The 104,760-nt window shown below is 41.7% G+C and overlaps 4 protein-coding genes and 1 non-coding gene across 5 annotated transcripts; 2 read left to right on the forward strand and 3 right to left on the reverse strand.

The window, feature by feature from the left end:
• Positions 1 to 10,341: 10,341 nt before the first annotated feature.
• epsti1 (epithelial stromal interaction 1) lies at positions 10,342 to 21,828 on the reverse strand. Its single transcript, XM_030787123.1, has 11 exons — positions 21,637 to 21,828; positions 18,567 to 18,625; positions 18,187 to 18,270; positions 17,979 to 18,052; positions 17,797 to 17,880; positions 16,718 to 16,791; positions 16,221 to 16,305; positions 14,377 to 14,460; positions 13,879 to 13,952; positions 13,557 to 13,723; positions 10,342 to 10,643 (listed from the first exon to the last, which is right to left on the reverse strand). Exons 1-11 carry the CDS (start codon positions 21,807 to 21,809, stop codon positions 10,513 to 10,515), a joined length of 1,089 nt encoding a protein of 362 aa, XP_030642983.1. The 5' UTR covers positions 21,810 to 21,828; the 3' UTR covers positions 10,342 to 10,512.
• Positions 21,829 to 22,464: 636 nt separating this feature from the next.
• dnajc15 (DnaJ (Hsp40) homolog, subfamily C, member 15) lies at positions 22,465 to 30,282 on the forward strand. The gene is made up of 6 exons (XM_030786960.1): positions 22,465 to 22,569; positions 23,132 to 23,183; positions 24,222 to 24,295; positions 25,527 to 25,603; positions 27,150 to 27,220; positions 29,851 to 30,282. Exons 1-6 carry the CDS (start codon positions 22,465 to 22,467, stop codon positions 29,919 to 29,921), a joined length of 450 nt encoding a protein of 149 aa, XP_030642820.1. The 3' UTR covers positions 29,922 to 30,282.
• A 5,989-nt stretch (positions 30,283 to 36,271) lies between these two features.
• enox1 (ecto-NOX disulfide-thiol exchanger 1) lies at positions 36,272 to 84,090 on the reverse strand. The gene is made up of 15 exons (XM_030786471.1): positions 83,977 to 84,090; positions 56,794 to 56,913; positions 56,144 to 56,281; positions 52,320 to 52,487; positions 51,391 to 51,597; positions 50,775 to 51,008; positions 47,026 to 47,238; positions 45,532 to 45,638; positions 43,654 to 43,771; positions 42,496 to 42,680; positions 41,803 to 41,910; positions 40,063 to 40,122; positions 39,102 to 39,201; positions 37,613 to 37,698; positions 36,272 to 36,999 (listed from the first exon to the last, which is right to left on the reverse strand). Exons 2-15 carry the CDS (start codon positions 56,801 to 56,803, stop codon positions 36,868 to 36,870), a joined length of 1,866 nt encoding a protein of 621 aa, XP_030642331.1. The 5' UTR covers positions 56,804 to 56,913; positions 83,977 to 84,090; the 3' UTR covers positions 36,272 to 36,867.
• trnak-cuu (transfer RNA lysine (anticodon CUU)) lies at positions 68,084 to 68,156 on the reverse strand. The gene has a single exon. It is a non-coding gene; the product is annotated as a tRNA-Lys (tRNA).
• A 2,490-nt stretch (positions 84,091 to 86,580) lies between the features above and the next one.
• Positions 86,581 to 89,867, forward strand: lacc1 (laccase (multicopper oxidoreductase) domain containing 1). Its single transcript, XM_030787583.1, has 5 exons — positions 86,581 to 87,100; positions 87,445 to 87,623; positions 87,947 to 88,112; positions 89,044 to 89,269; positions 89,669 to 89,867. Exons 1-5 carry the CDS (start codon positions 86,581 to 86,583, stop codon positions 89,865 to 89,867), a joined length of 1,290 nt encoding a protein of 429 aa, XP_030643443.1.
• Positions 89,868 to 104,760: the final 14,893 nt, after the last annotated feature.

Here is a 104,760-nt window from a genome sequence, read left to right on the forward strand (position 1 = left end):
TACTTTGCACACAGGATGCCCACATTTCATGCACGATACTGAAATCCTTGACCCTTGTCACATTGACACTGGTGGCATATTCGGCTCATCTGGACTCGGCATTCACTCTGGATTTGAGCATGACTCTCTACTCTTCCAATTCCACACCTCTCCACTGCCACAATAATAGAACTACGCAGGTTAAAACAACTTTCAAATGAAATTTGTATGTGTGGAGTGCCAAGCCCTGGTAAAAAGCTCCTTTAGAAACAATAGTCTCCAAAGCATCACACCTTGGGCATACTCTAGGTGCTATGATAAGTAAAAACAAGGAAACATTTGTTGCTTGCAGTTTGCTGCTTGCAGAGGTATGAATAGGCCATCTGACTCATCAAATCAGCACCCCTGCTCGGTATTACTGGTGACATTTCATAACGTCTGGTTTCTTCTTCTCCATGAGATGGTCCATTGCATCATGACTCACTGATCTCTACTGCTTTACCATTTTTGGGGACATAGCTAACCATGATTGTGCTGCTCTGTGCTCTGAAGTGGCTATCTATTATAAACGACAGAAATGAGTGGAATAAATACACTCCTGAATAAATGTAAACAAAAACTGTTTGGGGTAAATTTTCCAAAAGAATAACTTTGAAAATGAATTGGGGAGTGCAAGACCTCAGTAAACGTTTCTCTATTATTATTATTATCATCATCATCATCATCATCATCATCATCATTATTATTATTATTATTATTATTATTATTATTATTATAGTAGTAGTAGTAGCAGAAGTAGTAGTAGCAGGTCGAAGAGAAAAAGGACAAGGAGGAGGAGTATTGCTGTTGTTGTATTTCTTGTTCTTGTTCCAGTTCTTCTTCCAGTTCTTGTTAAATTTTATCTCAAAAAATAACATAAACATCTCTCTTTCAAACAGCCTAATTAAAACTTACATGTAAACAGAAATTAAAATGTAAAAAAGGGCAAGGGGACTTCTGTGTGTGGGTTAAGATGTGTTACCCTTTCAAAAGTAAATTGTATATTTAAATGAGCTGCGTGTGAATATGATGAAAACTATGAACACATCATTACTTGATTTTGTACTTTTGACCTGTGCCCAGTTCCAGCAATGTTCCAAAAAAGAAAAGAGAAATCAAGGCGACAGCACACACAGACATTGGAGGAGTTGTAAACAGTTCAGGGATATTATAAGGCTCCAGCTGGATCAAGTACAAATATTTATCACTGGATTACATCAGATGACACATGCTGTGTATACCGTATTGTCAGAGAAAGTCCACTGGGAGATTTACAATCTGATAAAAGGCAGAGACACAGTTCTTTTAGGAAATTCATCAATCTGCCTAATCCCTCGATAAATGTAAATAAAACACACCATCAAAATTGTACTCCAGATCAATGTTCTGTGAGAAATGCATCAACTTTTCTTCAATCCTATTCTCTTAGAGGAAGTGGAGAACCTGCATTTGCGTCTGTGGTTTGCTAGAGTAATATCAGTCCGGCATCATTAGAGCGGATGCTACAAGAGAGAGACAGACAGGAGCATCTGGTTTTTGTTACCATGCCTGGGTAATGAACTCCATGACAGTAGTTGTACTCATGCAACATCCAAACATGCAAACACCGAGGTGAAAATCCCTTTCAGTGCAATAGCAGAAGAACACAGTGCTTACAGATGGAAATTGATGTCAAGACACACAAAAATCTGTGCCTGTGTGAAGACTGAGACACTGTTGGACAAGTGTACAGAGAAGCACATGGACTGGATTATAGTATATACTGATGCAATTCAATAATGGTCATTTTATTTTATTTTATTTTATTTTTATTATTTTTTTTTTTGTGGTGGAGAAATTAGAATATCAGCGTCTATATCAGTGTCTATAAATGTACCGCCATGGCGCTCAAATGAAATTCACCTTAAAGCCAGGCAATTTCCCCAATGCTAAGAGACATGTTTGGATCCTTTTTTTTTGGTTTGTTTTGCAGTAAATGGTTTGATACCTTAATATACGTCTTGTATGGAAGCTCTGATTGAAAAACGTTCTTAAAATTTTGATTGTTTATAAACTACACGCTGGTTAGACATTGAGTGAGCTATATGTATTTATTTATGCACTGTTAAAGTTGTTAGGCAACTTAAATTTTGATGTCAATATACGTCTCTATTTCAGTTTGAATGTACTGTATTAAATACCATGTTAGACAATTTATATGTTTTAATTGCTTTACACGTTGGGCACATTAAAGTGGGATATATCAAAATACAGCTGAAAGAAAATATGAAAAAGCTGAGTAAGCAATTATAAAAAATATACATAAGGCTCAGAGACCACATGAATAAAGAGACTCAATGTTCTGGTATATACGCAAATAACCTCTCCCTCCCCCTCTCTCTCCCTCCTTCTCTCTCTCTCTCTCTCTCTCTCTCTCTCTCTGACATGGTTTGCTCCCTGTCAGGTAGGAGTAAAAAATGAGATAATGAGCCTTTTTACTCTGTAAGTCAAACAAATAGATCATATCTGCAAAACTTCAAAAGCAAGCAAGGTTTCCTTGGTGCTTTACCTTCACACTTACAACAGACCACAACTCATGAAACTGAGGATCATACATCACAGCATGCCTGGAACTGCAAGGGCCATCATGGGAACATTTGATACGCCACCTAACAAAACCACACTCTCTTGTACAAGCACACACACACACACACACACACACACATATGCACGTTCGCATGCACACACTCCAAACCACACACAGAGACATACACACACGCACACATGCGCACACACACACAGACACACACACACCAAACCACACACACACACACACACACGCATGCAAACACATGCGCACACACACACACACACACACACACACACACAGACTGTAACATATGGCTGAATAGCCAGGGGTATACTAGAAGAAGCATTTGTTCGGTCAGTCGTGTTACTTATGGTATTACCCATCATTCTTTCCGCTGTGGGAGTGACTGTTTCTCTGGTTTCAGGTTTACTGGACATCAGTTTATAATTCAAAATGAGCAACAGCTCTGATTCAAGGGTAGCCATAGGCCAATTTGCAGATATATTACAGTCATTAACAACTTTTTTAAAAAACAGATTTGCTCTTCAATGAGGAATCAATGAAAAATGTAAATGACTGGTTTGCTTACAGAGATATAAAAGAAAACAGCAGTATATTAAACGTTTGTCCACAATCTTACGTACGACTACTTAACTGCCAGAAATGTTTTTACAAACACATATTAGACATTAATTACCTGGACATTACCAGCCTTTTAAGCACAAAGTGCAACGTCAACTTTTCAAAACATGAATTCTACACGTGTATGTGTTTGACAAAGAAGGACAATAGTAGTGCCATCTAATGAGGTCACTGAGGCTCCTCAGCATTTCATTTTGAACCATCAAATAGGTCATGACATTAAAAGACAAATGAGGAATGATCAGGGGTTTTCCTCAAACACCTCTCACAGTGTGAGAAGATGAAAATGGGAGATAGCGAGAAAGACAAAAAACAAGCAAATAAACAGATTATCAGATGGATAGACAGAGAAACAGAAAACAGATGAGCAAGCACACACGCATGTAGACACACACACACACACACACACACACGCACGCACAAAACAAGCTATTTATGGAAACAGACTTGATTCAGCACAAGTGTTTATCTTCTCCATCAAACACCTGCCATTGCATTCCACACTGTGAAATGTGATATCGAACAGTACCTAAATTATGGGCTGTGAAACCTGTAACACGACTACATGCAGAGTTGTGACGCTGCTTTTGCTTTCTGAGCAAATGTGTTTTCGGGGAAAGGCCTTCAGGGAAGTGTATCATTAGGAGGTACCTAACTCTAGTAATAATTTGAAAATTTAGCCGAAACATTTATTTCAGTGTGACTCGGTTCTCTTGTTGATCTAAATGATCTTCCCGTGTTCAAGCACTCTTTCAGTAGGAGAGCAGTAGGAGAAAATCAAATGACTTACAGGAGTCTTTAGTGTTTGTTTGTCATGCCCTGCTCCTCCTTCCTGTCCCTCTCTGCTCCTCTCTGCTCCTCTACGTGTCCTCTGTTTATCTGTCCTCCCTTGGTCAGTGTTGGTTTAAGTCTCTTTACGTCCTAGTTTCTTGGTTGAGTCTCATTTTGATTAAGGTCTTACTTCCTGGTTTTTTGGTTCAGTCCCGTTTAGTTCAATTATTGACCCCACCTGTTTTCAGTTCGTTTTTACCCCATTTAGCCTTGTATAAACAGTCCTTGGTTTCCCCTGTTTCTTTGTTTGGAGTTCATCCACGTCACGTCACTTTCTCTGTGCACCTGAATTCTTGAAGCTGCTTTTTGTAAGTTTTTGAAACCCGTTTTGTTATATTCACTTTAAATAAAGAAGCTACCTACCTGCATTTGCATCCAACCTCTTTTACAAAACGTGACATTGTTACAGTACTTGTTGGTACACTCTTCGTTAACCCTGTGCTGAACAGACATTACACAGAGAAAGTGACAGACCAGTGGGATTTGGTGTCTACCAACATTTGTTTTTTTAAAAATCGTAATACACCACAAGGTGATATGGTACTCACAATAACTGTGTACAGTTGAAAGGTGACAGTCTTAAACTCAGGGTTTTTGGCTAGCATACTTTGGTGCTTTCTTATTACTGCTTTCTTATTACACTGGATAATCTCAAACTAGTCAGACATTTCTTCCTCAGTCCCAGTTGTGTTCTTTTGCTAGTGTTGGATAAGTTCATCACTCACTAGTCTCATACAACCATTTAAAAATACATAAGAAAACAGATTTTAAATTATGTCAGAAGGAGCAATGATCAAGTACTGGATCTGAGAAAAGATGAGAAACATAGTCTTGGTGGTCATGTCTAATTCATGTCTGTGGTCCATGAAATGAGTATGTGTACAGAATCAGGCTGTGGGTGACTGAGGTGTGGATGAGGGTGACTGGTCATGGAAGCAACAGCTAATGAAAGACTGAGGGTTTGTTTAAGGTTTTGCGAAAGGAACACTCCACTGGAAATGAACACAGCTGCCAAGCCAGCCAAATCCAGATGTGAAATACGTCTGCGTTCTTTCAAACTACCTGGGCTGATTTACTGCAGTGGAGGTACATAATAATAATAATAATAATTTGAAAATTTGGAGAAATATTTGTTTAAAGGTGGCACAACTTTCTTGTTAATCTAAAAATCTACTTATATTTGAGCACTGCTGCAGATAATCGAGCCAGCGGGGTAAGAGAGAGGGACGTATTACTGTTAAGGTGAGAGTGGTGGCGCAGATGAGATTAAATGAACTTGAGCCCAAATGTCATCTGATATCAGTTTTAATCTTTGAGACATAGGATGGCTGAGTTTGGCATGGGAGTGGCACATTTGAATTGTGAGAACATTATGTGGTGTTACTCACTACACGCTAGGAAATAATTCACAAAATGAAGAGGCAGACTGTAGACACAGACATGATGGCATTTTCAAGGTGTGGCTGTGCTGCTGTTGACAGCACTCAGCAGATGACACTGTTTGAAGGTTTCTACCATAACAGTGCCAGAAACGTCCGAAAACGAACACAAAACTAATAGAATGATGAGTGCAAAAGATAAATGCTTTTTCAGGACACCTAAAATCTGAAAACCTTATTGGAGCTCAGAATGAAGACAAAATCTGGTCGCACTAAAATTAAGTAACCACCCAATCAGTGTAATTCTTGGTACAGAACAACATTAAAGTGCACCGATCCTACTGAAATCAGCATGATCTCAGTGAAAATAAAACGCTTGACATGATGGTTTGATCCCCGTCGGGGAATGTATCTGTGGTTGTTCTGCATGGCTGCATGGAAGTGTCTGCTTTGTTTAGAGAAACTGATTATGGTCAAAGTACAATGTTCAAAACTCAGTCTGTTGGAATTGCTACATGATGAAAATCCTGAAGCTGGAAGAATTACCACACTGGAACCTTAGGCAGAGGTGTACTCAAAAACCACTTCTCATAGATCAAGGGCACCACTGTATTTAAAAGACAGTCAAATTTTATCTGAGCGAACTATTTGGACGGCTTTTTCCAGAGCGATTTCCACTTACACGTTATTATACCGTTAAAAGATATATGTTGCAATTATTTTGCTGTATTTTTGATTTATTTTGAATTGGTGGTGAGTATTCAGTGGAATAAAAAAAAGTCTCTTTGTACAGTTGAGTTGGATCACTTTGGTCTTCAGAGGCCTGCCTTGGTAAGACACCACAATTGCTTAAAATTGAGCTTTACTCAATAGCTTTCTACACTGGACAAAGTGTTGGTTGTGAAAGTGGCCTGCCTGTCTGCTGGTCAGAGGCCTCCCCCAGGCTCCTGGGCCTATTACATTCTGCAGAAACTGGAATACTGTTGTGAGTTCAGATGCATCACTGAGGATATTACTTAGACAGAAGACCACAGCATGGTCAGGCCTTTGTCCTGTGTAACTTCTAAATTAAGTCACTGAGTTTATTTGGTGGAATGTTTTTGGAAAACCAAACTGACCTCTGTTTTTGGGTCCGCTGTGGTTGTTTGTATTATTCTTACTTTGATACTCGTGTTTCAGAGCAAAAGAGATGTTTTCTATGATAATTTACACATGGCTTGTTACATTATCTGCCATAATTTAGAGGAAAATTACAGAAACATTTGAGTTAAAAGCAAAAAACTCAACATCTGGGAACAAAACATCGCTTCAAAATCAATGAGCATCATTTGTACAGTCTGATCCCTGACAATCATACTGAAAAACCTGCACTAAACCTTCGGCCCAAACATAACAATGACCTCCAAAGCCATCATGAAGTAATCACACTGTAATCTTGCCTTAACATGAAACAGCATCTGACAGCAGAAATCCTCAAAAACAAAGAACAAAAAGAGAATTGTTGATGTGGTGTTTCCACTTCTAGTATGGCCCTTCATTAGTCACTTAGCAGCTTGCCTGATCCCACTCTCAATGGCCACAGAGAACTGCTCTGGTGGTTCCCTCCATTAAATGCTTTTTTTTTCTGCTTCGTGGGTGGGTGATAGGAGATTAGTAAGCCTGTATCAAGTCAAGTTACAAAGGAGGTCAGACAAGTTCAAATGACGACAAGACTGGGCTAGAGGAAGTTCATCAGGGCATGGCATAGTGTTACCCATGAGAGACCAGAGGAAGAGTCAGGGGCGTGTTCTTTTCCAGTGGGGGTTGTCGGATTGCCAATCTGTGGGTATTAGCAGAGTTTTCGAGGCAGGCAGTTGTACTGCCTTTGCTACAGCCTTGGGTTTTGTGTAACTGCCAGACCAGAGAAAGCAAATATTATTCTAGTCTTGCAGCTGTGCAGGTTCCGTGTACAGTGACTTCAAGCTGGCGAGAAGCCAGCCCTTGGTGGGAAAACGGTCAAGATAAAAAACCACCCGACAAAACAAGATTGGCCATAATTAGAGTGTTAAATCATACTGGCCAAAAAGGACTTTGAGTGGCGTCAGTGTGTTGATCCATCCCTGTCCTTGAAGCAGAGGAAGGTCCTGTCAGGACATAAAGACATAACCCAAGGAACTCATTAGCACCCTGTCTTTCTCATAGGGAGTATCACATCAGGTAAGCGAGGCTGTTAGCACATTTTCGACACGTCTGTTGTCATGCCCTTGAGATAGCTTAAGCATTTGGAATATGTTTTGTCAAACCACTCCGTACCTTTCTCCATCCGGCATGAGAATTTTGTTATTTGGAACGAAAAAAAAAACACACACACACTTAAGCCTTGGATGGGTTGCGCAAGAATTTACAAGATCCGTCTGCATCACTGGTGCAGTATGAAAACAATCTTGCAGTACGAAAACCATATTACATCATCGTAATATGTCATCTTTAATTATTAATACATTATTTTGAGCAAGCGAAACCATGGAACTTGGTATAATGCCGAAAGCCTATCATTTCGTACCACCACACCATACCAAGCTCATACAGCCCAGAAAATTTAAAAATGCTCTTTCAATAGGGCACTTAAACAAGCAGTCTGATGATGATGTAAAAAAAAAATGTATGGTACACTATGGTATTAATTTAGCCTGCTGTGAAGCTGAGGAACCTTCCTGTATTCTATATGATAGTATGAGTTGAAACATGTTTGTCAAAATGTATAGATGTCTGCGTCCTGGCATGTGTATATGTATGTGTGTATATGTGTGTGTGTGCGTGCGTGTGTGTGTGTGTGTGTGTGTGTGTGTGTGTGTGTGTGCGTGTGTGTGTACCCTGCTGTCAGCACTGTCAGCCAGCAGCCAAGGCGTGCCTCCACGGCCTCTCTCACTCTCATGGAGCTGATTTTCCCCAGGAAGCTCAGTGACTCAGTTGTGGTTGAGAGTGGAGATCACTGCATGTTACAGCCCTGTGAGTGGCATGCTTTCCTAGTTCATTTTAAGGTCCTCTGTTGTCCTGAAATATCCTTCTCTTCCAAGAGGGGAGAAAACTAATATTTCAGTCACCATTCTAGAAAACACCACACCCAAAATGTAAAGTCTGAGTCCATAGCTGATATAGCCATTTGTAATAAATCTACACGTCTAATATCTTTAGACATTAATGTTTCAAAGATTTCTAGGCTACTTTCTTGCAACGCTGCAGTGAATTTTTCATTTCTTCTGAATAGGTCAAAGAAAAGGATAGGTCATAATGAATTTATATATTTTGTGTTTTGACACCAGTGCATAATAATCTCCAGATCTGTTGGGTGTATTCGTGTGGTTTATTACTGTGTAATTTTTTTTTATTATTTTTCCCCCAGAATTCTTTATTGATATGGGTAATGCTGTGACCTAATTCAGATGGAGAACCACCCACAGGAAATCCCCCAAACTGGTGCTGAGGTAATCGGGGTCTTACATAGTCCAACCCACAGTCCTGGTTTCAAGGACTGTTAATGGGGGCTCTGTGGACTCACGCTTGGTTTCTTCAGGTGTCAAATTCTTTGAAAGAGATGGGAAACCTCAGAATTACCTCACTGCGCCATGCATCAAAAATGTACAACAAAGTTTCAGTCCACGTTGACAACATTTTTCTTTTCCTTCTGTGTATGTTCACATTGCTTGGAAACTCCCCTGCCCCAGTCAACCCCTCCCCCTTTCCTCCACACGCTCACACCCACTTAGATCAAAGGAGAGCAAAACTATCACAGGATATGGCCAGTTTAAAAGAGAGGTATTACCATAAGAAAGTCAAAATTCAGACCTTCCCATGCTTAAACATGAGTAATCCTGATTCAAGATAAACATATGGCAGGTGTCGACTTATTGATGATCGCACAGGAAGGGGCTCAGGATGAATCGTACTGGACACCATATTGTTTGTCTCTCCAAGCAGGGTAAAAGGTCCTCGCGCTCATTTTCCATTAACTTTGAAGCTCTGGGAAAGTCTAGTGCTACCAGCTATTAGTATTGGATCACTACACTCCGTAGACCCAAGCTGTTGTTTTGTTCACGTCCACCTGAACTTTCCAACTTTTTCCTTCTTTTCATCGCAGGATAAACACGCCTTTCCATTGCCTCACAATGACATGCACTAGACCTCACAAAAGGCTGACTTAGTTAGGCAAAATGGTGCAAAGTTTTAAGGGTGAAATGGTTCCAATTTTACCATCCACAGAGATTCTGGGGCAATTAGTGATTCAGGGTGATGGTGAGGGTTGCAAAATTGTTCACTGTTTATTATGATCAGTGGCATGTAACACTGATGCCTTCGTGTTAGCGGTTATCTGTCAAATCAACCTGTTTGATTAATACAGTGCAAAGTCTGCTGATATGATAGGCCTGCCAGCAGCTTGACTTTTTATGATGGCCTTAGACTTAAAATTGTTATTGTACTGTTTCTAAAATAAGAGTAAGGCATTTATGTCAATTCAGCGATTGTCAAGGGTACAACAGGCTTCCACAAAGTACTTTTTGAAATCATTTGTTTCCATCTGCATACCATAGAGTTAGGGACTTTTTGTTTTTGTATGTCAGTCACTGATGTAGACAAATTTGTTGTTTTAATTTTTGTGACATTCAGATAAAAAATAAAATAGGATAGATCCTCTTCTTGAAGGATATTTGGTGTTCTTGGATAGAATTACAAGGAACTGGATTTATTGTTTTGTCCTTCTTGAAATCACCAAGAGAACAAGTTTGGTTTTAAGACAAACAATTGAATTTTAAGTAAAATCTGTTCACAATAAGATGTCTAAGCTAAGGCAAAGCTCAGTAAGCACAAACATTGTGTCATTAATACAAAATCACGATAAATGCAGAGAATTCATCAGTTCGCACCACAAGTAATTTAATAGTAACTTCAGGAAAAGCCTAGCCCCCTTTCAGTTGCAGTGGTATCTTCTGGAACATGGTAATAATGGATCAGCCCAAAAACCTATCATGAAATGAATAGTCAGTATCTTCATTTGTTCGTCATTATGTCATTCTGAACAGGGGCTGAGGAAGTTACTCAGTTCCATTGCTGAAGTAGCTCATAGGCTTGCTGGTAATTGCCGTTACACTGAATAACAATATCTTCCAGTAGATCTCGGTCGTAGGAAGGAAAGTTGCTCAGCAGCTTCATTATTACCCATTCAGAATCTGGAGGGGGAAAAAAAAAAGGAAGTGAGCTAATGTAAGTCTCACACATATTTCCTCAGAGGAGTTCAGAGGATGGAAAAGCGTTCTCTCGCTTTTTTTTTTTTTCATTTCTCTACCTTTGGGGCGACGATGAAAAAAACAGGTGATGGGACTATTTTGGTTTGTTCCTGAAACATTTCAGCTATCTGATTCTTTGTATTGAAGATGTCTGGACATACCAGATTAATCCTAAACACTGGCTGTAAAGTGTTTCACAGAGGTTCATCTGGTTCATGCAGCAGGGGAAACAGAGTGGGAGTGCATGTCTCCACCACAATCCTTCTGCCAGCCCGTTCCACAAAACAATGCCATCCTGATCCTCCAACCACAGAGTAATGGACACAAACAACCTCCGTAGCAGGCAAATGTCCTGCTAAGCCAGTCCCACAGAGTTCAGAGAGTTGGACAGCTGGGAGAGCTGGGCCTGGGCACAAAAGCCCTGGGGAGCCATTTTGAGGAGGAAATTGAGTAAGTCAAGTGGTGAAAGGCTAAGAGCCTAACCATGGCGATAATTGAGATGGATAGAATGAATGCCACCGAACGACGGGGCAGATCAAGAGCCATAACACTGACTCACACAATGACAGAGGGACTCCACACAGGATCATGTAAATATATGAGAACCATGCGTGTAGGAGCCTTGCGAGCCTGTGGTTCATAACAACCCTGTGCCATGAGTAGAGTGGAGAAGTGAACCAGAGAGGCAGCCAGAGGGAGCACTGGCTCAGACTGTGACATGTATAGAGTATCTCTGGCAATAGAGCATCAAGTCTTAAGGATTTGGCCAACCACAAACCTCAGTAGTGGATAAAACTCTGTGTCCACACTGTGATTTTGATATATCTGGGACTCAAGCCTACAGATATGATGTGTCATTTGGCATGTCTGAAGTCATGCAAACGAAAGGTGAAAGCCACTTTAATCCTCTGCTGTCATGCCGTTAACGAGCAGCAAACTGAAGAATGTGGAAGTAAAATGCTCCCAAACAGCCACGCCTTTTGGTGAAAGGATTGGGGAGTGAAGTAGTCTTTAGACTATGGAACGGGATTTGGGTCTGAGCCATTTTGCAAACCAAACATGAAAAGGCCTTTCAACATGCATTTGAAATAAAGTTAAGTTAGGGATAAAACTGAGGATATACCATTGATTTTCACTTCAGGTTATATGGAGTGTCAGGAAAAAAAATACTAGTTATAAGATGCTCTATACTTGCAATTGACGTGGCTTTTATATAAGCACCAGTGGCAGCAGTGGAAACAGAAGAAGAACAAACCACCCCCTTTAAATCTATCATTAATTTCAATCTGTTCCCGTTTATTCACCCTGATTAACAATGAAACGATTCACAGAATAATTAACACCGATCGCGTTAATAGAGTAAACGATTATTAATGTCATTCTGTGATAGAGTTACTGTTTTTTGCAGAATAGTAGAGGCCTGAGTGCTAAACTTTACTGCGCATTGCACTCAACGCTGAAGTATTATACAGATAAAAGATTCTGTTTGTTCTAACCTAAAAGTTTACTCTCAGAAACTGAGATCGCTTTCAATAACTTTACTTCCGTTTTTTTAATTTGAATGTTGTAACACAAGAAAGCTACAATGTAAGGCATATTGAGGGATTAGGTTTCCAATACGTATTCAGATAACTGCCATCCTTGTTAAAATTTTTCACGCTGTAGCTTTCGCTATAGGACACAAGCTTCAGACAATCCACAGTGTTTCACAAGCATTTAAACAGCACAATCTTGTTAATCAGAAGAGCGCATTTCATATTAAAATTCTCTAACATCGGGCAGAGAGAGAAAGTACAGTTGTCCACAGATTACAGGAATGTGTGGGTATAACACAGTTGCTACACAATTCAGTAAAAGAGAAATAATACTATCACGAAATGACATTGGTAATCAATTACTCTATTTATGCAAATGGTGTTAACAATTCCGCGAATAGTTTTTTTGTTAATCAATGCGGATTAATGGGAACAGGTTGAAATTCATTATAGATTTAAAGGGGAGGTTTGTTCCTCCTGTTTCCAGCTCACCAGCCGCCACTGCTTGGTACTAAAAAAGTTTCAAAACAAGATAAAAGCAGATATTACAAACAACAGATAAGATAAAACAAATAACTGTTGCTCTGAAATCAAGAAAACTTCAGATGCTAGAGTTGTTTGTGAATGGCTTCTCTGGAAATCACATTTGGTTTCCCCTTAACTAATGGTATAATAAAGTCTACCCGGCTTCATTATTCCAGGCTCAAGCTGTGCAAGCCTGAAGATGATGCTTGTGCAAGTAATGAACATGCAACCAGACTGGATCTTGAAAAGCGAACCAATGTTTTTCCAAAGTTGCTTCTGACAGAAACACGCAGACATCAGAGTAATCAGACTGCTGTCAAATGAAGCATGCCAGTAATTCATACTTTAGAGAGACCACATTAACTTTCTTTTTTTTTTTTCCCCAAGACAGACCGTTTGGATTAGAGTCAAAAGCATGTCAAACAGGCAGCTGGCTGCCAGTGAATTCTCTGTCTCTTAGTGGCTGCTCATAATTAATTGTGCTCTCAGTGCTCTTACTTCATTCCAGTTCATGGCAATGCGTCTGAAAACGGCGTCTGTATATATCACATTTCTGTTGTGTGCAGAGGATTTAAGGGCTTACTTTTGTTTACACACTTGATATGTTAATATGTACAGCAGTTTAAGATGAGAATGAATGATCTCAGTCATAAATAAAGCATGTACATTGACAAACCGCTTTTTAAATACGAGAAAAAAAAAAAAGTTACAATGGAAACAATTACGGAGACTTTTTCGAAGTGAAATAGACTAAACATTCAGAATGGTCAACACATAAATCTCATGTGAGACTCACCAGTCTCCTCTGCCGTGTCTGTGTGGACCTGTGTTGGGTTGGGCTCAGAGGATGAGCCAGGGTCTTGTGGTTCACGGGACTGACTATCCTCCAGGGAACAGGCCAAAGGCTCCTGAACTCTACCTGATCCAGCCGCCTCCAGTCTGTCTAGAAAAGCTGAGTTCACCCTGGAGGAAGAAATATATCTTCACCTAATGCCCAAGGCCAAATGACTTCCCAGAACATTGCAACATTCGAAAATAATAAATTACTACTCATGAAAGCTTAATAAAAGTCACATTCATGGCTTCCTAAAAGTTCTCTCAACATTAGGTGGCCATACCGCCGACGCTCCATTTCCAGTTGTCTCTTCCTTTCCTCCTCCCGCTGCCTTTGTTTTTCCTCCAAAAGATCACTCTGAAGATTATGAACAAATTCCATGTTAATCCCAGATGAAGAAAAATGTTCCTTTTACTTTGACAAGACAGATCAACTTGTATAAATTCACCACCCAATTACCTCTTTGATAGCGGACATATTGACCTTTCACCTTTCTGAACTTTACCGCTAAGTCAAGATTTTGTATGACCCAGAGAAATGTTTAAACCCATAGCGATACCCTTACCCTGCCAGCTGGAAAACACATACACTTTTCCATCCATTACAACATACGAGAACCTATAACACCGTAATCAAGAACACATGCTACTTTCGGCCAAGTTGATTCTTTGTTTTGGCCCTTTCCCAGAACTACTTCTTGAGTTGTTCATGGCCCTGTGTACCAAAAGCAAAGGTTCGGCACTTATCACTTTTGTTAATTTTCACTTCCACAATGTGATACCTTCTTCCTTTGTTCCTCCTTCCCTTGCTGCAGAATCGCATTTTCTTCCGCTCTCCTGGCCTCTCTGTATTCATGGCTACGGGCCTGGTGGGAGATGTAGAGGAATAACAGAGCTACAGTACTTTTATTGACTCATTCTCGTCTCTTTAAACACCCCCACTTCTAGTGACCTGAACCCTGAACACAGCTGAAGAATGAGCAGTCAGATAAATGTCAGCAGGACACTCTTTCTGGTGATGTCATTATAAGATTCTCAGAGCACTGTGCTATGAGAGGATGAAGAGAAGAGGCTTTAGAGATGAAGAGATCCATTGTGTTTGGTCAGACGTCCCGGGGACACTGGGGAGCGCCGAGGATGGGGCTGTTCTGTTTTGAATGGCCGGAGAGTAAGGGGATTAGGTGGGACGACCTGGGCCTTGCACCCTGGGAAGCCAACACAAAGGAACCCTTACACAAACAGAGGATATGGAGGAGATTAATCTGTCTTGTGAAACCATCACTGAAAGCATAACAATCCTCAGTGGCCACAAAACCACATCAAGACATAGTCTTTCCACAAACACTTTGATCGGCGAGCCTATGACATTTAGGTTGGAGCATTTCACTACTTTGCCTGGAGGCCATCCAGACAGTTAAATCAATACACTGAGAAGAAGTACAGTACAATGTCCTCTTTGCCCTGCGGCTGACAAGACTCAAGAAACATACTGTACGTAGTTACTGACGCTACACAACGTTGCCGTAGAGACATGATCCCTTAAGTCTTAATGAGTAATATTCCTATCAGGGGGATTTTCCTCTACAGACAGAAAGAGAGAGATGGAGAGAGAACCCCAATGTCTGGGCAAGGCAAGAGTTCTGTATGATTGAAAGATACAGAGGAGCAAAGCCTAGAACTACAGCAATTAAAGTAAGCCGCACGAGAAAACATTTCTTTGTTCACCGCAGGACCTGTGCATGCAATTTTAACAATGCTGTCAGTTACCACATAAAGCGGCTTACAGACTTTCAGGCATCTCATGCTCACTGAAATTTCTTGTCTGAGAGATCAACACTGGTCAGCTGAAGCAGAGATCAGAATACCTTAAAAAAGGTCAATATACTTCATGCTACTTTACACTTAGTTTTCAAAGCGATACCTGTCAGCTCCCTGTAAAAGCATTATACATTAACACCTTACAACAAAAAACAACAACCTGTCTGATTGTATTCCTATTATGAATGCTGTTTCCTATCAGTCAAGCCATGTACATTTCAGTAGCTAAAAGTGAAAATGTCGTCATCAAAATGACCCACTAAATCAGCACCTCACAGTGCACTCCCTTGGACAGGATGTCACTGGCTGAGAATCTGGCTTTTGTCCATATGATTTAATAGGACCTATGCTGGTTACTTCAAATGACTCTGTCTAAGCTTTTTTTGTTGCTCTCACACAGCCCCTTCTGTGTGCTCAAGGAAAGACTTGTTGGTAACTCTGGGAAGTCCCCCTGAACTCCAGTTGCCTTCCCAGGAGGGAGTTAGCATTCTCTTTCTGCCCAGACTGAAAACTGTGAAAACTTGATCACGGACTTGAAGGGCTTTGTCTTCTGTAAGGATAATGAGAAGATAATTGAAAGAGTCGGTGAACCCCTCTGAGTACCCACTTTCCTACACAATTGAACACTTAATGTCGATGAAAGCTGCCAGGCGAGAAACGTTTACCCTAAAAACATGTATCAAATTAAGATCAATTGGTGAGAATTACCCTAATGCTTTGGGTTGTAACCTCAGGGCCACAGCTATGTAGCAAAAGCCTAAACCCAGGCCTATACGGTACACAGTGCATTCTTTGGCTGCTGGCTTACCCAAGATGACGTTGGCGCAGAGCTGCTAGCCGACACAGGGACGGAGCTGGACCTCTCGATACTTCTAAGAAACTCCTCTGTCCTTCTGCAGGAAACATGGCATTTTACAGGCCACAAAAAAATAATATTCTTTTAAGCACATCACATTGTCCACAGACATGCCACTAGGAGAAAACATTGTAATTTGATATGTCACCTAACCAGCTAGTACTTTGTATTTTCTTTGGAACAGACTCCCTTGATTGTGTCCTGATCATCTCCCTTTCATTAAAGTAATACATATATATATATATATATATATATATGTATATATATTTTTTTTTTTAATCGCAAACTGACTCTACTGGTAAATCTGTCCTTAGCTTGTCTGCACAGTGTAGTCTGGTATGTTGCTTTTGGATTAGAGCCAACAGAGTAGCTTCCCTTTAATGTTTGAATGCGGCTGTCTTCGCTCCATGGGGGTTCTGGCAGCAACTTGTGAAAATATGCTCACGTACGTTTGGTGATCATGTTGGTACAGCTCCCTTCTCTGCTGCTCGACTTGCTTTGTCTTCATCTCAAGTTTAATGGCCTGCAATGTAATTCACACATAGAGGTTTTAATCTTGTTTTCTTTTGATCTCACTGCACGCAAAACAGGCATCAGATATTGATGCGTGGGACAACCATCGCGAGAAAACTTTTCTGTTCATTTCTGTGGGAAATGCATCAATATTTGCCATGGATGCAATTCTGTACTCTGTCCATTGGAGGTTGCCATTTCCCCCCGATTATTAGTTGCCTTTTTTATTTTGTATGTGATCTCTTGAATGTTATTTCATTCAAAAATGTTACTGGCATTGTTGTAAGAAAAAAGTTATCGGCAGTTAACGGGTCAACTAAAGGTAGAGCTCATTGCTTGTTGCTTTGGAACATTTCACACACCCATTTCAGTGACACCTCATATGATTATGAAATGAACAATTCTTGACTCAAGCGTTAAAATACTGACCCTTGCCCGCATGAGTCAATATTTGATGCCTGTTTCATGAGATCAGCTTGCAAAGGTACACAGCTGCTCTTAGACACATATAAAATGCTTACTTTCTGGAGAAGACCTAGAAGGGCTGCTGATATATTTTTTATTAATGGCATTGCTATTCCACACAGGATTTTAATCTAAAAGTCTTAGGTCTATGAGAGTAACCACTATTACACAAAGAGAACAGCCAAGCAGTGACCAGAACATGCCTTACAAAATGAACTGTTACTGCCTGTGGCTGCTGGCAAAATTACTCTCATCAATCAGGAAACCTCCTAATGTCTCACAGGCTGAAGTTTGATATGTTGTTTAATTGCCATGCACTTGATGACTCATATGTGCCAACTGTCTGCAGTGACACCTAGAGTTTTAAAACTGAACTACACAGATGCCATAAAATAATAATCATAATAATAAACGAAGGCAGTACTGAAGATGACCTCATGAGAGGTCTACATATTTATATCGTAAACATTACACACCCTCCATCCGGCCTCAAAAATGGAAAGTATAAACAATCGTCAGTGTCCAACAGTTTCAGCTTCATTATTTATACCTTCTCTCGTTGAATGTCCTTCATCCTCTGAAGCTCTTCTTCCTCTGCCTGTCTTCTGCATCTGTCCATTTCCTCCTTTTTCAGCTACATGAACAAATCCACAACGAAAGCATAAAATGAATCAGAAGTACACAAAAAGGTTGAGATTGAAATGAGTAATCCAAATAACAACATCACAAGACCTTCTTTTGGAGTTTTGATTGGCGCAAATTCAACTGCTGCCTCTGCCTCACCTCTGCCAAAGATATCCCCCCACCTGCGGGAGTGAGTACATTAGAGAGCGATGAAAAGTGTTTGCAATCTCTCTGTGAAGGGTTTTTTTTTTTTCGTGGACCAGTGTTCTAAGGGATTTTGCTGTATGGTTTACGAGCCTTTATCTCTAAATATTACCCAGTCTCTCTGGTGTTTCTCGAATGGGACCAGGACGGCGTTCCTGTCTCAGTCTTTCTAGCATCTGCTCCTCTTGTTGTGCCACTGCAGATGTAGAAGGATACGAAAACTCCAAAACATTAGTGATGTTTAAATGAAAATTTTTGCAATACACTCTTTTTATTAAAGATTTAGAGTAATCTACATCTTCAGAAATGTTCAAAATGCTTAGTAATAGTAGTTTAGTAATCAGCCTTGCAATAAGCTCTCTCTCTTTCTCTCTGCTTTTCCTTTAAAATGAGACATCTGTTGAAAGTATACCTGCTGGTAACAATTACAGGAATGAAACATCTGGAGCATGTTGGCATGGAAACTACAATAACAGCCTTGTCATGACTTACTCCTTTGCAGTTGGCTCCGTCTTGATTCATTTGGTGGTATCATGGTATATCCGTCCATGCTGAGCACACAAAAAAGGCAAATTAAATACAGCAGGTGTGCGTTAATTTTTTCCTTCATCAGTGCTCTGTATTTAACAAACTTCATGATCTCATGGCCCAATTATGCTTCGAAGGTGGGGTACAGACCATTTTATTGTAAACAAAGTCAAAATATATTTTTCCAAACAGGCTAGGGGAAACTCCCTTGCATAGACAAATGTGTTGAGTTGTGACACAAATAAGCCCACCCAAAACACACACTGCAGTCAAAGCGCGATTCATGGTCCACACCCCGACAAACACTTATGTGTACTGAATTCCAGCCATAATTTTATGCGCCTCTTCCCCAAGTACGCTGTCTAATTTCCATCTTTTTTTATGTCATTATGTAGTGAAGTGGGAATGAGGTATTTAGTGTGTCATGTCTGGGGGCCAGAAAAACAAATCTTGATATTCTCTTATTACAGTAAGTGGTACTTACAGGATTAAATGTTACACATTACATAAATGTGTTCAATTCCCATACGCTCATGTTTCATGTAATGCAATAATAATTATAGCAATTACCTTTTTAAACATTTGTCTTTGTGGCAATTCGTCTCTGTGTCAGTTTGGTCATGGTTAGATAAACAAGGGGAGCGCGCACTAATTAATTTCTTTAGTTTGTGATTCCTGCATCGGCTCCTCCGAAAACTCCTCTTTTGAATCTTTATGAGTGTACTATGAGTCCTTGGTATCTGTATATCTCTAAGAAAACCTAGTCACCCCACATATTGTTTCTGTGTAAAAGGTCTCATACCCAGAAGTTAACATCAGTTTAAGGGGAAAATATATCTTTTGCTGCAGCATGCACACACCGGGAACATGAGAAAAACACTTCCCCAATCTTTTTCCACATGGACTTCCATGAGTGTATGTCAGAGGGTGGATCATTTAAACGAAAATGGAAAATGGATCCCACAACATCTGACATGATCAGATGAAGACAATGTTTTTGGAGCTTTGTGAAAATATCGAATATAACCAAATCTGTTCTGTTTGAAGGGTTTAGAGTATGGTGATTACGTGTAGGAAATTAGGAGACTGGGGCTGTCTGTCACACTTTTTACTGTTGCGTGCTTCTCAGCATCAGCGCATCCTACAAAACAAGTAACATTAGAATAAAGAGTAAAATGTCGTACAGGAATTGGTCTCTTTTATCTCTTTTATCCTCATTGCTTATTTCTGCAAGCAGTTAACTATCAAAAACATTTGTTCCAGCTGTGGTCACCAAAACCACTGCTTTGTTTGATTGTCCCTACGATTTTCAGTTGGTTTAACAAAAAAACTTCCCACAAAAATGAGCTTCTTATGCTTGTTTGTGCTTTTTACAATGGTAATTATTTAATGTACAAAGCTTATTTACATCATATGTATGATGTATAGCACCAATGTAAATGAAGCGGGTTTTATAAAGTCTTAGTAAATAGTGGTTTCATCACCACATGAAATTGTTTCATGCAGTGAAATACTCAGCGAAACTAATGAAAATAGATAACCAATGGGCTTATTCCTATTCAAAATGTATCAAGAACAGAAGTAGCCTTGCTTAGAAAAACAAGTTCATCAGTATAAGTTGAAACATGAAAACCACATCTCCATTAGAAACGTAGTCGAACAAACAACCCCATGAGGAGACCCCCTTTTTTTTATCTTTTTTTTTTTGCTTAACAAGTTACCATGTGGCTTGATGTAACCACTCAAAAGCAAGCAAAGTTAAACCTATTCATTTCAGGATGTTATGCTGGATCCAGATAAAGGTGCTGGAGAGAACTGATTACATATGTGGTGTGAAAATAGATAGATAGATAGATAGATAGATAGATAGATAGATAGATAGATAGATAGATAGATAGATAGATAGATAGATACTTTATTCATCCTGAGGGAAATGTAGGCACTTTAGGCAATTTGGGGAAATTACTACATGGTAGCCAACAGCTGGCTATAACACCAGCCTCAGTTAAAATACATAAAACTGTGCTGCATGAGGATGCTAAGATATAAACACCATGTAGGGCTATTTACTATGTTTCAGTATTTCATGTCTGGTTGGCACTGAATTTGTAAGTGAGTCCTTTTAAAGTAAGTCCCAAATTTCCATTTCAACAACCCTGTTTGACATGATGAGAGATGAGGTTAAGGAGAGTAGAGTGACTCATGGTGAATGCAACTGCTGCCAGTCAGGGAGATCCATTAGATAATTGCAGACATATAATAGGTCAGTGTTCTGTGCTAAAAGATAAATCAAAGCATATTAAATGAAAAACCTTTGGAGATCAGTGTTCCCCATTAGAAGCGACTTATTTTGGTACAAATAAAATTGGTAGATACAAAACAAAGGAGTTCTCGTTTAGCAGTAAAACGATACGTCACAAGACAAGACTGCCCAACGTGAGAGGACCCAGCAATATGTCTCTTGGACGGTCTTTACTTGTGGTTAAATGTTATCCTGCAAACTGTAGATCCTGCTTCGCGCAAAGATAAAAGTATCGCTCTTGATATGAATTCAAGATTCAGAAATAGATCTCCCAAAAATATCAAGGTTGTAAATAACTCTTTTGCGCATGCGTATGTGTCTGTTTTCCTCCAAGTTTAGGTTTCAGTAGCCTATCCTTGAGCACCCTGAAACGAAACTGAAACTGCTATACTGTAGCTACGGCTATACTTTACTTATTTACTTAGACATATTTTGAATAAAGTAGCCCCTTAGCCCCCCAGTATCACCATGCAATCTTTGCCATAGTTTCTGAATAAAGTCAACGATGAAAAAAAGGGGCAATTATTATTATTATTATTTTTGCCATATTCTTTTTTTTTGTTGTTGTTGTTGTCTTGTTTTGTTTTTAGCCTTTGTATTTCAAAGGGGAAATTGTTTTAAGCCACTATGTGTCAATGACAATTTGACTAAAACTGTGCATTAATTACAGTTCGGTATATTTAAAGTCGTTTGCTGGATATTGCGGTCTAGGACATGAGACAATTTACTTACTATTTAGACTGGCCCCCCGAATCCCTTGGCGGGTGTGAGTAATGCTTCTCAGGTAAATTTTCATTTGTGTCCTCCGTTTGCTGTTCATTTGCCGAATAATTGGATGCTTCTCGATTTATTCTTGCATTCGGCGAACTTTTGTTTTCATATTTCACAATTTGTCGTCCGTCCATCCTGATTACGTACGTAGGGATGTGCTGGAGAGGACCTCTCTGGTGTCAAATGCTTGGCTGGCTGGCTGGCTGGCAGTCCTTATCATAGCAATGACATGAGTCACCGGAGTTGCAATGACCTACTGTATACTATAAGTCTAATTTAATAAGTATAATTTACGATCGTAAAAGTACATCTGTTAATACACTTATACTGAAATTTGCAGTCGAGTATTTTTTAAATATCCAAAACATTTTATTTGAACAATTTCAAACAATAACGCGACTTCAAATAGTTATATTATCCGCAGTTCTGAATTTAGAACAAAACGGTCTATAACCAAACAGACCACAGACCTGTATGACGGTCGAAAATAAAAAATGGGCTATGCTGTGCTTTGTGAGAGGCAAGAGAAAAAAGGTCAAGGTATCTAACATTTAAAAACATACATAACTATGTTATATGTACAAAACGACTTTAAAGCTCACGAAATTTATCTGAATTTGATTGTATTTTTGTGTTGCCAACAGGACTCTTAGGCTTTTGGCAGAAAAAAATTAGCGAGGGCGCTGACACACCAGAAATTCTTATTATCCTGTAGATTATCGAATCTACCGGTAATATGTATTATATACTCTTGTCCCATCTCCCGATCCGTACGACCTTGGGCGAAACATGGCGAATCACAGTGGTGTCACGATGGATGGGGACTCAATGAGATATGCCGAATACACACCGAAGTCAAGCATGCGAAGTGAAACAGATATTGACAAACGTCTTGTAAGTAAATGATATGATATTTCAAAATGGACTTTCTTGATCAGCCTCACGCCAGCTTTAAAGGTCTTTGTAATTAGCAGACGCTAGGCAGCAAGCTAGCTAAGTGTGTTGCATAAACCCAGTGATACTCATTCAAAGTACGCTTAGTTCACTCCTCAAGACTTATTTACATTGTGTTTTCCGACTGGGAGAGTCCGGCGACGGCCTAACTGCTGTAATGCAGTTTATTTGTATACGCAGCAGAGCAGTTATGTATGAAATATAAAACTGAAGGGGTTAGATACGGTAATGTGCGATCATGTATGCCGGTGACATATAGCGAGCAAGTTACAGGCAGTGAGTGCTTTACATGAGAACGAGCTGGTTTATCAGTATTATCTCAACCGATGTCATACGGACAGAAGCTGTCGTCATGTAACTACGGAGGTACAATATATTTTGTAATATTAGTTGAAAATGTATGCGCAGTTACGCAACGAGTTACATCACACGTTGTATCTACATGACTTTCATAGCACTTGCATGTCCGCTGTACTATTTGATGTCATTGTATGGTTCGCAGGGTGGCACTCTTATAGCAGTCGGGCTTGGAGTCGCAGCTGCAGGGTTTGCAGGTAAGCACAAGTGACCCCTGAAACCACTAAGCTCATGTTTTGAGGACGGATTGTGTCATCTACAGATGCGTATCTGAAAGGACGTTTAATATTTCTCTCCCTAAACTGCTTTGTTTTTAGTTTCACAGTTGCTGTAGGTAGCACCAGCTGTAAAACTGTAACAATTGCTTTGATGCAGATATCAAAGATGTATCAAAGCTGCCGTTGGAATGAGAACTTAAGGAGCGATTCCAGTAAAGTGAATGACGGCCAACAATGAAAGAGCAGCATGAGGCCAAATAACTGGATCCGACCCTGTCATCATGTTGTTGCAAATGCATTATTATTTTGGCAGGTGTCTTCGTCCACCTCCATTCCTTATATCAAAGTTAATTATGCCTTCTCATGACTATGGGAGACCAGCGTGTAATAGTATTTGTGGTTGCTTTGAAGAGTGAAACCAATCCCACCCACGGTATGCAGAGGTGGTGGCCCTCTTGCCAAAATGTTACCAATGTGTGGTCTGCCCTGGGGAGCAGCTCAGGGCCTTGGGCTTTGGCTTTAGAGTAGAGTGAGGCTCTAACGTTGCGGCTTAAATCAAAATAAATCTGTCCACTCAACAGTGTGCCTTAAGCTTGCAGTACATTATTCGAGAATCATTCCCCCTAGTGTGTTTCTCTAATGACTGTGTGTTTTATTTGTAAAATTCAAAGGCTTCCTAAGCATTTTCTTCTCATGCTAACCCTTAGTTCCTTTGTATAGCTTAGACATTCAGTGCTGACTTGTGCTTCGTCGGTTCAAAAGAAAAACCATAGCTGATTGCAGTTTAACAACCCGATGACTCAATACATACAAAAGGCACCTCAAAAAGAGCCTTCACCTGTAAACCTGGTTGAGCAGTATGTGGTCTCATTCTTGGTTTTGTCTTTGAGGCACTACAGTCAGCCTCTGGAAATTTAATTTGTTGGTCTCAAAATACTGTTTTACAGTTTTTAAACTCTTGATAATTTGTTCTTTTGGGGGTTTTTTTTTTTCTTACTCTTTTGCGTTCGTTTTTAGGTCGTTATGCCTTTCAGTTATGGAAACCTCTGGGTCAAGTCATCTCGGAAACGGCCAAAAAATTTCCCACTTCGGTGAGTAACATGACATTTGAGTTAATCAAACATTACTCTCCACAAAATGCAGATCAAATGCGTTGTTTTGGGAAAAGTGCCCCGAATTTGAAATGCAGCACCTTATTTTGATACTGGAAATTTCCTCAAAACCAAATTCATCCATCTTAGACAATTACACTCCACTCTGGAGATGATGATATGTGGGCAATAAAGAATTTTTGGATTTCCCCCCATGCGCATATCCGGTTTTGGCAATACTCCTTTGGGTTTGTTATGATCATGTAAAGCGTGGTATGATGAAAATGGATGACGGGTCTGCTGCAGTCTTACTCTCGGTCTGAATACTTGGTGTGTGCCTGGAGGTCAAGACCAGAACCGGGAAGATAAAGTTCCCAGTATATTGACTCATGGTGTTAACAGCTGTTGAAATAAGGGTCAGAGACACGTAGGTGAGGGTTTGGATCATTGTCTGACAAGTCCTGTGAGTCCTATATGTGACCCATAATCAAATAAAACCAGCGCACGGATCGCCAGTGTTTGTGAATGGTGCATGTTAACGGAAAGCCTCTCAGGTTACTGACATTACACACAAGTATCACCGGCTTACTTTGATCTCTGGGCTCATTGTGACAGCCTCTGGTGCAACACATACACAACTGTTATATTAACTTCTTGAACAGTGTTTGTCTTAGATAAATGCTAACTGTTCATTTGTTTTTCTTGTCATCTGCATTGGTGAAGGCTTAAGCGCGTGTTGAAAATTGAACTGGAGAATGTTTTGAACTAGACGGAGGGATATCAGACTGAAACTTGGATGAAAACCACGCGAAACTATAAACATGTTATTCTCCTTGTGGAGTTTTTGTTGTAACTCCTTGTTGATAGGAGCTAGTTTTAACACCAAATCCACCAGTTGGCTCATGTATCCAAACCAAAACCCAGAGCTTTCGAGAAACACCTAAGTGGAACTTTCCCGGTCCAAACTGTTTGGTTTCTGTGATGCTTTGGACTGTGTTTTGAATATAACCCCCCCCCCCCCCCCCCCCACACTTAAAATACAGCGAATTTTCTTCTGATGTTTTACTAAAATGTATCCAGTCTGTGTCCTTGATCCTGAGGGGGGAGAGGTGTTGTCTTGCAGTTTATGTGTTTATTTTAGCTTGATCAGATATACTGAGTTTCTTATGAGAATGCATTTAGAATAATACCAGACTTTTCTTTTTTTTTTTTTGCACCCCCCCCCCCCCAGTCATTCTCAGCATATTACAAAGGTGGATTTGAACAGAAGATGACTAAGCGAGAAGCCAGCCTTGTCTTGGGAATCAGGTAAGACTGTCAACATTGTCTGTAGAGCCACATCCCTGACTGGAAATGCCCACGGTTCCCGTAGGTTCATCACCAAATGCCTCCACGACTGTGGTGGATCTGTAATAAAAAACAGTCACAGAGCACGCATGAGCTGCATTACCAAACTTCCTGAAGAGCTCTGTGGTTGCATCTTAGGCTACATTTTTGTCTGGTCTCGAACGTCACGTTGTCTGTCTCAGGGTTCGTGTACCCCGGGTCTGACGAATGTAAACCTCAGGTTTAGTACATGCTGTACTGATTACAGGGGCTTTTGAGGTGCAGTGTACCTCTGAGGTCCAAAGAAAGGTGTGAATCACTCTCATGATGTCACATCCTGTGTGGTGAAACCGGTATCCTAGCGCTCAGGGTACTCTTTGCCGCCTCACGGAACTGTTTTCCCAGATTTTAAACCCATGCTTTGACGAGATGTACTCTGGCCGTGACAAACGTGTTTTTTTTTTTTTTTTTCAGCGCGTTCACACGGAAGTGACCAGTCCATGTCATCAACCACACATGCCACTGATTTGTACATTGACGTTAGTGATGAGTAGAAGATTTGGGTTTTTTTGGGGATGATTTTTCCTCCAGTGAGCTGTCCTCAGCAAAATAATAAGGGCTTATTACTTTTCTGAAATCATAATTACTCCCAGTGAAGTTGCCATTACATCTTGACCTACTTTGAATGTTCTCGCTACAATGCGTTCTCTGTGCACAAAAGTGTTGGCTGTTTTTAGGTCTTTTTTTTTCCCCTCTTGCTCTTTCTCTCTCTCTCTCTCTCTCTCTCTCTCTCTCTCTCTCTTCCTCTATCTATCTCTTTCTATCTCTCTCATTTTCCCTTCTCTGCACTAAACACTGAATCCCGTGGGCCTACCCTGATTAAAGGGTGTGAGAAAATGATTGGATTGAGTTGGCACTCGCAGCTGCCACTGAACGTGAACCCATCTGGATCCTTTTAGGCCATCTGATCTTCTCAGTCTTAAAACACTGATTCGATTTTCTTTTCCTGCAAACTGGTTACCAGAGTCTCTTCCACAGATTGGTTATGACATGCACGGGTCAAATGAAGGGGTCTCTGAGGTTGTTTGTGGGATATGATAAACAATATGTTAGCGCTACTAAAGTGTCTCCTCCAATCAGCCGTCTGTGATTTAATGTCCAGACTCTCACTAACCTTGTATTATGGCTAACTGGAAACTCCTTACGGCAATCAAGAATGAGAGTAATCTTTTTTTTTTTCTTTTTTTTTTTTCTTCTCTCCAGACCAATAAAGATTGAGAATGAGTTCAGCCAAATTCCTGCACTCAGGCACAGAGGACACACATAGATATGCATAAACAGTGCTCCCTACAGGGTTTGCTTTGACAGTGCTGCTGTTAAGATGTGGAGATATGCAGAACAGAGCGCGCTCTTCACTGACCATACCATGAGAATGTATGGGTTGCCATTTTGTGGCGCACTACGCTTAGTGGCCACTAGGTGGCGACGCTTCTCTGTGGAAATTTAACATGCTTTGTTTTTTTTGCAGCCCGAACAGCACCAAGGCAAAGATACGAGAGGCCCACAGGAGGATCATGGTCCTAAATCATCCAGACAAAGGTCAGTGGTTCAGTGTCTTATTTCACACGGGTCGTATTTCTCTTCCGCCTGGTGCTTACTCCACCTTAAAGTGGTCTTTAGTTCTATTTATATCCAGACATTTTTGTAAGCATTGTTGTAGTGTTGCTATTGTTGTATTAGAAGACAACAGTGGAGATGAGTGTTGATTGCAGGATCGATCAACAGAGTATATGTAAAATTATAGCCAATGCATAGACTCCTCCTGTCTAATCCCGCGCTGACTGTATGAAAATGAAGAAATATCCAGGTTCTGTACATGACACAAAAATATCTAATACACCCGATAAGAATCGATTTAATTTGCGCAGACAATAATTCCATAAAGGTCCCACCCTGCTATGTGGACAGCTACAGTCGACGGAAGTGTTGTTCTTTTTCTTTTTTTTTTTTCTTTTTTACTGGTCATTCCTAGTGCCGCCTGCTAAGACCTCAAACAACAGCGTTTATTTTAGCATCTGGTCCACGCTCAGCTGGCACTCTTGTTCTGTTTTTGCTCTTCAAGGTCAGCCCCCCCCCCACTGCCCCCCCTTCTGCATCCGAGCTGGATTTTTTTTTCTTTTTCTGCTTGCGTTTCTCACAGTCCTGAAAGGTGTTCGCAGGCCACCGTCGCTCCGGGCCAGTTTTACTTACCGTGAAATGAGCAATGGTCTCTCTGATTGCTATCTCTAGCCTGGGAGATAAGAGCTTTAACCGCAGTCGCTTCACTAACTGCAAGAAGCCCCTTCCTGCAGGAAAAGCGACAGATCCAGCATCAGCACCTGAGACTGTGTGGACAGAATGCTTATTTTTACATCACCTCTAATACCGTGTGCCGTTGGAGCAGAATCACAATTGCTACACAGAGGGAGAGTGTGTCTGTCAAATTACGTCAGAGAAAATAGGTCATTATTACCCAATAACGAACATTTTTGGTAAGGTTTCTTTTTGGCATGAGAACACTTTGTGTTCATTGACTCGCAGAAAATGACCCTGTGCAATGAGTCAGTTATGAAATATCTTATTGAATCATTGCATGTGTCTTCCCTACCAGATAATATTGTCAATACCCATCATTTCAGCTGATGCTTGTCCTTGATACTCTTAATGAACCTGATTGTGGGTCAGATTTTCCATGAGATGGCTAATGTTAAGATCAATGCTGATAGCCGTTTCGGTGGCTCTGATTGTTACTACTGTAAATGGCTCCCTTTCCAGTAATGAGATAGCTAATTCACGTGCTCAGGGTAATGACATGGAAAGATTTGTGAAATTAGCTTTCATTAGTCTCCTAACAGGGAGTCAATAGGGATGTCGCAGCACCAGAATGGACTCGGAGCCCTGAAAAAAAAAATCTCCAGGCAACGCATTCAGGAAAAAAAAAAAAAAAACACGTCTCCCAAGTAACTAAAGCTTTGACACCCAGTCTGTCGAAGTAGACAGGTGTATATTTGATAATACTACCCCTTTTTCCTCATCAGTGATGTGTCCCAATGCTTTCTCTGGCCTTCTTTTGCCTTGTACGGCCAGCGTGTGCGTGTGTGTGTGTGTGTGCTCGTGTGTTTACGGGAGCTGGGTGTAATTAAGTCTGTCACTGCGGGCTGCGCTGTTCTGCTCCTCCTTCGGCACAGAGACAGATTAGCAGCCTCTGCAGGCCCTGCTCTCTGCTACCTGTTCACTCGCCGACGTGTTCCTCAATTTATAACCACCGTCTTCTCTTGACAGAACTGCTTGTGAGACCAGGAGAGCAGAGCAATGGTGTGTGTGTGTGTGTGTGTGTGTGTGTGTGTGTGTGTGTGTGTGCGTGTGCGTGCGTGTGTGTGTAGGGGAGAGACAGAGTGTGTTAAAGGGTTTCACTGCTCACACTGTATGCCCTTAGGCCTGGACAAGGTTATTGCTGCTGCGGTGATGCCTTGGAGACACTGCTCTCTCAGTCTCCATCACGTGAAAGCCCAGCTCTGACACAAACTGCCCGAGGTACTGTGGCGAGCCCCAGTGCGATTGAGGAATGGACCCTTACTCTCATCGTACAAAGCTCATTGTGCACGCCACAGTGAGGGACAGGGCAAATGTCAGACAGCGAATAGAAAGTGCCCCATCAGAGAAAACCTTGCGTCGTCACCGGATGTCCGTCAGATGCTCTGCATTCTAATTTTACCGTCCAAAGAAAATTGACAGATAAGCATAACATAACAAGATACGGAAGAATTCAAAAGATAATTAAGCTGTGCGGCGGTAATGTATGCAGGCAGCGCTGGTAGCTGGAAATTGAATTGAACCGTGAGACTTGGGGCAGCTAATGAGATAGATTGCTGTAGTTAATCTAAGGCTGACCTTCAGTTTCTGTCCCGGTCTCATTTAGTCAATCGCTATGAAGAAAATGTTATCCTAAGAATATGATGATCCAAAAAGGAGACATGTGTAGCAGTCTCTACAGCTGTATTGATATCGTATCACGCATTGTTAAATTCCAGCAGTATTGCAGAACGCTCGTATAGGTAATTATGTCTTTGACATGGTTTGTAAATTCAGGCTCACACACACACACACACACACACACACACAGAGCAGATGTACAGATAGAAGAGATGAAACATGAGAATACTGATGGGAAACCGTTGCCTCACCCGCAGGTGGATCTCCTTATTTGGCAGCGAAGATCAATGAAGCAAAAGACCTGCTCGATTCTAGCCCTCGGCGTTGACCTGAGTGCACGCTGTCTCCAACCAAGCATCGCTCAGCTGCCTCCATTCCCCTCAGCCTCTGCAGACGTGCATCTTACAACCGCGTTTTCAAAACTTTATCAGCCGCGGCCGATTCCTCTTCTTCCTCTTCACGGAAAAGGTGAAACAAGGAGATGTTTTTTAATATTGAAGGACCACAGTGCCATAGAGCTGAAATTGTAATATTTATTCATTTATGTAATGAATGTGTTCATGTCTTGAGATTTCTGGTTACAGATGAGCTGTGGTTCATGTCATACGGATACCGTGGTATAATCATAGTATTTCCTGTGTCACTGAAAAGGTGCAATGTACTGAAAGTCAGACACCGCATAAGGGTGCTTGAAGAACTGGATAGTAATTTATCTTATGGTTTTAAATAAATTCTTGTACAAAACTTTAACTGATGGCGCTTAACTGTGTGTTCCTTTCCACATTTTCTACTCCCTTTTTTTTTTTTGTTTACACTGAGGTAAGTAAACACACTTTTAAAGTGTCCGTCCTCTGCTGTTTGTCTGGTTTGATGTTTAGAGCTTTGGGGAAATTCCTGAAGGATTTGCTATATTCTCTGTGCCAGACTACAGATAGATGGGTTGGATTAGAGTACATTCATTTTCTGTCAGTCAGGGTTGTGTGGACTGATTTGAAGGTCAGGACATCTAGAACATCCTCTGCTTAAAACTCCTGGGGCAGGACCTCCTCTAAAATATTGCTGCCGTGAAAATAGACAGTTGTTTAGAAGCTGAATCGTCCGCACAATTGTGGAAATGACAGGAAGTAGATTTTGTGACAAAGCATTTCAAACACACGGACCAGTGATGTTGTTTAGACAGGCTTGAGAGCCTATAAATTGTAGCCGTGTTGTTTTGGACCTTCGTCTTGACCAAGTGATGGACAAACAACGATTTTGATTCGCTCTGCCACCTAAAGCCAAACAATTTTAGAGCGAAATGGTAATGGAAAGAGCACAATCAAACCTATTCATTTTTGCCATATCGCCCGTTGTGATGATCACTACCGGCCCCAACACAGGGGTGAATGCGTACATCCACAAATCAGAGTTTGAGTGCTGTCCTTTCTATAACCACGCTCTTTGTCGCTGGGCTGTTAACGCCTGCAGCCTTGGTATTGATTATGTGTATGTGAGCTGTAAGTATATCAGAGACGGTCTGGCAGTGTTACTTCTTGCTGAGCTTGTGTGTTGTGGTCAGAGCTCTGTTGTAGGCTTCTGTCGCTCAGACCCCCGTCGGCTGCAGCTATTTTCATCCTTTCCTCTCACTGTGAAAACAGTGTGGAGTTCCTGAGCAAGCCTGCACTCTGCTGCTTTCTCTCTCTCTCTCTCTCGCTCGCTCTCGCTCTCTCTCTCTCTCTCTCTCTCTCTCTCTCGCTCTTGCTCTCACTCTCTTTCTCTCTCTCTCGCTCTCTTGCTCTCACTCTCTCTTTCCCTCCCCACTGGCTGTGGTTTCCATTAGGAAGTGTGAATCCGAGACTCGTACGTTTAAACAGGACTCATTTCTTATGGACGTCGGTTCTGTCCAAAGAGCTTGTTTACCAACCCCTGGTCCTCGCATGATGGATTTGAGTGAGAAGAACTTCTCACTTCATGAGAAACTTGTTTTAGCAGATTGCGCATTTGAAACATGTAAAACCTTCACTCTGACAATGCTGTCCATCGCTTTACATCAGTGTTTGTGTCAACACAATTCCATTTTCCTGACCTGTTAGGTACTCTGGAAACCAGAGTGCATTTTAGTAGGATAGCAGAAATACCACGCACTACTCTGCAGTTATGAGGGCTCAGACCGGCCTTGAAGTTAGAGGGAACATGTCTCTGTAGGGAAGACCAATGTGTCCTTAACAGCTGCAGTCCATACTTGTCTGATGTCTCTTTGATCCTCAGGTTCAGTTCCTCTTATCTAAGGATTTTCCCCGTTCATCTGGGAGTATGGGGAAAGGATGTCGTATGGGTTGCCATATGTTACTCGTGGTCATGTGGTATGAGGCAATAATCTGTTTACATTACTTTTGTGCATTAATGTGTCATCTAAACCAAATGGAAAAGCACCCAACAATGTTTCAGTGAGGTTTGCCTATGTCGCTGATCCTGTGATAGTAGGATTAGAGATTATCGGTTTCATATGCAGCTATCCACTCATATGCAACCATAAAATAGTCCCTTAAGCACAATTCAAGACAGATCGCTTTAAATTCCACCATAAAGCACCAAATTACTGCCATCGTAGAAATGAAAAATCTGATGTTTGATAACACATATCAGAAACACAACCCTTCCCCATCTCAGAACATAACTGGACTAATAAGGAAACACAATTTTACTTATGAGCAAATGAAAACTTTAAATATCACTCATAGCCATAATCTGATATACTGAAAATGAATTCAGTTATGCTGTTTGTAAAACCTTCTCTAGATCCCTGGAGAAGCCTCTAGAAATTAAAACACTACAGCTGTCAGAATCTGATTTGTAACTCATGGACTGAATTAAGAACTGGTGAGAGAATAGATGTTGCGGTCCATGTTATTATTTTGATGCTGTAATGACATGGAGATTACAGGTACCGGTTGCCTAGCAACTACTACGAAGTACGCTTTTGTTTCTACAATAATTCAGGACCAAAATAGACTTGTGTTACATTTTAAATCACTGTGTTACAAAGAATAATCCATAAAGGAAATCAAATATTGTGTTTGTTTCCATTTCATTGATATAAGTTTCAATCTTAGATTATCTTTCTTTGAAGGATTTTCTTTCCTTTTTCTGTGAAAATGTGAAAAAAAAAAAAAAAACAGAAATCAGTCAGTGAAATATAAATACATTTCATGAACAGTGCTGTTCCTCTTATTCAGTCATCTCTGGTTTTTTCTTTTTTTTTCCTCAAGTTTTCTCTGAACTGTCAAAACTGTCAAGACTTGCATTGCATGTTCCATTTTACCGTCGAAAAACACAAGTTTTTCCCGTCAGAAATGAACAGCCACGTAGTTACAAATTCAGACTTTGCAACCTATATTTCTCGCTTAGCACAGTGGGACTTCTGGCGGTGAGTATATGAGTTTTAGGAAAGGAGCCCACGCTAGGCGTGATTGATGTCTGGGATGAGGATCTTATGAGAGACAGAGTAAGTGTTGGAGAGGGAGTTCCTGTCAACATGTTCAACTGACAGAATGGAAACGCTTCAGCTATCAGCCAGTAGCGATACACGCATCACAACTCAAATAGACATACAACATCAACCCTTTTCTAGAAATGTACAAATATGTTTTCACAGGACTGTGTAATTTCATTAATGTGAGTTTTTTTTTTGCTTTTTGTCTTTTAAAATGATCTCGGTGGGATGATCTGTGTGAACGTATTGGCTTCATCATGTTAAAGCATTTGGACTTAAGAAAAACCTGTGATTTTTCACACAGATTACAGTGTCACTATTTACACAGATCACACAGCAAAACCAAATTGTGCTGCAAAAATGCATGACTTTTGGCACAGCGTAAATGGCTTTAATGTTGAATGTCTCATTCCCATAAACACCACACACAAAGGCCGATGCTAATTAGCTGCTGTCAAGGAGATTCATTAGCAGAAATCCGTGTGGCTAATGCCACTGTATTCCCAGTTGTACCCAGTTTATTTATAGACAACCTCAGTGCGTCAGACATGTTGTTATGTAGTTTTCAATAGTTTTCACTAATGAAGACATATATGTATGTATGTGCGTGTGTTTATATATATATATATGTGTGTGTGTGTATGTATGTATGTGTGTGTATATATATATATATGTATGTATGTATGTATGTATATTTATATATGTATATATATGTATGTGTGTGTGTGTGTATATATATATATATGTATATATATATGTGTGTGTGTGTGTGTATGTATATATATATGTATATGTATATATATATATATATATATATGTGTGTGTGTGTGTGTGTGTGTGTGTGTATATATATATATGTGTATATATATATATATATATATATATATATATATGTATGTTCGCAGAAGCATTAAAATGGTGCCAGTGTCCTGCAATGCAGTGCAATTTCTGTAAGTGCAAAGAGAGTCAGTCAAGGTCCCCTTGACCAATCACACAATGCGGATGTCCCTGTCGCATCACCTGGATCCCATTAATACAGAGACAATGGGCGCACACTGATGGCACCCACAAGACAAATACAAGCTTTCTGTCTCCTCTCTGGTGATGTAAGTGGCTGACAGAAGGGAACAATAGAACAAGCCCTGGCTAACGGATCGCGGAGCTATTCAAAATGGGAGAGAGAGACAGGCGCTCAATCTGGGCTTGTAAACAGCCTCTTGCGTTTGTTGCCATCTGACCGACCATCCATCACTTCACAGACATGCATCGCGTTACAGACTTCATAGATGGAAAAAGAAAGACAGGATGAAGGAGGAATAATGGAAAAAAAACGTGTGCTTAATTTTAGTCCCTGCTTGAAATATCAGGACTGTATTAATTCTTTGAACTCAATAGGCAGAGTAAACAAAGCACGGGAGTTACACAGGGAAAGAGAATAAGAGTCATTTTGGAAAGTGTTTCATTCTTAGTCTGCAGTATTACTCTGGCAACTTTTTTTTTTTCTCTTTTTTTTTGTCTGCAGCTCAAGACAGTAAAACATCGTTCTTGCAATAGCAGTTTTTCTAAGATAAAACGCCTAAATCCTAAAATAAGCCTCTGGTTTTCGAAAGGATACAATATTTCTTGGACCGTGTGTGCTATTAGAAAATGACTTAGGGAAATGGGATAGACAAGATAATTAAGACATTCATAAATTCCTTTTATGGCTGTCCCGATTATGCTTGAATCATTATGAACACGTAACTATTTTGTGTCATAATGTCATAGTGGATGCACAGCATAGCCATTGTTCTAGGCTTTAGCAAATAGTGTGGTCCCCGCCTATTGAGGTTGCATAAGTCTGAAGAGCCGAAGCTTGTTAACAGTTCAGGAAGTGGGTCTGGATTGACAGTGTGTTCTCTTTCCATAACTGCACATCCTGAGAAGGATTTGAGTCCAGACAGTCGTGAGCTATTGTCTAAAGTGGAATCATATGAACCAGAGCTGTGTAGCATCCTGCATTGCCACAATATGTTTCTTCAGCCAGTGGAAAATATCATGTAGGACACATAATACATTATTATTAACTGTAGATTCAGGAGAAAAAAAACAAACAGTTTTCCTGAAATGAACAATGTCATAATCCAAAAAAAAAAAAAAAAAAAAAAGATTACAGTGGCACCATCTTAAGACACGAATGAAAGTACCTCCATTTTGTCTCGGAGTTTAAATTTGTCTTTATGCTGGCAAACTAAATATAGCAGCTAGGCTGTCCTGTTTTTAGTGTTTCTTTTTTTTCTTTTTTAAATTGCTGACTGTGTAAAGCTTCTACACTGAGTTGCTGATGACAGTGCTGTGTCTCTGAAAGAGAAATCCATCATTCTTCTGTCAGCCTCAAAATGTCCATGAAAGCCTGTCAAACTTTAAACATTTTTATGTCTTGCGTTTCAGGCCAGCACTTGTGCCACATCACAGTTAATAATTAATATAGAATTGAATTTGCGGCTGTCTTAAAACCTTTTCAGGTTCAGCGTGATTCGATATCCAATAGTACTGGACCTGGTATGAGGTTGGTTAGGTAACAGATTTCTTAAACCTTGATCATTGCTTTAAAATGTGGTGTGTAGAAGGAGGATTCTGACAGGGAGAGAGAGGGAACACTGGTACAAGTATGCACACAGATGTCACAGCAGGGACTGACTAATTTGCCTCTCCACGGTGAACATTCTGGATCGTCCAACGGGCAGCGCTCCACTGCAGAGCAAAACGATTTAGGCCGAGCGTATTTTTGTCCTCGGTCACGCGTTGCATCTGATTTCCGTATCACTGGGACAGAAATTCACAAATAACGTCTCGTATCTACTTATGAGTCAGTATTAAGCAGCGTCACTGAGCGTGATGATATCAAACGAAAGAGCATTTAACATACAGATCCAATGGTTTTCTCCTCCCTTTCTCATTCCCTATTAACGCGTCGTCATATTCTCGGTGATTAGAAAATCTTCACTCCGCATCCGCCACATGTCGTTTGGCTGTTTATCAGCCATGGATCAAACAGGAAACAAAATAAACATGTCAGACGCAATAAAGCCAAAAGTCTGTGAAGGACTCAGAAACACTGATGTAACAGTTTCTTTGATCTCAATAAGTGACTCAATGTTCACGGAAGGTTCTGGATAAAAACCTCTTCTTTATTAGATTAAAAAAATCTTAATTTATAGAGACAGATAACACTGGAGCATCAAATCACAAAGAGAACATTACATACAAGTTTGACACAACATGAAAGGCTGGAACAAAATGTTCTCAATAGCAGGGAAAGGTTCTCTGAGTTTAGACAGTATCAGTTGCAGCTCACTGGCCATACGTAAAGAACCGTTCATATGTGAAGTCAAGTTCCAGTACAATGAACATCTCCAAACACATTGGATTTGATAGGTGCTGAAGGGCCACGACCACACATCCGTTAATAGATGCAAGACTCCATATTCCATATTCCACATTTATAATTGAACAGTGTTGGATTCTTGGATATCACCCCAGTCTTTGGAGACTCCCTTCATTGACTGAAGACTTACGCAACAGGCCCAGAAATCTGGAGAGATGTTTCAAGTAAATATATCTGTCCTGATTTCTCTCCGTCGTGTTGTGTCTGGCAGCCGCCTTTGCCATCGTCAGTGACTGTGAAAGGAAGCAGGCGCTTGAGCCGCACCCGAATACAGCGTGTCATGAAACTACTTGTCTTTTGGGTTGGGTTGTACCACAGTCTTCACAACTGTCATTCAGCATGTCTATGGATCTGTCATTGAGGTGTTTTTGTTGGTCATGCTGAGCTGAGACCCTCAAAACCACAGAACTTCCAACGTTTCTCCAGTGTGGCACCTACTCCGCTGAACTCCTGCTTAAACATGTTGGGCAAACGAACCATCAGCCTCTCCAGCTCGCCGGCCGAGATCTGAGGAAAACAGCGTGAGAAACGGTTCAGTGATGCACGCGCACAAACACACACTCACTTTGTTTTTTGGTCTTGGCAACACTGCTACTACTATTTCATCCCTTTAGATCACCCTTCTACAGGCCCTTACCGACTGCAGTCTCTGCACCAAGAGCCATGCCAATTCAATGCCAGCACTGCACTTAAAAGGATCGTATTTTGTAAGTCGTATTTCATCATTGCTTAGGAGACTGCGATTGCAGTTCCTTTTTGCTGCCTCCAAACAAATGGTGGAAAGCAGAAATGGTCTATCAGAGGAATGACGATCAATATTCAAAAACAATTGAACCACATGTGGGAAGGGCCCAAATAAATGACTTTAAGGGGAAAAGATCAGACCTCCACTGACTGTGTTTGAGTCGGGCCATCTGTGGTCTAATGAATGCTAACAGCAAGGAGAGCACACACGGAATATACAGCTTTCCAATTAATCTTTCTTAATTCATAGTCATGGCAGTTCATATTTTAAGACAATCATCATTTTCCCACATCTGTAATCAACAACATGCTTCTTTAAATCTTATCCTAATAAAAGAGTGAGAGACTGTTTGTCTGCAGAGGCAATGTAAAATACCTTTGTGTCAAGCCTTTGGATATAAGACCACAAGTACTCAATGTTGGCTCCAAAAGGGTGGACGTGAAGAAATGTTGATATGATTCCTGTGTTGAGAGAGAAACAAAAAGCAAGCATTTCATTAGAGACAGCCCAGGCGATAAATGTGGCCTGCACCATCATAAAAAAATCCACTATCAAAGAACACTGGTCCATGCAGAACCCCCACGCTTGAGTTGATTACTTTGGAGAGGTCCTGCAAAGGTAACGCTCTGATGCAGAGAGAGAGAGAGAGAGAGAGAGAGAGAGAATATAGTGCTGTCCCTGGAGAGGACAAGAGCCAATATTTATTTCCTTGATTTATATGGTGTAACACTGCCAATTACGGGGGAACCTAATTCAATTCCCTCTGCAAGCCATGCTAAGCCATACTGCTGAAGGCGGGGTGAGAGAGATAGGCTAGTCCAAAATGTCCGTTCACGTCTTCAAATGAGAAACCCGACAGCTGTGCCGAAGCTGACGGCTCCGTAGTGTGAGCAAGATCCTCCCTTTAGGTTTCATTGCTATGCAGGACATAAAAAAAAAAAAAAAAGAGGAAAATAACTTTGTTCTGTTACCTACCTCCATACACAGATATCATATCAAACAGTGATCCTCCAGAAGAAGAGGAACCATTTTAAGCGGTGCTTCTGCGGAACTGACCATACAATGACAGGCGTGGGGGGGGGGGGGGGGTTGGAGTGGGGGTTACACAAAAAAGATTGACAAAGGCAAGCTAATCCAAGCAAATGAATTAGCGTGGAGGCTTCTTCTCCAAAAGTAAATACTCTAGTGCTAAGAGCTGGAGCAGCAGGGGGGGGGGGGGGGGGGGTGCCTGGAGATTTGAGCAATTTGTGTCCTACAGTCTGTCTCTTCACTCCAGTCTCCTGGAACAAGTTTTCCTTTTCTGCCGTTCTGGCTGAGGGCTTTCCACTCTGTCTCCCGTCTCTAGCTCCTCCCCAATGAAGTCTTTTTTCCCTGTGACTGGGGCGATATTGCACTGGTGTGTGGCTGTTCAGAGAGACAGAGGAAGTGTGTGTGTGTGTGTGTGTGTGTGTAAACGTATGTAGGGATTAGTAGAAGCTGTGTGGCCCTCACAGTGCCAGGGCTAGCCGAGCGTCTGGCAGAGAGACAAACAACCCCCCCGTGTCCCACGTCCTCAGCCCTCCACAGAATCTTCATCCAGAAACATGACAGACACACAAAGATGCTGATTCTCCCTCCCCCCCCCCCCCCCCCCCCCCAACCCATTTAAAAGCACCCTCCTCCTCCCTTTCTCCCTGGCATCGCATAAGGCTGGAGGCATTTTAGCACTAAGCCAGTGGACTTCGTCGAGGGGCGACCTGCATACTTTTCACCTGCACTTTGTTCTTCTGAACAGACGGCTCATCCCGTATTTGGGTGAGTTAGTCTTCAGCTCGTCATGTATTATACATCAAAGGCCAATGGTATATAGATAGCATATAATTACCTAGGAGTAGAGCTTCTTTCTCTGTTCTCAGAGGACCCCGTGCCACGCCCTCACTGTTCTTCTCACGATGGTGATGGAGTGCTGCAGTGCCGTTCATGCTCTGTTCACACACACACACACACACACACACACACGCACGACATTAAGAAATGGTACAACACACACATTGAGGCTGGTATGACTATAAATACACAACATGTATAGTGATCTGCGCTAAAAATGCAAAACAGTCTACGGTTCATGCAGAGCAATCAATGGCTATTGACATTTAACCGACTCATCTCTGGGGAGATTGCTCGCAGTGATAGGCCATAAGTCACTGAAAGGGTGAATCGAAGCATACACAGCAGAACATCGTTCTGAAAAGTCTGGAGAAATGGACGCCGCGCCGCAGACGTCGAGAGCGCGTCCGAGCTAACGTCGCAACGCCAGACCCCAGAGCAATTCCAGCTGCATTAAACGTGAGGATAAAAGGTCACCGTCTATACGTGCACATCCCCCGGAGGACTGTTTTCTTTTTCAGCTGTCTGAGGAGAGTGCCTTTAGCTACTCCTCAAGGGAGCGCTCCCTGCTCCTGACCCCTTCCTCTTTACTTCCACTACACTGGCTCTGCAGGGGAGCCTTCACCTCCTGCAGAGTTTCCGAGAGGAAACTTGTGCCAACAGCGGTACGAAGCTGGCAGACTAAATATTAAACCGCTTTGGACAATAACAAAAAGTTTTTGATGTTAGATGGAAAGATGGAGTGATTAGGTGAGGTGGGGTGGGGTGAGGCGGGATGGGGTAGATGGGATGGGGTAGGTGGGGTGGGTGGGTTGGGGGGAGTGGTGGGGGGAATAAGCAATGTTAAGTGATTGGCGCGGCTTTGGAGTGGGGCTGATATCAGATGCCGTCTGCTTTGTTTACGTTAATCAGTTATTTCCTGTGATGGAGAGACGGAGCAGTCACTTTGGAGATTTTACCTTTTCGTGACCTTCAGCGTTGTGATTGCTCCCATCCACAGAGTCCATGTTGTTCAAAAACTGTTAAAGGATAGAAAAAAGAAGGAGAAGGTTTTCACTAGGACAATTCTATCAGATTGTTGTAAAAATAATGGGACTCTAAAGTGTCAGACACATATTGAATATAAAGTGGGACATGATTTGAAACACGATTTGAATTATGTTAAACGCGTTATGAGAAAATATTTTAAACGCTCTAATCGCTAGGGAAACCGCAGCCTCAAGTTCACAAAGCACTTACCAGCGTCATAAATGCAGAGAATATTTAATATTTAATGGATGTTCAGGAAAGGGCTTCATATTGCCACTGTAACTGTGGTGTTTCCTTATATATAGCAGTCTTTTTTAACTATTGGCAGTGTGTCTGTACAGCACGCATTTCAATGTCAGAACGTCTTGAATGTATGGAAGCGAACGCCCCCTGCACATGAAGGATGCGGGAACCTATTCATCCGTTAGCTGCTCGGCGAGGAACAGAGCACGCTACGGTCTCCCCAGGACCTCCACCGCTATTGATGTTCTCATTATCTCAGTCAAATAGCATTCATGCAAACCAGTGTCTGCAGTTAGAGAAAAACAGAGTAAACAAGCATGGCCATTATTCTGGGCTCCCGGGCCAACCGCTGAGCTGACACCGAAACCTGAGCCATCACGTGGAGCCGCTCAGCTGTCCGGGATGCTGCGCTATCAGCTGGGCTAAATTGACAATGGGTTGAGTTACACAGTGTGAATGTAAGAAGTGCTCCTGCATGGTCTTTGTATGGGCAAATCCTCTATGCTTTAGCCAGGACTGAGAGCATGAAATGGCCACACAAGGAGGCTCCAGTGATGTGCAGGCAGACAGAGTGCGGAGCACTGCGGGGAGAGGTTGAAGCAGACTCAGCTGATGAGAAAGTGATGAGGAGAGAAAAAGAACCCTTTTCCTATGTGCCTTGTTCCACCCCCTCTAGCTAGTGTGGCTCAAATCCATCATGTAAGGAAAGTTTTCTGGAGGGACTGGCCTCAGGTTTCTCTGGAACCGTGTGTGTGTGTGTGTGTGTGTGTTTGTGTGTCTTTCTTTTTGAGTGTAAGTGTGAGAGAGAGAGAGAGAGAGAGGGAAAGAAAGAAAGTTAGAGAGCACTCTGGTGACTGCCATATTTGGCTGCTTTGAACCACTGCAAACACAGAAAGAACTGTGACCTGGGGCTGCAGACTGGCCTCCTGCTGTCACACAGGAAGAGAGAGAGAGAGAGAGAAATAGAAATAGAGACAGAGAGAGAGATAGAGACAGAGGGAGAGAGAGAGAAAGGGAGAGAGCTAGAGGAAGAGAGAGAGGGAGCATGACAGAGTGCCAAAATGGGCCGTGTCATATCTGAACAACCTAAATCCTCTCGTTTTAAGATAGTTCAAAACAGCACAGTTCTCCAATATGTTACCTGCATAACACTGTAAACAAATGATTACTTAATATTTTATTTCTTAAATGAAACATTTAAATGTTACTGGCTTTAATGAAGTCTAAACTGCCTCAGGCACACACTACTGTAGAAAGTCCTCTCCTGACAATCGGCCTGCAATTTGAGGCCAAGATTTCTATAAACTGTTTTATGATGAAATAAAAAAAAAGTGCGGTGCATTTAAAAAAAACAAAACAGAAACGATTGAAATGAGTTTAAATGAATATCAAACCGAACTGAACTGAACCGTAACAAATTGGCTGACCTTGTCTCTCAGTGCGAGGACCTCTCCTTCAAGGTAACGTTGCTCTTCTCTGGCCTGTTCAAGCTCCAGTTCTTTACTTTTCAGCTCCTCCTGGAGACTCAGCAGTTGCTGGGAACGCAAACAGCATCATCAGAAACAACAGGGAGCAGCAGAGAACAAAGAGCAGTCTCCGAGGTTAGTAGCGTACTTTCAAACGACACACAGCACAGACGCTGAGCAGGAGCTGTCATTCGCCTGCGTGTGATGAAGTGAATGAAACAAAAGAGGGCTGAGTCCACTGAGGAGACGCAGAGGAAAAAAAGAGAGTGAAGACGGGAGCCAAACAGAGCACATTAAATGTTGAATGGATGAGAGTTGGGGTGGGGGGTGGCAGGACCATCTCTGCTAAGCCACTGCTTATAATGAGTCAGTCAGATTAAGAGTCAGGATGGTGATTAAGGAAGGCAAGCGAAGCATATTTTATCAGGGTGAAACCGAAGTAGGCTGGTTACTGAAAGCGTACACGCGTGTGTACTGCATGTTTGTGTATGTGTGTGCGTGCGTGCATATGCACGTGCGTGTGTGCGCGTGCGTGTGGGTGCGTGTGTGTATATGTTTATGTACGTGTGTTTATGCATGTTTGTTTATGTGTGTTTGTTTATGTGTGTGTGTGTGTTTGTCTGTGTGTGTGTTTGTGTCTGTGCATATGTTTACCTGCTGCATGCTGTGCATGGTCTGCTGGAGGAAATGGAGCTGTTGTTCTTGGGTGTGGTCCTCCTCTGTGCGGTAGGCCTTGCCCTGCTCCTTTTTCAGCAGCTCCACCTCGTTCCTGTAAGCGTCCAACTGCCACCGCAGACTGTCATTTTCCTCCCGCAGAGCACAGGACTGCGCTGCCAAAACTGGAGAAAAGAGGGAGAAAGAGAGAGAGAGAGAGATGGAGAGAGAACAAGAAAAAGAGAGAAAACAGCATTTATAAGCCTACTTCTCTTCCCTCATCTCACTCTCTCTGTCTCTCTCTCTCTCTCTCTGACACACACAAGAATTGTTTAACACGCATACACTGGGTAACATCCAGAAGTCTGCCTACACCCCTTCCAATTAACATATGCAGATACACAGTCAATTTAAATGTAATGTGACTCAACATGAAGCAGTTGGTTAGTCAGGGAATGCTGGTGGTACCTTTGCATGTACTTGATAGCAGCAATTGCTTTATCTGAGTGATATGCAGTCCAATACAGACAGAATGTCTGCTGCCGTCATCACACCAGGCATTTAAATAAACTGTGCCTTGGGAACTTGGCCAAAATTGATTGTGAAGTTTGTTGAACAGCTTGGTCACTGCACTGTGGCTCCGCTGAGTCAACACAGCATCCAAACCGTTAAATATTTTTCCCTGCCATACAAAATCCGTTTTTTTAAGGATTCAGATCTTGTGTACTATGACAGGTTATGAAATACTGCTGACACTGGAATCCCAAGACGGCTCGGGATACGTCTACTGCTGTGCTTTGACAAAATAATAACATTCTTAATCAAATCGTACTGAAAAATTTAACAACTCATTTTGACATCTCAGCTCAAAAAAATGTTTTTCCACAAAGTTACCTAAAGAATATGAGCATGTAGTTTCAACTAGACACAGCACTGTGGTCTCAACATTTAACTTGTAAAGCTCTATAGCTATATGTTTCCAAATAGACTTCTTTTCTTATTGATCGCCAAAGCAACGCGTTTTCCACAAAAAGAGCGAAATGATCAAGATTTCACTTTTGTAGGTTTTTACAAAGCTCCTCTGTAATTCCTGGAGCCAGTCCAAGGATTAGGATAAATAAACAACCCCTGCTGACATGATCCTTTCTGAGCTCGTACCCGAGTCCTCTGTGCAGACCTTCTTACAGGGGCTTTCCTCCAGGTCATCATCTGACATCTCCATCTCCTCCTCCCTCCGTATCCCCATGATCTCCTCACTGTGGGCGTTCCGCAGCTCCTACCACAGTCAGAGATCACCGTTTAATGGCCCATGCCCCCAAAAAATCTTCTTATGAAAAGACAAGAGATTTTAAAATAAGGAGCACAGCACTTTAAGAGCAGTGATTAACCTCATAAACTGCTCCAAAAAAAAAAAAAAAAAAAAAGTCAAACGATACCCGGGCGTTTAGGATCATTTTGCTATAGAAACATGACTGAAGTCACCGTAGGAATCGCACATTAACACCACGTCAGCGACATGTTTCTGTTTAGGGAAATTAGATCTTCCTAAATATTTAATTTCTTTGCTTTCATCAGATCGAAAGAAAAAAATAAATAAATAAAAAACAAATGCAGAAAAAATTCTGAACTGTCAGAGTGAATAATTTGGCAGGATCATGCTTCCCCTAGTGACTGATTTCTGTGCCCCAAAACTAAACGGGGGGTACGCCAAGATCCTGCCATTTCTTTAAGCCGTATGAGAGCATGGTTTGGATGCTCCATTTGTCATACGCTGAAAAAACAGAGCATTAAAAAAAAAAAAAAAAAAAATCACGTTACACAAACTTCCAAGCCCACTGATCCTCTGATAGCCATTACAGGGATCAACACAGAGGATGCTTAACGCCACCGCTGTGAAATCTCCTGACAACATATACAATAAATATGCTTGGTAATGCTACAGTCAGCAGCCAGAGAACAGAGCAGTAGTTTGTTATCTGTGAGTGAAAACTAGCTGTTCGAGCCTTTTTTCGTCAGCGTACTTTGATAGCTCATATAGCAGCAAAATGCGTGATAAATTCCTTAATGTCGTCTTATCTTTGGCTTCCCCTCACCTCTCATTGTGGTGAGACTAAATCAAACTTTTGTGAATGAGATTCAAGGGTTGATAAGTGTTTACAATAAAATGCTACTGTGTACACAATGTGTGTGTGTCTGTGTGTGACCATGAATTTATATTGGAATTTCTTTGTGTTTTTGTTTTTCTCTCGAGCTTTATATTACAAGATTTCACAAAGGCGGCGTCTGATATGATTACAGCTTACCACTTCCACAAAAGCAAATCTTACCTTAAGATGCATTGTGTATTGAAATGGGACGATTCCTTTCACTGACTCGACTCACAGAAATGTATGAATGCTATATGTACGTATCATCGTGGGGATTCAACCTGAAATTTGACGCTCACAGATAAAACATCTCCTTATGCTCAGCTGTTAATGCAATATAGTCCACGTACTTGTGGGACAACAGGATATTAAGTAGGTAACTGAATTCATTGCAGAATTAAAGGTTTTCGTTTTAAACTTCATCAAAACAAAACTGTACCTCTGTGTATACTGAATATACATCATGTGAATTTTTAGGCTCAACAGTTTATGATTTGTGAAATCCAGAGCAAGTTCCCTGGATTTCTCCTCTGATCAAAGTAATCCCATTACAACATCAATCTGCCGTTTTTTTTTTTTCTTCTTTAACTTTTCACGGAGTCCTGATTCACATCTGATGAGTTGTAAATTATTAATCCAGGCTCATCACTGATGAGCATCATTTTGACCGTGGGAGCGTCTGTTGCCATGGTAGTGCAGGCAGCAGTCATTAATGCGAAACATTCGAGGTCCCGCGGTTTAGCGAGCCCATATCGGAGCCTTGTGATGGTTTATCTGTGAGGCTACACATGTCTGCATTATAACAGCCACAAGAAACACACAAACAGCTGCAGTGTATTCCTGCAGACTGTGGAGTCAGCATGACAAAGAAGGGAGGAGAAGTACCAACCTCACACTGCTTTCGCCAAATGTCTATGTTCTTGCGCTGCGCTTTTGAGAAATGGTCCCAGGCCTTTTGTCTGGTGGCAGCGGTGAATACGGCCGTAATCTGCTCAACTTTGGTGAATAAGGAAGTCAAGACAAGACAAGCCATTTATGTAGAGCTTTGTACCACTGCCAGTCAGAGACGCGCATACACCAGGAACCCCCCCCCCCCCAAAAAATTACCCTTTTTAATCAACCCTGGGTTCCTGGGCATGTGTCTCTGCTTTATTGTACTTACATTTTATTAGCTGCAGATTCAGTTCCTTTAGGACTGAGAGAGACAACATTCTACAGTGGGTGGCAAATCCTTTTGGGATATTAAGTCGTGCGAGAATTTGGAGCAGAAGGTTGGAGGAACTGCTGGCATGTTATTTTATGCTTTACTTACTTTTTAGGTTTGTTTGTCAAATGTATATATTTAATAAATTTACTCTCATCCATAGTAAAATGTTGCCTTAAACACTGTTCTGTTCTGAATGCTTATAAAACAGTATTATGAATATGAAATGAATATTAATTACGAGCAATAAATAACTTAGAACCATAAAAAAAAGAACCAAATGTTTTTTTCATTGAGTACATCATGACACATATTACCTTAAAACATTAACCCACTCTTTCCATTTTTAAATGAAGGCTCACTGGACGAGGATGAAAGCGTTTACCTTTCCTTCATTAATGTTACTGAGAGAAAAATGCAGTGCTGCTTTGTTGTTCTGCCTTGCGTTCAATTTTCACCAAGATCCTTTTCCACCATCAAATTTACGTACATTTGTTTTTTGTCAGACTAAAAAGTGAAATTCTCATCCTCGTGAATATCACTTTTTTTCTTTTTAGTCATTCCCTTTTGTTAATGCGTTGACGGTGGCCTACCTGTTGAGCAAGTTGGACATCTCCACCTCTGCTATGTGGCCAGACTGTTTCCAATGGGTCTATACTTACCACGGGCAATTCTCTGGACTTTGGCTACTTACAGTGTCTTACAGAGCAAATACTCATAGTGCCTTTCATTGTCTGTGTACATGTACCTCCTCTGAACATCTATTTGAAACATGACTCATGACAAATGCAAACTGTGCGTACAATACACAACCAGTGCAGTAATCTTTGCTACGCAGTATCTATTCATGAAATAATATAAGGGGCACAGTCAACGAAAGATTTTGTGCATTTTCATTTTACGGTTGCTTCTTTTGTTGAGTGAAATATGATATGATACTGATCTTTGACAGAACGGCTCGTCCTTCAATGGCTCGTCGTAACGGCACTAACGTTTCAACCGAATATGCAACGGACAACATACTAATAAGAGAACTTAACATGCTGAAGTATTCCCGAAAGGACTTAGACTGCCCGTTGGAAGTGTTGTTGTCATGGTAACAATAGATGAAAAAGTCTCATGGTAACAAGAGCTGATAAAAGTGCTGGAGGGAGCCGTGAGGGTGGGACAGGGCCTTACATTGTGTGAGGATGGCGAGAAGGGAGTTTTTGAAGTGTTCCTTGGCCAGCTCCATCTCCTCTTCGTGCTGAGCCTTCTCGCTCATCAGGCGGCGGACGTGGCTATTGGCCGACTGGATCATGGAGTAAAAGTGATTGGCAGTGCGACGGTTCACCTCCCCCCTGTCGATCCACGTGAAGAGCACCGCTGTCGCCTCGCTGAATTTACCGTCGTCTAGGGGCAAGGATGAAGAGGTTATAATGCCTTCCTCTTTAATCAGAGAAATAATGTAAAAAAAAAGAATGGGGCTCTTAAATAACGCTTTTACGGCACAAATTGGGCATCATCGATGGATTAGTTGTAGATAATCTTATCCACTCAGTTGTGGATGATAATCTTATCCACTTATTTCAACATAACAGTGGCAATCTGTAGGCAATGACAACAAAAAACAATTTAAATAAAATGAGAGGACAGGTCTAATGGACAATTTTCAGACAGACCAAAAATGCTGTCCTCATGCTTTAAAAATGCATCAAAAGAACATTAAACAATCATTAAGTTCCATCTCAGTGTTCATTAGCTTTAAAGTTTTTTCGGTCAACTTGACGTGCACAAGCTGTGCTCGGGGCTTTCGATCACAGTGTCTGAATGGGTAAATAACTCCAGCCTCTAGATGACTCAACGTGAAGTGTAATTTTGGGCAGAGCAACTAGCACAAGAGGCATTCAGTGTGGTCTCTCTCAGGCTTTCATAATCTGGTCTCTGTGGACCTGTGTGAAATGCATTACCCAGAATTGGACGTATAATTGAAATCTGCTTCTGAGTCAGAGCTGAGACAGCGAGGCCGGCAGTAAATTAGAGCCCTCCTTTAACAAGATCCTATACGGCAGCAATAACGTCAACTTTTTTGTGCTTGGCCTCGTCTGCGCGCTTTTAGCCGTTCAGTTATCTTACCGACTCACAAAGAGCCAGAGCCGTGTGAATGAGATCATACGAGATGTATAAATTATACATAAAGATTTGTATGGTGTACCACTGTAACTAATGGCAATTTATTCCCTTGCACTTTATATCTTTAGACTATTTCATCAATATTAATCTATGCATTTCCATATGTCACCTATCGTTTCATGGGGGACCCCAGGGAGCAGAAGGTTTTAAGCAGCTGCCAGAGTCACAGCAGGTACGCCATTAAGGTGGTACATTGGTGCACCCAGTTAATTAAGGGGAAGAACATTTTTCTGGGCCCCGAGGCAAGAAGACCGTTTGACTAGAGTAAAAATAATTCCTACGGCCAAATGAGACTTCACAGCCTCTCACACTTCTAATGAGTATCATGATAAGACATGCAAATATGTAAATTTTAACACTCTCCCTTCAAATTTCACAGCCTGCACTCCCACGCTCCTCCCAGTACCTCGGTTCTTTCGACAGCTTCTCTGTTACTGGCCAATCAGTGACCGCATGATCAGCAACAGTCTCCGTGGGGGTGGGGGGTGGGGGATGGGGGTGGCAAATCAGAGTCTTTAGAGGGATGAATGAATAACATTATCAAAGAGCCGAACACTTCAAAATGTTGTGCAGGAACCTGTGGTGAGCAGTCAGAAAAGAGAGTGAAAATGCACGTGAAGAAAGAGTGATGCAGGGAGGATAAACACAAAAAAAGAAAAAGACAGTTCCACTGAATACAGAGCTCTAGTAGTGGGCCTCTAAGACTGCCTGCGTCTGAATTATTACATTGAAATGTTCTAGCGGAATGGTGTTTGCCCCCGATGTAATTCAGCTTGACACTTCCTAATACAAAAAACAGCAGCGGCCTGCTTGCATACCATTATGATTTAAACAGTCTCTATATAAACTGTGCAGCATTAAACTGCACAGAGCAACTTAATCTGGGTTTAGACAAAAGCCTTAAGAGCGAGAGAGAGAGAGAGAGAGAGAGAGAGAGAGAGAAAAAAAGGGAGTGACTGTTTCCTGTCACCGTTTGCATTCCTTCGCCAACGGAGCACTGAGCTGTGCTAGAGATGCTCTGGGCGATGCCCTTTGGGTTCAATTAGCATAGACAAGTTGCACAGTGGCCAAAAACATGCCACGCTAAGAGAATGGCGAACGTTTTAGGCTTTGTGCAGCGATCGCTGATAAGGCAGGGGGTGGGGCAAGTCAAGTCCCCCCTCGTCTAAAACGAAAGCACACTCTCCAGAGATGAGAGACTTTGGAGAGGCATGGAAACAACCTCTGTCGCCATCAGCCAATCACCATTGTCCGCCCGAGGCCTCTCTCTAATCATAACCTAGCGCAGGCAAATATCAGCTTTCATGGAAACCTTTTTTTTTTCTGTTGAGGACACAAAGCGTAAGGTAACTGATAAAACATCTGAATGGAAGGCATAAGATGGATAGGTCTAATTTTGAAAAGAAAGAAAGAAAGAAAGAAAGAAAGAAAGAAAGAAAGAAAGAAAAAATCATGTGAAGCTTGTAAAAATCTCAGCCGAGACCATCAAGGCATGGGCTTCAGATCAATAGCAAATTATACGACGTAATTCTTTTTTTGTGCTTTCATACTTAATAATAGAACCATCTCTGACAGGTGTTCTTGTGAATTTGAAATTATTTTCAGGAAAATCATTGATCCTAAAAGTCAAGCTGCTTGTGGCTGGGAAATACTGCCTTGTAAAAACAGGGCTCGTGCTAATCTAAAATTTGAATTCAGTCATCAAAATGAAATAACTATGCGGGAAATTAAAATCATTTCTGACATGAACAATTATCTGTAACAACTTAAATAGCAGGAGTTCGGTAATTTGGTGTGTAGAACAAAATGTCTGTAGAGCATTAGCTGACCAAAAAATGAAGTGTAAAGCAACATTGTCCAGGCCCATTTTCCCCCCGCTATACCACTGAGATCTCTAGAGAGCACAGAGCCATATAAAATCTCAAATTCCTGAGGATGGACATGTTATGATGTGTTACAGTTAATGGTGAAGTTAACCGCATATATCCAACCGGGTAAAAAACAACAGGGCAATCTCTAAATCAGCAGCAGCTGGTCAGGCGAACGCTGTTTCATTCAGACGAAGAGAACGCCATCCACTCAATCCTGGAAGGGACTCTTCCCCCTTCAAGCAAGGTCTAAACAGTCCACTCATCACCACAAGCCACTGCTGGCCACATGGTTAGATCTATCTGACTGCATAAACACACCATTTCTGTGAGGTAAACAGCAGCTGGGGGGAAGTTTGGATGGCAGCTACACGGAGACCAGCTATGAGAGTCACAGCTGGGCTCTTATCCACTCTCGTCTGTCACATAATCAGATACCTGTCAGCCATGGCTGGGAGATGTCAAGTAAACATCAAACCTGCAGCTGTTGGGCAAAGCAGCACAGCTTAAATATTTTACAACACCTCTGAATAACCGTTGGCTTGGGCCTTTAGCCTCTGGCTTACTGAGGAAAAGGGCAGTAACTGTTCACAGAGTGAAACTGAGAAAAAACGACTTTATAATGTTGTTATTGTCCACGCAAATGAATACTTGGTGGATCACTTGGAAACTTTGTGGGCTGTTGCCTGGTGATGAAATACAGCAGTTTTTCTCAGGCCTGTTTTCCAGTTAACATTAACACAACCTGCTGAATTTTCTCCCAAAATCAACACATGATTCTCGTTTTGACCAAATGAGCAATCACAGCCCGTTTCCCTCAGTGAGACTTTAATGATGACAGACAGCGTGGTTTCAGCGCATGACAGCATTCTCGGAGGAACTACATACCCTTCAGTCTCTCAGCCAATAGGCTTGCCTCATGCTCAGAGTAGTGCATTATGGGAGGAGGTGAGGGAGGTCTCAGGCGATCCTCCTGGACTTTACGCCTATGCCGTTCCTCTCTCGCCAGTAACCTTTGCTTGCACTCCCACTCGTACAAGTCGTCCCGCGCTTGAGCAAAGTCCACGTGTATGCGACCTGAGTCTTTTTTGTCTGTGCTGGAGCCAATGCGCATTCGGTAGCCTGAGGAACATAAAACAGTGCTCTTAGACATGCATCTTTGTATATACACTCACACAAGCACTACTTGCTCTGGTATAAATAATGAAAAAGAGAGAAACATAATTCATAAATATTTGTCTCTTTATTGTAAATAAATACATTTTTTTTTTACTGAAACATTAGAACATCATTTGTTTGTTCAAACACACTCTTAAAATCTACTGGTGCCTGAGGGCTATTTTTTTTTACTACGGGGTGAATTATTTGTACTCAGAGGATAAATGGGAGTCGGGGAAATGCTCTCTCTCTTTTTTTTTTCTTTTTACTTTAATTTATCTTTTAATGATAAAATATTGTTTTTCAGAGTTAAGCATCTTTGAGTAAATCCAATAATAAGACACACCAGACAGATAAATGGCTTTGTCCACCATGAACTCTTCACTGAAGCGGATATGGCAGAAGTTTTTCTTGCTCTTTCGTATGGCGACAATTTCCCCGCACTGGTCAAACACCTCGCGGATTATCTCCTCGCTTGCGTTTTCTGGAAGCCCACCAACGAAGACGGTCTTACAGCCTGGTGGCCTCTCTCTGGTCGAAGGAGGGGGCAAGTCTAAAGAAATTCATGCAGGGAATTTCAATCTCTCATTTGATGAAAAAATTACATCAATTAGACACAGAGCTGACAAGAACAAAATTTATACTGAACGGAGTACAGAACAGTCACTTCATATTTAATGACCCATCTCTGTCTCATTTTCTGCCTCAGATGCTGTAATATGCATAGACTGGTGGTCAGAGAGATTACTGTGACCTAATATTGCATGACAGGATTGGGCTGCATAGTTTGTATCCATCTCAATCTGAATTCAATGATTCCTTGAGCAATTGTAGCCCACATCTCCGTTGTCAGTATCGTCATGGTTATTTTAAAAGTCTCTCTGAATGGAAACCAGAACATAAGGTGTATGTGCAATTTTTTTTTTTTAAGCCTAACAAAATGCAGAATGTTTAACAAAAGGGCCTTGGCGGTGAATGCATTTTCAATGCGCCTTCAAAAACCAATTAAATGTGAAATTGGAGAGTCACAACAATGTATACAGCACAATGACTTATTGAAAGGGAGCTTGCAGTACAGTGAACTATTTCTCATGAATAATGATTGGACACATGAGCGCTCACCATCCATTGATTAGATTTGTTAATGTCGGCATAACTAATGGACACGCATGGTTATTATGTAAATAGGCGCAATTTTAGCTCTCGGTGAATGAAATATAATGCAGTATATAAAGTTAGAGCAGAAACCAGCGGGAGATGAAGAGAGTCTCTTACTAGGGTTCTGAGGAAACAGTGTGCAGCTCTTGCAGTGGATGATCTCTTTGATCACAGGAAGTTCAGGGGGTACAGGTGGGGGAGGCACTAAACTGATGCCTGCCATCATGGGGTTGATGGGGGTGATAATCCCCAGGTTGGGGTCAAAGCCTTGAATGCAGATGGAATCTGAGGAAGACAAACAGAGCAGAGCAGAGAGAGGGAGAGAGAGAGAGAGAGAGCGTGTTATAGCCATTGATTAGTGGTTGAACTTTTGAACCTCAAAGGAGCTAGCGCAATCTGTCAGTCAAGCTGTCCAAAGACATCACAGAGAGTGAAATCTAAAGCTGTGCAGTGTTCTGGACACCAAGAAATTTATAACCAAGGAAATCCACCAAAGATTAGTGCCATCTTCATTGCACTTTCATTACAGTAAGCCACACAAGATCTAAAATTGAAAAACCAAGGATTTACCAAGATGTAAACAGCCCTAAAAAAAAAAGAGAGAGAGAGATGAAATACACACTGGAATGTGTGGTGAAAGTGCTTTAATGCATATATGGACATCATGTATACCTTACATATAGAAACACTATAAACAACAAAGACTGCACTGTACACCATAATGGGGTCATGATGCTTATGCTGTGCAGTACTGCTCTCTGTGTTAAATCATCTATCTCCACCATCATTAAAACTTCGTAATGGAGTTTGATTCTCTGTGATAGATGCATCTGCCATTTGTGATATGAACATATGAAAGTTGGAAATACAGAGATTTTCCAAAAAAAAAAAAAAAAATCCTGAGATCTCTTATCTTTTTCCTTGACACGTAAACAGAATTTCACTGAAAATAGTGCACACAGAAAAACGGTTTATCTCCTGGAGACCCTGCAGGAAACCTAACAGAACTTGGTTGGAACCTGTAATATCAAAATAAATAAAAAAAAAATCCAGAATGCTGACCAAGCAGTCTTTACACAGTGAACTCTAATGCATTGTTAGCCAGATGAAGCTGAAGTGGTATGGAATCTCATTCTGCTTGGAGAAAAAAAAATGGAGATTAACCTCAATAAATTTCTGCTGTGGCAGTCATGTGCAATGCGAGCTTCAGCAGGGCCATGCAAAACTCATCAAAATGTAAATTGTAATGACTCTAGCAGGTAAATTACACATGGAGACACTTCACATTTATCATTTCTTAATGTTGTTTTTCCTTCCTCTGAGAACGGTTGGGCTCCTGCTCATTTCTTTGGCTCAAAAATTCACTTCTTTCTGCCAAAGAGAGAGAGAGAGAGAGAGAGAGAGAGAGAGAGAGAGAGAGAGAGAGAGAGAGCAAAAGAGGAATAGTTCAAGGTTTTATTTGTCATTAGCAGTTTTTTTCCTCTCTCCACAGAAATGAGATCCACCAAAATCCTGTGGTCTCCAAGTGCTTCAGCTCCAACACTCAGGAAACAGCTGCCTGTGATTAGCACGGAGATCTAAAGCTTCAAAAATGCCATTAAGTATACATGCATAACACTAACCCACTTTTACCTGGGCGGCTATCCCAAATGTATAATCTATGAGGAAATCTGTCTCATCCACGTTTTGGACCTGAAAGACTGGCTGTCCTTCCTCATGACACATTCATGAGGTTTCATTATATCCAGATAAGTAAAAAAGTGACATTGTGCAATCTACATTTCAACACCAAAAACTAATCCAACCCTGTCACCCACTTTAGCTAGAAATGAGAAGCTGCTATACATGCCCTCCATTTGCCTCCCCTCTGCAGATTCACATGAAATAGATCCGGCTCCAACAAGAGTGCTGTATCTATAGTTCTCATGCTCTTAATGACTATTTTCAACTTGTCTGGTTTAACAACAAAAGACATTATTATATTTTTCATCCCAGTTGGTAGCCTACTCAGCAATGGTTAACTCTCTGAGATCTGATCCAACGTAGAGCGGGGTTTATAATATGAGCGAATTATTCTTGAGGCGACAGAAAAGAGAATTTAAAATAAAACAAAACGACCGTAATAACATCAGAGGGTATAAATAAAACCTCTTTACATTTTTCCTGTTAAACAAGGCAGTCATCCCAGTCATCAGTTTCCACAGACATCGCTCTCGGTCTAGACTATACCATCGACTGTACTGTGAGAGATGTCATCATGTCAAAACATAATGGTGACTAAATAGGTCACATAGAAAGTGCTCCACTGTTCCTAGTAGAGAGTGATTGTTTTTTCAAGGAACTTAGAGCCTTCCCGAGTCTTGTGTAAATCCAGGCATTCAGTGAATCAGAGCTTACAACAATTCCGACTCAGAATCTCCCCCTGTGTTCATTTAATAACCTTCACAATACAGCTTTAACAATAGCAACGCCAACTGTGGGAAAATCCTCTATATTTGGAGTCAAATCATTCTGGCACTTTACAAATCCTGCAGGATGAATGCAGACTTTAAAATAATTTAACAAAGCAAATCTTAATATGGAGTGGTGGCGGTGGTAGAGGAGGTGGTGGTGGTTGGGGGAGGGGGTGGAGGTGGTCGGCGGAGGGGGTGGAGGTGGTCGGGGGAGGGGGTTAGGTGGGAGGGGTGGGGTTGGTGGAAGGATTTTAAAATGTTGAAGGAAATCGATGAAATTGTGTGAGAAGGGCTGTCGGGAAATAAGTATGTGCAGATGCATCTGTTAAGCTGGCAGTCATTTTAAAAGCGTTAATCTTGAAGAATACTGTGGAAAGATCAAAACAAAAGCTTTTGTGATCATTACCGTGAGTATTCCACAAAAACATAAAAAAAAAACAAGAACGTGTATTTAGGGAAAAAACGCTTACGAGTCAAAAAAAAAACCCAAAAACCTTTTGCTGAATGCCTACGGTGTTTCTTTTCACTTCACTGTATTAACAAGGGCTCCAGGCAAGACACTGAGGATAATCGTTTTAATATTCAGCGCTCAATGATTCCTCAAATCACTCAAGAACAAAAAAAACTTACAATTCAAATGATGTGAGTCAACTCACTTGCAACAGTACCATAAATATGCATGATCTAAAAATCTATTCATGCAATTTATTCTGATCTTAATTTTCCTCAATCCACCATCACTCTCCGCATCAGGATGGTAATTCCATTAGAATGCAAACTCAGTGAAGACTCCATTTGCACTGAATAGTGACAATACTGCTTTCACAGCACAAAAGATACATTCAAACAGAAACTGTATATTGTACGAGTTCCTACCACTCATTTCCTGATCCCTACTGACCTTCACTTCATAAACAATAATAATCCACTCAGATGGATAGAAATAATCAGACAAGAGACAATACAATTTGATTTCACAGAGAAGGCTATCATTACTGTTGATTACAGTGACTGATGAAAGCTAGTCAGGCCATGATTCCACATTGTTTGTTAAATAGTTTCAGACAAAGAAATAACTATAGACAAAGGGCTAACTATTACAGTGTGCTGTGACAATATTGCTCGCTATTGGTTGAAATATAAAATTCTGAAGGATCCCTTCAGAATTTTGGGAAGACAATCAAAGGGAGTCTTCAGCACTCTGAAAGACCTCTGTGTCTCGCAGCTTGAACAATCCGACATTTTAGAGCAATAATAATACTCACCAGACTGGAACATGGTTTAAAATAAAAGCCCCCTGTATAACATTGCTTGTAAAGGTCACAGATTTGGCTTGGCCTGCTCGTGTTTGTCTGCACTGCTTACCAGAGGGGAGCATTTGAGAACCCCCTCTTTAAGCTCACATTACTCCACCTGCCTCCCTGGAGGAGTAAAGTGTACAGCAGAGCATGGGTTTGACACATGGATTCTAGGGAGGTGTAAGCTTACCTGACACCAACTGCTGTCCGGTTAACCCCATGGGAACGATACCCAGATTATTCATGGCGGTGGCCCAGGCACTGTGGTCAGCCACTGGCACATTCAGGTGGCCCTGCTCCGTTCCTAAGCTCCCAATACCATCTGCTGCTATAGGAGAACACAGAGATCAGAGATTAAACACTGGCAATATGCAGAAGGCCACAGACCCAACACAGATCCCTTGCATTCACTCCACTAGAGAAATGAAGAAGCTATAGTCAAAGTATGTAGAGAAGCAGGCTAGGGTAAAAATTTCCCTCATCTAAATATCACGCCGGTCCTGAACATCATTTTATTTTCCTTATCTTAACTATCATTTCGTGACCAAAGCCACTGCACTTTCTCTCTTGCAGTCACAGAGCTTGGTGGTGTTCAAGTCAAATTTAATTGAGAGAATTTCACCCTGTGTTCTAACCAAAGAACATGAAACAGAGCCCTCGTTAGATATTCCACCCACTTCAAAGTGAAAGGCTTAAGAGATGTGAGAGGCTTGGACTAATGAGGCTTATAAATAATCAAATATTTCAGTCCATTCTCTGTGTGCAGTACACGTGCTTGACTCATGGTGTAACTGGTCGGATGAATGGTGCCGGTGGGTAGTATTGGTAATGGATAGTTACCACTGGCCATGGCAGGTCTGCTGTGTTTCTCTGTCTTTGTGCCAGAGATCCAACTCTCACAGGACAGCTGGCCGCACAGACGACGTGGAGTTAAGGCACCATCACCAAACTCATTGAAATCTGTAACATAGACACATTCCCCAGGGGCTGATTAGTATTACTGTACATTACAACACTGCAATATGAACATACCTATGCTGTTCACATTCTTTTTGTAAAACAAGATAAGACGGAGTATTTTGAGCATAAATAGGGTTTAATTCCTCAAAACCCGAGCGAGAAGAAACAACTGCTCCTCTAATTTTTTTTTTTTTTGCAGAAAACAGTCAGTTGAACAAAAGAGCTGCTTAGTGCTTGAGCTAAACAGAACAAAGCATGAATGTACTGCAGGGTGAACACAGTGCAGAGAATCTCAAACGCTGTTTAAAAAAAATACCGAGTAAAAAAGGAAACGCTTAGATGAAAACCATTCCATACAGAGGAGATATAATGACATGACCGTGACGTCGTCAAGACTACCTCATGTTCACAATGTGCTGCTGAGCACTGTAGTTATACAAGAGCACGAATTTTTACATTTTGATATTGATGTTAGTTATTAAATGGCAGGAAGCCTTCAAGGACATCAGACTCTTCAAATGCATTTTGATACAGGCCGTCAGTGACTTCTAACTAAAATGACTTACAGCTGACCTGTCAGAATCCGCCGTCACACCGTCACGCTGTGACCAATCAAATGTCTCACGGGAGCGTGTGTATGCGCGCGAGGGTGAGGAGTGCGGATTGACCCCTCCCTGCCCCCCCCTTCTTCCTTCCCCACATCTGTTCCTTCCAGACTATCCACATGCCCTCTTGTCTTTCTTTCTCCAACATTCCACTCCCGTACCGTGGTTCCATCAACATGCATTATATCATGCAGGAAATCGATGTCTCGGAGAGAGGGGCCATTAAGCATTTTAAAATGGAGGGAAGTGATGGATCCCTAACACACAGAGTGCACTGTGCTCTGGTCTTCAGCAGCCCAACTGTCATCAGTATGCTGAATGTGTTTCTCATTGGCAAGCCTGGTGCCACACTGGACTAATGATCATTATTCAGATCTGACACACGCAAATCAGCTCAGGACTGGGATGCGATTTTCTTTTAATTGAAACACAATCACATCAGTGGTTTCTCATTTAGGGTTGAGTGTGTTGGGATGCATTCATTTAAGTAAGAAAAATCTTTTTTTTTTCTTTTTGACAATTATTTGACACTTATTTAAAAATGCCCAATCCAGAAGATAAAAGATTTAAAGAATTTTGGCACACATTCCATTGATTTTACAAAAGCAGATTAGAATCTTGGAGGTACTATATCCACACACATTAATTTTGTCCAACTAGACAGTAGTGAAAATACAGCCTGCTGTTTAAATGGAATATTTTTCAAGACATAATTCAACACAATCACCAAAACAAACCACCACGTGAAGTGTTTGCACTGACATGTTTATCTGTACATAAAATTATGCAGCCTACAGCATCTAAATGAGGCACAACATCCATAAGCACCTAGAAATAGTAAAAGCCCCTATTTTTCATATGACTCTCTCAAAGGTAATGTGTGTGTGTGCTGACGTGTGTGTGTGTGTGTGTGTAGCCTACATGACGACAATAAGAACTGAAGCTAACACAGCATTACGCACATGGCTCAGTTGTCATAAAAAAAAAAAAAAAATCTCACACAGTGTCCCCAGCACCAGTGCATCATGGGACAGCTTAGTCTCCTGACTGGCTTCATGTCACTTTAGTGTCATTCACTCCCTCTGTCACATTTTACCTCCCTGTCCAGTCACACGCTGCACCCCTGTCAAGCATCTTGACTCGTTTTCACATGCCATGAAATATTCACCCCACAACCCGTGTACCCTTCATTATTCATGAGTTCACTTCACTTGACATTTCTAAATGATTAAAGGGGTCCCCCTCCTCCAATATATGAGAGGGCCACTTCAAATTTGGCAACCCAACGTGTGGAAAAACAGGGGTATGGAGAGAGTGGTAAAATATGATCTGCACATGTGGAAATCTACATTAATTCCAAATGTTCTCCATCATGCGGATACTGAAATAAAATAAAAAGAGAGAGAAAAAAAATCCCAGATAAATCAAAATGATCGATATGAAGCTATTTTTTGATCAGCGTCCGTTTTTCTTTCTCAAAAGTTTCCTTTTCAGCTTAGAGGCCTGAATATTTGCGATGTTTTCTCAGAGATTCTTAAGGGGCACGTGGGTTAAAACATATTTGTAATTTTGACACATGGCAGAAAGAAAACAGAATTATCATTCATGTGATGAAGGACGACCTATCAAATGATCATTTTTGGAGAATTCCTTTAATTCTCCACTTCCCTTTGCCATCTCGGTCCCTCCCTGCTGTCCCACGGCTCTGAGAAATGTTGCTACCCTAATTAGTTCATTTAATCTAATGCTAGAGCACAGTGGTCTCTAAATTAACCAGCATTATCCTTTTCTGTAATCTGAAACAGATTAAACGTTTGGTTCCCCACGGATTTCTCTCTCTCTCTTTTTTTCTCTCTCTCTCTCTCTTTTTCTCTTATTCTTACCTGTTCAAATGGTCGCTGTTTCATACGAATGCCACAAATTGAATTTCCTAATGGCAGGAGCTGAAGGGAAAACGTGAACCTATAAATAAAGACGCCTCTCCTGTGTCCTAATTTACTGCGGTCCTATTTTTTTTAACCACTGCTTCTCTGAAACACTGTGGCAGGTGTCTTATTCACTCTCACACTGAAGTAAAGTATAGAGCAGCAGACAATATGTCAATCTTTGGAAGCGACTCTGATGCTTCGCTGCACTGTTGCCAAGCGCAACAAACAGCATTCTCACAGCAAAATCAAACGTATGCACTTTCCATACTGACATTAATTTCATCAGTTCAATATTTCATCATGGTATTGCATGCTGTGGTACCTGAAACCACTTTTACTGAGACAACGCATCTTATGAGGCAGCATAAATACATGCATATGCCATTGTAATGCTTTCATAATGTATTGAAGATGTCACGACAAGCTATTTAAATGCAGAAGCAGAAGGACCATAAAAAAAAGCAGGCTTGGTCAGTTCTGTAATCAGTGAAAAATGTAATTAACTTTAATTGCATTTTCCCCCCTTTTTGTCTTTGAAATGTTTAAAATGGCAGGTTACACCCTCCTCTGAGCATTAAAGTTTATTGAAATAATATTCATGTGTTTAAGAGTCTCCACAAAAAAAGAAAAGGAAAAATAATAGTGCCATGAAAATTGAAGGAAAAAAAAAAAATCTCTGTTGGGCTGCTATAATTTACTTTCCTCACCTCCAGACCCCCCCCCCCCCCCCCCCCCCCCCCTCAAATATGTGGAATTCCTTTATTTGTTCAGTTTCACTGCTCTTAGCTTTCACTTCTCCCACAGTGGTTCTGTATCTGCCTCAACGTTAATTCCGCATTAGCATCATAGACCAGGCAGGTCTGGAGCCTGTGAGTTGAACGGCTGTATGAAAAAGGACTTGCGGGCTGAGGGAAACACTACCCTTCAGTGGAAAAGGGGTCATGACCACAATATCACTCAATGCTTCCAGCAAATTGTTCCTAATAATGCCTTTAGAAAGGCACCATTAAACCCATGTCTCCTCACAGAGAACACACACATATGGTGGAGAGTGAGAATCACGACACCAAGACTCATTTAATACCCAATTCCTATAACTTACGACTAAACGGGACTATTTAGGCTTTTTTTCAAAACCCAAACCAAAGCTTTCATATCCATTACATCATTAAAGTTTACTGGTAGAAATATATTCAAATATTTTACAACCAGCATTTTTTACTCATAGTCTGTCAACTAAGAGTGCTAAGTGTTTCCTTGAGTAAAACAATGGCTAAATATACCATATTGATGGATCAAATACAAAGGAGTCAAATAAAACCAAAATAAATGTGGAAAAAAAAGTCTCATGGAATGATTTCAGTTAAACACTGGCAACAAGCAGTCAAGAGCTTGTACCAATAAATTACCACTTCACTTTGAGGTATCTGTTTGTGACTGCTGCCTCCACGAATCTAGAATAGCTTCCAAACGTGAGAACAAAGGCTGTGAGTTTCTGCACCACCTTCCCCAGAGCAGGGAAGGGAGTGCATCAGTGGCTTAAGGGGAAAAGAGGAACTGTGAAGTGTGCTCAATATTCAGTAGCTAGCACAGAAGCCAGCTGACTGGAAACAACACTCAGTGCTCGCATTCATAAACATGCCTGCAACACAGTGAACACAGACCACAAAACAGCCACATCAAGCAAATGCACCATTAAATAACAATGTAGACATACTGACGAATGGGCATCTGGGCATCAGAAGAGGACCGATGTACATTTTGTAACAGAAGAATGACTGCGAGCAGCCTAGCAGTAAGTAGAAAGGCAGAAAAGCCGACTGCTTTTTGAGTTCTGCTCCTAAAGCATTCTCATCTCTGCTTTTCTACAATAAATAAATAAATAAATAAATAATATTAAAAAAATTTTTCATATACCTTTGCATTATTCTAATCCCATTACCGGGCTGAATAAGCTCTGACAATCCTTCACAATAGATTAAAATAATGTTATTAAAGCTGAAGTAGCCATGGTATTATCTGAGAACCACTGAAGCAGCTCTCTCACTCTCTCTCTCTCTATGATCCCTTTGCTCTGTTTGGCCGTATTGGGGCTGAGTGCTCATTGAGATGGGAGGAGATGGAGAGCCAATGGGACAGCAGATCAGGTAAAGAGCTCTTTAGGACATATGAAACTCTCAGGAGACTCAGCCCATGCCAGCTCTGCGGTGTGAGGTCCAAAGATGGAATTGGATATGTTGATTTAGCCTTTTTTTTTTTTTTTACCACTACAGAAAAAGCAAATGTGAACTGAACGCGTATGGAGGTAGCTAGCCAAAGATAACACGGTTTATTGTTTTTTTATGTGTACACAATGCAGTTGAATCCATGAGAATAGCTGAATGCATAGCATAGCTTCTTCTGTCCTATATTCACTCAACATACAATGTATTTGTATGATGTTTTTTTATGAGGAGTTACAATGAATGAAAAAACAACTGCAGGACATGAAATTCCAAGACTTGGCACAGATACATCTTTCACCGTAACATTATGCTTAGAGACAGTGCAGTCTGAGCCTTACGCAGCTCAGGGACAGCTTGTCACCTTCCCAACTGTCACTGCAAATAACACCCAGAACAAGGCTGCCTAGAGCAGTCTGAAGACAGCCACGGTCCAGTCAGAGGAGACCTCGCTGCTATACCTCTCCTCCAAGAGAGACATAGATGTCATAAACCGCATGCAGATGTTGACTCTTCCAGGCAAGTGGAAAAATAACATCTCTGCCCGCGTGTGAATGCGTACTTAAGTCACGAAGGAAAGTCCTTTCCCTTATCTCTCTCTCTCTCTCTCTTTCTTTCTTTCTATCTCCTGCTCTCCCTAGACAGATCACACTGAGAACACGGAAAACAAAACAGTCTGAGACTGACAGTGAGGTCAAACGGCCCTCATGTTAAAATGTGGTCTGAAGCTGTTTCTCCATTTTTTCCCCTTTTTTTTTTTTTTTTGGATGTGGGCACAAAACAGAAAGGCATAACTGGCAGTTGATCCAGAAAACAAACAGGAGCCAAACACCTTGATGTCCACAGACCTCACAGATCATCCAAACCGTCTCGCTCATCCAATTCACCGTCACTGTTGCTTCCATGCCTTGGGCAGTCACTGGCACTCACCTTCCGCCATGTCCCTGGATTTCAACAGCTCATTTACGTCTCTGTTGCCCTTGTGAGCCAGAGAGAATGAAAGGACGATCAAGCTGAATGTGGCCATGCTGCCGTTAAATTGTGTTCAGTTTGCTACGTGTAGATACGAACTCTATCGTTTCCATGGCTCCCTTTCTTCATCTCAACAAACAGGATTCAAAGTACTTGTGACATGCAGGGACAGTGCACATGCATATCGCTGTCATAAGGACCTTCCACGAGAGGATGAGAGCCATTAGCTTGCTTACTGCGCTGGGATATGAGTCTAATTAGTATGCATATCCTCGCCTGTACACTTGGAATAAGGGAGCCTATGGACAGACAGCCTGCCTCCGTCAGAACAAAACTCCTCTCAAACCTTAATGAAGACAAATATGAGTGATTGTGTCTGGGGACGCTAGGCACAAAGCCGCATGCCAACAGACGGTATCTCTTCTCATTCTGCTCTTCTCCACCACCACCCCCCACCCCCTCCTCCCCCCTTGCTCTCAGCCTTCAGAAGACAGTCCCTATTCCCCTGTAGATATCATTTCTCTCTCTCCCTCCCTCTCATTGTCTCTAAGGTTCCCTTTGACTCTGTCTGGGCTGGAAGCATATATCTTCAATCTCCAAGGAAACGGACAGCACAGAACATATGATACCGAAGTCCAGCTGTGAACCAAAATAAATTGGTTGAATGAATCTTGTTGAATGAATCTGTAGGGCTGTAAGTCACATAAATTCACCGACACGCATTTTGGGAGAGGCACACATATCTCAAAGAAACTCACTCCGTTTCTGTCCCATGTCGGGCAGGCTTGATCCGTTACTCTGAAGTTGGGTATAATAAGGGAAATGAACTGTCATTCAAGGGAGATGTTGTTCGCGTCTCTTCCCGTGCAAGCTCTCGGGCATATAGCCTGGCTGGCACTTCACAGTAAATTGTATGTGACTGAACGTTATTTATTTTATTGTAACAGTCCCTCTCTTTATTCAGCATCTCCCGCTTCACACAACGCCAGCCGCACACTGGTATTCATTTTATGTAAGAGGAACACTCCGTCACCATTAAACCGAGAGGATATTTCGTCTGCCAGCATCTGTGTACGAGAAGCTTTCCTTTTGTGACATGCTAAGCACGCGAGGTTTCCGCTTATGCTTAAAAAGCTATCTATTGTTACTGGGTTGCATTTCTGTAAGCATCGTAATCCACGCCATTTACAGACATAATCTATTCTTTGGTTATATGGCGGACATAAAGTTACACGTACAAATTTGAAACATTTGACAGTGGTCCATGTTGTTCAAATGCTTCAAAAAGAAAGGGTGAGGAAGAATTGACCTCTGACTGAGCGACCTTGCAATATAAAGTTGCAGAGAGTGTAATTCTGATCTGATCTCAAATGGGGGCGTGAGAGCCACTGACCCTTTTCTCCCTGCATGTTATTAATAGATTTCAGTCTTAGGAGGGTTCACACTACACGTTGTGTATCCAAATCCAAAGCAACATCTGGTTATCATAAAGATAAATGACCACCTCTATCCTTTCCTTAGTCCTTCACCTCAACCCAGTTTTCTCCATCAGTGGCCACTCTGAGCATTTGCCATTGCTGTAGTGAGCGTCAGAGAGTGGGAGGAGCAAATGCAGTTAAAGTGTGTGTGTGCATTTTCTTGTGGTGTTACATAGGCTAAATTGTCCCTATAGCTCTATATTTTAAACATATCTGTTTATCTGCCGACATGGGAAAAAAATATTAAGGATATGGCTGTTCTTGTTAAGACAAAAAGCAGTAAAATATATGTTTGGTTATGTTTAGGGTTAAGGTTAACTTATTAATCTTTCGTTTCAGTAAAACCGAATGAATGTGAATCAATTCCCCACTTGAATACGAATACAAATGTATGCCTGTGTGTGTATTCGTGTACTTGTGTGAGGCTATTTTTTGTGTGCCTGTGTGTGCGTGTGTGTGTGTGTGTGTGTGTGCGCTGCCTGCAGCATGTGAGAGGGTGATAGCTCTGAGTCACAGTGAAAGTGACCAGATGGCGAGAGTGAACCGGAGCGTTCCTCGAGCCATGACTGCTTCGCATTTCAAACAGCCTCCCTCCCCGTTCTGTTTTCTTCACTCCTCACACGCAGGCAGGCCCAATTAGCATCGTGCTGCATTTCACACACACGGCCCCTAAACCTGAGCTATGAATATTTAGAGATGGAGAGGGGTCCTTAGAGACCAGTCCAAATAGCACAGGATATTATTACTGCCCAAAAAGACACACTGTGCTTATTGTCCTCTTGTAATTAGCTATATCATAACCCGCATACCATCGGAAATTAAATGCAAATGTTAACACATGAGCAGGTTTAAACGAATATATTAATTACTGTTCATGAAATGGACTTTATTTTGTACTCGCAGAACAGAAAAAGAAAAAGAAAACGCACACAGACGGAGTTGCACCTGCAAGTTGAAGAGGATACACTGGGGGATAAAAGAAACGTACAAATGACCATGGTATAATCCTCATAAAGGCATGCGTTCAGAGCCGCAGTGATATCATGACTGGGTGGAATCCTCGGCGGACATGTTAATGGGTCTTGCAGCTGTGCTGACATAACATTTTGCGGAACTGTTGGGATGACAGAGAGTCTGTATCTCGACATCCCCCCCACCCCCCCAACACACACACACACACACACACACACACAAACCCCAACCCCCAGGCCCACAGTTAGAGAGTATATGCACACGTCAGACGCAACATAAACCCCTCTTTACACTGGCCCCGCTCCAGATATCAAGCCAGGCTCTGTTTACCGAGCTCTGCCAGGGCCAATTCCCCCAGGGTTCCAGTGCCATGCAGCAGGAAAGGGGGGTGGTGTGGGGTGGGGGGGGGGGTGGCTAATGAAACCTGCTGTCCCACTCACAGATGCTCCACAGTGCTGTGGTTGTTAAGACCGTTCCCTTTTCCCTCAGAACTCTCCACGGTTCTCCCCAGTGAGAGCCCACCCACCCCCCCCCCCCCCCATCCCACCTCAGCTGCTTCACTGCAAACTCCGCTCAGCCGTCTGAGTCTCATTACCAGCCATTACTCTGGGATGTGAGAAAGGCCAGGGTTGGTTGGAAGCGATATCCCTTGCTGTCAGTCAGTCAGGCTTTGCTCTGCACTGCACATAGCATACTGAAGCAAAGGGGGAAAACTCAGAGGAGCAGCCTTCCCTAAACATTGTGGAAGCTGCCGACCTGACCCCGCTTCTCCATTCTGCTGTATTATTGCTGTGGAGAATTAGTTTTGTAGCCTTCAAGTAAAGCTGCAGTTTCTGGACTCAGGCCAAGCAAACCTCCCATCCTCAAAACCTGGCGCCGGGGTTTTTTTTGCCTAAGGTAATGATGGAGTGCAATCAAATAGTAAAGCGACAGAATGTGAATGAATCATACAGTGATTTACAGAAGAATATCTGTATTTGTCTTGGAAGCTTGTCCAAAAAAAAAAAAGAATACAGTCAAGCTCTTACTAATATAGAAGAAGAAGAAACAGACAAACCTTTCCTACCTTTACGAGCTGGGTAACGCGCATGACAGACTTGTCTGGGAACGTGGTCCATTTGCATGCAGCAGCGCACTCAGACCTTCCACGTGGGATGGAAAAATGTGCATGGCAAAGCGTCACAGAGCTTTGCGAAGTACGAGGGCAAGCATTTGTTGCTGTTCGTCAGCTCCTTTGCAAAGACATTGCCCTCAGAAGCTACCGTAAGGACTTATGAGCTGACAACAGCTGACTGAAAGCAATTCTACTGTTATCTAAACAACATCAATTAGCGACAAATTTTCACTTCAGTTCTTGCTCCTCGAGATCCAAGTATCCTTTTTCTGCGTCATCCATAATCGTTCCAGTGCCTCAGTGTTAAAAAATTGAGTGAACATACTGACCAGTTTCTGCCAAGCAAAAAATTCTATTTAGCAAATTTGTTATTGAGGGAGCCGCAGCGCTAAGGAGCCTGTATATCTCTGCTAAACGGCTTGATTGACAGAGTCACTGAGCTAAGGAAGCTCCGTATGTTCCCTTCCCATCTAATTAGTTTCAAGTTTAAGCATAAATTGGCGAGCCTCAGAATTTTCTTTCAAAGCCCATATGCTAGAGTAGAGGAGAAGTAGTGTTCTGACTGCATTAAGCATGTGTTTACAATAAGATCGACAAAAATGATCCAGATATGGTCCCACCCTCTGTTGACAATGTGCAAACTCAACCCAAACAGTGTGATGAAGAACTGATACTGCAGGCAGAGGACACAGCTAGATTTTCTCTCTCTCTCTTTGTGATCTGGATGGGTTGGAGAGGTTGAGTTCCAATGACTTGATGAGGGACACAGATGTTTTGGCTAGCACTTGCTGCAGCACGTCCCAGGCCGATTTGCAGGCCAAGTTTGTTCAGTCCACTGCCGGAGAAGAGGAACGACCAAATGAAGCAGACGTTAGTGACAGTTATTCTGCAGAGAACTTGGCTTTTCATGTGGATAAAGGTAATAGAACTTTCCACTGTCTGGTTATCATAAGATGGCGTTCTCTCACTCAGCTATAAAAAGAATCTGGATCAACATTCAAAGGTTAAAAACGGAAAAGTCACATGAAATATTCATAGTCTTTCACAGCCTCTCATAGAAATCTGTTCATAAAATAATACCTATGGAGATTTTAATATTTTATACCAAAAGCTCGATTTCAGTACTATTATCAACAAAGCCCAATATTACTGACCTGAACCTAGTTCGGTTAAGTACCAGTCGAAAAGTAAATGGACTAGGGAAAATAATATCAGTTTATTGTTTTTTTAATGTTTTCTTGATATTCACAATTACTTGGTTTGTTAATGAAAGCCATGGATTGTTTGCTTGAACAAAATGTTGACTATAATCAGATAACTTGAGCTACTGCAAAAATATTCCTTCATTCTTCACAATTCTCCACTACCCCACCCTAACACATTACACTAACCACATGAGATATACTCCAAATGATTTCAAATCTAAATAGCACCCCTGCTGACAGCTCTGTTAATCAATCAGACTGCAGGCTCAGATCCTTTCCTGCTGGAGATCAGGTGTGGACTGAGGATCTGCAGATAAAATTTCATGGCACAATAGCAAACTCATGTCCAGCATGGATGAAATCTCTAATAACTGAAGAACATACACTCATCATCCACTTTATTAGAAACACCTACCTTGGACCTACATTCAGTGGCCACTTTATTCACTATTATACCCAACTTAACAGTATAGGTAACTATATAGGTGGGAAATTACAGACTGTTGCCATACACAATTTTTTTCTGTCACCTTGCAGCTCGGTCATCAGTGGCCAGTATTATTTGAGTGGCAGACCACTCTCAACACAGCAGCGACACTGGCAGCGCAGTTTCAAGTTTCATCTTTATTGCCATGATGCCTTGCAGAATATGGAAAAGCATAGAAACTCTTTTTTGCCCAATGTGGGGCTCGAACCCACGACCCTGAGAGTAAGAGTCTCATGCTCTACCGACTGAGCTAGCCAGGCAACCAGTGTAAGGGTGGTGGGCGCCGGTATCATGTCAGTTGGGGTGGTGTCAATGTCGGTGTCACTGCTAGGTTGGGCGTTTGTCTGTCGCCCGAGAAAATCCAGCCAACAGTGGTCTTGTAGTCAGAGCCTGACCATTAAAGAAGGGCTAGAGGATGGCTAACGCAAACTATGCATGGCACCGGATGGGCCATATGGGCCATGGGTGTCTAAAGGTGCACCTTCATGTTACACAAATGTGGTACGTGTTTCTAACAAAGTGGCCAGTGAATGCATTCTTTTAAGCTTCTTGAAAGGATGTAAGTCAGTTAAACAGCGGTGTAGAGCTGTAGCCCTTTTTCTCTGAGACGCAGTGACTGCTGCTGCAACATGAAAGTAAACTATTTCTAGCAGTGATGTACAACGGGACACAATGAAATTTGTTCAATTCAAACATTTGAATGCTAAACCAAACCAATGTTGATTCTATTCATCTGTTCTCCACAGCTGAGATGAGCTAGCAGCGCCTCGCTAGTAGAAAGACCTGCTCTTTGGAGATGTAAATAGACCTAGTGTAGCATAGAGGAGCTTATTCAAAGTGTCGGTAAAAAGCTGTCATCTTATGTACAACCAATTAAAAAAAAAAAAAGAAGAAAAACAGAGAGGGAAAGAGATCTTTTTTTTTTCCCTCTGAACCTTGCACAGTATGTTTTTCCAGAGCACGTTAGTTCTCATCGACAGTGTAGAGTGTTACAGTCCGAGAGTGGTCAGTGGGCATAGACAGCACTATCGATTTAAATTATGCTTAGTTCAAAAGCGAAAAAAGAAATCATCACTTTTTTAACCCGCTATAGGGATGTAACTCACCATGAGATCTTCTCTATTTCGCCTTCCTGACAAAAGTACAAAAAGACGTGCTAGAACGCTGCTGAAAACAAAAAGTGTTCTTACAACACATGAAATCAGTACTAGACACTGGTTTCACAACCACACCAGTAATGTACCACAAGAATGTTAATCACTTCAAGCATTTTGATGTTGAGGAAGACTGATCAGTTGGGAATAAACAAAAAAACCATGGTTGCATCATACAAAATAACGATTCTAAAAGCACACAGTCAGAGCATAAACCATTTCAAATGGCAGTAGCACATAGCTTATCACATTAAAGCCAGTAAGAGACAAACTGCAGGCACTCTGCATGAGCGCACATTTGAAAATGACATGACCTTGTGTCCTCCACTGTTGCTATAAAGTATTAACACAGAAAAGCTTTCTCTTCGACACTGCCAAGGCCTTGAAACAGTAAGCAGGTCAACTGTGCGTGGTATCCTATGAAAGTCATAGAGAGCGTTCTGCTCAAATCTCGGCGTCTCAGCGCGTGTTCAGGGAGGGAAATGCGTAACAGAGGGTCAAGGGCAGATCATGTGTTGCTGAGTTATTCAACCCACGCTAAACAACATTCAAAGTGTACTAGAAAGTTCCTTTTCCGCATCATTTGTCACCCAGTCATAGTGTTACTCAACCTCCTTTTTTTTTTTTTTTTTTGGCAGAGAATTGCTGAATCAAACTTCATAGAAACTCAAACTGAGAAATGAACCCATCTCAAAATGAGATACACTGTATTTTGACCTTCATAAAACTGTGGAAATACAGAGGAACTGACAACGTTGCCTTTTCTTTTGACTGTCACTGAAATTTCAATTTTTGTTGGAGTAGCACAAAAAATGGATGTGGCATGAACCCTTTTCTTTATTGAAGGATGAAGCAGATGTCTGTTTCATTTATTAACAACATCTGTGTATACTTTGCTGTGAATATTGTTCATTTAAGCAAGAAACCGCTTAAGTCTAGTTGGGAAATTCATTTTCCCTATGGAAATGTCTGGATACTGGTTGAAATTAAAATTCCACTTCGGCCAGAATGGGCAATTCAGTGTCTCTGGTGAACGAGAGAGGTAGAGAGAGAGAGAGAGAGAGAGAGAGACAGACAAACAGACAGAGACAGAGAGAGAGAGAGAGACAGACAGAGAGAGAGAGACAGACAGAGAGACAGAGAACAGACTTGACTCCTCTAGAGCTGCACTCATTCATCACAACCAAACCAAAATCACAATAAATCTTACCCACTTCACAAAAGGGTCGTGTTAGGCATTAAAGGAGTCATCACAATCTATATTCTTTTCAGCTGTGTGGGAGAGAGAGAGAGAGAGGAGAGAGAGAGAGAGAGAGAGAGAGAGAGAGAGAGCACAAAGTGACCCCGGCTTTTCATAGCTGCCATTTTTGCTTATTGTTACTTAGTGTTATACCAGCAGGAGCAATTGCCTTCATGATTTCATGGTACGGCCACAGTCTAATTTGGGAACTGGGACGTTTACTTTTGCAAATGAAATCTGATCCTGATCATTTTTGTCATTTTCTTCTCACACTTGGAGAATAGTGTTTGAATCCCTAAGATCAGTATAAGCTGATCTCTTATACCCAAATATGGAAGTATAAGAGGAAAAGACTTAGTTTGAAAAAATACCAGACTGAATAGTAATATATATATATATATGTATGTATGTGTGTGTGTGTGTATATATATATATTTCCTTGCATATATATATCCATCATTCTTGAGGATTTAAAGACAAAGAACCCATCATCTGCTATTCTGAGTTTTCTCTCCCAGAGAGGGAAGCTGCTGCTGACAGGGCAGAAGCAGGACAAACATTGACATGAAACAACCGATTTCAATGACTCCACACTATATATCAGAAAACACACAACCACCCAATACTGCGGTCAAGCTCTTCTCTCTGACAAGGACTATGGGATGTATAAATCCAACAGGAATGATCCTGTTTCAAAACCGGACCATCTTATAAAGAAGAGCACATTCTTATTTACTCGATGCAAATTTCATGGAACAGTTTTGAATACACGCCGACGAGTCTATATTTGTAGCGAGTGACAGTTTAGTTTCTTAGCGTGCTAGCTGCAGCAGTAAGAGAACCAAGTTGCATGTGTCCTCATCCACACCCGTGCTTTCCTAGCATCTGTTAACAGAACCACAGGGGAAAACCATGCACCTTTAAACTGTAAGCAAAATGTGTCATATTTCCCCCTGACTCAGCACAAAGTTTGATGACAGGAAAGTGGTTCCAGCTAAAAAGCCAAGCTAGCTGGTCTAGACATGAAATCATGGACCACAGAATCCACCACGGGAAACTATTATGGGTCACTTTAGACCCTGATACTTAACTGTGGTTTGAATTAGTCACAATTACATGACTGTGCAGTACCATGATAAAGGTACAAATTTTAAGAATTTAAAATTTGAGGAAATTTTTGAGAAAACATGCATGTCGACAACAGGATGCAGTCGAGGGCCTTTATTATTGTGCCTGTGTGTTTACATACTCCCTAGCCCCACCACACACACACACACACACACACAAAACATACTGTGCATATGTGACTGCCAACTGCTATTCACTCATCAAGCTGACGTATAAACACAAACACACATACAGTCGGACACAAAGACCAAACAAATGATATCTCATTCTCACAGACATCCAGATCATGCTTGGTCTTTATACTCTTAGATAAAAGAATGCGCACAGCATTACAAGCTGGAATGGAATATTTTCCATTCTGTGGCTCCCTGAGGCTTCAGGCAAAGAGTTTCAGCTTCTGCTGCTGTAGGGTTTATGCCGTAACCGTGCCCACATGCCCCCACAAGAGCTCTGCTCTACTCTAGGCTAGTGGGACAACTGAATCATGGAAAGTGCAGTGACTCCTGGGCCCTGGCTGCTAAAACATATGCAACTCACTGGTGAAGATTAAGGAACGTGCGATGCCAAATAAACCCTAGGCCTGACTCTCTTCAACGCTGCCTGTCACCTACGGTTCCGCCTGTTCCCGTCACATTCAAAAGCACGAGGAGCTGCTGTTCCCGCGGCGTTAAAACAAGTCATCAGCCCTGAGTTCCAGCATGTGCTGTCCCTTATCCTCATCCTCACTGTCCACACAGTGCTACAGCATCACCTATATCTGTTTTTTTTCCCCCCATATGTTTTTCTTTTCTTTTTTTTTTACTTTTAGTGTCTCTCTCTTTCTTTCTCTTTCTCTTTCTCTGCCTATAGATCAACAAGATGAAGTGGACTAAGAGTGACCATCTCTGGCTTTAATAGCTCCCGTAAATCAAAGCAGGTTTTAGCACGGCACAATGGAAGAAGAGGATTATTTATCACCACCCTCCACTGGAGTTCCCTGATAGATCAAGATGTAAATTCCACACCTATTACTGTTTCAGCTTCTGCTGTCATACACACTTGTGTTTACGTGCACATGTGCTTGAGTGCGATTCCTGGGCAGTATGAGGGTGTAATGAGGTGTAGAGGTGGGGAAAATGCAGAGCAAAGTGACAGTGAGCTAATCCAACACTAATCCACTTTTATTGCTTTCTCTCTGGCCGCTACTCAGCAGCTGCTGGTGTCACACACCTGATGCTCCTGTTCTGTCTCTCTCTCTCTCGCCACACCGCTGTGATTTACGGCACACTTCTTACTGGGTGTCCATTTCATCTCCACATACTCAGCAAAAAACAACATCATCTCACACACACCACACACACACACACACAATCTCCTTATCCCTCATTAAAGTATAGAAAGGAAGAGCAGACCTCATAAACTAGAGCCACACTAAATTTATTTTGCCCAAGGCAAGCTTACAAAAACAGCAAGAAAACCGATCAAGTAAAGTCAATCAATAGTTCTTCAGGCGCCATGCTTAATATCGATCTCCTTAAGGGAAATTTTCCAGAGTCAAGGCAGGAAACGGGTGACAGACGCAGAGCTCGTGTTATTCCAGAGTTGCAGTTGTGTTTTGGGGAGACCGTGTAGACACGGAGCACACCCTTCCTGCAGAGTCAGTGGAGTACACAGCCCAGGCCTCAGGGCCAACGCTGGGCTCGGAGTACAGCCAAGCGGTATGCTGTCTCAGTGTAGCAGCAGGGTGGGAACCAAGGCTGTTATGATTTACATCACTGCAAAACATCAGCCTTACATTAGGAGGCCAGACAGTCGCCAGCCCCTATCAGAGCAACAGCTGCCTGTCACCTGACTCTATAGCTACAGTCTGAGTGAGGCTATTGTTTATGTTACAGAACCTACGCTACGCTAAGGAACTACAGAGATTACTAAGGAGTAGCATTCTGTAGTAGTAAATCATAAAGACCAAATCAGCCTATGTGAGCGTGTGTGTGTGTGTGTGTGTGTGTGTATGTGTATGTGTGTTTGTGTATATTTAAAATCAAGATATGCGTGAGAAATTCAGAGCCCTCAAACTGCTTGCTCACTATACAGCTCTAGTCACAGCATATGAAACCAGGCGTGTGAGAGCTATATGCACACTGTCACCAAAGTGTGAATCAATCATCTGTAAATAGTGCTGAAGGTGCTCGTGTTTTAGAGGCAACAGAGAACTGCATGACTTCACCTTACTCACGCTACAACCAGAGGAGGTGCAGAGGAGAGCACAGATCGGTATATACGCTGGAAACAAAGGACCTGAGTTTTGGGACACAACGGAAAACCGTCTGAGAATATATAGCTATGAAGTCAAAGGCTGTGTGAAACTGGAGCAAGAAATGAACATATGGCAGGGAGCAATCGTAGTCAGACAAACCAGAGTGAGGCGAGAGAAGGCTCTGTAGCATGGCTGTACACATTGGCTTGATCACTGAGGACTCCATTAAACAACAGATCATTAGAAAGAAGAGGTTTTGGGCGTGATGTAACTCTTAAAGGCATTACATCAAAGATTCTCTCTCTCTCTCTCTCTCTCTCTCTCTCTTCCTCCCTCTTGCTCTCTCTCTCTCTCTATCTTTCCACCCCCACACACTCAGCACTCTTCATTACTAACAACTACTACATCAAATTCACTCGACATTAACATGGTTTTGACAGGTTTACTTTGGAGAGATTGGAGCATTTTAGGGAGCTTCATGGTGCAGATTTATGTTAATGTTTCGGCCCTGTACAAACATCCATCTATACACTCTCAGCAGCTGAGTCTGAGAAGCAGTGTCTTTAAACTTGTGAGGCAACTGCTTTGCAGTGTGGAGGCAGGCTAAGGGCATGGGGATATGTTCCCAGATAAAAAGCAATCAGCCACAAGTGCTGGGTCCTTTCCTCCACCCCCCCCCTCCCTCATTCATCATGATGTCCACTGGCAAAAAAAAAAAAAAAAGAGCTACTAAATGAGGGACTAACAACGGCAAACCTAACCCCTCCCCACAGCTTCCTGAGTGGTGCGCTTCTGCCAAGGGGCGGGACTAAAGCTTCTGTCATGGCCAATCGCCCACTAGTAAACAAAGAGCTGCTCAGTTATTAGTTAATGTTGTGTGGCAGCTGTGCTCCATTGGCACAATCAATTTTTCACCCAGAGAACAGATAAATCATTCCTTAATGATACATGTATGGTCATGGGTTAACAGCAGGCTAGAGTGCTCTCTTATCAGGGATTTCTTTATGTTGGTAATCTCACGGCTGTTATAATCCGTCTTTCTCAATTTGTCTAAGAAAATGCATCACATGTGTTAGGATTTTCTCTCAGCAGTCAATATTACTGGCTAAACTCCACATCCTCTGGACCGTAAAAACCAAACACTCTGATCTCATTCCATATGCATCTTGGAACACTGGGTAGTGTAGACACAAATAAGGGTAAGATTGTGTTTATGGAAATGTGGTTCAGTGATCACTCCCCAGGCGCACTCTTCCATTTGGAAATAGGTCAGGGTACCTGTGAGTTCAGCCATGCAAAAGTTACCTCAGTTATGGAGGCCAAAAAGATCAGGTTGTATATCTTGGGAAAAACAGTTTGAAAAAGAATAATGAAAAAAAAAAACAACTTTAGAAGAATTCCTAGTCATAAAAAGGAGATTAAGGGGGAGATTCAGAAGTTAAGAAATGATAAAAAAAAAAAATTGTCTTCTTTGGAAGCAAACTTTCAAACATTTATTTAGCTGATGACCTGAAATAATCTTTGTTCTGCATGGCAGGGTGATCCCAGTAATTTGCCACAGTCGTTCCTTTAGCACTCTTGGACAGCTCAAAGTCTGCTGAGAACGAGGGCATTTGTCAGTATTTCCAGACAAGTGAAAACATCCAAGCGCAAGGCGAGCGCCTAGAAATTTATAACTTTACCCAGGCATTCATACTGTTCCATCCACCATTAACTTCTAAACAAAAAACAGATGGAACGCTTTGGCTCCTCTTGAAACTCACAAAGAATAATTGCTAAGAAAGGCTAACGGGTACCTGTGCATTATACACCAAGGCCAACGAGCAGGGTATCATGCCACTTTAATCGCACATGCCTGTTCATCGCATGATCTGTCTCTAATCAGTGTGGGAAATGTGCACCGTTAGGAACGGTGCACGTCCGTGCAAGCACACCTGATTTCCTCGTTTCACCAGTGCGCCGTTATTGATTTTTATCTGTGTCCCTTGTGTTAAACCTTGTATACACAGAGCAGAGAAAGTATCAAAAAGCTGCACAGAGATTTACATTTTAAGGAAGACATTAAGACCTCAGAGATACGTGCATGCTGGTTCCTTTTCATTTTCTCTCTTGAGAAAAAATGCTGTTATGCACGGTGCAAAAATGGACCACAACAGAACGTTTGGAGATATTTTCAGGCTTGTGCAGTTTGGATAATAAAGTCGCAGCACATGACTGCTATCAGTAATATCATAAGGGAAATGCAGAATTGTACTTCGGTGTTTCTCGTTTCGATTTCAAACGCCAGATCTCCAAGTCTACATACCTGACATATCCATACTATAGTGGTTCAATGGGAGGAAAAAAGCCATCGTGTATGTAATTAAGTATTGAATGAACTGAATGCTTCCAAACTGTCTCAAATATCCTCTGTAATATCCTACTCATAGCTTCCATTTCATGCATTAAATGTGAGACACAATGTGAGATACACTACAAATATGCAAAGGAATTACTGAGCAGCTTCTTGATACATTTTCTGGAAATAGAAAAAAAAAAACGAACAAAAGAATGCCAGCCCCTTTCCATCAGCCCCCTCCCCCCATGTCCTCATCTGTATTACGGAGGCAGACATCCCATGGGAACAGTGTATATTGAGATGCCTAGCAATAAAGAGGATTATAGATTTTACTCTGTGCGCCCAAGTGTTTCCAATGAAATAACTGCTCCTCCCGCAAAATTCATTAAAATTTAAACCATCCTTTCTTCTGAATATCACGGCACCGCTCTGCATGCATTACCTCCAGAATGAATGGAAAACAACACTGTACCTGATAGGCCACAGAGCACCGTCAGTGGAAGGCTCAGTGTCCCCCAGGTCTTGAGATGGTATATGGTGGGCCAGAATGTATGAGGGAGAGAGAGAGAGAGAGAGAGAGAGAGATAGAGACAGAGAGAGAGAGAGAGAGAGTATAATCATTCAGTGCATGTGCTCAGATGCTGGATAGAGATTTCCTTGAGCTCTAGCAGGAGAGGATATGGATAATATTACACGTATTCTCTGAGCTCTTAAAAGGGTTGCATTAAAACTTTAATGGGCAACCCCATAGCGACAACAGGGACTGGGAAAATCACATTCTGGACTCACCATGGTACTGGGATGTTGAAGCTTTTGGTATCTGAGAGACCTGTTTCTACATATTTCATAACGATGACAAGCATGACATAGATTTGATTTTTCTTGTTTTGAATAAGCTGTTATGAGCTATCAGTAATGTCAAATCCAACGTAATGCAAAACACAACAATCATGTTCGTAGTCAAATGTTCATAGCCAAATTAAAATCAAACATGTTTTTCATTGAAACTGCAAAGACATTAAACCCAGTGTTCGATTTTATAGATCCTTTCTGACCCAAAACAATTTTACTCTGGCAAAAGCATAATTGAACAATAAAAGTCTTAGGCTATTTTTTTAAACGTCACAGTATGCTTCAGCGTAAAGTCATTTTTCCAAGTTATTATGAAGTAATAAGTGAGAGTGTGGAGTTTAAAGCTTGCAATCTGAGAAGAAATCCAATTACAGCAGGAACAAATACTCTCCAGTCAGATATTACTACCCTTTCATGCTCGAGAGAAGTTTGTGTTCATAATTTGACAGAAGTGGATTGGGCAGGGAGATGAACAGTCCCCTGTTTCATTATCTGCTGAATTCCAGAGATTTCCTCCTCCATTAATAGCACAGTCCCATACCAAAGTTCCTTTACCACAGACCGAACAAACAACAGACTTACAAAAACAACAACAACAACAACAACAACAACAAAAATCAAGAAGGGTGAAAATGACCAGTAACAACTCCATCTCAATCAGGAGTTTCCAACCATGGAAAAACATATGCCTTGTTGCTAAGCAACCTGTTAATTCCCAGTTGAGAAGGTGTCAGATCTCTGGCAGGTACATGTGTATGTAACACTCAGCGTACTTGTCCGTGCCTCTTGTTTGTGTCCCTACACTGAGCTTTTCCTCGTGCTGTGTCACCATAATGTGTGTTTGTGCAATTAAATTTCATCATTGAATTACTACGTTGACAGTTATTAAATCACGTAAAGGAATTGCCCTAGAATATTGATGCTAATACAGCTAAGGAATGTCCTCGTAATGGAATTATCAAAAACACTTGAATATCAGCTGTCTCCCAGGCTCGAAAGCCGACACACATGCAATCAGAGTTTTGAAAAACACACCAGCTTGACCTCCTGGTGCTTCTCTGCGTGGGGTTGTTCTAGTCAACTTCACTGAATTTGTCATCATCAAATCCTCCTGGAAAAGTATTTTGGAAATCCACAAACATGCAGATCTTGAAATAACATGAAAGCTTAAGCGTTACTCTCACACCGTGCATTCTTTGGAAACAGTGAATAGTGGTAAACACCTCAATTTGCTTGGCGTGTTTAAAACCAGAGGCCGGTAGTTTGCCACTTAACTTCAGCCCTGCCAGCAAGGACAACATATAACTTATCTGGACTCACCTGATTTCTGGGGCTAAGGGTTCTGCAGGAGTATGATTACATACTGTAGCCTTAGGGCCAATCTACAGATCAATGTGTTTGGCAAATCCCTATGCTAGGCTAACAGGCCTGAGCGGCACCATCCTTCCCTGCAGTAACTAAAAGAGAGTTGCTGTGCTGGAGCCTGCAGATGACTCATTTTCACTCTGGCCCCGCCTCTGGTCATGAGAATTCCCCAAACAACTGAGGCAAAAGACCAACGCCTTTTTTTTTGGTTTTGTTTATTTGTTTGTTTTTGTTAGTTATTATCGGACTGTGATAGAACACATAAAACATCATTAGCGTTGTTCCTGGATGAATCGTTTGCCATCATAAGCAAAAAAAAAAAGTTGAATACAAACTACAAAGCTTCATTTTTTTTTTTCACATAACCTCCACCACTGAATCAAAACCTCAAGCAATTTTCATGCCCACGGGCCGTTTCACCATTAGGGTCTAGAGAAATCCCATCACCCGGCACAGGATGAGAAGTGTTTTTCCAGTCCCTTCAGGGGTTCTGAGCATCTCATCAATACCTTCACCACTGGGATAAAGAGACCAATCCTGGAGTGTTAAGTAAGCACAGCAGACACTGGTGCAGTAAGCTGAATGGTCCATTGCTTTCTATATGACCGGCTCTACTCCGGCCCCCCCCCCCCCCCCCCCCTCGCCTTGCTCCAAGCCTTTGTCCTTGAACCGACAGTGAAAGCCTTAGTGTCATCGAGGAGATGTGCAAAGTCCGTGAGTGTCAGAGCGGCAGAACGCCTGAGTGCTCACTTCATAGAGCTGAGGGGATGAATATATCCTCTCGATGAGTTAAAAGAATGAGGAACAGTCGATCGACAGAGCAAAATCGGAAACGTCCCCAAAAAAAAAAAAAAAAGGTGGCTGATTTACGACATCCAGACGTGGGAACTCTCCCAGAAAACCTGAGATGCCACATGCGGCCAGATGATACGTGTCTGCGACGTTGCGTCTATTTTTTTAGACAAGCAATCGGAGGAACAGACTTAAACGTTGTCTGTTTTTTTCTCTGTTCCCAGAGAGAGAGAGAGAGAGAGAAAAGACTAAAATAATCTATCTTCTTTCCAGAGAAAAATCCTACTGTTTTCAACAAGGGCCTATTGCTCACTGTCACTTATACTCTGGGCTTCGGACTCTCGGGCTCTGGGAGGAGGCGGGGGGAAATTCTGCTCGTGACCCTGTGTCACACTGGTGAGATCTTTCCCCAGCTGAGCACAACAGTGACTCTTACACAGACCCCTAACCACAGTATTCTGCGGCTGCCAAAAGAACAGCAGAGCCCTATGTCTCTAATCCTACTCTCAATTCAAAACACAACCAACCCACCAATCCTACCAAACCTGTCTCTAATCTCATTCCAATTACGCATCCTATCTCCAGTCCTCTTGCACCTGTACATAATCCCATTCCCAATATAGTATATTCCTACTCTCTAACCCTGCCACATCACAGAATAATCTTACTGTCAATGCACATCTAACCTACAGTGCTTCGTCTAATGCACTTTGATCTAATGATGTTTACAGATCAAGATGTGTAATACTTCTTTATTCATGTCACAGAAGCAGAATATTCTCAGAGAACACATACAAGAGAAACAGCATCTATCAAAAAAAAAAATTGGAGCTAGCTTTGAGAAGGGGTTCTTTTTAAAAACGACAAAGCCATTTATCTCTTAATATCTTGTGCTGGCTTTCATCTAACATCTGTAAACATCATGATGCAAAAGCACTGAATTCTCATATGTTGTAATAATAAAAGATTAGAATTTCTCTGGTCGTTAACTTGTCAGTCATTCTCTGAACAGACTGCTTACACAACACTGCAGACTCCACATCTTGGAATAAACCCAAGAATTAATGTAAAACAATACCATAACATAACCTGAGACTCTTGCTCATTTAATAAGTGCATGTCCTTCTATGCACAGAACAAAATCAGCTATAACTATACAATCAAACATATGTATAGTAAGACCGTAGAGTGTGTGTTTTTCCTTGTAAACATTATTAGCGCTTGCTTAGAAATAAACTGATGAATAACACCAAAACAATTTCCAAAACAAGCTGCTCTGGCTGCAGCCATCCTGGACTGATTCATTAAAGGAGCCTGACTGAAAAAGATGATGCATGCTTGGAGGAGCTTCTTTGTGCGCCAACTGGACTGGTATTCTAGTAATAAAATGCATTCAGCATGAAAACAAAACATACACAAGTAACCCTCATTCTCAGATGCTTGTGTGTGAGGTCAGTGGGTGTGTGGGTGTGTGGCTGTGTGTGTGCGTGTGTACGGTTATCCCTCCTCAGCCGTGGGCTGTTAATGGGAAGACAGAGAGTGTGTTTCTTATCTCCAGTACCCCTGTTTCTTATCCTCACTAACTGAGCGCGTTTCGTAAATGTTCCTCTAATGACAAATGAAACATAATCGAGGTCAGGAAGAAGCTATTCCGAAAGAATTCCACCACAGCTGCCAGGCCAGGAACTCCAAACTTAACAATGCCATGCGAGAGAGTGATGGGAAAAATCTGTGCTCTGTACAACATAACAACAGTCATTCTATAGCCAAGTGTCAACCAGGAATACAATTTAAATTGTGTATTTATGCTTACCATGCATAATCAATTTTAGTTCTTAAAACAGGGGATTACAATGAAAAATTAGCAGAACATAACTGCATTCTCAGGTTTAATAAGTCCTTTTAACTGAAAACGAGACACAGTCCTGCCATGAAATCCACCTGGGCATTACCTGGAGTGCATTTTGAATAGAACAGAGGTCTGATGCAGACCCCCGTGACCTATGGTGACTTTAAGAACCCTGTTGGGTCTGTCTCTGTATCTTCCTCACTAACACTGAACTGTCCTCTTTCATTTCACCAGCTGAGGTGCCAGCAAATTGCATTTCCTGCTTTCCTTCCCATGGATGTCCATATAAATTAAATTAGTCTGATTTGATGCTACTCTCCCACTGCAGGGCTCCACACACTCGCTACAATGGAGGCTTATGGTGGCAAACAAGCCATCAGAAAAGTGGCCCAGCATCAAAGGGTGCTTTCACATTAGAGGCTCAGAGACCGCAGAAGATGTCACAGACCCCGAGGGCAAAGCATGACCCTGACTGAGCCCATTCTAAATTGCACAATGGGTGGCTTCAGACAGATCGATGAAGATGGTGATGATGATGATGATGATCATGGTTGTGGGTAGATATGCAGACACCCATGGATGACTGTGTGCCGCAGTGACAACCTAATGACTCACAGATGAAACTAAACGGAGGAGACAGCTGGTGTGGAGGCCAGTCGAGAAGAGAAGAGAATGCTGGAGCTAATACTCTCACACTCTCAGTCAGCAATCAGATACATCCGCTATGAGCGAGCTCCATAAAAGAGCTTCTGCCGTGCAAATAGCAAATGAATGCTGCTCTGCTATATTTTTAAAATTCACAAGAGACCAATTGTGTAAATACAAGCCAGGGCTGAAGCAGCACAATGCCCTAGTAACCGCCTAATTTTATTCCAGCTGATATTTACTCCAGTGCTTTATTGGGTTACTCATGTAGTGACAGCTGAGAATATTAATGAAAAACCAGGCAGTTATGAAAAAAAAGACTGCTATGTATCTGCTGAGCAGCAAGGAAGCCTAATTGGACACCCTTTGGATCGATAGAAAACACAGCTGGGTTTTTCAAACCCAAGGGCAGGAATATGACCTACAGTCCTTGTAGATGAATTAGCATACTTTAAAGGCCAGAACCAGACAAATGTAACGCAGCGTAATGAAATGTCACAGGAATTACTGAAAGTAATCAAATCACTGAAAAAAAACCCCAAAAACCTACAATATCAAAAGTGTTTCTTCTTATATACCACAACTCTACCTGTAAACAATATGGATGAAAACACAGTTGGTGAACTCTTGGAGGCTTTCTATGGATTAGCAAAACCACATACAATAATGGCAAACAACGTCCATCCAGATAATCAACTGAACAACTGATTTGATGGACAAAAATCCTGAATCTTGCGTGATGTCACAGCAGATGGAGTGGTTTTATATCTGATCAAAATCAGACAGAATGGAAAATTTTGTTATACTAAAATGCATGCACGATTCACGACACCCCACGACATCCCAGTCCTTGCTTGCTTACCCTCTCACACAGTTTGCCACATGTACGACACGACATTGTGCTGCCGCACAGTCCAATGCGGCCAATAAACTGATGATTATTTGTCTGTGGATTTCTCAGTTAAATGATACTTGATTTCATTCTTTTATCTCTTTTTCTCAAATTACTCTTTTTTTCCATAGTATCTATCCTTTCACTTCCCTCATTTGCTGAACAATGTCAGCCATGGTTTTGATTGTTTTTAATTTGCTTGTTTTTCCTCAATGAACTCACGAGCTTTACTTTCAAAAACATCCCCCTTCCCCTAAAGGTGAAATATAGCCTTTTGTTTTGTCATAGTCCAGAAGGTTCACTGAAACTATGATGTAACTGACACATTTGGAAGATACTGTTATACCGTATCTCCATTTCTCTGACATAATACCATAATTACATTTCAGTTTTCATTCAACAAGTAATTTTTGGTTATTTTACTTTAAGCTGTGCAGATATTGCTCTTAATTGCCTATTGCATCACCAAGAATTAGAGCAAAGCATTAGGGCAAATGTTAGAGGGCAAAATAAGGCCAATTACCTACTTATTTCCACGTGAAAATAGAAATTACCTTGAGGCCTCAAACCATCGCGATGTTTCCAAAATGCGTAGGTTGGCAAAACTCTGAAAATCACTGAAGATTGCGTGGATTAAAATTGCGTAAATTAAAAATAAGGATGTAAGGGAACATAATCGATAAGATATTCGTGGTTGATTTGCATTTCCCCAAGGATGAAGACCCTGTTGTAGTCAACAATTCTCTCGCAACCAGAACTCTCTCCATGGTGCTGAAGCCGTTGCCCAGGTGATGTTTTATTAAGGGCATCCGCTAAGGAGCAGTCTCAGTTGACTCGTCAGTAAGATAAAGTTGAATAAGATGTTTGTTAGTTTGTTTGTTTGTTTGCTTTTTCTACCTAAAGCACGTTCAGACCAAAGCTCTTTCAAACCAGTATGAGAACGAGTAAGAATCTGAGGAAGATTTTTTTTTCTTTGACATAACCTGTTTCTTTTTTTTTTTCACCATTCATTCGATAGTTCGTAGTTTAAGTCTCACCGAACCGCTCGGTTGACTTTCATTGTAGTGGTTGTGGAGCTGCTGAACTGTTCTTTCACAAGTGGACTGGCAGCTTCTCAGCATAACTGTGTTGCTGTTTGATGATTTAGTGTTTATGTTACACGTTTGCATGGAGGGGATGTTTCAGTGAAGTCACAGTAGAGGCTCTGTGAGACTAACAGAAAACCGACTTGACTTTGATGCAAAGCGTGTTAAGAAAAACCCTCGCACAGCCAGTGTAACACGTCAGCTTGAACGTTTCACCGCATAAACCCGAAACATTCAACATGTTAGACATAAGCTTAATTCTGTTGACGGGACATGGCGCGTACTGCACACATCTAACTCCCAGTGAAAACATGTTAGTCGTTTAACAATATTTCAATATCAGACTGTCCGGTCGATAGTGCATAGCTGGTTGGCGATTCTTGGGCTCAGTCTTGTCTCGGCTTAAAAATGAATTGAGCTTCACTAGCCGCTGAACCTCGAATTCCTTCAAAAACACAGAGAGCGCCGTGAGAATGAAATCATTATGACAAAGATGAGTCTTACCGTTATATCAATAACTTTCGTCGATTCACGACACGATTTGACAAAGTAATCCTTTGACGTACAGCAGAATGGACAGCTGAGTATAACGGTGCTGTCTAGCCGCTTCGCTCCTCAGCTCTGGTGCATCCTACAGCAGGGCTGCTATTTACATTTGCCTACAGTATGACCGACTGAGGCGCGCGACACGGATCATCGTGCACGACTCCACGGCGAACTGTCTCCAAACCAGCAAGGACATTCAGGTGCAAAACACTACTGACAAGCTGTGATTCACTGTGTCTTTTAAATACATGAATGAATCAGACATTTCAGTAAACAATGAAGAAGGGACTCCGTGAAAATATTTTTGTTTCATTGAAGATTAACAGGAAATTGTAGAAGAAACAGACTTACAGATGAACAATGGGAACAAGGCTACTCAACAACACTGCTTTGTGATAAAATGTCGTTCAGGTAAAAGTAATACGCACACTTTACAAATTTAAATGAACCATTCTCCCTTTCTTTTTTTCTAACATCTTCCTATGTGAAGATTGTTTGGCTCAGAGGCAATCGGCATGAAAGGCAATGTTTGCTTGCACCAGCACAGCAAAACTAAATTACCTCGCATCCACAATTTCCCATTATACGTTGCCAGCATTACCTGAAGTAACCCTGAGACATTTGCAGATCTTCAGGTCTTAACTGATCTTTTCAGTTTAGTGGTTGTTGTACTGAAATATAGTTGAATAATCGCCTTTTTGGAATTAAGATCAAATAAGAAAAAATAGACCAACAAATATGAACAAATATTGAGACGTATGCTTTTTTTGTAGCCTAACACATACAGTAAGTGCAGAAATTCAGATTGTGTATATAAATAATAGTGCATAATTTCCTACATGTCATAAGGACCACTGAGCTCTACTGATTAAGACAGTGTTGTGGGCCAAATTTAAAATACCAAAGGTGTAGCTGGGGGCAAAAAATTTAATCATGTGCATACATCAGGGATCTGGAACATTAACTGGTAACTTCACGCCCTCTGCTGGTCATGTTGAGCACGTTCCTCTTTTAATGTGCCTCCAAACATATGGACAGAATGGGGTTGCCATCAACTAAACTTTAGCTGTAATGAATTAAAAATGAATGAAACTCACGGTCAAAATGTTAATTCATAATCATACGGTGTAACGTTAGAGAGGTAACAACAACTGACTTTTTACACTCAAATGAAGAGCATAGTTTGACCTGGTTTTCAAGTAGGTATACAAAAATTTAATGAAGAAAAAAAATGGAACCGCACAAGATAGTGAATGGCTATCAAGGTCACCTGCAAAGGGCGACAGCGTGCTTGCAAAACAGGAGCTTGTATCCAATAAGGCACGACGGTCCTCAATTTCATGCAAGGCCAGTTATCTTCCTGTCCCCTCACTGAAGCATGTACACTGTTCTCTGCATTGACAGGCTCTGCAAATGGGCTCTGATGCTGACATTTGGCAGCACTGCCCAGCAATAAATAATATTATTTGTTGGTTACACTTTGTAAACAGTCTTCAAAAAAGTCAAGTAATAGGGTCAGCTTGACTAAGCCTGAACTGAGAGGTGACTGAGCGGTAGTTTTTTGTTTTAACCCTTTACAAATGGATATCCATAAGAATGGGCCGATGAATAAAGATCTGTTATTAGGTGTGTCTGTTTTAAAGAACAGTAAAATATTTTATGTGCGAGGTCCTCCTTTTCCATCTGTTTACAATAATGTGTTGTATAATACCATATGTATTTGCTTGAAGACCAAATTAAAATCTGTTTATATATCGCGGAGTAGCTTTGGTGTCCGTACCTAAGTCAGTTGGGTTTTTTGTTCCCCACTCTGAATTGTATTTGCAAGTTTAAGTGAAGACATCCAATGGAATTTCCAAAGACGGAAAAAAGTCACACCTCACTTCCTTCGCAGACACGCGATTTCCCTATTCCATACTGATGTTGACATATGTCTCAACGCAACACACAAGCGAGACTCAGACAGCATACATACTCATCAGTCACTTGTTTGATGTTACTATTGCCAGCAACACACAGCAAGAGAAAATGAACAAAACTAAATTAAATGAATTAGAGGAATGAAAGAAAGCCATGTCCGTAAGCACGTTTTACAAATCCCCATATTTTACAGGTGAAAACTCCACGAGGAAGAGTGTAACATGAAGTGTCGGAGAGATCTCACAGGAAATTTCTGCGGCGTAACACAGCAGAGATGTCACACTGTGAGCTGAATGTTACAATTTTATTTGGGACGTTCACACAGACGCACACGTCAATAGGTTTCAGTCTCAGAATTTGTTGACCTGCCGGTGAGGAAATTCCACCGAAGGTACAGATGTCAAGAAACAGGAACTACTTTACAGGATATTCGTCGATCACGTTTGCAATCATACTTCCCTTTTAGGAAAGTCCGCATACTATAAGAGTCTTGAGATAACAGTTGTGAAAGAGGCAAGAGGTTCACCGTTTTGTCTGTGACACAAGTCCCTACACAACCGAAATTTTACCACAGTTTATGCACATGAAACGATCCTGCAAGAGCCGTACAGGTTTCAATTTATTTTCCGCTGACAAGCTAGTATGGCTACAGCTATTTTAGTGGATCTGTTTCATCTTAGCTGCCCCACGTACGGAGCGTGTGTGGTGGAGCACACGAAAAGGGTGTCCGCTCTCATCGATAATGACGCGAACGGGCCTGTTTACCTTATTCTTTGTCAACCTCGAGAGGTAACGTCGGATACACGGAACCTGGAGCAGCATTTCAGTCGAAAGAAACAAACCCAAGTTCTCAAACATGAATGCATAGCAGCTTCATTATATACATTTAAACAAGCTGTGGACGAATCGGGCATAACCGAAGTTGAGGTCATAACTTCTGCTCAGCGGAGAACGATTATTCAGATGTACCTGGATCTTCTCTTCACTGCCATCTACAAGTTCGAGTTTAAAGTGGTGTTGGACCACTTGGATTGCTCTTTCGATAGCCCCACGATGACCCGCGTGCAGTTCACAGACGTCAAAGATGAAGTCAGCAATTTTCTGCAGCACCTTCCAGCGGTGCGCGGAGAAATCACAATTCTCGGGTCATCTTTAATCTCGGGTATGTTTGAGTAAAGAACCCTTGAAATTTGTCTGTAAAAAATGCTGTCCTCGTGATTACGGCATTCCTGAAATATACATATATATATATAGCTGCGGTTTAAAGGTCAGTTGATAATTAGTGTCGCGCTTTTTAACTTAACGGTAACATAAAAATTCTCAGCACTTTCATTATCCAATGTTGTACTATTTATGTTGACAACACATTTTGGTTAGACTCCTTATCAGCCAACTGACAGCACGTTAACTGTGGCAATCACCGGATATTTCTACTTTTGAAAGTTTTTGACCTGATTTTACAATGCTTGAATGGCTAGGCTTACCATGTCTTTTGTTCCTCTCTAGACTGTTTTTCGCATGGGTTCACTACCCGATCAGGGGGCATCTCCTACATCAGCACCCTGAGCTCCCTCAACCTCTTCAGCAGCTCCAGACGCAGAGACCCCAAGGCAGTGGTGGCTGAAAACCTCCGTCGCCTTGGGCTTAAGGCCGGATTCCAGCCTCACCAGTTCCACCTTATAAAGGTACCAACTAAAGTGGTCTATATTTACAAACAAGAACTCTGACTAAATGTTAAATCTGGTTCAAACAGCTTTCATGTTAAATTTATTCATTCAACTAATGCTCTCATTCAGAATTAAAATTCTTCCCTGTCAGAGTGCGCACTTGGCTATGTAGCACTGAGTGCTTTGCACTATAGCACATCAACAGAGAGCTAATATCTTCTTCTCATTAGGTTGTTACCCTTACCAACACTAGTCAATTGTTCTCCCAATTGGTAGTGTACTGTCCAAGTATATAAAGCCATATGCACTGTATCTGATTGGTTCTGCTGATTTTTTTCTAGACCAATCATGCCAGTGACGTGTGGGTGATGGGTAAGACACCACCTGAGAGCTATGATGGGATTGTCACCAACCAAGCAGGTGTTGTCATAGCAGCACCAGGGGCTGATTGCATGCCACTGCTCTTTAGTGACCCTGTGGCAAAGGTCATAGGAGTGGCACATGCAGGTGATGTCTTTAACTCCTTTTCTAATTAAATAGTATAATCTGCTTGTCAACATATTTCTTTCTGCTTTTGTTTGCCTACTTTGATACCTGACATAATCTCTTGAATCATCCCTGACTGAATCTGTCATTTTCTAACTCTGTATCCTTCCTCTGTTTCCTTACCGCAGTTCTCTGGTAATTTGTCCCTGCCTTTGTTGTCTCAAACTTGCTCACTAGGTATCTTGGGCCTAAGATTTGTGTCAAGCTGCCTCTTGACAATGTCTATTGTAAAAAAAAAAAAAACGGAACTGAAACTGTGTTTATCTGTAATGTATTCATTTTTATTTCTGTATCTTCATTTTACATTAACAAATCTCAACCACATACAGTTCCCTCAGATGCTTTCTTTCTCCCATTTTAACTGAGAGCTAAGAGTTTTGAACACATTATCAGAATCTCAGTGTCCGTCAGAACTAAACGCGATATCTAATGTTCTATTGTCTCCATATCTCAGTTCCTAAGGGTGCTGTTTTCTTGTTTGAGTACACTGAAAGATAGAGACGTACACCGTTTCTGCATTTTGAGTCATATTGATTTTGTGACTGAGTGAAATGTGAAGTAATTTAACAGTACTTGAAGTCAGGCTTACTGTATGAGTTGGCTCCTTGAGCTGTTCCAGTCTGACCTGGCTCCATTCCTTCTGCAATTAGAAAACACTCAGGGGCAAGAGTAATTTAAGCTCTCCGAGTACTGGTTGGATGGCTACAACTGATTGAAATATTGTTGTTTATTTGAGTTTAGGGGGCATATGTGAATAATAGCTACAATTTTAAAGGCGTTTGCCCAGTTCGATATTAACAACTTAAGTAGACCAGGGCAAGGTGAGCCGGAAAACAAAACCGTGTCCGAGTTTTCAGTTGTTTATCAGGTTCCTCCTGTCTTTTCTATGCAGGCTGGAAAGGCACGCTCATGGGGGTTGCCATGACAACAGCGAATGCTATGGTCTCGGAGTTTGGCAGTAAACTTGAGGACATCGTCGTCGTGATTGGCCCCTCGGTCGGCCCCTGCTGTTTCACTCTGGAGAGGAATTCGGCTAAAGAGTTTCATTCCATACACCCAGACTGCGTCAGGGACATAGAATCACCCATGCCTTATGTCGATATCAGACTTGCCACTAGGTAAGCTATGAGGACCAAGACGTTCAGGTCTTAAGAGGTAGAATGCTGCAGAACCATGCTATTGATTTCCATTGAACAATGCACCTCAGTGTGTCATTCCAATAGGCCGTGCAATTTACCACGGCTATGTTCAGTCATGGAAAAGGCCTTGTGTCATGAGTTAAATGAATGGTTTTATTTTGTAAATGTCAAAGCAAAAGGATCGTCTGTCAAGACGGATCAGTCGGCCAAACTGGAAAAAAATGTCAACAGATACTCCGATATTACCAAAGTAATTTATCATCTTCAGTTCATAGTCCGGCGTATAATAATGTTTCTCCCTCTCTCTCTCAGGATTATGTTTTGTGCTGAATGCGATCACATTTGAACTCTTTTACATGATCATATTTCCTTTGGCAGAATTCTCCTTCAGAGGGGCGGGCTCCTTCCCGAGCATATTCAGGACGACACGGTGACGGACAGGCCAAATGTCACCCTCTGTACCTCTTGCCACCCAGAGTCTTTTTTCTCCCATGTGCGAGATGGCATCAACTTTGGCACACAGATAGGGTTCCTGTGGATTAAAGAATCCAGCGACATTCAACAAATAGACAGTTAAAATCAATGGGACAAGATACTTGATCAAACTGTAGTTTAACATTGTTACCAGATGCACAGCTAATAGCTTGCCAGTAATTGGTGCAGTAAAGAAACTTTAACCAATCACCAGTCACCAGTCAATGACTTGTTTTGCAGGAGATAGGAAATATTTGCACATGCTGTAGGCTTTAAGGTATTACAGCAAACATAATACCTCCAGCATAATACCTCTAGAGTATTAATGAAATTGATGGGTTAAGAAAACAGGATGAAATAGTCTCACTGATGAAATGCAAAGTAGCAGATCTGTTTTTGCATATTTTATGCTAATGTTGATTTATAACTGCAATCAGAAACTGTCATCTCTGTTATTCTTCTATAGGCCACAATAACACTGTTATTTGTATGTTTTTCTTAAATTGTCATAGTTTTGTGAAATAATCTCTGCAAATTAGTTTTAGTGTTTCATGTTCCTGTAGAAAATGTAGCTTTAAAAATCTGAAATCTTCTTTGAGTGGATAAAAAGCCAAATCCATCACAGGCTCTCAGCACTGCAAATAAGGTCTGGTCCACAGAAACGGTAACCTGGAAATGACAGACCTTGAAGCTATTCAGTTAGGAGAGCTGCTCTTAAAATTCCTCTGTAATCATTCATTTGTTGTTGTTGTTGTTGTTGTCCTTGTCGTCGTTATTGTTGTTGTTGTTTTACCATTATCTGTCCCAGATGAATAATTTCTTTAGTGTGGTTATTTGCTGTTTCAACAGCGAGGACTGCAAATAGACAGGGTCATTGTCGGTGAATTAACTATATGTTAATTGCATATGGAAAATCTTTTTTATATACTGTATAATGATTCATTTGTTGGATCTTGGCTAACTGATATAAAATATGCTTAACCATCGTATGTTGTAAATGAGGCTGGTAGATTCAGATTCTAAGACGAAAATGACATCTCTGCATACATTCCAAACAGATTTAGCTAAATATATTGGATCGAGGCTTCATGTTTTGGTCTTTGCGCTTCAGCCATGTATGTATAATCCTAATTTCAGTGTTGCGGTTGCTCTTAATCATCTCATACTGTGCATTCACCAGTGAAAACTGCAGTGTATTAACAGTGCACGTGAATTTCACAGTGAGATGTCAAACACTAGAGGGCACTCTTCACTTTACCATGTCCTGAAAAGGCTTGTTTACTCATGTGTGATATATGAAATATGCTGGCTCATGTCCAAAAGCAATTTAGCCGCATCACAAACAGATCCTTAACTCTTATCGGTAATTGTGCCGTGTCATGCAAATTTCGCAGCCACGCCATTAAAAACAACTGCAGCGTGGGCATCCGTGTCGTCGCTGGAGGGTGACACCCGACAACCCGGGGGGACAATTTAAAATGCGGTCGACAGACATATTTTGACGTCGTATAGAGGTTATGGAACAAATTAGGTCTTTCAGGTCTTTGACAGTGGCTCAAGATTTCGTATGGAACCCTGTATCTCACTGCAGTTCTTTTGTGTTCTCAACAATGAGCTGAATCCAGCCGTAGGAAGGATGCCCTGGGGTTTGCCCTCAGTCGGAGCGTGCCCAGGGGTGTTTGGGTTGCAGTGTCAGAGCAGAGACTAAGACCGAATGGGTTAGACTTGCCAGATTTGGTCCCCTGACATATATCAGAGAATGGCCCGCCGCGTGTGTGGTTGAAATGTGACAGTAAGGTAAGGGTTAACCGTGGCAGGATGCAGGCTTCCCTGGCACAGAGAGAGAGAGAGAGAGAGATCGCTGTCAGTTTCATACGGAGGCTGTGCTGCATATGGCACATGTTTGCTTATCTTTTAGACGAACTACAAAGCTACAGCGAGGGCAAGAAGGCACCCTCCCAAACACAGTACACAGAAATCAAACCCCATGGTGCTCTGGAGTCCCAGGAATTACAGCATGGGGTGGGTGCGCTCTTCTGACACATCGACTAGCCCTCCTTACAGACCAGCCTTCGCCTGCATGAACAAGCACACAAGCACTGTCTGTATGTAATCACCCACATGAATAATGAGACTTACAACCAACGTAATGTCAATATCTTGATTTAGCGCTCCTTACTGTGATGGCAGACCACAGTGTCAAAGTAACTGTGATACTGTAGAGACAAAGTGGAGGAGGGTATGAATAGCATTCTAATCCGGTGTCTGTACCAGAGAAACATGAGATGAGTGTTGAACAGAATGTAGGATGTTTGTGTAAAATACAAATCAAGTTGATTTAAACCATCGGTTTGACTGTGTCAAAATGCCCGCTGGAACGAGTGAGTGAAAAAGATGAACGTGACACGTGCATGATAAACCTATTTGTCTGTCTCTGAAGATTTACCCATGCATGTTTTGAAGAATTTTAATGTTTTCTGTATTCTGAGGTATGCTATCAGCAGTTACAGTGGAGTACACTCTTCCTACACATGTTTAATGCCTTATTCTTTTCACACATACTGATTCTCTGCTTTGTTTCTGTTTGATCTAACATCAGGCAGGCCAATATGAGTGTGCGTGCATGCATTCATATAAATCATCCCACCAAATAAGACCTGTTAGAGAGTGGGGTTTTTTTTCCCCCCAAATCATGACTTTTTCATTTTATTCAAATCTGATTAAGTGTCCATTTCAACAAATACTGCGAAAGAGATGTAGGTCAAACTTGGGGAATTTAATTTAACTATTTGATATAGGTCAGTTTTTTATTAACTAAAGGAACAGTTTTCTTCCATGTGGCCGTTCGAAGAAGAACATCGTGAACTGGTCAATGTGACGTCAAATGGATGCGTGCAGAATAGTAATGTCTGTCGAAAGGGAACAGATAAACACTCATCAGGAAAATGGATTGATGTATTTTTCTGTGTGTTCATTTTGGCAGGCTGGGCAGCTGAGCTAGCGCTTATTCCACTTCACTGAGCGCAAGCATCATGAGACCCAGAGACTTACTGAACTGTCACACAGGGTAAGACTGCCAATACGCACACATACACAGCATCTGTGCTCACACGCACGCGCACAAACACACAAATCTTTCTTAGAAACCTGGTCTCTCACATTTCTTTGCAGTGATGACACAGACACATCACCTGAACATTGCTCACTCACATTTCCAGCGACATGTCATCCACTGACATCATGGCCTGCTTTGATTAATTTATTTAGGACTTCCCTATCATCCTAAAGCTTACTTGGACTAACACACAGTGTCTTGCCAGATATTGAGGTGTAAGCTGGTCTTAGAAATGACAGCGGGAATAGCATGTGCACTAGGTCACATTCAACAGTGAGGTCAGCTGTTCACCAGGTGACTCAGCGTTTGTTTGGTTTTTGTCTGTTTGTTTGTTTGTTTGTTTTTTACTTACCACCGGGGATTTGACTTACGTAATTGCATTCCAACAAACAATTTTCTCCTGTGATCCTGTCAAGAAAAGTTTTTCTGCGTGTTTGTGTGTACGTGGTTTTGTTGCTTCATTGCATGAAGTGGAGAGAGCTGTCTTAAGTAAAGGACCTCAGCCATCAGCTTTTCTGCACGCCCTACAACTGTCCATTACAAAACAGAGCAGAAGCAGTCAAGGCAATGTAGTGACATTGTCATGATTTTCATTCAATTATTTAATCTCACCATATTTCAGCAACACATTGGCATTCAGACAAGCCAACAAGCTAAAGCTTATTCCTGCTGTACATCAGAGCATCAGCAATAAAAGAATCCAGTCCTCTCGGATACTGGAGTCTATACGTAAATCATTGTGCTCAGCATTGATAGTATACATTTCCTGGTAGTTTATCTTTTTCACTGTCGGTCAGGAGGTTAATGTAGCGGTTTTTGGTGAGACGGTTAAAGTTCAGAGTTATACAATTTTATGTGTTCTCAGTGTTGTAGGTTTCCAGGACAGCCTGATGACTTTTAGGGTTAAAGTGACATTACCCAAGGAAAAAAAAAAAAAAAAAAAAAGCAAAGCGTTTACAAAATACAGGTAATCTTGGTAGTACTGTTTTGGAAAAAAAAAAAAAAAAAGTGAGAGTGGTTGTTAAAATAGAAAGCCCAGATCAGGAGTAGGCACAGGCCAGCAGGCACGTAACAATTATTTACATAAGAGCGGCATCAGATACAGGCCTATAGCTTTTCCAGGTACTCAGGATATTAAGTTACAAGTTTAATCCGGGCTGGGTGGGCATAAGGCGCAACGTTCAAAAAGGAGGCTTTTCTGCCATTGTTGGACTCTTCTAAAGACAGGATACAAAGAGAATAGTTATAAACCAGGTGATACTTTCAAAGGTTGCTGTCACTGTGTTTTCATCACATTGTTGAAAAATTATTGATGGTGATCAGCATATATATATATACATACACACATTAAGGTAATACCCTGTTTTGTAGACACTGGAGTAACAATTGACGTTGACTTGAAACCGAAAGTTCTTGTGGCTTCGCCCTTTTTCCCCCGCACTAAAAGCCAGCTCCAGCTCTCCTCTCTCCTCTGTGTAAACAGCCAGAATTGCGTGACTTTATGTAATTAGAGAGATATTATGTATCTCATGCTACAATACAGGTTTTTTTTTTCTCCTCACTGATATCTTACAGTGGTAACAACTCTCCGCATGAGAACAGTTACGTAAAAATGCTGATGGCCTACTAGACCTCTGCTGTCCCCCCCCCCCCCCCAATAACATCAAAATAAATATCTTTGTCTGTGTATTATCAGCCTGGGGGAGAATGACCCATAGCTATAAAAATGTGCCCTTCCCATATTCACAGACAGGAAGCAAAACATGTTCATCCCTCTAAAAGCACTACCTTGGACGTCACACAAGTCCCACTCAGTCTTAAGTGTAACAGTGTTTCCGTGTCATTTCCATTGTAAAAAATTCCCTTGAAGGTCAGCTATTAAAGAGACAGCATTTGTTTGTGACTGAAACTCCCCAAATGTTTGTATTGTTTACTCCAGGCTAAACATTTGACGTTTGTTTGGCTGTTAGACTGATGATGGGGGAGCGCGCTCCTTCCCCTGTGCTCCTCCTAATTTCGGCGTAAGTAGGTTGTTTGCTCTCCTTATCACAATTTAGCCTTTGAATGTTAAGCTGAGAACTGAAAGTGCCGTTGGGTGTAGAATTATTGCACTTTTCCTTATTGCTTTATGATTCCCATAGGTTGTTGACTGACACAGAAACACATCTGTGACATAGCATGTGAGGAAACGATAAACAGTAGAAGTGTTTTACTCACAGACCAGGCAAATAGCCAGTGTCTGTTAGGCATACTACCAAAACTCTTCCATGTTTGCTTACTTTAAATCCAGCTCAGTCCAGAGCCATCCAGTTTGTCTGTGAGAGTTTCATTATTGTGCTGCCTTTGACATAATAAGGAAGGAACATTGTCAGGCCGGGATACTTTTACTGTACCACCCATAAAATCCAAGAGATATTGCTCTCTTTATCTACCTCTGCAGCCAGCTATGGTCTAGATACTGTCATTCCAAATAAGGAAAGACAAACATTTGCATTTATGAATGCCATTTCACTTTCGATGAAATTATAGCTGTCGTAGAAAAGGCTGCTGCGAACAGTAAATGAACAGTATAGATTTAGAAAATAAATGTTAATTTTGTGATACTATTTTCTTATTAGTGAAACCTGTATGATGGGAGAGATGTTTTTCCCCCTTTTTAATAGATTGAATTTTAACAACTGAAAATTGCTGCAAATCTGTGTGTTCCAGCAAAACAAATAAATAAATGAAAATGAGCTGGTAAGAAATTCCAGTCCGTTGCAATTTTCCACTGGCTTCTCTCTCTCTCTCTCTTTCTCTCTCTCTCTCTCTCTCTCTCTCTCTCCCTCTCTCTCTCTCCCCCTCCCCCCTCTCTCTTTCTCTCTCTCTCTCTCTCTCTCTCTCTCTCTCTCTCTCTCCCCCTCTATCTCTCTCTCTCTCTCTCTCCCTCTCTCTTTCTATTTCTCTCTCTCTCTTCCTCTCTCTTTCTCTTTCTCTTTCTCTCTCTCTGTGGTCTGTGTGTTGTTGACACTGGTTTCAGTGTTAGCACACAGGTTAAGGTGCAGTGGTGTAAATTATTTTCACTGTATCTGCTCTTGCATTGAGTTGCCGCTTTGTCTTCACCTGCAGACCAGGCCTGCTGAGTTTGCAAGGAGACAGACAGCTTCCTGGCATATTATCCGCTACTTTCACCAGCTCATCCAGTCACGAAAGCTCTTAAACACCCTTTCCTATACTCTAACAGAGTATACTCCTTTCTTCAAAGGGGATTGGAGAGCTTAGTTATTGCAGTCGGACTAATGGAGATTAATAACTATGACAAAGACCTTCATCCTGACCTGGAAACCCTCTCACAAACAGAAGTGTTCTGCCCTGTTTCCCTCTAATCCCTGGATATTATTACTTTTATTTTTATTGATTTTTGTTTTATTACATCACAGTGTTTATTGCTATCTACTTCTCAATGATACGCCATTGAAGAGTGTAGACTGTTTTAAACCAATTTTTGTAGGTTTAATTTGTTTGGTATAGTGGTCAGTTGTTTGATACGACCCCTTTAAGTGGCACAAATACAGAAAGAAAGACTTGAATTGTACCAAATAAGAGGAGCGATTTGCATGAGTCTTTTCCTGAAATAAATCAAAGCAATATGCTCTTTTCTGTCCGTCCTGGCTCTGTTACCGAGGGCAGGAATCATGTGAAGGCTGCTGAGTATCCTCTCCATCTCGTGCTGCTGATGCAGATCAGCAGGTTTTTGTCTGGCCGCCCTTCACACGAGCAGACTCAGGAGCGGAGGAAGCACAGTTAATCAGAGTGTGCTTTCTCTCCCCTGCCCCCAGCTCTGTCTCCTCGCTTTCCTGATACTGACCTGCTATCTCAAAGAATAATCTGTCACGATCCATATACCAAACGTGCTCACATATGCATAAGGGCCTCGAACAGGTTTAACAAAATACTTAATATGTTTACAAAATACCACTCAGTGTCTTTGATTATTTTTTTGTCATGAGCGCTCTCTGTAAATACGCTACTAATAGACCAAAAACGTCTTCTTCTTCTTCTTCTTCTTTTTTTTTTTTTGGATTAATCAGCTGGGACAGGATGGAGGGATAGGCCCACTCTTGTCCTAATCATCAGACTAAGTGGCTGCTGGGAACTGGTTTTTACCAGCCGTGCCAACCCCTTCCACAGAGCTGGTGCACCTGATTGGGTTTAGTAATTGAGCAGTATCTTTAAATTGCTTATGCGGCCATAGTACCTTCACTGGGATCTCTATTAAAGTAAAAGGCTTGGCAGCTTTGAAACGAACTGACGGATGAGGTTATAAATGTAGGCGGCAGATCCACACGTAATTTTAGCCAGGCGTGAATGTTAAATGCAGTTCATTGCTTGGATGTTTATATGTGGCCTACTTGTTCCTTTTGATCTTAAATAAGCACAGCTTAAGTGCTCTATTTTTTTTTCTCTCATATAGGTAATCATAGCAGTCACCTTGCTCATACAAACCTCTGACCCCGGACATATACACATTTGCGTTCTATGCAGTCACTGTTAAGGGTCATTGAACAGCGCTTGTATTGATACAGGTTCATATACTCAAGCCTGTGTCCTCCACCAGGTTATCACTTGATTTTCACACTTAAAATGCACATCAATGATAAAGCTTACCAAAGAATGCTTTTGAGATAATTGCATCCGTCATACAAGCAGATCAGGGAATGCATTATAGCAAAAAAAAAAAAAGAAAGAAAGAAAAGAGAGGTATTGACTGGCTCTGGAGCCCATCCCAGTGGACCAGTCTAATCCGGTTCCCTGTGTCTTGAAAGGAAGTGGGCAGGGCAGGGCCGGGCCGGCCAGCTGTTTTTTTTTTTTGTGCAGTTTCTCCCCGGCTAGGAGGGTTTGTACGGCAGGAAGTGTTTTCGTGTGTTCAGGTGATCTCAACAGCTGTGTTGAACAGTCTGTCTGTTGTTGGAGGGCTTGTGTTCGCTCACTGGCTGCTCCCTGCTCTGTCATGGTGCAAAGCTACCACTGTGACAAGTGTAAATAAGCCAGGGATGTTTTCTTTTTCCCTCATGGTCAGCAGATTTAGAGGTAGTGGCACTGTAGATGAGAAGAAAAATCAGCCACAGAGGTACTGATCCATATACCTGCCCATGGATCCCCTGGGACTAGCACTGCTCTGTTTTTCTATTTAGCCTCCCTCCTCCACACACACACACACACACACACACACACACACACATTTTTCTCTCACCCTCCAGTCTGAAGAGTAAGACTGAAGGACCTCACTACTGTGCACACTGTGGCCAGTAGCCTACTAGCCAAATATTTTGCTCACGTGTGGAAGGTATACGTTTGGACATATGTGCTGAGAGAGAATAGAGGGCCAGTAGCTGGGAGAAGAGGAGGGGTGGTGGAGCTGTTTGCTATTTAAACAGCTCTGTTTGGATTGGCTGTACTGGAATCTGTCTTTTTTTGATTAATTCTCTTCACCACACAGTCCCCTTCACATTAGCTGAGGAAGTACCAGCCATTGATCTGGACCTGGGTTGAAAATCCAATCGCTGCTTCATTATGTTGTGCAGTTAACAGCCTCTGGCTCTGAAAAGGAGATTTCTAAATTAGATGGGGTTTTTTTCCTCCATCCAGGGGATGAATAAGGTTGTCTTGTAATTTAGAAATGCACTTTTTAGAAAACTATCCCTTTGTATTTCACCCTCCCCCCCACACCCCACCCCCTTACACACAGTAAGATACATATTTGCATTTTTCTTACCTATTTTAGTTTGATATACTACCTAGGATCATCCATTTTAAGCTAGAAATTACTATGTTGTTACTAACAAAATATTGTGCAATCTTTGAATTTCACCACTGTAAATAATTTACAAAGAGAAATCAATCCTTATGGTTTTAAGGGCAATGAATTCCTGGAAGGCCCTGGAAGTGTCAGAAATTCTCAGAAGTGATTTACCCAGAAAGCAGGAATTGTGAGAAGGTACTCGGGACTTCAGTAACACGATGAAACAATAAATGAGTACGTAAACCTTGTTATCGCAAAGATTAAATTGACTCTTACACTTAAGCATTTTTAGTGTTACCCCTTATTAATCTTTTGCTAAATGGACATAAAACAAGTCCTCCTTGCTGATAAAAAAAAAATCGGCCAATATTATGGGTTGGTTCGGGTAAATATTTGCCACGATATACATTCAACACCCAGGGTATTTTTGCTTTATGACATAAAATCCTGTCGATTGAACAGCACCGTTTCCCACGCAAACCACCCGTTTTTTGGTCAGATCAGTGACAGCATCAGATGACACATGTCACATGAAAGAAACACACACAGAAAGAGAGAGAGAGAGAGAGAGAGAGAGAGAGAGAGAGGAGCAGGGTGGGACGTTTTGTAGACTGGAGGCAAAACAAAAACAATCCGCGTAGACTCCTGCCAAGCTGTTCTGACTCGGGTGTCACGGCGCTGTTTGCTTTGAGCGGCGGCTATGTCATCCATAAGACTGAATAACTCTATCTCCAAACAACATCCTTTTTATGTGCGCTAGCGTGACAGCGCGGCTATTGTCCGTAAAAGTGAAACCGTATAGCATAACACAGCATGCCGTCCGAAAGACTCTGTGAAGCTGACTTGGACAAAAAGTCTGTCCCTTCTCCAGTTAGCCTGAAGACTTATTTTTTTAAAAAAATGTGCTGAAGATTCTGGCATACAGCCAAGAGATAGCAAATGCATCGCAGGAAAAACCTGACTTATTGAACAACATCACAAATGCCTGTGGTTATGGATATTCAGAACATTCATCCAGCTTACAAAGACAGGTTCTTTCAAGTCCGCTCAGTGTGTTTTTCTTACTACCTGCTCTGCTGACTCTCAGAGGAAGACCTAACAGGCAGGCGGTTGAATTTGTGACATCAGCTGAGCGATAGTAGGGAACAACCATTGCCTGGAGGTGATCTGTCAAAAGTAAACCGCAGTTGACTATCTTTGCATTCCCACGGTGAGTCACGCAGAAGGTACGCGGCGGCAGCGATGAGGGCCGTGGCACGCAGATGCAAAGTTGGCCTGTCACTCTGTCATCCTCAGAGCAACATCCCGTCACACCTGCATGGGGAATTGTCACCTCAAACATTACATCATAGTCAACATCTCTATAGAAGGGACAGGAGGGATCCAGATGCAGGAAAAACCCGAGGGTGAAAGTCTGGAGACCAAGAGATATTGGGGGGAATCAAAAGCCATTGTTCAACCATTCATTTTTTCCCCCCAGAAGACAGAGCTCTTATCTGTTTATGTTTCACACTGCATTGCTCTCCAAGAGCAGTGTTTTGAATCTTGTTTTTATTTCCTAATGAGTGCATGTTTATGTGGTGCCTGTGCATTTGCTTAACACCACGGACTTTTCTGGTATACTGAACACACTTAAACAATAAAAAAAGCACAAATACACACACAGACACACACTCACGGGGTGGGGGGGGGGGGGTGGGGGACCACATAATCTGAGGCATACTCAAAAAAATAAAAATAAATAAATAAAACAAACAAACAAAAAAAAAAAGCAAAAGAAAAAGGAGACAGTATATCGTGTTCCCTCACTGAAAACGAAAATGGCTTATTGTCTTTGTCAATTTCCATTATATCTGAACATTTTTCATCTCCCTGCATAAACACACAGTGCAGCTCACAATGGCTCTTTGTCCTGGTTGGATGTGGAAACTATGAGCCACCCTGGCAGGTAGGATCCAGTGGGTGAGTCTGTGTTACCAAACATACTGATGACATCACAGAACTGAGACAGGTTTCCTTGGAAAGATAAGATCACCATAGCTCTTGGGTTCTGTTTTCAAAACACCACTGCCATTTTCTCTAAAGAAACCTCACCGAGTCGGGAGTCCTCTCAGGTTGTAGTCATCCAATCATTATCCTGACAGAAAGCGGGCTTGTTTTCATAAGCTCAAGATGAGAAGCTACAGACAGACAAGCTCTGCCAAGTTCCCTCTCACAGGTCAAAATACTGAAGAGTTTTGAGTGTAAAAGGCTCTGCTCCCTTTCCCCTGGAAAATGGGGACTGAAGAAATAAATATGATCCAGAAATAAACATTAATGACTCTGTGGGAGGTGGCCAGAGACAAAGTTTGGTTTAAATGCACAGTATAGAGGGACTGTGTGGCTGTTTCTCATGTATGAGGTACAGGAGGCTGTTTTAAAGCAGTCTTGGGATCTTGAGGGGAGGTGGGGGGAAGGGGGGGTTGGTTTTGAGATGTGTTTGGTTTGTCAGGAGAGTGACCTAATTTGCGCTGCCTACTCAGGTCTTAGGGTTGGCACAGAGAGAAAGTGCCAATGGACGGACAGTGGCTCATTCACACAGGTTGGCATGTAGCCTCACACATCTGAGGCTTAATGTGGCAAAAAGCTGTCCTTTAAAGGCTTGGCAAAGCCAGTGGAAACCTGACTTGCGTGACTGTGTTGACCTTGGCTCTCGGTAGCACACCAAGAAATCTTTGAGAATCCCTCACCGTTTAATGGTCGCCGGGCTGCTGAAAGGAAGCAATTTTCTCTTGTGTTTATCTAAACATAGGGGACAAAATAGCTTTTGAATGTGGTACACTTCCATGAACCAAAGCCAAGAGTGTAAATATTAATATACTGTTGCATTACATTACCTAGTCTAGACGTATAGAAATTCGATCCTATCTACCACACCTGTGTGCCCAGTAGCGTGGTTTCAGACTTGATGTTTCACTTCTGATTAAGAGGATGATGAAGACAAGGCAACACTGTCAATACTTAAACCAGAATCTGCGATCTGATTTGTCCAACTTATTTTCATATTGTTCTTAAGAACAGTACCTCACTATCCATGAACAGCTAGGAGAGTTTTAAAATGTCAGTCAAGTATATTGAATACACTGCACACTCTTGCCTGATACAATCATTAAAAGCTTTTGTCATTTTTATGCAAGCACAAACCATAAAGAAACTTGGATAATACAATTCAAATGTCACACAAACTCAAGCTCAGTAAACCCGTTGCAAAGACCAAGCCTAAAACAGAGGTAAAAAGAATTACATAAGGTCATTTGCATACAGTACATAGCAATATCATCTGCACACACAAGATACATGCATGTGGCCTACACGTTGCGCATGCTGTTAATGTGATACATTTTAATGACACATGCCAACATGAAGTCTCTTCAAACGCACATAGAACCACAGGAACAATGTCACATGTCACTGCGCACGGAAATACACACACGCATACACGTGTACACACGCATACACACACAAGAGATCCCCTCTAACTGCACTCCGAGATCTCACGCCACCGTGGGGCCGCCCGTTGCCTGTCGTTCTTGCATTCTCTGGGGTTTTCAGGGGTCAGGGCCCGCTCTCTTTGTATCGCTTTTGTCCTTGGCCGCTTTGTTCCGCTAAAGGTTCGCTCGCTTAACCAGCACTGCTCCGGTCAAAGGGGTTTTGTGTGACGGAGTGGCATGAACAATATGGCCAGTGGCCAGCTTACAGAACAACTAGAAGTATTTGACAAAGAAAATGGCACTGCTAATCACCCACAGCGCTGAAACAATGACAGCTGAGTAACACGCTGCGTTGCTGGCTCCTTTTCTCTCAGCATCATCACCTTCTATGATGACATGGACACAACTGTACACACCTTTCTCAAAACAAACACGTCCTCTTTGTTTTCAGTGTCATCTCCCTCACGCAAACCATCACTCCCATTAACTAATTAGGTTCATGACTTTAGCTCGGGTCCTTGTCAAGGTCGACAAGTCATCTGGCTCAAGTCAGTCATCTGGCTCAAGTCAATCATCTGGCTCAAGTCAATCATCTGACTTCTAGATGCTCTGTCTCCTGTGCTGTCATCTGTTAGATGTGTAAATACTCACTCGAACGCGTGGTCTGCGGGTGCTGCGGAGTACTAAAAACTTTGGACAAGAGGGTCTGTTTATTTTTCACTCAATCTCTCACACAGACACACACACACACACACACAAACACACACACATGCGCACACACAAAGTGTGTCTTCATGCATTCCTTTTTCCATTAAATATTAAGGGCCATTGTGCTCCTGCTTGGTACATTCTGTTCCCTGGCAAGTGAACATGGGAATCTGAATGGAACGGAAATGGGAAAGAACGGAGATTGGCTGGCTTCACTCAACCCCACCATCAGCCCCTCTGCTTTCTTCATCAGGCTGTACCAAATTTATCAATGAATAACCCCATTTGATGTTGTATTTCAATAGGTCGTTTGGACTGACCAGTTGTGTGCAGGACAACACTGAAGCATTTGATATTCTTAAGGGGTATTGTACCAATCTCACCCATTCCCCAGAGGGCTGTGACTTCGCTCCTAGCGTGAGAGCACAGGTGTGGGCTGCTCCCATCCCTTCATCCAGAGACAGCCGAGTGAATTAATTATGAATAACATTTGAGTGGTGTTCAGGCCCTGCCTCTTTCACTCCGTCCCCCCCCCCCCCCCCCCCGTCCCCCGCCTCCCTCCCCCAAAGACTACCTGACCCACTAAAGCATTGAGACACAAAACAACACCTTCACAGCCAGAACAAGATACACCAAATGAGACTGTAGAACAGCTTTGATGCTGGGCAGAGCTTCCTATGCAATTCCTACAGCTCTTAAAGCATGCCATATTGCTTTTTGAAGAAAAGACAGAGAAGTTATAATAGTACCTCAGGTGGCCATGTGACCTACTTGTGAGAATAGTTCCCATTGAAAGGCAGTGTTTGGACAGGCCTGTTTATTCAGTCCAGTTAAATAACAGACAATCTTAGGCTATCATTTCACCTTAAGGAAAATAGCCTCATGGCACTAAGGCTGGGCAGAATGAGTAACCATTTTATCATTTTGTTGTGTACAGAGAGAAACTTGGACCTGACAAACAATGACAGAGTCATTTTATATTTCTCCATATTTAACAAATAATTTTTTAGTGTGTGCTGAGCTTTCACTGTGACTCAGTTAGAAAAGCTCTGGGAGGTCCCTTGTCCTGAATAAAGCACATTAACATACTGAACCAAAGCTAATCCCAGGCTTTCTACTTCTGTTTCCTCAGCTCAAAATCGGTCGATTCTGGTGCTCATCCTATGAATGAAAAAGAAAAATGTCTTGAACGCTAGAAGATTGTGTAGATATATGTCAGACATTTTTTTTTCCCTTTATGCTAAATTCCAGAGTCAATACTCCAAGTTTTCTTTAATCTTTATCCCAAGCCAGAGGGCTAATTCTCAGTCTGCTAGCCTGGAACCCATCACAGTAGCTCTAACAACTATGGTACCTGCAATACCTGAGTCTTAGCAACAGATCCTGTTTTGACATCCGTTTCCCTGCTCCCCCTCAGTGATCTGTCGGTTTTGTCTGGCCTCGTATGCCTCCTGCTCTGTGTCCTCCAGTCAAAATATCCGAAGGCACCAGACCAAGCACTTATCAACCTTAGGCAAACTCCACTGGTCTGTGACAGGACCAAAACAAAGCCATTAACATCACATTAATACGAGCTCTGACAATACTGTGGACATGTTTCAACACACATACGTCTGTGGTTGTAATACTTCTGATCCTGCCCTGCTGATAAACGCCCCGTCAAAGAACAATAGAAAAATCCAACCATACTAACTTTCAGATAGAATAACAATAATTCTGATCCACAGAGAGCAAACTCTGAGATGGGTTTCAACGGGTGTGAAGAAAAACAGGAGAGTTTCGCTACAGCACGATAAGATGTTCGCAGATTGCACGCAATACACAATACGCCTCTAAAGAACCAGGCCCCAAGTCTTACACGGAACTCAGTGAAAGATTATACACATGGCTCTATGCGTGATTACAAAACCTCCCTGACATT

Source organism: Chanos chanos, chromosome 10, assembly GCF_902362185.1.
Source record: "Chanos chanos chromosome 10, fChaCha1.1, whole genome shotgun sequence".
NCBI classification, from domain to species: domain Eukaryota; kingdom Metazoa; phylum Chordata; class Actinopteri; order Gonorynchiformes; family Chanidae; genus Chanos; species Chanos chanos.

What these genes read in the sequence shown, in the direction of transcription:
- epsti1 (XM_030787123.1), bottom strand. Translation starts at nt 21,809, where the DNA reads ATGGACGGACGACAAATTGTGAAATATGAAAACAAAAGTTCGCCGAAT. An exon ending in ACGGAGCCAACTGCAAAGGA is followed by an intron (nt 18,271 to 18,566) that starts GTAAGTCATGAC and finishes CTACATCTGCAG; the next exon opens with TGGCACAACAAGAGGAGCAG. An exon ending in AGACACGGCAGAGGAGACTG is followed by an intron (nt 10,644 to 13,556) that starts GTGAGTCTCACA and finishes TTCCCCCTCCAG; the next exon opens with ATTCTGAATGGGTAATAATG.
- dnajc15 (XM_030786960.1), top strand. Translation starts at nt 22,465, where the DNA reads ATGGCGAATCACAGTGGTGTCACGATGGATGGGGACTCAATGAGATAT. An exon ending in CCAAAAAATTTCCCACTTCG is followed by an intron (nt 24,296 to 25,526) that starts GTGAGTAACATG and finishes CCCCCCCCCCAG; the next exon opens with TCATTCTCAGCATATTACAA. An exon ending in CCTAAATCATCCAGACAAAG is followed by an intron (nt 27,221 to 29,850) that starts GTCAGTGGTTCA and finishes CCTCACCCGCAG; the next exon opens with GTGGATCTCCTTATTTGGCA.
- enox1 (XM_030786471.1), bottom strand. An exon ending in ACTGTTTCCTCAGAACCCTA is followed by an intron (nt 51,598 to 52,319) that starts GTAAGAGACTCT and finishes GAATTTCTTTAG; the next exon opens with ACTTGCCCCCTCCTTCGACC. An exon ending in CAAAGCCATTTATCTGTCTG is followed by an intron (nt 51,009 to 51,390) that starts GTGTGTCTTATT and finishes TATGTTCCTCAG; the next exon opens with GCTACCGAATGCGCATTGGC.
- lacc1 (XM_030787583.1), top strand. Translation starts at nt 86,581, where the DNA reads ATGGCTACAGCTATTTTAGTGGATCTGTTTCATCTTAGCTGCCCCACG. An exon ending in CGGGTCATCTTTAATCTCGG is followed by an intron (nt 87,101 to 87,444) that starts GTATGTTTGAGT and finishes GTTCCTCTCTAG; the next exon opens with ACTGTTTTTCGCATGGGTTC. An exon ending in CATAGGAGTGGCACATGCAG is followed by an intron (nt 88,113 to 89,043) that starts GTGATGTCTTTA and finishes TTTTCTATGCAG; the next exon opens with GCTGGAAAGGCACGCTCATG.